The sequence below is a fragment of the Nymphaea colorata genome, chromosome 7 (assembly GCF_008831285.2).
Source record: "Nymphaea colorata isolate Beijing-Zhang1983 chromosome 7, ASM883128v2, whole genome shotgun sequence".
Lineage (NCBI taxonomy): Eukaryota > Viridiplantae > Streptophyta > Magnoliopsida > Nymphaeales > Nymphaeaceae > Nymphaea > Nymphaea colorata.
In genome coordinates this window covers 8,922,900-9,037,907 of record NC_045144.1, presented here as the reverse complement: position 1 = coordinate 9,037,907, position 115,008 = coordinate 8,922,900, and the positions used below count along the sequence as shown (strand labels likewise).

Genomic DNA, 115,008 nt, shown 5'->3' with positions numbered 1-115,008 from the left:
CCCCTCCTCAATTTAAGGATTGTATGCAGCCCATGTATGCTCTCAAAATTTCAAATCTATCTCTTAGGAATGTATGCAATAGAGCCATCTATTTTGCATCTTCTCATGAATTTTAAAAAACAAATCCTTACCTATATCATATCCCGATCATCATGTTGCCGGGCTATTTCTAGGACATTAGTCCAAGATATAGCCTTACAACTGGACCACCCAATTGGACTGAGAAGTCCCCCTATTAGTACCGAAACAGACAATAGTCCCGGTATATCGATGGGTGAACAAGGAGAAATGGAGAGCCCAAATGTAGAAAACCCTTGGAGGAGTCTATGCCAGTACCATAAATTTGGTATATAGGTATACCATAAATTTTGGATAAATAAAGAACCATTTACCCATTTATTCCAAGACCAATTTTCAAAATAATGCATATAGGCAAGAGTCCTAGGAATTGCATTATCAATTTTTCATTAACTGCTTGTTTGGATGCATGTGATGTTTTACTTTGCCCCTAAGTCCATGTCCAAACCCAATGTCAAAACTCTTCTCGAGTCTCTATTGGATCAATTCATGTCAAAGTCTAATACCTTCTCTTGTCTAGATGGACTCACAAAGTATCTTCCCATATGACCACATCCTATTCGGGTCATGTCAAGGCCGATCCGGACTTCACATCATCCCAAGTGGAGTCTACCTACCTCAGTGGTATCTTTCATGGTACCCAACTTTTCGGTGTATGTTCCCGGATCACTTAGAGGATTGCGGTCTTGAAGAAGCAGTCAGTCTTGCCATACAACCTATCAATGGCAATCTAATCCATGCAATTGCTGAAAGATGGAACCCAAGGACCAACACATTCTGGATTCCATGGGGTGAAATGACAATCACTCTTGATGAGTTCTCCAACATTATGGGTTTTTCAGAGCCAAAAGGTGATCCAAGAGGTCCAATTGAAGACCAGTTCCTTGTAAACCAAGGTCAAGTCAAAACTCTAGAAGTGATTCGTAAACTCACAGGGAAACAAAGTTAGCCTTTTGTAGAGAAAGATGGACATCAATATCTTCAACTACAAGAGCTTGGTGAAATATATTCCCAATTTGTCAACCCTGCGTCACTATCTAGAAATGTTGCGGACAAATACAAAAACTCCATGGTGACTTGTACTGTGGGTCTTATCTTCTTCAAACAACGAAGAACACATAATGGATTTTCGCATAGCTCGCCTCTTCAGAAAATGGGGGCATGTCAAAGTCCGTCACATTTCCGTAGTAATGGCAGCCTTGACATTCCTTTACAAAGGGTCGACCAAATTTTCAATTGGAGATGCAGACTCGATAGAAGGATGTGTCTTTGCACTGCAAGCATGGTTCTACAAACATGTGGGGCCACAATCATGTTATTTTCAAAACACAGATGGTCAGTTATCCAGTATGGAGCACTATCGCAGAAAGATGGAGGAAGTTGATGATTCCACCATCATTTGGGACTTCTTCGATCGAGAGGTCATCAAGTCAAGATACACTTACAACCCAGTCAGGGGAAGTCTTCTATTGGGACCGTTTTTCATAATTGAATATCATTCAGAGCGTTGCCTCAGGCAATTCTCACTACGTAAAAGGAAGGCATATCCAATTGAGTCGGAAGGAGCCATCGTGGAGTGTGAACTAGACACTGAAGAGTGGTCCGGGATATACACATATGCCCAGCAACATTGGGAATCATTTGCTCACCTGTATCTTGTCCTTTGTCCAGGAATGGGTCCCGAATATATAAAATGGTGGGATGAAGTCCGCCCATCTATCCTTATGTCCTAGATTGTCATGTCTAGTTCATTGTCATTAAGCCAAAATTTGTAGTCTTGTCAAGTTGTGTTGAACTTTGTTAAGTTTTCTCATCTTTCTTTCTAAATGCAATAAAAAATTTGTCATCTCTCATCAATTCACATCCTAACATTTTCAATTTTTCTTCTTGCAGGTGAACATCCGCTTTATGGTTGAAACTAGAAGCCAAAGCAGGAGAAGGAGTGAAATGGAGCTTGATCAACCTTTCATAGGAGACAGGGGAAAAGAATCCTCCTCAGAAACACCTCCCAAGCTGGAAATAAATGACCCGGAATTTGAGGAATACAAAAGATTCCAGAAATACATGATCATGTTCAATGAAGAACAAGCCCAGGCAGAAAAAGCCAAAAAGGAAGGGAAGAAAACAAGAAAGTACTCATCAAGCACTTTAGACTCTTCTAAAGACGCTACAACAGAATCTAGTAGTGAGGAAGAACCGAAAACTCCCAAGAAAAAGAAGGGAGAATCCTGGAAAACAAAAATGCAGGAAGTTGAAAAGAACTTAAAGGCAAGAACAAGAGGACTTTCACTTGCGAAGATTTCTACGAAAGCTTCGAAAATGACAAACAGATAAAAAACTTGCCCAAAAAATTTATCAAATTTGATGGCCATGGAGACCCAAAGGCACATTTGGCTATGTTTTTTGCTGAATGCTACAAATTCCGCCACAATCATAGGGCCCTCTTTCGATGTTTCCCCAGAAGCCTAGAAGGAATTGCAGCACAATGGTATCGGGAACACATCAACCCAGTGGAATTGAAAAATTTTGACATGTTAATCAACCTTTTCATTGAAAGGTTCATTCAAAACGTTGAAACTGCACCAACGATCACCACATTATGCTATCTAAAACAGAGGCCAGGTGAAAAGGTGAGAGATTTTATTCAGAGGTGGAGGTCTTCTTGCAACAAGATGAGGGACCCAATCTCTCAATCTCATGCACTGGGATTGATCGTAAACAATTTGACACAACCATTAAGGAGCCTCATTTTCAACGCTCCATTCAAGTCTTTCATCGATCTCATTGAGAGGGCAGAATGCATTGAAGCAGGAATTGAGAATGGAGCTTTTGATGCTGTCATCCAGGTGAAAGTAAGGGAAGATACAAAAAAGAATAGCAGAAGTCAAAATGCTCCAGCCAACATCGTGGCCAATGCTGCAGCCTTCAAGAAAGAAAAGTCCGAATATTCCAAGAATAAAGAGGTAATGGACAGAGCTAGTGGCAGTAGTAGTGGCACAAAAACAAACATCTTATATGGGGGTACGATAGAAAATTCACCCCATTACAACAGAGTTATGAAGAGGTCATGCATATGCTAATCGAAAGATGTACTCTGTTCCTCCCAAAAGTCTCCAACCCCCCACCAATGATGGGGAAAAACGAACAGCAATTCTGCAAATTTCATCGCGCTCCAGGACATGATACAAAAGACTGCCTTGTACTTAAAAATATTGTGTAAGATGCAGTTGACAAAGAAATAATCAAAGAGGTCAGTGAACAGCCGGACATTCTCAAGAATCCTTTTCCTAAACATGGCAAAGGAATAGTTTCGATGGTCAGATTTTCAACAGGTCGTCAAATTATGGTGACAAACAAAAGGGATACAGCGTCCCTGGATTTCTTTGGATTGCTTTTCAAACATGATAAAGGATTCATCAATGCACAAACCGGACTGGTTAAACAAGACCATCTGACATAGATTGATCAAAAGTCACAAGTGTGCGACCCTGAACCATTGGAATCTATTTTCAATGAATTGGACCCCTTACCTGAAGTCAAGAAGGGAGGGTTTAGCCCTAACAGGGGGAATGAATGGGCTTTTGAACTATGTGAAAATAGTCTGATCATATTCTCTGATAAAGATCTACCAACTGGAGGTGCATCGCACAATGACGCGTTGCACATAGTGGTAGAGACAAGGGGCACCAGAGTCTCCCACGTTTTAATTGATGGTGGAGCAAGCCTGAACATCTATCCACAACAAACAGCTCGTGAGTTGGGCATAAGACAGGCCGACTATACTCCATCCATAATTTTCATCCATGGATATGACAGGACATGACAACCATGCCTAGGATGCATATGTCTGGATTTGAATATTTCTGAGACGTATCATCGGGTTTTATTTCATGTGGTGGATATAGAACCCTCCTTCAACTTGTTGCTTGGCAGGCCATGGATCCACGCTACCAATGCAGTTCCCTCCACTCTACATCAGTGTGTCAAATGGACTCACAACGGGAATTTTATAACCATCTATGCAGAGGATAGGGAAAGTCGGCTTGTACACCCAATGATTCCGGTACCAACATATACCATTGAGGTACCCAGTATTCGAGTCTGCAAAGAGGAAGAAATATCTCAAAGTCTTAGCAGATTGGCCATTCAGAAACCAAAGAAACATGTATGGGTGAAAAAGGGTACCAAACCTGAAACAAGTTACAAAAGTCATCCGTTGTTCAAGAAATTCTGCCAGAATGAGAAAGGATTGAATTTACTCATACGCCATGGCTACCAGCCATTTACTGGCCTTGGCAAACATGAAAATGGAATCTTGGAACCAGTTACCTTGACAGGACAACGAGGCACTCAAGCCTTGGGGTGCCAAAGCTATGAAAAAGTGCATGTTGAGGAAGAATTCAAGCCAGTACCTTTCGTCAAGAGCAATACCATAGGCGGATGTTCACCATCAATTTGAATCAACAAATCCGTCATCATTTTGTCATTTTGTCGTCATTGTACTCAAATAGACCAAGTGTCTTCATTTTGTAATACCTTCAAAGATACAATGGAATATGCAAATTACTTCCATATACAATGTCTCAAATTTCATCTAACTTCTTTATAATCTTTAGGATGATATCTTAGGATCAAACATCAAGAGCTTTTAAGGAGATAAATCCAAAACTCACTGAGGCAGAATGTCCAGAGTTCATCCAAATAAGAAAGCAAGATCAACCGTCACCTTTGATTAATGATCCGATTGAGGAAATTAACATTGGCACAGAAGAGAGTCCAAAGATTTTGCAAATTGGAACAAGTCTCTCAGCAGAAGAAAGAAAAGAGTTGATAAACTTCCTCAAAGAACATCAAGAAGCCTTTGTGTGGACTTATGAGGACATGCCAGGACTTGATACCAAATTAGTCGAGCATCGACTACCATTGAAACTAGAATGCAAGCCAATCAAACAAAAGTTGAGGAAACTAGACCCTCGTCTTGATGGGCAAGTTAAGGAGGGCCTAGAAGACCTACTAAAGGCATGGTTCATCCGAACAATCGACTATCCTGAATGGTTAGCAAACATTGTGGTAGTCCCAAAGAAAAATAACAAAATTCGGCTCTGCATCGATTTCAGAGATTTGAATAAGGCTACACCAAAGGATGACTACCCACTTCCAAACATTGACTTGTTGGTAGACAGTACCGCAGGTCACGCTATGTTCTCTTTTATGGATGAATATTCTGGTTATAACCAAATTAAGTTGGCAGCTCAAGATCAAGCCAAAACATCATTTACAACCCCATGGGGTACCTTCTGCTATACAGTAATGCCATTTGGTTTGAAGAACGCTGGGGCAACATATCAAAGGGTTATGACAGCTATTTTTCATGACCAAATGCATCAAATCATGGATGCATATGTAGATGATCTACTAATTAAGTTAAAAACATGAGAGAATCACATCAACATTCTTTCTCAAGTTTTTGATAGACTCTTACAATACAAACTTAGATTGAATCCACAAAAATGTGTATTTGGTGTGGAATCCGGTAAGCTTTTGGGATTTATGGTCAGCAAAAAGGGAATCGAGATGGATCCTTCCAAAGCAAAGGCGACCATCGAAATGTCACCCCCAACAAATCTTAAGGAGCTACGCAGCTTGCAAGGCAGAATTCAGTCAATCAGAAGGTTTATATCTAATCTCGCCATGCGGTGCGAACCCTTCAACCATTTACTGCGGAAAGGAGTCAAATTTGAATGAGAGCATAAATGTCAAGCCTCATTCGAAAAGATCAAGAAGTATCTTCTTTGCCCACCAATTTTAAAACCTCCAATTTTAGGGGAACCTCTACTCCTTTACATCACAGTTAACGATTCAGCCTGTGGTGGATTTCCGGCTCAATATGAAGAAGGATGTCGAATAGAACATGCCATTTATTACATCAGTAAGACATTTGTGCAATATGAAAAGAACTACTCACACATGGAAAAAACTTGCTTAGCCTTGGTGTGGATGTGTCAAAAATTAAGGCATTATCTATTGGCTTGTGAAGTTAAAATTTTATCCAAACTTAATCCACTCAAATATATCCTCGAACAGCCATTTCTGAATGGAAGGATAGCAAAGTGGCAGGTTTTGCTGATGCAATATGATTTGGAATATGTATCACAAAAATTAATCAAGGGGCAAGCCATTGTAGACCAATTGACAGATTTTCCTCTATATGAAGAAATTAGAACAAATGATGATTTTCTAGATGAGCAAATCTGACGACTGAACCAGAGCCGATTTGGGAGATGTACTTTGATGGATCTAAGAGCACAGTTGGGGCAGGCATTGGGATACTTTTCATTACACCAGAAAGGGAAATGATTCTTACTCTCTCAAATTGAATTTTTCCTGCACGCATAATATAGCAGAGTACGCGGCCCTAATCCAAGGACTCAAAATGTTGCTCAAATTTAAAGTGCAGAGAGTTCGCATTTTTGAAGATTCTCTCTTAGCTGTCAGTCAGGTCAATGGAGATTGGCAAGTCAAAGATCAAAAATTGATCCCATATCAAGAGTTAGCAGCTTCCCTCTTAAGACAGTTCGAGGAATGTCAACTCTTATATGTCAAAAGAGAATTTAACCCAATAGCAGACGGTTTAGCCAGTTTAGGCTCTACCATTGCCTTCAAACCTGGAGAATCTATCAGATCTTTTGAAGTTGGAAGACTCGAACAACCATCTTTTGTCATACCAGAACAGGTGTTGCAAGCAGAAAGTAGAGAAACACCATGGTATCAAAACATCAAGGATTTTCTCCAAACTGGAACACTTCCACCAGAAATGTCTCGAAAAGAGCAAAGAGTTTTGAGGCACATGTCTTCAAGATATTTCATTATAGCCGACATCCTATACAGAAGAGGATTCAGCACAGAATATGATAGATGTCTCGATGTAAATGAGGCACTAGAAGTCATTCAAGAAGCCCATGAAGGAATTTGTGGGGGACATGTAGGGTATCAGACCCTCGTCAAGCAGATAGTCAGAGCAGGGTAGTCGGTCCAATCAATCCACCTGCCTCAAATGGACACATGTATTTTCTTGCAGCTACAAATTACTTCACCAAATGGGTGGAAGCGATCACTTTAAAAACAGTCGAAGGACAACACGTAGTGTCCTTCATTCACAAAAATCTTTTGTGTAGATTTGGCATCCCGCATGATATCGTTTCTGATAACGGTACTCATTTCAAAAATGAGAAAATGCACAATCTCTGTCACAAACACAAAATACAACATCACTTTTCTGCCCCATATTACCCTCAAGGTAATGGTCAGGCAGAAGCAACCAACAAAATTTTGATTCGTGTCTTAGAAAGGACTGTTGAAACAGGCCGAGATTGGCACGAGAAAATGCACAATGCACTTTGGGCGTATCGAACCACAATTCGAACACCCACCAATGCTACACCAGCAGAATTAATATGAACGGAAATTTTCCATTACATGTCCAAAAACCAGCAATGAAATTTGCTGCTCTCATTGAACTCCCAATTAGCAAATATCAAAAAAGAGACTTGCTCAATTAGACCTCTTAGACGAGAAAAGACTACAAGCGGCAGAGCATGCCGAAGTCTATCGTAAGAGAGTCGCTCGACATTATGCCAAATCAGTCATTGAAAGAAAATTTCAGGTAAATGATCTTGTTTTAAGATCCATAGTTCCACTCAGGAGTAGACCCAAAGGAAAATGGGCGCCGAACTAGGAAGGACCATATGTTGTCAAAGAGGTTCTACCTCACAATTCTTATCGATTGATTGATGCCGATGGGTTTGAAATCCCCGATCCAATTAATGCTTTGCATCTCCAAAAATTCTATACTTGAATTTGCAATTCAAAAAAATTTCAAAATAGTTGTGCTTTGATAAGCACGTTTGTAACAATTTTCGAACCAACTAAGGGGCATGGTATCCCTTAGGGAAAAGTTTCAAAAATGCATCAAAATTTTCAAACTCAACCCATGTCTTGAGGACAATTGCAAGGGCATCGTCTTGAAATATGCAAGAAATTTCACAGACATCGAGGGACTAATGTATAGCAATTAATGTTGGTCCCGACAATCGGCATTTGTAAAGGTCTAGCATGTGATGCCATAAGAAAAAGTCTTGTCACCTAAAAGACCTTGGCAAGATGCTAGAAAAAGCTATCAAGCGAAATGAGTTGAGCAATGAGCTCGGGGTGAGTGTAGTTGTTCCTCTGGTTCAAAGCTCAGCAGGCGCGGGTGGGCATATGACCTATGCTTACGCCGTGAAGCTAAAAAGCAATCCATGAACATTTTGCTTATATTAAGTCTCCTAAAGCCTTTTGAATTCAAGCAAGTAAGCCCGGGGAGTGTTTCACATTTGGTACCCTGAGGCCAACTGGTCTAGGAGTTACCGGCCTAAAGCTTGTTACAAGGGTTCAGAAGAAAGCCCGATAGACTTGATATTACACAAAGCAAACTCCACAAAACCGCCAAGGCGGTGGAACTCCGTAGTAGCTTTTGGGGTGGTGAGGAATTTTCCCCAAGAGTGAAGGGTGGCTCAAAAAGAAAATCAAAATTCAAAAGCAAAAGCGAGTATGTGAAAAACTAAATAAAAGGAGAGAAAAAGCACTTGCCAATGGTCTAGAAGGCATCGAGAGCAAATTTCTCCAAGCATCAAATGCAAAAACTTTCACAATTACAAAATTTTTCAACCAACATTAATTCCTCTACAAAGTCTCCAATGAGATGGAGAAAAATCTTCTTATTTCAAGTCTATGCCTAGCATTTCCCCTCGAGCGAGGATGGTTCAACATCATTTGAAAAATGGATTTTCCAAACGATTTGCAAAAATTTGGTGCGTGAATATTTGCTATTAAGCAAATTATTCAACTTGCTTAACAGCAAAGAGGGGCATCTGTTAACACCCCAAATTTTTCCACATCAAAATTGAAACAATGTGAAAATTTCACAAAAGAATTGTGAAAATTTGCAATTTCAAAGCCAATTTCGAATCTAAAGAACAATTAGATTCAAATCGTGAATTTAACCCGAGACACGAATCCCAATGTAGGATTACAAATCCAAATCCAATTGCAAAATGCAAATTTTGACTTAGATTCAAGAATTGGATCTAATTCAGTCTAGAATGCAACGTGGGACCCATGTGTGGGCCCCACCTAGCCCATGTAGTCAAGAGCCCCCCAGGGGCCACGCCCCCTCCTTGTCAAAAAAAATAATAAATAAATATTTTCTCTCAAATTAATTGAAGAAAACTCATTTTCAAGAAAAAATAAAGGAGAAACCTAGGAAAAGAGAGACATTTATGTCTCTCTCTCTTCTTTAACCAGGTCCTCCTTAAAGAAAAAAATCATTTTTAAGGAAGCAATTACTAGACTGGTCAAACTCACCTAACCTACTTAGTCCAAGTAGGTTTGACCCGGGTGCACCCAAATGTGGTGCCAATTCCAGCTAGGTTCGGTCACCACGGGCTCAACACAATCAAAACGTAAGTCTGTCTCATGATCCAATTAATGGACGAAAATAGACTTTGACCGAACCAAACCCACTTTGACTAAACTCAGTCAAAGTACAATTTAGCTCAATTAAGAGCTTTCTTGACCCAAATTTATCAAATTACCTCAAATAAAGTCAAACTACTCGCAAATAAGCTTTGACTTTGGTCAATTGGTCGAAATTGATCAATTTGGACAATTTTGCCCTTCTACGGTCAAATTAAGATTAAAAAGCCTAAATTGGTTTATGAAAGGTAAATAAACATTTGAATTTGTCAAATGCATGAATCAAATACCAAATTTAAATTGAATTTCTCAAGTGAAAGTTTGATTCAGTTGAAATCCATTTTCAATCAAGTTTTGGACGAAAATACCCTTTTCAAACCAAATTTGATAAAACTTTTAAATTTTATTAAAATTTAAATTGAATTATCATAATTCAATGGAATTTGGAGCTTAGTAACTAGGTTTTAACCTTATAAGCTCGATTTCAAACAATAAATAAATAAATAGTACAAAATAATGGCAAAACCCTGTGCAAGGGCATTTTTGTTCAAAATTTTAGTCAAGATGGTCACCTAGGTCTGAACCCATGTTGACCAAACCTAGCCCAGCCCACCTAGCTCGTGGAAATGGGCTGAGAAATGGTCAATTAGAGCCTTTAAAGCCTATTTAACTCATTTTACAAGTCCCCAAGGTCTTAAGCAAGTTCCCAAGGTGAGTTAAGAAGGTGGTTGAACCCACCTCCTCCTCTATATAAATCTCCCTTTGGCCACTAAGGGGGAGGACGAAATTTTGGAGCACTCTATCAAATTGCTGCAGCCAAGGAGCTAGGAGAGAGAAGCTAAGGAAGAGAGAAGAGGTTCGTCCAAGCCCTCTTCCCCTTTTTCTCCCATTCTCTTCTTCACTTTCTTCTATTCTCCCCATTGATTTTGCTAAGTTAGGGTGCTTAAGTGAACCCTTACTTAGGATTTTCGTGGTGAGAAGCCTTCTTTACCACTCCAAATTCCAGCAAGCAAGCTATTTCTTATTCTAGTTTTGCTAAGTTTGAATCCACGGTTGGATTCTTGCTTAGGATTGCTTGAGTTAGAAAACAAGTGAAGACGAAGGACAAGCATCAAGACCGACCACAAGGTAGGTGATTTTAACTCACTTCTCTTCTACTTTAGCTTATTGTTGATTTATTTTAATTCCAGCAATTCGTGGGAGGGTTTATTTTCATTTCCTTACGGCTGAGAATGATGTCCAGCTAAGGAAAACCTACGCTTCAATGTACATGTTAATGCATAATGCATGCATATGTCGATTTTTCTTAAATATGAACCCAAGTATCAAATTTTGAAATGAGTCCCAAGGCCACATCCCTTTCAAAGGAACCAACTTAATACCATTTTGAACTCCCTACCATGAGAGAATCCCATGGTGAGAGAGTGATTTTGTTGCACCATGTATGATGAAAATGCCTATAAGGGATGGATACGTTCTTATGAATGTGATCCACCCTTGCATGGCGAAATGATGGACGAATAAGCTTGAGCATTGTTTTATTTTCTTTCTTATTCACAGTCATTTTGATTCATGTCTTTCAATTTAATTAATCAATGGTAGTAAGGAAGATTTGAAACAAGTTTTCAATCTTCCTACATAAAAGAACCCAGCCATGAATCATCATGATTCATGAGTCATGCGGTCCCTTGATAAAATTTCATTTTGAAGACTAATATATGTATATGTATATACGTTGTTATATATATACATACATGTGTCCAATCTCTTGTTGAAAATCATTTTTCTTCTCTTAAAATCAGGTTGGAATACGTTTCCAAACTGGTTTTTAAGAAGGATGATCGTTTTGATTGATTTTCATAGTGCAAGGCTATGAAATCATTTTCATTTCATTTTTACTTAATTTCAGCAAATCCATACGTAAGATGTATGTATGTTGTTGAAATCAGAACATGTTTCATAGGAATTGGTTTAAGAATATCAAAATTTACATATTTGAAAGGCCAATTATCCTAGAATCATCCAAAAAGAGTTGATAATCTCATTACTATCAAATCTGGAATTTGAATCTATTTGAAAGACTTGTCATTTCCATCTAAGAAACAAGATATTTATTGGAATCAATGTCCACAATTTTCAGCTATTTAAATCAACACAAGGTCTGATTTTTAGCTATTTTGAAACGAAAGTGGATGTCATCCACGTCTCCCATTCATTTCAAAGATTGAAGTTGACATCATTTATATATTTTCATCATTTTGATAATTTTATGTCAAGCCTCAAGCTTATGGACTACATCTCTGATTCATGTGCTTAATCATACAATGAGCACATATAGAGAAAGTCCTACATTTTAATCAATCTTCATGTATAGATTGTATGACGTGTAATATGGACTTTGAGAGATTATGAGAGAGTGAATAATGTATGTTTCATATGAATGAATCTTGAGGGATTATGAGAGAGAGAAGAATGAATGTTCCATATAGTTTCCCTTCTCGTTTCATGCATTCACTTTTACTCAAAATCAATAGCACCACATGCACATTCCCAAGAAATTAAGTGATTCAAATTTGAGTTGCAAAAAGTGACCAAGTCATATTGCAATGAGAATTTGTAAACCTCACTTAACTTCAAAAGAAAACACAAGCAATGCATTCATAATCTTTTGGCCAAAATGCATTTGAAAAACAACATGTTTTCTAACAATTTAGAACCTATGTTCTTTCAAAAGAATGAATTGTACAAATCACATGATTTGACAAAAGAAGAGTTCAAAATCAATTTTGATCATAAGATGATCATCATCATCTAGAGTTCACAACAAAGAACTCAATTCCAAATCTTCAAAATCCTCAAGAATTATGTGTTTCAAATAACACCAAAACAAAGGTTTTTAAACCAACTTGAAAACCCCCAATATTCAAATTCATTTATTAAAAAAAAAAAGAATTTCGTTTCTTGAATCCAAAACCTCAATACATAAGCATATAGGATTTGCATCAATAACTCGTATATGATCCAAATGATCCTTAGTCCTTGGTCTAATTACCCCTGTTAAAGGCGGCAAGAACGGTTGGACCTCGTACCGACGGGCGGATCCCTTTCTCTTGAAAATTTTCTCAAAACCCCAATTTTAAAAGAATTTTTCTTACTCGCATTTCGACCTCCTTGAAAAAGGAGTGGGGTGCGAACAGGTTTCCACCTCCAACTGTAAAAAAAATATCTCCCCGTTTGATGAAATCAGAAAAATTTCAAATATTTGAAATTTTTTCCCTCTGCTACAGGAGATTTCCGGCGTATCAAACACCCCCTTAAGGAATGAAATGCAAAACCGACTTATTAATATCTGTGTGTGTGTGAAAATAAATAAAACTTGTGGGGCTGGTGCTGCTGCCTTATTTATTATTATTTTTTTCAATATATATATATATATATATATATATATATATATATATATATATATATATATATATATATATATATATATATATATATATGAATAAATGGTCTCTCTAATTATTGAGAGTCACTCCGCCACCTGACCAAAGGCTGACTATTTGATGCAGATAGAAGGAACATGAAGAAAAAGATGGGAACTGATACTAGATGATAAAAAAAATACCCATCACCTTCTCTTTTTTAACCGTTCGTCATGATGGATTGAACAGTCTGGCTAAATGGCTGGGTGGCTCAAGTTCCCTATATATATATATATATATATAGGCCATATTTTCCAAGCAAACCAAAACACATTTGGGTGCCCTTTATTACAAACTTTGAAATAGTGTCCCTTATCATAAAATTTCTAGTTTGGGCACTGCTTAAAGGACTATTTTGTAAAGCAACTCTACGTTATTGGTGGATCTTGATATGCTACCATTCTTTTGTAGAATGTATGGTTGATATATACATTAGTAATGGTGAATAAGATGAAGAATCGTCCCTCCTGTGGTAGGACATGAGATTTATATATTCCAAAAAGAAAAAGAGTGAATTTAGAGTTGTTTGGCAATGGAAACAATAATTTCTTTATATCTACTTCAAAAATTGAGGTAAATTCATGGAGCATCATAGTACAATGTTTGCTTAATTTGCCCCAATATTTTGGGTTTGATAGATGAAAAAGTATGTTGTTATCTATATTTCTAAATGACCCTTACCAGAGATAGCTCTCATGAATGTGCACTAATTGAACCATACTCTTGAAGCCTTTCAAAAAGGATCAGATCCTGAAGCTGTTTTTCCAAATTGTTACCATGAATGTGCATTATTGTTGTTATTATATTTTTACTGTAACAAAAAAAAAATGTTGGTGACAACATAAGAATATCACAAGGAAAAGAGTGTTTAGCCTTTATCCAATAACAAATGTATTGCAGAAATTATGTGAGACTGACTAATAAATTGGTAGGATTTTATGCACACACTTGTAAAGCTTAGTTCAATTATAAATGGATCTAGCACACTCAAAATCTAGAAGCTGCTTTTATGCACACACTTGTGCAGCATAGGTCTGTGTGTATAACATGTATCCTTTTAAGAGAGAGCCATGGTTATACCAGGGCTCAGCATGGTGCACACAACCACCTCTCCAAAAGTATCAACAGAGCAGTCGCTTATTTGGTAAAATGTGTCTCACGCAAGAGAACACATCAGCTCTGGCCAATGATTAAAGCCAGCAGCAACCTAGCGCCATAGGCCATGCCCAAGGAGATGGCACCGGTATAGATTTGTAGCAGTGATAGTATGCACCGCTATAGATTTCACTCTGAAAAACAAAGTCATAAGATGAGCTTGATTGTGTCTGCAACAGGTACGGCAACATAAAGTTTCGCGCATGAGATTTTTCTCAATGAAAGGTTTTAAAAAATAAAGTTTCCAAAAATGTTTATAAAGTGACGAAGATAAATGAAAGAAAGATGAGAATTAACTAAATGCATTGAAAATTGTATATACAACTTGCACTGCTAGAACCGGATGGAAGTGAACTTGCACGGCTTCCTTGTCATATTTAACCTGATAAAAGTTATATTGCAATTATATGTGAAATTATAAAACTTCTGAACTCACAATGGCATATGTAGGACATTGATCAACAAGGAGTAAATTAATTAGTTAATTAAGCATCGTGGAAGGTTAAAAGGATAAGCTCTATTGGAAGTTTCACATATAAAAAAATATTGTGCAAGATCAAGCACAATCAAGATGACGATGAGGTATGTAAAAAAAAAAAAAAAAAAAAATCAGATATAGAAGAAACAATAATATATGATTAAGAAATCAGACTGAGTTCAGATTTAATTAAGGAATGGCATCTAGTCGGATTTGGATTCAAATTCGGATTTTATTTAATTTCAAATTAATATTTTATATCCAATGATCTTACAATTTGAAAATTGGATCAAATTTGGATTGTAAAATCATATTTTAGATTCAGATTTAGATATGACTTTTCTTCATTTGTATTTAAATTTGAATGTTGACACCGCTATGTGTAAGCTCAAAGGATTATCGGCAATATTGCTTCTTGATCATGAGACACAGTTTTGATTTTTCACACGATTATTGGGAGTACCACTTTTGCTTCTTATCATCGTGTTCCTTTCCATTAATTTCTTAGTGTGGGTGTAATGTTTTCTTCCTGCCCTCAAACTCGCTGATGGAGAAGTCCACAAACTCGGTTGAGTTTGGCAGGAAAATCCTGAAAAGTAGCTATAGCCAGATCGCTTAATGATGACATGTAGCTGCATGATCAGTTTGCAAATGAGATGGTATTGGCATGCCATTGGAAATGTAAATGTAATTTTTGAAAATCCCGACTTCCAATAAACAATTAGGAATCTCAACTACTTTCACTTCAGATTAATACTAGTGGAACCGTTGAGATGTCTGTCGTTCGTATATAATATATATATATATATATATATAATGAAAGGAAGGAAAAGTGTAGTAGTGAAGCTTGCATCATACTTTATAATATGATGTTTGTGGAGTATTAAATCAACACAAGATGGTTAGCGTCCGGCGTAATGGGGCGGCAACATCACGGATAAAACCACGGCGTCATTAATTAAGAAACAAAAGGTAGGAAAAGAGAGAGGGACCCGCTTTCCCTTTTCTCAGCAGCTAGCGTGGGAGAGGGGAAACGAAATTAGGGGCCCCCAGACAATGACCCCTCTTCTAACTTATCCCAATCGAACACGACAACCACAGGCTCTTTCTTCTGCAGGGATATTTGCTGCCTCCCGAAGCTACCGAGGACAAAAGAAATCGCACAACGATGGATGTTGGGTGCGGGAGTCCGGAAGCGAGAGCAAAGTTTCAGGTTTCTAAGAGAATCAATCAATCGGGTGAACGCGTAAAAGAGAAGAGAAGCTCAGATTTGGTGGCGCACCCTTGCTAACGGATCAGCCTCATCCTTTACCACTTTTCGAGTGACACGGATAGCAGGTCACATCAATCAATCCGAATGCAGATTCAAATTCAAAGAAAACTCATATGATCGAATCCAAAATTCCGAATTTTGGATTGAATTTGGCCATTGAACAAAATTTAAGAGAGTATTGGATATATAATACTTGCTTAAAAATAAATCTGATATGAAACCATATCCAAATTCGATCAATATATTGGAATCCAAATCTGAATCCAATCAAATGTCCTGATTTCTTACTCGGATATTCATTTTTCTTACGTTTGATTTTTCTGAAGGCTTCAATCGAATATCACCTCAAAAAGTCGGGTAAACAGATTGTCCGCACACGAGGAGGAAGATGGTTGGGAACGGATCGGGTACCGAATATGGAACCCGGCCCACTGACGCCACCGTCTGGCCCACCCGCACGCGTGTTTGTAGTTTTTTGAAACGTCTCTTTCTTTTTTGTCGTAGTCAAACACCGGAACAGTTGAACAGAGAGAACAAGGAAAGGGGACCGTGGAGTCCGGTCTCCAAAAGAGGGCAAGTAGGAAATGGGGAGGAAGAAAACGAGGTCTGATGTATATAAAAAAAATTAAAAATACGAAGTTGGAGAGGTCAAAAATGACGGTTCCCTCACCGCACATGTATGCACATATTCGGCGGGAGTTGGCCAAGACAGGCGGCAGGCTAAAGGAGTTGGGGAGGAAGACAGGGAGACACGTGAGCTTGGCACAGGGGCAGAAGAAAAGCGAGGGGGAAGGAGGATCGCGCCGGCAACCCACAAAAACGAGGTGGTTTAAGTTGTAGCGGTTTTGGATGATCCGCAAGGGTGGAGAGATTTAGGGGAATGATCGTGTTCTGGCCGCAGCTCGTCGGCGTCGTGCTGCTCGTCTTTGTCGCCGCGGTGGTCGTGGATGGGAGCTCTCTTCAGTCGGACAAGGACGCACTGATCGACCTCAAGCGGTTCCTCCAACAAAACAACGCCGCGCACTGGGGAAAGTATGAGCAGTGGCGCGAGGGCGACGCTTCGCCTTGCGGTTGGTCGGGGATCGTGTGCACGGGAAGCAGGGTCACCGGGATCGACCTCTCCAACTCCATGCCGCAGACGCAGGGGATGCTTTACCCGCACTTCTCCTCGCTCACGGCGCTCGCTTCCCTCGATCTCTCCGGCAACGCCTTCAGCGGACCGATTCCGGCGGACCTCGGGCAGTGCGCGTCGCTCCGCTACCTCAACCTCTCGTACAACATCCTTGAATCGGGGCTTGATGTCTCCCGGCTCGTGAACCTCGAGACGCTCGACGTCACCGTGAACCGGCTCAACGGCACCATCAATGCGACCTTCCCGCTCAACTGCAGCAGCCTCGTTGCGGTTAACCTCTCCAGTAACTGGTTTACCGGCGACATTAACGGTTGTTTCGATCGGTGCACGCGGCTCCAGAAACTTGACCTCAGTTCCAATTTTTTCAGTGGACCGCTGTGGCAGGGGTTCGCACGGCTTAAGGAATTCTCCGTCTCGGAGAACAATCACATCTACGGCGTCTTCTCCTCGCAGGCATTCGCCGGCGGATGCGAGCTCGTAGTGTTGGACCTTTCGGAGAATGAGATTGGGGGCACCATTCCTGCTGAAATTGCAAGATGTCGTGGACTGGCAGTGCTGAATTTGTGGGGGAACAAGCTCTCTGGGAAGATACCGACTGAGATCGGCCTTCTGAAAGAGCTCCGTGTGTTCAACTTAGGGAACAACAGCTTTCATCCTGATATCCCTGTGAGCCTCGTGAATTGTTCCAAATTGTCGTTTCTAGACCTCAGCAGGAACAACTTCTCCGGGGATGTCCCGAAGACGATTGGAGAATTCCGGCAGATCAAGACCCTAGCCCTCCATGGAAACTCTTTCACGGGTGGTATCGTCTCCTCCGGCCTTCTGAAAATTCCCAACCTAACGCGGCTCGACCTAAGCTCCAATAAGTTTTCCGGTGACCTTCCGGTGGAACTCACCCAAGTCTCGAGCTTAAAGTACCTCATCCTCTCGAATAACTCCTTTTCCGGGAGCATCCCCCCGGAGTTCGGCAACCTCACGGGGCTCCAAGCCCTTGATATCTCCTACAACAACCTGACAGGAACGATCCCGCCCGAGATTGGAAAATTAACGTCGCTATTGTGGTTGATGCTAGCTCAGAACATGCTCACAGGCGAGATCCCTCGAGAGATTGGCAACTGTAGCAGCCTGTTGTGGCTGAACCTCGCCGACAACATGCTTTCTGGCGCTCTCCCTGTTGAGCTATCCATGATTGGGACCAACGCCGAGAAGACTTTCGCCTTCAACAGGCAGAACCTCGTCGACCCTATCGGTTCCGGTGAGTGCCTCGTGATGAAGCGATGGATTCCGGCGATGTACCAGCCGTTCAGCTTCGTGTACACTCTCCTTACCAGGAAGAGTTGTAGGGGATTATGGGACAGCGTCCTCAGAGGCGAACCGCTCTTTCCCATCTGCGTGAGAGACGGCGACAAGGTCAAAACAGAACTGGCCGTCTCCGGCTACCTGCAACTCACTGGGAATAACTTATCCGGACAGATTCCACCTTCTTTATCGAACATGAAGAGGCTTAGCCTAATTAATCTCGGGTACAACAACCTCTCCGGCAGCCTTCCACCGGAGATTGGAAGGATTCCGCTAAAAGTACTAAACCTCACGTACAACAGCATCTCTGGCCGGATCCCGGACGAGCTAGGCGACCTCACTTGCTTGGAGATTCTGGACCTCTCCTTCAACAACTTCTCCGGGGAGTTTCCATCTGCCGCGCTGTCTCGCCTCCACCAGTTGAACAAGCTCAACGTCTCGTTCAACAAGCTGCTCACCGGCACCGTGACGATGGCGGGACAGCTCCTCACCTTCGACAACGATTCGTTCATCGGTGACCCTCTTCTTTGCGTCCTTTCGCGCCCCGATTCCGCGGCTTGCCACCACACCTCTCAGCTCCCGATCGCGCCGCAGCCGTTGGATCGCCGGAGGTTGCCGAGGCCGCCAAGGAGAACGATCATCTCGCTGGTCCTGCCGGCCCTCAGCCTGGGCATCATTCTCTGCGCGATCCTCGTTCTCATTTTCTGTCACGTCGCCCGTCCCTCCGACGACGCCCCAGTAGTCGAGATGGCGCTCGTGGGCAAGAAGATGGCCGACGACTCCGCGGGTTGCTCCTCCTCGTCCCAGCCTTCCAGCAGCTCCGACCCGGTAAAGGTCTTTCGCCTGGACAAGACAGCCTTCACCTACACGGACATCCTGTTCGCCACTGAGCATTTCTCAGAAAGGAGGGTCGTCGGGAGCGGCGGCTTCGGGAAGGTATACAGGGGAGTGCTCCCGGACGGCAGGGAGGTCGCGGTGAAAAAGCTGCTGCGGGAGGGGGCGGAGGCGGAGAAGGAGTTCCGCGCCGAGATGGAGGTACTCAGCGGCGGCGAGATGGGGTGGCGCCACCCTAACCTGGTGGCGCTCTACGGGTGGTGCCTCTTCGGCGCGGAGAAGCTCCTGGTCTACGAATACATACCGGGAGGGAGCTTGGAAGAGGCGATATCCGTCGGACGACTTGGAGGGTGGCGCCGGCGGGTGGAGATGGCGGAAGGGGTGGCGCGAGCGCTGGTCTACCTCCACCACGAGTGTTACCCGGCGGTGGTGCACCGGGACGTGAAGTCGAGCAACGTGCTGCTGGACGCGGAGGGAAGGGCAAGGGTCACGGACTTCGGGCTCGCGCGGGTGATGGGGCCCGGGGATAGCCACGTTAGCACGGTCATCGCGGGGTCCGTGGGGTACGTGGCGCCGGAATACGGACAGACGTGGAGGGCCACCACGAAGGGCGATGTGTATAGCTACGGGGTGCTGCTGATGGAGCTGGTGACGGGGCGGAAGGCGATCGGAGGGGTGGAGGGCGACCGGACGGAGGGGGCGTGCCTGGTGGAATGGGTGAAGGGGCTGGAGGCGGGGCCGGCCGGGCTGAGGAAGGCTGTGGACACTGCCATCGAATGGGGGGATGGCTACGGCCGGATGGCGAGGGTGCTGGAGCTGGCGCTGTGGTGTACGGCGGAGATCCCGCAGCGGCGGCCGGACATGAAGGAGGTGCTGGCGACGCTGGTGGAGATCAGGGGCGGGTCCCGTTCACCAACCTCGCCTTCCAGATAGAGACAATCATTGACGACTTGTCCCTATTCTGTGCATACGACATTGATTATTGTCAATTTTTTTCGCATTGACCAAAAAGTTTCGCCTGTTTGATGGTCAAGGGGGAGGGTGGGGGTTTTCTGACTTTTGCTGCGATTATTAGTCAAAGAAAGCGTGCTTTACTCGTCCTTGGAGTTGGACCACTTGCGTCGCCTCCTCACGGGGCTGGTCTGGTGTACATTTTACTTGTTCAATTTTTCAATTTTGTGTATTCTATTGTTTGATTTCCTAACTTTTTATGTGACACAGAAAGATTAGTTGATTCTTTGGGGACGCAATATGCTCCCTCGTTTGGTTACAGAATTGTTTGTATGGTCAACAATTTCGAGACTTATTTAATGTGACATTAAAGAGGCACATTCTAGAACGGCTTCTTCTTCTTCTTCTTCTTCTTTTTCTTTTTTTTTTTGTTGGAAAAATTATATCCTCATAGGTGCCACTTTTTTTTTTAAGCTTTTCATATCATTAAAAAAAAAAAAAGTCGATTCTCTTTTAAGAGATGCATAAGTGTAGTGCGAGTTCTTAGCGATGAAATTTTCGACCTTGGGTAAGGCGAGAAAAGGAAAGGGGCTTCTGCTCTCATTCAAATCAGAGATTAGTTTTTTCTTTACCTTTATCTTAGTGAAAAATGAAGAACTCGAATGGTCCTCCCTTTTCTCGTATGTTTTCAAGAAGCTAATAGTATTAGTTGTAGTAGACGCATAGGAAATTGGATCACCTATTTTCAATTCATATGCTTCGTCTTATCTTGGGCAAAATAATTGATCAATGATTTTTCCATTGGAATTTTGATAATGATTTTCTTAGCTTTTCATGTAATGTACAAGTATTATTGGAAAATTGTTTGGACGCAATCAGTGATGCCAGCCCCCACATGTACTATGTAGTGAGCTAAGTGGAGATAGTTTTATCTCGAATCAATAGTCATGAATAGCCGGTGCCTGCTATGTCCCAAATTGCTAGAAACTTTTATATATGACTTTGTTACGATGAGTTACACAACTGAAAAGCAAGGGAAAAACATGTATAAATTAATATTTAATAAAAAATTATTCATTACATTTTTATGTTTTTACCACCCATTAGGATAACCGTAATCAGATAACTGTGACTATAAAAAATTAAAGTCACCATTCAAATATATATATATATATATATAAAAGAAACTTGTCAGGCAAGACTGACTTTTGGTATGGACATCATCATGTAATTAAGTCTTAAACAAGTTGGCCCATGCTCTCTTTTTTTTCAATCTGGAAATTTATACAAATCTTTTTCCCGTCAATGATTGGAAAAAGATTTCAGGAAAACAAGTCTGACTTTTCGATCCACACTTAATTGAAAATGCAAGTAGATTTGTCAAATCGGCCGTTAAATAAGTAGGCAATTTTTTCGTTTTTGCGCTTTGAATCATGACGCGTCAGCTAAGCTGCTTTATCTTATCAGGAGACACAGGATTCAAATTTCTTGTCGCATGGTAAGGTCCTTGTACTTTTGACGGTCCCATTGTTTTAGATCTTTTTTCTTTAGATTCATTTATAAAATCACATTATCTCTGGATCATAAATAACATGGCAATAAAATAAAATTTGTAAAAACAAAAAATAGACTTCTGTTATTAATTAAATTCATTTATAGAATCATATATTTTCTCGGATCATAAATCTCTCTATCTCTCTCTCGACAAACTATGTGATAAATTTTTATGTTTTCCATATGTTAGAAAATATACCTCTCTCGACCTTTTGGCTGAGTACAAGTGTAGTACATATTCTATGTTACAAAAAAAATCTTTTAACTCAGTTTTTTGCCCGAACATCTGACAGCATCGTTCAGTTTAGTTAGTAATTATGTGCATAATGCTTTTTCGTTTGGCATTGCCAGCAACATCTGTATGTTTGGTGAATCATCCTCGCCGAATCGCCTACAAATCTGCCCACAAGTCAAGGTTTGGGTGAGGCAGAACCTGACTTGGCGGGGAACGCTCCTGACTGGGCTTGATTCGGCGAGGATTGCCACAGACTCACTGGAATTACATTAAAACATAGCCCTTTAGAGAGTAAGAGACCATAGTCCATCTATATGCAATAAGAATGTATTAAATATGCAATAAAAATACATTAAAAATTTCATGTCCTGATCCAACCAAATCGACAAGTAACTCTTTGACCCAGTGACTCGATCATTTACCAATCAGAGTCCATGTGGACGTACAGGTTCTGAAATACCTAAGCCTGGTGATGGAAAGGAACGAGAGCTGTAAATTAACTTAGTTAAAGATGGATATATATCGGCTGGTAATTACTTGGTAGCCGGCAGGCTTAGGTTGGCGGAATAAGCAATTGAAAGAAGTTGAGATCCGTCCCTCGCTGTTCTATAAAATATTTTTTGTTCAAAATTATTATATTTTTTTACATCATTTCAAGCAAATAAGTTGCAGAATGGATTGGTCATTCGACGGTGAATTCTCTATAAATTGACCATTAATTCACGATATTCAAGAAAAAATAGTTTTATTAATTATGTCAAAATAAAAGAACATAGCCCACTTTCTATACTCTTATATTCAAACTAGTCATACTTGTCATAATCTAAGTCCAGGAAGAACTCAAAACTTTATTTTATAGTTGACGGGACTAGTGAGCCGGTGAAAGGTCGATTGAACAAAGTGTTATTTTTCTAAACCACAAACAGTGAGGAGCGTGTGACAATCTAGTTGACAAGGTGTACGCTATAGAAACCTAAGCATTACCAATGGTCAAAACAATGGTCAAAACATGTTGGTGAAACATAGCCACCCATCCATAAAGGTTTTACCGATGTTTCCGTTGATAGTTGTCAGTAAATATCATCACCGACATACAGCAGCAACACATCGATGTAGATAGGGGTAGAGCAAGGATTTTCTTCAGGGGCGGGCCGACAGTCCAACCTCTAGATTTGAGTAGGGCCAAATTGAATTCAAATCCAAAAAATACATTGTGCAATTAAAAAATTTATTTTTTTCAATGTATTTTTTTTTTCATTGGCCAGGGTAGAGCCATGGCCTCCCTTCCCTCCGCCCCTGGATGTAAAGACCATCACCGATGCACTTAACACATAGGTAAAAACGTACCATCGTCTCCTATCTAGATCTCAAAGCAGCATTGGATCTAAATCTTGTCCGGCGTTACTCCCCAAAACTCTATTTCATAATTTTTTGAAAACAAAAAAGAAAAAAAAACTGTTATTTTGATTTCCACTTTTCAAAAAGCTGAAAATCTGCCCCCGTGAATGATGCCATTTGAAAAAACTTGAGCTAGTTACAATCACAAGCGTGGTTTTGAAGTAAGTGTGGACTTAAAGAGGGTGTTAGGTAAAAAGAACTAATCTTAAAATACATGCTCCTATAACAAGTGCTTCAACAACAACATTATGTTGTTTTTTCCAAGAAATATAGTGTAATCTTTGTTTCATAAACACCTCACAATGTTTACCCAAATATGAACATGTTACACGGCATTGTTATAAGAAGAATATATGGTCTAAAAATACAATGTTTCTTCCTACTGAACACTTAATATGAGAATGAGACAAGATGGGACCTAAGCTCCCACGTTTACCGTGTCTGAATACAAAATCGGGCCATGTTCGTCAACCACCTCGTGTGAACACTCAACTTTTCTGAATATTCCCCGCCCAATTAGAACTAGATGAACAAAAAAAAGTTGGCCCCATCATGCATTGACCAAAAGAAAAGTACGCCTTCCTCCTACTCGTCATCTTGAAGGGCTTCATGGCCATGATGGCTGTCGGTAAAAGTTTTACCCATGTGCATTTAGATTTTAGCGGCGTTTTCTAGCCGTCGATGAACCCCAGTTTTTTTTTTTTTGTGAGTCTCCCGTATTTTCTGGTAGATTGAATTTCATACAACGATTTATTTATCACTATTTACTTATATTATATCAAATTAACCTTACCTAACACACACATATATATATATATATATATATATATATATATATATATATATATATATATATATATATATATATATATATATATATATAAGAAAATTGAATGGTGACTCTAGCTTCCTAAAGCTACCAACCATCTAACAAGAGTTGTTTGATTCAATATGATGAATGGTTAAAAGAAAAACAAAAAAAATATGCTATTTGTATTTTCATCATTTACTATTAGTTTACACTTTTTTTTTCTCTCAATCGCGCATTTGTTTCTGATGGATAACCTTGTTATACGACTGAATGACTTACATTTATTCACCATATAAACACATGTATAAAAGGAAACTGTCATTAGTGTAAAACCCTCAAAGTCATACTCGTATACCTCCAACATTTTGGCTTGTTGCTGTGGACCTCCAACTTGTATGTTGTACATGTCATTGTTTGCAATGCAGACTGAACGCGACAACATGATGGAAATTGAACCTTGGACCCTGGGATATAATTATGATATACTTTTAAAAAGTTCTTCCTCAACCACTTCATTCATTTATTGGCAATTCCCAAATAGACAAAACAGCAGGAGGATGCTTGGTTTGTCCCCCACACAAGCATCTTTAAATTAAAATAAAAAAAGCGTTGGTTAATGATGTTTTCATCTTCTCCACCTTCTTCCCTGCTCCTTGTTGTTTGCAAGGGAAAATTGATCGGTATTTGTTATCTTAGATATATAATTAAGAGCTTCCAAGCGGAAAGGATAAAATTTTGGGTACGTGCAGTATTTTCCTGTCAACATTTTTTCGACCCAAAGAAAAACATGACTCCCCAAAGAAATTAAACCAACTAGCAAGACTTTTCCATGTAGTAGCAGTACAGTAGGGGTGGAGCCAAGGGGTGTGGGTAGAGTCCCTTAAAAGTAAAAAAAAAAAAAAAAATGTAAATTTTAAAAAATTTATTTGCCTTATATAAAAATTTTCAAAAAATAATATTTTTGTGCTTGTAAAAATCTTAAAACCATAATTCCGCACTCTTAATGAAAATTTTTTTATTGTGCCGCAGCAAGGATTGTCAATATGAACGTAAAGGTCATCAGTTGACCGCACACCAGAATCATGGTCAGTTAAGATTCACTGACTTTCGTTCTTTGAACACAAATTGAGAAGACCGAACTAATAAAGAAATTTTGAATGTCCCACCGCCATTCACGTCAGAGAGATGTGAAAGAAGTACAAGAAGAAGAAGAAGAAGTGCTGCTGCATGAACGCGTAAACCGCCCTCAGGAGGGAGGAAAAGAAAACAAGAACAATGGGCAGGAAGAAGCGGATAGTTGATAAGAAAAAACAGAGTGCCCATTTTGACTAATTTAATTGTCTGTGGAAATTTTTACACCTATCTAAATGATAGTGTTTCAAGGAACCTAATGCAATCGGGTGCTAACATAGTTCACATTCAAAGGATCTATAGTTCACAGTTCACATTCAAAGGATCTGAGGCTCAATTTAAAGGACTTACTTTAAATTCACTCAATCTCCGAAACAAGTCAGAACCATGAATGTGGCTTTGGGGATTTTATGTCCAAGGTGGTTTCCCTAAATAAACATTAAAAGATACTGCAGTATTAGGCAAGTTACCTGAATATTAATTAATATATCATATATCATGGAGTTCGTGTGGTCCTTATTACTTTATCATGGAATTCGTCCTTCCAACATGATCAGATGTGGGACCTCCAGAGATTCGGCAGATGACCAACATCTGCAAGGTCGTTATATTGACGTGATATCCCACTCATAATACACAGGGCACTGATTTGCTTTTAAGTTTAATCTTTGTAGGAATTGAGTAAGACACTTCTGTTCAACCTAAATATTGATATCTGTTCAAGAAACTGATTAGACTCAGAATTAAGAAGTGGCATAATCAGATTCAGATTTAAATAAACATTTGATCGGGTTCAGATTCGGACAGGATGTATTTTTAAATAATTTTTTTTTATATCCAATTTCATACATTTTAATCGGATTGTGAATTCCAAGATGGTCTATTTTTTTTTTGAGTTCAAATTCAAAGATGTGACATCCCAAAAAGCAAATAAACTAAACAGCTAAGTCACATGGGTGTGGTACCGCTACCCATGAGGCATCGCAAGGACATCTTTCACTTGATGTGACTGCAAGATATGAGTTTAGTTGAGCTTCAGCATCTAATGAATTACATAAAATCCAGTACATGAAGTTTGTCATTAGATCTATATATGCATTCTTAATATTGTGAGTTTAAAAAAAAACCTCCAAAATCTCGCAAAAAATTTCCTAGGATTTTGCACAGGTGATCAAAATTAATTATGTCATTTTCCAGACAATGCAAGAATGGTTGTCTTCTTTAACACTTAATTCTTGTAGTTTTGCATCATTTTATAGGCGATTGCATCTCTGTAAGTCTAATTTTCCTTTTTTCTTTGTGTTCATTTTCCGTCTTGTGATTTTTCTAATTGTGTGATTTGTCGGAGCCAATGTTTTAAAACCTGGTACCTTGGGACCCGACCCGTTCATTCTTGACTCATGACTCAGCAGGCCAACTCAATGACTCAGGCTAGATTTTGTTCACTATTGTTTTTAAAAGAAAAACAAATGACTTGTACTTAAATATTACAAATGTTGTAAAATGACTTGGATGCACGTATAATTCATACGATCAAGTAATAACTAAGCTATATTGTCTCTTTTGATAACAAGAAATTGATAAGCAGATCTATAATTGCATATTTCAAATAAAAAAAAACAAAAACTGTGGCAAGATGTCAACGAAAAACAAGTCAATAAAAATTAAACACTAAGACTAATCTAGTCAACATTTACGACTATCTAATAGTTGACAAATTTGACATGTATTATACAAAACAAAAAATTCAAAAATAAAGAGTCTAATGTCCTAAAAAATTGGAAGAAATGTAAAACTAAAAATTCAAAAACAAAGAGTCCAATGTCCTAAAAGATTGAAATAAATACACCATACAAGAAGTTAAACCTAATGAGTTTTATATTTTCATTTGTAATATGTGATTTTAATAAATGAACAATAATCTAAATTCTTATATTTGAATAAGTTAGAAGACTAATGTCAAAAATTAAATAATTGAGTAATTAATAAACAAATGATCTTGTCAATTACAAAATACAAAATTTATAATTAGACTACATTGAGTCAAATGAGTTTTGGCCGAGTCAAACCGAGTTTTATCTGGGTCATGGCTAAGTCGAGCCGAGTTAGACTGAGTCACGACCCTGTCATGCTAAGTTTCAACGAAAACTGAGTCCCTTACTTGGTTCACTTGTTAGAGGACCGACTCAAGTCGTGTCAGTTGGCTTAGTGAGTTTTTAAACACAGTTGGAACCACATGATACATGCATTGTCAATCAGTTCTCTCTAGCTAGTCTTTTGTGGTCGTTATTGCATCTTGTTGTCGTTTCGTCAAGCATTTGTGTTTCAATATTCTTCATACTATATAGGTCTACAATTGAAATTTTCAATGAAAAAATTGCTATATAATAGAAATTAGGATTTTTATCTGTCAAGGGCCAAGCCAAACTAGTAAGAGAAACATGCAAAGATTGTGTTGTAGCATATTGCTCCAATTAGGTTTTATCTGTCTACAATCATTTAATTACTTTACTTCTTTTTCTTCACTGGATGTTATTGTTAAAAAAAATGATCACAAACGGAATTATTGAACTTATTGAAAACAATGACTCACAACAACTTATAAATAAGCACTTTTATCTCGTACACAAGTAAAATAAAATTCTTCTTCCATTTGAGCTCTAAAAATAATACATACATACATTGATGCACAATAATGAAAAAACAATGAAATGGTACTCTCAAGGAAAATAAGAGACACGCCAATGTTAACGTGAAAAACTCTCTCAAAATGAAAAGGTAAAAACCACAAAATTGAGAGAAACCCAATACCAAATTCATTATGTAATATGAAAACGGCTACAAGAGGGCAATATATAATACCTACACTTCCAAAGCCCAAGAATCATCAAAGTAGAGAAACAATGAAACAAATGAAGAGAAGGAAGTGGAAGAATATCACCTAATTAAGAGTGATATCTTTTCCACAATAAAAAGTCATTTTTTACTTGCTCTTTCCTTAAAGTGTTTATTTGAATTTTTTCAGATTTAGTCCACCAAATTTCTTGAAATTGCTTTTTTTTTCAATTCATCATGTATGGGTAAACTTTTTTCCTCTTTTCCTTTTTAGCTTGGGTCTGGATCATCCACATGAAGAGAATCCAACCTAACACATCTCCCGTTCACCGACTGTGTGGAGGATCTTGCCAAACTGGTGATGATGCCACACACTTTAAGCTTTGAATGCATAAATTCTTTAATCATCAAATGAACACCGTTGTCATCCATATAAGTCTTCTTAAGCTCAAGTTGTTTTGCTTCTCACACATCACATATCGAATGAAACCTCACATCAATGTGTTTCGATCTTGAAAGGTAGAATTCTTGCCAAAATGAATCATACTTTAATTGTTACAAAACAAAACATATTTGTGTAAAATCAAGTTCCTACAAAAATGTTTTCATCCATAACAACTCTTTAATAGTGTCTGTCACTACACTAAACTATGGCTCTATGGTAGAAAGTGTCACACACTTTTGAAGTCTAAACTGATATGATACTGCACCATTTGTTGAAGTAATTAAGCAAACAAATATGAACTTTTTAGAATCAACATCACCTGCCATATTTGAATATGTGTGACCTACTAAAGTAGGCTTTTGTTCACGAAAACAAAAACACATGTTGCTAGTGCCTCTAAGATATCTCAAAATCCATTTCATAACATTCCAATGCTCTTTACTAAGATTTGAGAGAAACCTACTTACAACTCTAACTGCATGAGAAATATCTAACCTTATACACACCATAACATACATTAAATTAATATCAACTGAATCATTTTGGCTTTTATACATGTCCTCTTTCTCTTCATCTATAGAAAGTCTCTGCTTCATACTCAACCTAAACTATGCTCCGAATGAGGTACTTACTGCTTTAACATTGTCCATATTTAATTTTTGAATTACCATTTAGACGCACTTCTCTTGTGATAGCTACAATTTTTTTACTTTTCTATCATAAACAATCTTCATACTCAAAATTTGATTTGCAGGTCTCAAGTTTTCATGGCAAATATTTTGCCTCACTGTTTCTTTAGTTTAGCAATTCTTGAATTATTCTTACCAACAATGAACATGTTATCAACATAAAGCAACAAGATAACAAAATCATTATATGAAACATTGTCAACAAAAACACAATGATTTGAAATAGTTTTTTGCAACAATGCATCCCCATAAAAGATTTAAACTTTTTATACCATTGTCTATGAGCATCTAAGTTCTTCCTCAACCTATAGACATAGTCCTCTTTTCCTTTCTTTTCAAACCATTTCGATTGTACCATATATGTATGTGTGTGTGTGTGTGTGTGTGTGTGTGTGTGTATATATATATATATATTTCTTGAAGATCACCATGTTGAAAGGTTGTCTTTACATTTATTTGTTCAACTTCTCAATTTAGACTTGTTGCCAAACTTAAGACAGCTCTAATGAAAGACATTTTTAACAATGGATAAAAATATTTATTCAAAGTCAATACATTTCTTCTGAGTAAAGTCTTTCACAACCAACCTAGTTTTATATCATGAGTGCGAAGAGTTTCGTCATATATACCTTTGAAAACCCAAGGATTATTCAAAGTTATTTTATTTTTAGGCAACTACAAAAGCTCAAAGGTATAGTTGTCATATTAAGACTGCATCTCATCTTCCATGGGTTAAATCAACTTCTCTTTTTATACATTTGCATAGCTTCTTTATAGCTCTAAGGTTCTCCACCATCTCTTATCAAAATATACTCATTTTTAGGATACATGTAGATGGTCTTCTCTTTCTAATGGATTTACGATTGTATTTAAAAGATAACCATGTTTAAATTACCTACTATCATCAACAACAAACACATTTAATTGGTCAATCTCTATTGTGGATCTTTAACATCTTCATGTATGTCATCTTTAACTGAATTTTTAAAAGAATATAAAGAAACATAATCAACATCAACTGTTTTGCTTTTGCATTGAGATGTTTTATCAATTGCTTTATTAATATCTTCAATAGTCGGATTCTCAACAAAAATTACACCTTTGCTTTTGACAAGTTTCTTCTGTACCCAAACTCTTTTTCACCATATCCCAAAAATATTCACTAACGTATTTTTGCTTTCAACATTGATTTTTCATTATGCACAAATATTTTGCATATAAAAACCACATAAATAGTCATATGACACTTTCTTTCTAAATCAAATTATTTATGCAGCATCATAATTCAAATAAACATGGAAAAACAAATTAACTATAGCTATAACAATATATAAAGCTTTACCTAAAAAAGAATTAGGCAATTGTGCATCATATAACATACATATGACTCTCTCAATAAGAGTTTCATTCAGCTTTTCAGCTACACCATTCAACTGAAAGGTTTTAGGAGTTTTTTTATGTCATATGCCATGCATTATACAGTATTCATCAAAAGAACTCAAATACTCACCTTCATTATCACTATGTCTGCATTTCAATTTCTTTTTTATCTCTCTCAAACAAGAATATAAAATTGCTTGATTGTATCAAGCAATTGGTCATTTGTCTTCAAAGTGTAGACTCACACTTTTTTGAATGATCATCAACAAAATAGACAAAATAAAATGTACCACTATATGTAATAACCTTTAGTGGACCACAAACATATAAGTGAACAAACTTTAACAATTTCTTCTTCTTGAGCATGTTTAGTGAACTAAAAACATATGAGTGAACAAGCTCTAACAAGTCCACAAACATATGAGTACATCTTTCTGGCTTTTCTTTCTTTGCTCAAGAAGTATAGTCACTTTAATTAAAGAATTCATATGTTTTTCACTCATATGACCCAACCTATTGTGCCATAACTCAATAGATTTTCATTCTTAACACATGCACTACATTTTTTGTAATTGATGTCTAATTAACATTTAAGTTGTAACACTTTTTGCCTCAAGTCATAACAATTGAGTATCTAGTGAGTTTTCACTGTTCATCACTAAATGTACTACATAACCCATCATCATCAACTTTTTAGTTGAAATCAAATTTATGTGTATATCTAACATATATCTAATATCATTGAGCTTTAACGTAGTTCTATTGTTGGTCTATAAATTTATATCACCAGCACCAACAACTAGTGACAAACAATCATTACTCATTCTCAACACTGTATTGTTACTAGAAATATAAGTAACAGACAAATCTTTATTTAAAGTAACATGGAAAGAGACATCACTATCAATCACCCAATTTGCATAACGACTTGTAAAGTCCACAACATCTTCATCACAAACAACAATCAAGTTATTACATATATTTGTGGTGACACAATCACCATTATTTCATTCTTTTTTTCTTACTTTTCATTACTTCTTGTTTGCATCTCAAAATTTATTTTGGTTTTGAAGTGTTTTATAAATATAAAGTTCTATTCTTAAAATAAGAGAGAATAGGAACTCGTGAGTCCATTCTCAACGCTTTTGCTAGGGGTAATCAATCCAAGGGCTATGTTTATTCATTATGCATTTCAATTTTACTTAAACATCTTTTTAATTATGAATGTAGTGTGGTGCTTGGAAATAATGTTGAAGATTTTATATTTTAAACTTTTGGATGACAAATTTTGGAAGGATTATTTGGGAGTATAAACCATTTTGATTTGGGAGATTTTTGAATCAAGAAACCTTCGCAAAATATCATTTGAAAATTTTTGGAAGATGATATGGGTATTTTAAAAACTTGTTTTTTATCGATTTGGTGTTCTCTTAAGAACTTAAGTAGGTTTAAGATTTTACTATAATTAGGTTATTACCTGCATAGAGCTACACCTTATCATACTTAAGTTCTTTTAGAGAGATACTTGCGATGATTCATGAATTCCACAAGTGAATGTGTTCATCTAAGAATGTATGTATTGTCATATAGATCTAGATTTATTTACATATTTGCCCTAAATATTGTCACGAAAAAAGGAAAAAGAATTGAAAGTAAAATGAGATTGCATAGTTCTAATATTGGGTCATTGCTTGAGTTTTAGTCTTAGTAAAGTCGATAAATGAAAGTTAAAATCTTAAATGAAAGTTAAAATCTTAGAGCTTAGGAAATAAATGTCCAAAAGAATGGAAGAAAGAAAAGAAAATATTTCAAGCTCAGAGGAATAGGGAGAAAGAGAATGAGATTGTAGAGAGAGATAGAGAAATACATATACATTTACATATTTGTATACATATACGTATATGAAAGTTTATAAAAAGAGAGTATTAACTCGAAAAAGAGAGAGAAATAAATATATATATATATATATATATATATATATCTATGAAATTCTATAAAAAAAAATACGCTAAATCATAAAGAGATGAGGATAAAGAGAGTTATTCAAGTGCCTGTATACACATGTAACATGTATATATGCATATGTATTTACGAAAAAATTAAAATTAAGATGTAACTTAGAGCATATCTGACTTCAGTTGTTTTTATGTAGGTCGGAGATGAACTTGGACTCATGTAAGAGCTTAGGCTAAGTTTTCAAGGTCTCATTGAAGAGGGTTCTTATTTTTGAAATGCTTTTGAAAACATGATTCTAAATATTTTTCATATAAGCATAAAACAATAATCATAAAACATAAAACAAACATCATTCGAAATATTATATCATATAAGCACACACGAAATGGAAAGTTAATAACGTACAAAAACTCTCATTGAGATCCTCAACCAGGTGATTAAAAAAAATGCTAAACATGAGAATGACATGAAGATGTACTTTAACATGTATACATTCGTAAGGAGTTTTCTCGGGTTAGGTAAATCCCAACCTAAAAAATCAACATAATAATAAACAAAACTTAATCTAAGTACTCATTCTTACTGTTCATTCTTATATTAATGAGAAAAGTAAGTCTGCTATCCATGAATATCATTTCAAACATAAACCATTTAATGAGCATAGAAATGAAAGAATTATAAATTTGGACATAGTTTTCATCTCAGTCATCTTCATGGAATGCGCCAAAATGATAGGAAACTTTGTGTGTTGAATTTCAAATCCTTTCAACCGGGATCTATGAATATCACCATCGAATGCTTGCACATGAACACTGATTGGTTGAAAACAAATCTGCATGCATGAACGAGAAAGTACTATTTGCAAGCTAGTCAAGGTTCAGAACTTCCTGCAGTCATGAACATAACTTCCTTCTTGCACCTCCACCACTTCACTTCTACCCAGAAAGGAGAAAGCCCATGTACCTCAAACTACGGTCCTTCAGGTATCTTGAGTAGGATCTATCTACTCGGACAAAAACAATTGTGCTGAAAAGTTTCAAATATAGTACTGCAATGACAAAAGAATTACCCGTTACCAAGGCATCACAAGATCCTAGCAGTGCCCACAGGCAGAGACAGTGGTTTTTCATGTCCTAGGTTCTTAGTATCAATGTGACTAATATTCACAGTTTTTAAAATTAAATGAGGATAAAATGCCAAAAGAACATTAAAGGAAACTGCCTATTTTGAAAAATGACTGTATCACTAACAATAAATCAGCTTTCTCCAGGTCATATATTCTTTAGTCACTCATAGTCTTAATGCAATTATATATTTTACCTGCAGTGTTGGACAACGAAACAAATTTTAAAATTCCAGGAAATCCAAATGGGGAATTTTCCCTAGAATAAAATCAACGACTGCTCTTAATTCAAATCAGGGAAGAAACTCCTTTTGCTAGCAAATGTGCAACACCTAGGCTCTCCAATGCTCAGACTATTATTTATCCACAGATGTACTAACGTAAGCTTAAACAGGCACATATCTACACACTATTACTGAGAGGACAACTAAGGATGAACTGATATTCATCATATTTGTCTATTTACTCAAGAAAGTAAGTATAGGGGTGTGATATACATGATTGATTTTGTTACAGTCAATGCCTGTTACACGAAATTCCATGCAAATATATATTTTTGTAATATTTTTAGAAAGATATTGTAAGACGTCACAATTCTTTACCATAAAAAATAGTTCAAGTATATATACTTAGCAGATAAACCATTATATACGCATTCATAGTGTTAGATTTGTGGAAAGATTACCAGAAACTCTACAAATTTCTATGTATGTGCATATATATATATATCTTCCTCTTCCTTGGATGAGGAAGTAGACTCCAAAGTTGGGAATACAACTCTCTCTTACTCTTTCTCGATGTATAGGGTTCTCAAGAACTTAAAGCACAAAGTCACGACGCTTTTCAAAGTGCAAAAACACCTTACAACTCACAAGATGGATCTGATGAAGAAACTTTATTAGAGCATAATTACTAGGCTTCACAAGCTACACTACATGATAGGGTTTAACTCCTACATATATAGCAAGAAGAACCAGGGAGCTAGCGCTTCAAGGAAGCTCAGACAGCTGGAAATCTAGCAAATAGGGCTAGGCGGCTAGCTAATGGCTAGGTCAGATACAACCTTTGATATGTAGAAATAAAAGGCAAAAAAATCGAATAAAGAAAGAATGAAATAAAGAAAAAGAGATAAAAAATTACAGGAACGGACACAAATGTATACATATGTAGAAATTAGATAGATAGTACAGGTGAACTACATATATAATGACTATATGACTCAAACATATGCATGCACATCAGTACATTATATAATAACGAAGTAGAGAGTACACTTTTAACCCCTTGCCTCAAACTTGAAGTATAATATCCAAAGCTTACTAAGACAAAAATGATGAGAAGCTAACTCCTCGTTGAAGAAGTCTGACAACTGAAAATTCAGATGACATAAATGGCAGGCCGACCAATTTTTCTTAGACAATCTTCTAAAACATAGTGGCATCAATATGCAAGGTTCTTTCATGAACCATGGTTATTACCAATATAGATTGCACTATTGTTATCACAAGGAAGTTTTGAAGATACTTCAACGTGCACCTGCATGACCTGAAGAAGATCAAAGTCCAAACAACTCCCATAATCGAGTTGTTATAGCACAACAAAAAAAACATGTGTTGTTTCTTACATCTCTCTAAAATAGGCAATGATCCTAGAAAAACACGAAAAATCAGTGTTAGTGTGATCATTAGTTGGCTCACCTCCCTAATCATCATCAAAATAAGCAATTAAATCTAATGGAGAAGATGACAATATCATTCCTTGGAAACTGAAATTTTGTTGTTTCCAGCAACGCATCTACCCATATACGGGCAGAAGTTGAGGCATGTTAACCCACATACGTACATACATAAACACAGACATACATGCATACACACACACACACACACACACACACACACAAAGAACAATATATTAGAAGGTCTGAAATAACTTCTTTAATAACAGTTTGTCCTTTCCTTGAACCATCATATGGTCAACATATATTAGAAGGATAACAATACTGGAATTAGCGTGCTTTTTGAAAATAATAGTGTTAGTGAAACGAGGTCTGAAAAACAATCAAGCATCACTTTGCTAAAGCAATCATACCAAGCATTAGGAGCTTGGTTGAACCTATACAAATCCCTCTCTAATCTAAGAGATTTTTGCTTCTGAATGGCTACTCAAAAGTAGAATGATAAACACCATTTCATTTATAATTACCATTTGGAAAGCATTTCTAACATTGAAACCAAAGTTCCTGCTATTGTCATTTGAAGCAACAAAAGGGACTTCATTCTAGTCAATTGCAAATTCTCGTCAATGGCCTTTAGCAATGATTTGGCTTGAATCCTATGTCACATGGGTGTAGGGTGCGGGTGCTGGTGTGGGTTCCAGCACAGGATGCAGCAAGTTCCAAAAAAAATTGGGTGCGGGTGTGGCAAGAGCATGTATATATATATATATATATATATATATATATATATATATATATATATATATATATATATATATATATATATATATATATATATATATATATATATATATATATATATATATATACGTGTGTGTGTGTATACATATATTATAGACATATATATGTTGTTTGTTACATAAGTAATTTTATTCTCTATATTTTTAAACTTTTTTTATCAAGGTTACTTTGAATCGATATATCAATGAAAACTTGGCCAAAAACATGTTTAAGAACAGCCAAAATTCATTTGACACCGTGTCGGGCTGCACCCACACCTGCACCGATGCGGGTGAGGGTGCGGGTGTGCTACCATAGTTGGCTTGGCGCACACGTAGCCTTTATCCTTCAAAAGATTAATCCCTATTAGTTTTGACTTCAAAAACATCTGCACCTAATAGTTTTCTTACCTTGAAAATAGATTAAATCTCCTAAGTTTCGTTTTTCCCCGAAGAATGAAACTCAATTCAAAACCTCATTGCAATGATATGAAGTTTGATTTCATGGTAACTACTGGGTTCATAGTGCGAGTTGATAGCAAAAGGACAAGTTCTATGTTTAGAAGAAAACAAATATTAAGAGACAAACCTTTGAGGTCTCAGTGTCTTTGTACATCTTTTAAGGCTGGAATTCCATTCTTCCAAATTCAATCTGAGTTTCTAGTAAACATTTTCCTTATATCCCAATTATAAGTTTCAATATCTCTAGAATTATCATCATCACCAGCAATGGATCAGAAAGAAAAATGTAATCATCAATCCAAGAGTTATTTTCATGAAAACCATTTTCATTATGAACAAAGGATACATTTTCTTGAGAGATATAATTGGTTGTTTTTAAAAATTAGCATCTACAGCCTTTGAATTTCTAAGCAGCCAAAAGAAAAAAACCACAATGAATGTTTTCCAAGAAATGTGTATCATTTTTTCATATTCGTTAGAACAAACATTTGCATCCAAAAACTGTAAGCCTCCCAAAATCCAGATCAACATGAAAACATAGCCACATATATTGTGTTTTTCAGAAAAATGCAATATTAACCTAAAACAAGAAGAAACCGAAAAAAAAGTGCAAAAAAGACACATTAAAAAAAACATGAAATAAACTTATTGTGTTTTTGTGTTTTTATCCTTTTTTGGTTTTGTGTATTACATTCTTGCACTGAAGTGCAAACCATTGTTGTTACAAACATTTTTAAGACTGAAACATGCTACGTGGCGAAGTTTTTTTCAGAAAGGGGCTAACTGGGTTAAAAAGTAAGCAAAATTTTTAACAGAGCATTCCTTTTTAATGGCAAAAAGGCAACTAAGAGAAATGTTTAGAGTTTTTTTTCAACTCTACAAAAGTTTTTCAAGGAATCCAATGATCGTTTACATATCACATGACACCTAACTTGAAAAACTTTGGATGTAGAATTGCTTTCAATAGTAAAAACCATGAGATGATTTGGACATGGTCATCATAATGTAACAAAACTACAAAAGGATTTTTGTAAGGCTTTTAGCAAGTACCTCTGCCTTTTAAACAAATTCATTTTTGCTTAACAGTGTGTGAAATTTGTTTCAGAAAGGTGCTAAGTGGGTTAAAAAGTAAGCAAAATTTTTAACATAGCATTCCTTTTTAATAGCAAAAATGCAACTAAGAGAAATGTATAGAGTTTTTTTTCTACCCTACAAAAGTTTTTCAAGGAATCCAATGCTCGTTTACATATCACATGACACCTAACTTGAAAAACTTTGGATGTAGACTTGTTTTCAATAGTACAAACCCTGAGATGATTTGGACATGGTCATTATAATGTAACAAAACTACAAAAGGATTTTTGTAATGCTTTTAGCAAGTACCTCTGCCTTTTAAACAAATTCATTTTTGCTTAACAGTGTGAATTTTTTTTCAGAAAGGGGATGAGTGGGTCAAAAAGTAAGGAAATTCTTTAACATAGCATTCCTTTTGAATGGCAAAAAGGCAACTAAGAGAAATGTTTAGAGTTTTTTTTTCTACCCTACAAAAGTTTTTCAAGGAATTCAATGCTTGTTTACATATCACATGACACCTAACCTGAAAAACTTTGGATGTAGAATTGCTTTCAATAGTACAAACTATGAGATGATTTCGACATGGTCATCATAATGTAACAAAACTACAAAAGGATTTTTGTAGGGCTTTTTGCAAGTACCTCTGCCTTTTAAACGAATTCATTTTTGCTTAATAGTGTGTGAATTTTTTTTCATAAAGGGGCTAAGTGGGTTAAAAAGTAAGCAAAATTTTTAACATAGCATTCCTTGTTAATGGCAAAAAGGCAACTAGGAGAAACGTTTAGAGTTTTTTTCTACCCTACAAAAGTTTTTCAAGTAATCCAATGCTCATTTACATATCACATGACACCTAACTTGAAAAACTTTGGATGTAGAATTGCTTTCAATAGTACAAACTATGAGATGATTTCGACATGGTCATCATAATGTAACAAAACTACAAAAGGATTTTTGTAGGGCTTTTTGCAAGTACCTCTGCCTTTTAAACAAATTCATTTTTGCTTAATAGTGTGTGAAATTTTTTTCAGAAAGGGGCTAAGTGGGTTAAAGAGTAAGCAAAATTTTTAACATAGCATTCCTTTTTAATGGCAAAAAGGCAACTAAGAGAATTGTTTAGAGTTTTTTTTCTACCCTACGAAAGTTTTTCAAGGAATCCAATGCTCGTTTACATATCACATGACACCTAACTTGAAAAACTTTGGATGTAAAATTGCTTTCAATAGTACAAACCATGAGATGATTTGGACATGGTCATCATAATGTAACAAAACTACAAAAGGATTTTTGTAAGGCTTTTAGCAAGTACCTCTGTCTTTTAAACAAATTCATTTTTGCTTAACACTTAACAGTGTGTGAAATTTTTTTTAGAAAGGGGCTAAGTGAGTTAAAAAGTAAGCAAAATTTTTAACATAGCATTCATTTTTAATGGCAAAAAGGCAACTAAGAGAAATGTTTAGAGTTTTTTTTCTACCCTACAAAGTTTTTCAAGGAATCCAGTGCCCGTTTATATATCACATGACACCTAACTTGAAAAATTTTGTATGTAGAATTGCTTTCAATAGTACAAACGTCAGACGTCAGCCCTAAGGTCGCACCTAGTTGACGTTGCTCGTTCCGACCTGTGGTGGTTGCTTGGTGCTTTGTCTTGGGATGTCGGCCTCAGCCTGACCAGGTCTACTGCTCCAATGCTGACCCCACCAGGGTGGTCCTTCTCGGACAGCCACCCTCTATCCTCTCGGTTGAGGCTCAGGTTTCTTTTCTTCAGGCGGCGTCCTTCCACGGCCGCAAGTCCTATTGCGGTCTCCTTACTCTTTGTTCGGCCTTGCTCTGCCGAACCTCTCAGGGTGCCTATGGCCTAGTGCGGGCCATCTTACTTCAGCTGCCGGCCCTCTATGGCCGCGCGTTGGGCTGCAGCCTCCTTCGGCTCGAGTTCTTCTTGTTTCGCCACTAACTTTAGCCCTTTCCTGCTGTGGCTAAGGCCCCTGTTGCGCTCCTTTGGAGCGTTCCCAACCAGCCTCGGCCATTCTGTCGTCGGCTCTCGACTGGGCCTAGAATAGGTTTGCAATAGTCTACCCTCCTTACAAAGAACTTGACCCCAAGCTCTTACTAGGTCCTCCTTGGGGTAGATCCGACCTTCCTTGTTTTCACCCACTAGATCTTCTCTTCTACGGATTGGACCGTAGTCTCTCGGTAGGAGTTCAATGGAAGTCTTCCCTTGAAGAAACACTTTCCTTGGCCCTCTTGAGTAGACTTGAGTTATCCTCCTAGCTGGCCTAATTTCTAACAATTCCATTTGCTCCTCTCTCGGCTTGGGACCATAGTCACGAAGGAGTTTTCCTAACAGTGACCCTGATGTCCTTCCTGTTGTTCGGAGTTTGCGTAGCTCTCTGCCCTTCATTGCTCTCTCCTTCTGTCGGATACCATCACTATATTTGCCCATGCTTCCGTTGTGCACAGTGCTCTCTACCCTTGACCGAGCGCCCATAGTGGTGTGGGTTTTCTCTTACAAGGCCCTTGTGTAGACAGGGCGGGGGGCTCCTTGCCTGGGCCCACATCCGAAGCCTTGGCTACTCCTTTGGCTTGTGTAGCGCCAACCTCCTTGGACTTTGCCTGCATTTCGAGGAAGACCGGTGTTGGCCATTGCCTTCCTTCTTCACCTGGCAGTAGGCTCTTGCTTGTCGAGTCCATGAGCAAGTTCCGGTTTTGTTCGACTGCCTGGATAGGGGCTGATCGGTGTCCTGGGGAGGGGTCCGAACTGGCTGCTATACTCATGCTTGCCAGTAGGATTTCTTCCAAGGGAATGGGTTCGGGTTCCAGCCAAGTTGTTGGGAGCAGCCTGGCTGTACCTAACCGTGTGGCTAGTTCCTTGCTTGGAAGTGACTCATCTTCCAAGTTCTAGCTCTTTCCTACGCCAATCTTTTCCAATGCCTGCTTTTGTAGGGCCTCCTTCCCACTTCTTGCCGCAGCCTTCTCGGGTTGTTGACTACGTCCACCCTCCTTAGGAAGTTGCCTAAGAGTTGTGATCCCTTGGGTTGTTGCAGCTTTCCACCGCCGCTATCTCCACATCACCCACGAGTTGATCGGGGCTCTGGCATACGCGGTCGACTTCCCTCATCCAATCGGATGAAGCCCATGATTCCGCCTGGCTGGTTTGCTCAAGCTCTGCCGGTCTGTCCTTCTTGTTGAGGGCAATTATCGATTCCCTTTGGCTCAGGCTAACGCTCCTTGTATTGTTGGTAAACATTTGCCGATAAGCCTTGGCATTCCCTGTCCTCCTTACCTTGTCGGTTACTTCTTGCTGTGGATGACTCATTCTTCACTGGGATCTCATGGCGGTTCCAAGCTTAGAGCGGTCTGCAAAGGTGTTGCTATATATTCGCCGGTAAGCTTTAGCATTCCCGATCTTCTTTGGTTTGTATACCTTCGTTGGTTGCGGCTATGAGCTTGCTTCAGGACTAATTCTTGCAGGCATGGTCAGGGGGTTGCTCACCTGCGGGTTGGCATATGCTCGTCGATAGGCCCGAGCATCTTCGATCTTCCTGGGCTTGCTACCTTCGATCGGTTGTGACCGAGTCCTAATCTCAAGGCTGCTCGTTGTGGGTACGACATGTTGAGCCTCTCCGGTTGGTTGGTATATACACGCCGATAGGCTCGAGCATCACTGGTTTTCTTCGGTTTGCTTGTAGGTTCCGGTTATGATGGACTCCCTTTCTCCTGTTGTTTTTGTGCTCCCACGGGTGAGCTGCTATGTTCTTCAGATTGTCGAATACTGCGGAGAGATAGTTCAACCACCATTGCTTGCGTCTTACCCTGCGGCATTGTCGACCCGCCCCTCTGTTCCAGGGTTAGCCGAGGCGGACTGCGTGCCTCGTTCATGTGTTGCACCTGGTAGGACATGGCCGCTGCCCGGTCTACTGGGCTTGGCTCGCTGGAGTAAGACGTCACAGGTCTGGAGTCATGAGCTGGGCTATAACGCGTCTCCCTGCGTGGGCTTACGGGCTTTCACTATCTGTAGGGCTCATTTGAGGGGGTTCTACTGCCAGAGCATAGTGGCACTCTCAGTTTCTGGCCTTAATTACCTCTCCCGGGCAGATACGCATGGTCTGTTGCGATTGCACCACTCATCCAACTACTCCGAGCTTCCTCCTTGGGCAATATTGGTGATCATAAGACTTGGCTTTGCGGGTTCATCCTTATCTGAAAATGGTAATCTTCTAGCCCTAAGTCTCGGATGCGCACCTCGCATTCGAAATTTGACCTACCGAGTATATATCTCCATTGAGAGCCTTGGGTGACTTCCGATCCTTGCCACAGGATCCATTTGTACGCGAACTGGCCTTCCTTGAAAGCGTAGAGAACGATGTTCTACTCTATGTGTCTGGGACTGTAACTCTGGTGGTCACGAGGGCTGTTTGACTTGATGATGCTGGTACTCCTATAGTGGTTCTCGTAACCACTTGGTTCTGAAGTGTTTCCCGACAGGTTGTAGTAGTTCAACTCATGCCGCTCAGCTGCACTGGACTGGGAGCTTGTGAAGTTGGAGGGGGAGGATCATCATCTTTATTGTTAAAAGGCCGCTCCTTGTCGTTGTCTCCTTGCTCTTCCAACTCTTCCTTGGTAGAATCTTCTTCAGACTCCTCAGTCGGTTCCTTATCTAGGTCATCACTAGATTGGATGACAAATCTAAATCATCTTCCTCCTGCTGGCTGTACTTGTCTGGAGCCTCTGAATCTTCGTCCGGGTATGGGCTGTAGACCTCGTTGTCAGAGTAGTCCTCATACGGCCCATAAGACTCGTTGTCTTCCGAGTATTGACTCTGGGATGACTCGTTGCTCGAGTCTTCACTATCCCATGGAGGCATGGCTGCAATTCTACTGCCGAAAATCAAAAGCAACTATAAAGAAAAACTGAAACTACAAAACTGACTGATGCCCCGGGCTTCTCTGATACCAACTGCTGAGTTGGTAACCATCGGTACAACTGACGCTCAGACGCCACCTGTATTGATGGCTGAATTCCCCAACCTGGCTCTGATACCAATTGTTGAGGACCACCAAACCTAGAGCCAATGAAATCACTACTCTAAGCCGAATCCTCTACCCAAAACCTCTAGGGGGAGCCTAAAACTGAAACCTAACTAAACAAACTCATATTACAAGACAACTACACCGAACAGGATCCCAGCCTGACACTCAAACAACAACAAAACAAGGTAAAACAAGACTCTAACCTACTACCGTGGACTAACGACGCACTCTGGCGGAGAGGGTGGAATGGCTCGGTCCGCCTGACCGAGGATGGTGATGATCTGCCGACGGACGGAAGCCGCCCACCTGGCTGTGGTCGGCGATGATACGTGAGTCTCTGCCCGCCTGGCCGATGGCGCAACGGAGGGGTTCGGCCCGCCTGGCTGAGGGTGTCGCCGATGGCGCCTCCAGGGACTATGGGGATGCCGCGAAGGAGAGTTGCCGATGGAGGTGCAGAGGCCTATGGTGCTCGGCCCATCTGGCCAAGGGAAGTAGCGATGCTGGAGGAAGCCAGCCCACCTGGCCGACGATGAAGGTGAGAGCGAAGGGCTGACGACCTGCCTAGATGGGGATATGGAAGATGTAAGCAGAGGTTCGGCGCTAGGAAGAAGAGCGCCCACATAGACTGGACCCTTGGAGAGAACCTAGCTACGGGACTCCAAGGTAAGGGGGCTAAGCTCGGAGGGAAGGCAGGAGCTTAGTGGGGAAATGAGTGTGGTCTGGGCTAACTCGGTATAGGTGTGTGAGTTATGATGAGTTGGGGTAGGCTAGGGGTTGACTTGGTGGACTCGGGCTAGGTCTAGGTCAACCGAATCTTAGGGAGACGGTGAGAGTTAAGGAGTTCATGGACAACGAGAAGAAGTTAAGAGGGGTGCCAAAAAGTTATGGTCGAGCTTGGGAACTAGGGGAAGAGGTGGTTGAGTTCATAAAAAGTTTTTCCCTCTTGAAAGAGGAAAGAACCAAAGAACCTTTACATAAAAATAAGAAAAAAAAGCAAGTCAAATCGCAATAAAAATTTTTACCTACTTATCAAACAAGGCCTTATGAATTTCCACCAGAAAACATAGTTGCCAAGAATCTGCCGAGACTGTTGAAATTGGGGATTCAAATATTTAACGGGCCATATAGGTGGCCCTAAACCTGGGCATTGAGCCGGGTACCTGACCCGGTAATGTATCGAGTCGCTATGGATGCCCCAGCAAAAACCTGGTTATATTTTATTATAAATTTATTTTAGAATTAAAAAGAATATTTTTTTTATTGTAACTGGGCCGAGCCAGGGCTCGAGTTTCGGGCCCAAGCTCGGTTTCGAACATCGGTCGAGCAAGCACAACGCCCAGGTCTAGGTGGCGCATTAATGGTATTTGCAATTTTCCATGCAAAAAATCAAAGGTTAACATTGAATTGTTAGGCTATAGCCTCATAAGCACTTAGCATTAGCGATGGTTCTTTGGATTGAGCACTCCCGTATGAATGAAGTTTCTTCAGAAAGCACCAACAAATAAACTTTTTTAATTCATACTTCCAACCCACATCAAAATGCAGTCGTAGGAAAAAACTTGTTTCTTTGGAGATATAAAATAAGACGTTGCAAATCCAAATTACACATGTGAACAGCCAAATAAATTTTTTGACCACTAACAAATAGACCACTGAAATTTCTTGTATTCCGCTATTCCACTGATGATGAAATGTATTAATCCTCCACAACGGAACTGGAAAGAGTGATCAGAACAAAAAAATCACTTGAGAAATTTCTGCATTTCATGTGGCAGCACTGAGATTCCACTAGTACAGGTTATGCTCTCAGGCAAACAACTCATTTGGATCCATGATTAGAAATCCACGCTGCTTCTCAATCCAATCTCCTGAGCAAATACTCCACCTGAACAAACTTTGTCAGTGGCATAATCCAGTCACTATACAGATCAGCAACGAGGCTTGGTTGGATCTTGTAGTTCGATTCATGAATTTTAGGTTGGATGCTCAAGTTATCTTCATCTACTTCTTGTCCACTTGAATCTACTGCTGAACCATTCAAGTTCACTTCCTGACCATAAATCTTGGCTTTCATTTCTACTCGCTTTTTGACTGCTGCTTCAACAGCCTCATATGTCAGCAAATGCATAAGTTGAGCCCTGTCCTGTCACAAACAAGAAGCGCATTGAAGGAATGAAAAGCATTCCATGTGTTGAAGAATAAGGAAAAAAACATACTTTAGCCTGGATAGCAGCCTTGTAAACAGCTGGTGACTGCTGGAACTTCGCTTCCGCTACAAATTTTCCATAGTGGATTCTCTTAGAGAGTGCCTGCAGGAGAATAGTAAGAGAATAGATTACATTAAAGAGTATGAAAATACATGAAGATGCCATAAGAATGGATAAGAGCGAAGAGTTTTGAAAATGCATGAAGATGCTGTGAATTGATTGCTCTTTTATTAATAACAAATAAATTTGGACATAGTTTTCATCTCAGTCATCTTCATGGAATGCGCCAAAATGATAGGAAACTTTCTGTCGTTTTTGTTGAATTTCAAATCCTTTCAACCGGGATCTGTAAATATCACCATCGAATGCTTGCACATGAACACTGATTGGTTGAAAACAAAACTGCACCCATGAACAAGAAAGTACTATTTGCAAGCTAGTCAAGGTTCAGAACTTCGTTCTTGCACCTCCACTCCTTAACTTCTACCCAGAAAGGAGAAAGCCCATGTACCTCAAACTACGGTCCTTCAGGTATCTTGAGTAGGATCTATCTACTCAGACAAAAACAATTGTGCTGAAAAGTTTCAAATACAGTACTGCAATGACAAAAGAATTAGCCGTTACCAAGGCATCACAAGATCCTAGCAGCATCCACAGGCAGAGAGTGGTTTTTCATGTCCTAGCTTAGTATCAAAGTGACTAATATTCGCAGTTTTTAAAATTAAATGAGGATAAAATGCCAAAAGAACATTAAAAGAAACTGCCTATTTTGAAAAATGACTTTATCACTAACAATAAATCAGCTTTCTCCAGGTCATATATTCTCTAGTCACTCAGTCTTAATGCAATTATATATTTTACCTGCAGTGTTTGCCAACGAAAGAAATTTTAAAATTCCAGGAGATCCAAATGGGGAATTTTCCCTAGAATAAAATCAGCGACTGCTCTTAATTGAAATCAGGGAAGAAACTCCTTTTGCTAGCAAATGTGCAACACCTAGGCTCTCCAATGCTCAGACTAGTATTTATCCACAGATGTACTAACATAAGCTTAAACAGGCACATATCTACACACTATTACTGAGACGACAACTAAGGATGAACTGATATTCATCATATTTGTCTATTTACTCAAGAAAGTAAGTATAGGGGTGTGATATACATGATTGATTTTGTTACAGTCAATGCCTGTTACACTAAATTTCCATGCAGATATATATTTTTGTAATATTTTTATAAAGATATTGTAAGACGTCACAATTCTTTACCATAAAAAATAGTTCAAGTATATATTCTTAGCAGATAAACCATTATAAATGCATTCACAGTGTTAGATTTGTGGAAAGATTACCAGAAACTCTAAACATTTCTATGTATGTGCATATATATAAATATATATATATATATATATATATATATATATATATATATATATATATATATCTTCCTCTTCCTTCGATGAGGAAGTAGACTCCAAAGTTGGGAATACAACTCTCTCTTACTCTCTCTCTCGATGTGTAAGGTTCTCAAGAACTTAAGGCACAAAGTCACGACGCTTTTCAAAGTGCAAAAACACCTTACAACTCACAAGATGGATCTGATGAAGAAACTTTATTAGAGCATAATTACTAGGTTTCACAAGCTACACTACATGATAGGGTTTAACTCCTACATATATAGCAAGAAGAACCAGGGAGCTAGAGCTTCAAGGAAGCTCGGACAGCTAGAAATCTAGCGAATAGGGCTACGCGGCTAGCGAATGGCTAGGTCAGATACAAAATTTGATATGATGAAATAAAAGGCAAAAAAATCGAATAAAGAAAAAGAGATAAAAAATTACAGGAACGGATACAAATGTATACATATGTAGAAATTATATAGATAGTATAGGTGAACTACATATACAACGACTATATGACTCAAACATATGCATGCACATCAGTACATTATATAATAACGAAGTAGAGAGTACACTTTTAACCCCTTGCCTCAAACTTAACGTATGATATCCGAAGGTCACTAAGACAAAAATGATGAGAAGCTAACTCCTCGTTGAAGAAGTCTGACAACTGAAAATCCAGATGATATAAATGGTAGGCTGACCGATTTTTCTTAAACATTATTTTCAAACATAGTGACATCAATATGCATGGTTCTTTCATGAACCATGGTTGTTAGCAATATAGATTGCACTATTGTTATCACAAGGAAGTTTTGAAGATACTTCAACGTGCACCTGCATGAGCTGAAGAAGATCAAAGTCCAAACAACTCCCATAATCGAGTTGTTATACTTATATCACAACAAAAAAAAAAATCTGTTGTTTCTTACATCTCTCTAAAATAGGCAATGATCCTAGAAAAACACGAAAAAACAGTGTTAGTGTGATGATTAGTTCGCTCACCTCCCTAATCATCATCAAAATAAGCAATTAAATCTAATGGAGAAGATGACAATATCATTCCTTGGAAACTGAAATTTTGTTGTGTCCAGCAATGCATCTGCCTGTATACGGGCAGAAGTTGAAGCATGTTAACCCACATACATACACACAAACATACATGCATATACACACACACGCACATACACATATATATATACACACACACACACACACAAAGAACAACCATAAGCAACTCGAAGAAAATATGATAAGGATCCTAAATCTGGCAACTTGAATGCCTTTTTAATAACTTCTTTGATAACAGTTTGTCATTTCCTATAACCATCATATGGTCAACATATAATAGAAGGATAACAGTACTGGAATTAGCGTGCTTTGTGAAAAGAATAGTGTCAGTGAAACAAAGTCTGAAAAACCATCAAGCGTCACTTTGCTAAAGCAATCATACCAAGCTTTAGGAGCTTGGTTGAACCTATACAAAGCCCTCTCTAATCTAAGAGATTTTTGCTTCTGAATGGCTACTCAAAAGGAGAACGATAAACACCATTTCATTTATAATTACCATTTGGAAAGCATTTCTAACTGTTGAAGTATGTTAGATGGGTCTCGGGACCGGGTCCGGATCCGTATCCGATCCAACTTGTAGCCCTTGTTGGGCATTATTTAAGTTGTGTAACCCTAATCCTTATGGAGTGAATGAAAGACAAAGGAGAGAGAGAGTCTGGCGGCTAGTGGGCACCGGCTCCTCCTCATTCGTGGTTTTTTTCCTCTTGTTGAGGGTTTTTCCACGTTACATCGTGATCGTTGTTTCTCTTCCTCTTCTTGTTCGTGTTTCTACATGGTATCAGAGCCGACGAGTTTGGGAAATTTTTAGGGTTTGTGCAGTTCCAACCCTAATATCTCTCACCGCTACCATCGCCACCACTGCAGTCACCGCCGCCGCTGCCGCTGCCACTACCGCCGCCGCCGCCGCCGCTGCTGCCACTGCCGCCGCCGCCGCTGCCGCCGCCGCCACCGCCGCTGCCGCCGCCGCCGTTGCTGCAGCAGCCACCGCCGCTGCCGCCACCGTTGCTGCAGCAGCCACCGTCGCCGGTGTACCCAATACCACTGTCGCTGTTTCCGCCGCCGCCGGTGTCACTCTTTGCGCCATCGCCATCGCAGCCACTCTTGCGGCGTCGCTCTTGCGCCGTCGCTCTTGTGTTGTTGACCGTCACCGTTGTCCCTTGCGCCACTGCCTTTTGCGCCGTAGTCTTGCTTCCCGAAGAAGAAAGAAGATATGCGTGCTTAGGCGCTTCCTAAGCTTGCCTCCCCCTATTCATGTCACTTCCTAGGGGTCTTTTGCAAATCCGGTGAAGTGCATCCGCCTCTTACCTGCAATATATTGCTTGGTTGATCTTTGATTCCATCTTCTTGTTTTTGTTTGGCGCCCACCGTGCAAGAAGAGGTGGCTGGTCCGTGACTTGGTAGAGGACGTAAAGGAGGAGAGGAGCGTAACTTGAGGATTGCCTCAACGTCTGCCAGCGCTCCGACGATCGTTTCCCCCAATCGACATTCTGTTCACTCTTGGGGCTGATTGGGAATCCAGATATTACTGCCCGTTGGTGCTCTCTGTTGTCATCGGTGCCTCTCTTGTTGCCTCCTGTTGGACTATCTGTGATTATGGCAGCTTCTTCATCTATAGACGTTATGGCGGATTGCCGTATGGGAGAGTGGATCATTGATAGTGGCGCTACTCACCACATGACCGGCGATCCTAAGGTCTTTCATGGGTATAAGCTTTCATCAGGAAAGGATCGTGTTTCCCTTGCCGATGGTTCATCTATCTCTGTGGCTGGAAAAGGGAGTCTCCCACTTTTGAACAAGTTCTTAGTCCACAATGCTCTACATGTTCCTCATATTCCCTTGAATCTCTTGTCGGTTAGCAAGATCACGAAGGAGTTAAATTGCGAACTTATATTTTCCGCTGATCGCTGTGTTATGCAGGACTTAGTGACAGGGAAGAGGATTGGGATTGGCCTAGCTTCTGACGGGCTCTATCGTTTACCTATGCGTGCTGCTCAGGCTCTCATGACGGCAGTCAGCCAAGCCACGAAGAATAGAGAGGACTCCCTTCAGTTGCTTCTACGGTGGCATGAGCGCCTTGGACACTTGCCTTTTGGCCTTCTTAGACAGTTGTTTCCTGATATATGTTCCAGGTTAGATATGACTATGGTGTCTTGTGATGTCTGTCACCTGGCCAAACATGTTAGGGCTTCGTACCCATTGTCTAGCCATCGGTCTAATGAGGTATTTGCCATGATTCATTCTGATGTTTGGGGGCCTGCAGGGATTCCTTCTTGTCATGGTTTTCAATATTTTATCACCTTTATAGATGATTATTCTCGTAACACTATTGTCTACTTGCTAAAAGACCGTAGTGAAGTTCCTACTGTCATAGAGACTTTCATTGCCTATGTGGAAACTCAATATGGAGCATCTGTTAAGACATTTCGATCTGACAATGCTCGAGAGTATATGTGCCAGTCTGTTGATAGCTTCTTTCGAAAAAAGGGAATTGTTCATGAGACTTCCTGTAGTTATACCCCTCCTCAAAATGGAGTTGCTGAACGAAAAAATCGTCAGTTATTGAATATGACTCGGGCTCTTCTTTTTCAACGTCATGTTCCAAAAAAGTATTGGGGGGATGCTGTGTTGACCAGTGCGTATCTTATAAACCGGTTGCCTAGTCGCGTGTTGAATGGAAAGACGCCTCACTCTCTGTTACCGGGGACTCGTGAACCTTTCTCTCTTCCACTCAGAGTTTTTGGTTGTGTTTGCTTTATTCACAACCATAGTCCTCACATTAAAAAGCTTGATCCAAGATCTATTAAGGGCATTTTTTTAGGGTATTCTCCCACTCAAAAAGGGTACAAGTGTCGAGACCCTTCCACTGGTCGGGCCTATGTTACCAAAGATGTCACTTTCCTTGAACATGTTTCCTATTTTGGTGAGAATCCTCTTCAGGGGGAGTACTCTATGTCACGGGAAGAGTATTCTCCGAGTCAGGAAATTCAGTTTACAGATTTTTTGGACTACAGGCGTGACTCCGTTGGTCCATCTAGTGAGGTGCATGAACAAGAGAAAAATGGTCCATCTAGTGAGGTGCATGAACAGGGTCCATCTAGTGAGGTGCATGAACAGGAGAAAAATGGAGAGTGTTCCACTGAGGCAGAAGAGAAGTGCAATCGTTTATTTGGGCAAGTTTACTCTAGGCGAAGAGTTTGTACAGATGAGATGACAGGTGGTGAGAATTCTACTCCCAATCCAATTAGTCCTTCCCTGGATGACCCAAGTCGTGCGCAGAAGCAACCTGTTGAAGAAGAGATTCAGACTGTTGCTGCTAGTGAAGAGCTTCCCATCGCCCTGCGAAAGGGTGTCAGGTCATGTACTCAACATCCTATTGGTAACTTTGTTTCATATTCTAGACTGAGCAAGGACTACAAATGCTTTGTATCTTCTCTTTCTTTGACTATGATTCCCAGGAATGTTGCTGAGGCTCAGAGTGATCCTAAGTGGACCTATGCTATGCAAGAAGAGATGGAAGCCTTGCGAAGAAACATGACATGGGAAGTTGTAAAGATTCCTGAGGCGGCTCACTTGGTTGGATCTAAGTGGGTCTACACCATCAAGTACAAACCAGATGGGAGTGTTGAAAGATACAAAGCTCGTCTTGTGGCCAAGGGGTTTAGTCAGAAATATGGGATTGATTATTTGGAGACCTTTGCTCCTGTTGCGAAGATGAAGACGGTCAGAGTCATTATCTCTTTAGCTGTGATGAAGGAGTGGAAGATGTACCAACTTGATGTCAAGAACGCATTTCTCAATGGAGACCTTGAAGAGGAAGTATATATGTGTATGCCTCCAGGATATGAGGAACCTGGAAAATGTTGCAAGCTAAGGAAGGCTTTATATGGGCTCAAGCAATCTCCTCGAGCATGGTTTGAACGACTCAGACTTGTCATGAGACAATGTGGATACCATCAAGGGAATGGAGATCATACACTTTTTGTGAAGAGAAATAAGCAAAAGGTTACTATTCTGTTGGTATATGTTGATGATATGATTGTCACAGGTGATGATGAAGATGAAATAATGAAGTTAAAGAAACTGTTGGCGATCGAGTTTGATCTTAAGGACCTTGGTAAGTTGAAATACTTCCTTGGCATAGAAATTGCTAGGTCTGGGACTAGCCTTGTGCTAAATCAACGGAAGTACACTCTAGATTTGTTAAAGGAGACTGGGAAACTAGGGTGTAGACCAGCTTCTACTCCTCTAGATGCTGGCCATAAGCTAAGTCTGAGAGACGGGGAGCCACTCTGTGAAGAGGCAAAAAGAAGATATCAATGTCTTGTAGGGAAGTTAATTTACCTTACTCTCACTAGACCTGATATTACCTTTGCTGTGAATGTGATGAGCCAGTTCATGCATGCTCCCACGGATGCCCACTTGAAGGCTGTTGACAGGATCTTGTGCTACTTGAAGAGGAATCCTGGCAAAGGTCTCTTATATGTCAAGCAAGACACTCTTGGGATTGAAGGTTATTCAGATGCAGACTGGGCAGGCTGTATTGACACTAGGAGGTCCACCTCTGGCTATTGTATTTATTTGGGAGGGAATCTCATAGTGTGGAGAAGTAAAAGGCAAGATGTTTGTTCGCGTTCCAGTGCTGAAGCAGAATACAGAGCTGTTGCTATGGGAGTTTCTGAGCTTTTGTGGCTGAAAGTACTGTTGACTGATATTGGTATAAAAGTTGAAGAACCAATGAAGATGTATTGCGATAACAAGTCTGCAATTAACTTGGCCAACAACCCTGTGCTTCATGACAGAACAAAGCATGTTGAGATTGACCGACATTTCATTCGAGAGAGAATTGATGCTAAAGAACTTATACTTCCTTACATGAGATCTGAAGACCAAACGGCTGATGTTCTGACGAAGGCTTTATCTTCGACCTCATTTGAGAGAAATGTATCCAAGTTGGGCATGTTTGATATGTATGCCCAACTTGAGGGGGAGTGTTGAAGTATGTTAGATGGGTCTCGGGACCGGGTCCGGATCCGTATCCGATCCAACTTGTAGCCCTTGTTGGGCATTATTTAAGTTGTGTAACCCTAATCCTTATGGAGTGAATGAAAGACAAAGGAGAGAGAGAGTCTGGCGGCTAGTGGGCACCGGCTCCTCCTCATTCGTGGTTTTTTTCCTCTTGTTGAGGGTTTTTCCACGTTACATCGTGATCGTTGTTTCTCTTCCTCTTCTTGTTCGTGTTTCTACACTAACATTGAAACCAAAGTTCCTGCTATTGTGATTTGAAGCAACAAAAGAGACTTCATTCTAGTCAATTGCAAATTCTCGTCAATGGCCTTTAGCAATGATTTGGCTTGTATCCTATGTCACATGGGTGCAGGGTGCGGGTGCTAGTGTGGGTGCCAGTATGGGATGCAGCAAGTTCCCAAAAAAATTGGGTGCGGCTGTGGCAAGAGCATGTAAATATATATATATATATATATATATATATATATATATATATGTTGTTTGTTACATAAGTAATTTTATTTCTCTATATTTTTAAACTTTTTTTTATCAAGGTTACCTTGAATCGATATATCAATGAAAACTTGGCCAAAACATTTTTCAGAACAGCCAAAACTCATTTGACACCGTGTCGGGCTGCACCCACACCCGCACCGATGCGGGTGAGGGTGTGGGTGTGCTACCGTAGTTGGTTGGCGCACACGCAGCCTGTATCCTTCAAAAGATTAATCCCTATCAGTTTTGTGACCTCAAAAATATCTACACCTGATAGTTTTCTTACCTTGAAAACAGATTAAATCTCCTAAGTTTCATTTTTCTCCAAAGAATGAAACTCAATTCAAAACCTCATTGCAATGATATGAAGTTTGATTCCATGGTAACTACTGGGTTCATAGTGCGAGTTGATAGCAAAAGGACAAGTTCTATGTTTAGAAGAAAACAAATATTAAGAGACAAACCTTTGAGGTCTCAGTGTCTTTGTACATCTTTTAAGGCTGGAATTCCATTCTTCCAAATTCAATCTGAGTTTCTAGTAAACATTTTCCTTATAGCTCTATTATAAGTTTCAATATCTCTAGAACGTTCATCAATCCTCATCTTTAGTAAAAACATAACCATTAAGATTATTTTCCAAGCTATTATTTTTATGTGAATTATCATCATCACCATTCACCAGCAATGGATCAAAAAGAAAAATGTAATCATCACTCCAAGAGTTATTTTCATGAGAACCATTTTCATTATGAACAAAGGATACATTTCTTGAGACATATAATTGGTTGTTTTTAAAAATTAGCATCTACAGCCTTTGAGTTTCTAAGCAGCCAAAAGAAAAAAACCACAATGAATGTTCTCCAAGAAATGTGTATCATTTATTCATATTCGTTAGAACAAACATTTGCATCCAAAAACTGTATGCCTCCCAAAATCCAGATCAACATGAAAACATAGCCACATATACTGTGTTTTTTCAGAAAAATGCAATATTAACCTAAAACAAGAAGAAACCGAAAAAAAAGTGCAAAAAAGACATTTAAAAAAACGTGAAATAAACTTATTGTGTTTTTGTGTTTTTATCTTTTTTTGGTTTTGTGTATTACATTCTTGCACTGAAGTGCAGGCCATTGTTGTTACAAACATTTTTAAGACTGAAATATGGTACGTGGTGAAATTTTTTCAGAAAGGGGCTAAGTGGGTTAAAAAGTAAGCAAAATTTTTAACATAGCATTCGTTTTTAATGGCAAAAAGGCAACTAAGAGAAATGTTTAGAGTTTTTTTCTACCATACAAAAGTTTTTCAAGGAATCCAATGCTCGTTTACATATCACATGATACCTAACTTGAAAAACTTTGGACGTAGAATTGCTTTCAATAGTACAAACCATGAGATGATTTGGACAAGGTCATCATAATGTAACAAAACTACAAAAGGATTTTTGTAAGGCTTTTAGCAAGTACCTCTGCCTTTTAAACAAATTCATTTTTGCTTAACAGTGTGGATGCTTACCACCCTGTTCATGAAATTTGTTGACACTAATTTCTTACTACGTGAACTATAGTATAAAGCTGGTCATAAATTCTTTGACACTAATCAGTATAATTGTTGCAATTTTTTAAGAGGCATTCATTCTATGTTGTATCATATATTTCTTAGAAATTCATATTGCCAACAAATTCTTAAACCAAGAAATATAAATTGTTTTTATACATGTTTGGAAAAGAATTTGGGGTACTCTAGTGTAGGAGTAACTACGAAGAGCTACCTTGGTCATTTTGTAAAGAAGAAATCTCTTCAGAGAACTGATTGATTAGGCTGTCAGAGAGAAGAAAATTGTGTTGGAAGGCTTACTGTTTAAGTTTTGATGCTTTCAAACTCTCTAGCACCCACAAGAAGAGAGAGAGAGAGAGAGAGAGAGGAAGCTATGGGCTTATGCATATAGTTTGGAATTTTATCTTGTACATTTCAAATTTCGCAGTGAGAACCTAATGCAATTGGTTGTTACTTTTATTCAATGAACAATTTTTCACCCGCTAATTGAGCAATCTTTTGGCTTTTGCTTCTGCACCATTGGGGAAGCTATGGGTTTACACATATAGTTTGGAATTTTATCTTGTACATTTCAAATTTTGCAGCGAGAACCTAATGTAATTGTTCGTTACTTTTATTCAATAAACAATTTTTCACCCACTAATTGAGTAATCTTTTGGCTTTTACTTCTGCACCATTGGATCTGTGCTCCATGTTTCCTGATGTTACAGTCTTTATAGCTCGAGTGTTGAATATTCTTCTTGATTCTTGCAACTCTGAAGGCTGTTCATGCATGTGAAATGTTTATTGCAGCATCTATGATTGTTTTACTTACCCAAGTACTACATCTTGAAAGTAAGGAACAACATTAAACTCCACTTCCAAAAATTTCTTACCTCATCTAAATAAGTTGTGCCTGTCACAACCTGTACAAGTAATGATGCAGGACTAAATTAACTTAAATGATGTGCATATTCTTGCAATACCCTGGGTCTCACAAAAGTCATAAATGCAACATTGGTGCGTTAATGCAAGAAAAATGTGTATGGTTGAATATTTACGTACCATTGCCACAAATATTATTCTCCGGGCTTTTATTATTTAGGTCTTTCTAGACCATTAATGAGAAAGTTTGTTTCTCTTGGGAAAGTCCCAAGAACTGAAGAAACTAGAGAACATCAAAAGAAATTAAAACAAATTAGGAACATTGAACTATTTTTTACTAATTTTGATACACAAACATCAGTGAGAATTCAAAATAGATATTAGTGTTAGAAATCCAATACAATAAAAAATGTATTAAAAATGTTTTTTTTTTTCTGAAGAAGACTTGCAAAAATATTGCGGTAAAAACATGATACTTTTGTTTTGGAAATTTTTACAATACAGTGATTTTTCAGATTTTTTTAATTTTCCTCATTTTACTCTTTTTAATGGGATGTTTTGAGATACATGGCAATATTTGTGACAATGATATATATGAGCCAACACAAGTCACAACTAGGTTAATTAAGCACATGAAGCAAAAATGACTTCTTCACTCACTGCTCTTTATACGAAGTAGAAATGCACACCTGAAGGCACATTGTGTCACATACTGCACTTGAACCACAATTACCATCATCCCCCTCTTCAACCAGCCTTGGAAGAAGATCCTTGAAATACATATCCCATATCCTAGGATTGATATTGATTGTATCAGCAACAGGATGCAAAACCTTATAAACAACAAACAGAATGGTGAGCAGAAACTCAAAGTCTAATTTGGTAGCCTAGAGTATATATCAAGATAACAACAACCACATCCCTCAAAATCAAAGAAGAAATCAAGATTGAGAAAGTGTCGAAATAAATGTGCCAGCTTAAATAAGTACTGCAACAATATTGCTGATAACCTATCTATAATACAGAATCTACTGTCACCAGAACAAACTACCTGTAAGAATACAGCCTAATAGTTTATATCATCTGTTAAAATTCTAGAGTCAAACTGTTTCTTCTTAGTCAAAGTCTGTTCTCATCTACTTTATTATAATGTGTTTTAACCTGTTTTACTATTTTACCCCTTGTAAGTCAGGGCAAATAGGTACTTTATCCATTTTTCTGTATATTAAGTTAGTGTTTCAGATCTTATGAACTGTAGTCTGTAAGGTTCTTTTTTTTACTGTGTTATGTTGGCTGCTACTGCTTCCCTGGAGCAGCTTGAAGACTAATGGAGATTTCATCTTAAGAGTTGCATTTTTTGTTCAATCTTTGTTTGGATTTGATATTCTAATATGGTATCAGAGCTTGAGCATACGATCTAACGAAGGTATGTTTGATCTTTCCTTTGTTTTTGGAAGTGACTGTTTGTATTCCAGCTTGATGTTGCACAGCCTGAACTGTGTTGAACTCAGATCTGTTTTGGGTCAATCTTTGGGTCGGATATGAGTTGCTGTCCACCTGTTTAAGAGTTTATCAGCATTAGTGGCTGTTCATATTCCAGTTTGATGTTGCACAGCCTGAAGTTGCATTGAACTCAGATCTATTTTGGATCAATCTTAGGTCGGATATGTGCTGTCAACCTGTTTAAGGGTTTATCAGCACTACTGGTTCTGTTGCTGGGGTTTGCTGTGAGAAAACGTGAAGTTGGGAAGTACAGTTTTGGTGTTGTGAGACTGAAAGACAGTATTATTGTAGAAAATCTCATACCCTCAGTTGGCCATTTACTGATATTATAGTCAGTTTATTTATCTTCACACTGTCCATATCAATCTTTGCATTGGCTGTGTGCTGATTCTTGATATAAACTTGGTTCATAATCTATAGATTGCTGAATCTTATAAATAGATAGAAAGGAGCTCGTACACGTGACTGTTGTAGATGGGTCAAACTATGTATATTGGGCTGAATACATGAAGGCAGTCCTAAAGGGACTTGGGTATTGGGAATATCTTGATGGCTTTAAGAGAAACCTGAAGATGATGATGAAGATTTTGAGACAGCATTTGGCAAATGGGATAAAAGTAAACTCTAAAGTGAAGCCATGGCTACTTGGAGCTATGAAACCTAATATAGCTCTAAGCATAATCAACTTTAAAAATGCAAAAGATATTTGGGAATATCTCAAATTGATGCATGTGCAATCAAATTGGGCAAGAAGGTAGCAGTTGGCACAGGATTTGAGAAGTTTAAGGCAAAGAGATGAGTCCATTCAAGCATGTTTTGTCGAATTTAAGCAAATTTCAGACGATCTTACTATGATGCTACCTAATGTAAGACTAAGATGTGCTAAATGTAAAGAATGTTTAGAATGCAAAAAACTGGAATCAGATGCAAAAGACCAGCAATATGTCAGATTTTTTTATGGCGTTGCGGACAGAATTTGAGGGTATAAGAACTGGAATCTTACATCACCAAAGTTTGCCCTCTTTGGTACAAGCAGTCTCCGAACTTATGGCTGAAGAAACAAAGAATAAGTCTCTAGGAGGAAAAAGTACAGAGGAATCGCTTCTGGGTGTGACTAAAACCTATAGTCGAAAAGGAGAATATGGGAGGTTTCTTAATAGAAGAAAAGATACAAATAACGTATGATGTAACTATTATAAAGAATTGAGGCATATGAAATTCAATTGCCCAGTTTTGAATAAGAAGAAGAAAGAAGCCTATGTTGCTAGTTCTTCTACTAGAGATAAGAATCACACGTCACGTGTCAACATTCTTGAGAGTATCCAACAACTCCTTGCTTATAGTGGGTTAGCTGCCTCCACTTCCTCTATGTCTCCTTAAGGTAATTCCTTTACAGGTATATCTTGTATCAATTCTAATTGGCTTCTTGATTCAGGTGCCTCACGTCATATGATACAACTGAGGACATTTTAACAAATTGTCACTATGTTCAGGTTTCTTTAGAACTGCAAATGGTTCGTCCATGTCAATAGCCAAATCTGGTTTGATTACTCCCAACTCGTCCTGGGAGTAAACTTTATGTTCATGATGTTTATCATGTTCCTTCACTTGCCATGAACCTAATTTCTGTAGGTCAAATTACAAAAAATAACTGTATTGTCATCTTCTCTCCTGTGGATTTTGTTGTGCAAGATCAGCAGTTAGGGAGGAAGATTGGAGTTGGCCATAAAAAAGGTGACTTATATTATCTTGACTAGTTGGTATGAGTCTCCTAAGGAAAGAAAAGGGTAGAGTATACACATCAGTGAATGATGAATCAATATTGTGGCATCAAAGGTTTGGACATGTTTCAGCATCTAGATTGAAACACATTTTGGAACTCCCTTTAGCATTTTATCATCAAAAAATAGAGTAAGAAAAACCTCTTGATTTAGTTCACTCGTGTATGGGGTCCATCTCCCATTTTGTCAAAGGGGGGATCAACATATTTTGTAACTTTTATAGATGATTGTACCAGGTTTGTTTGGATCTATTTTATGAAAAATAGAAATACACTTTTTGACATCTTTGAGAAATTTTGTGTTATGGTGGCAATGCAGTTTGCAATTAAAATCAAAATTTTGTGCTCAGATTCAGGGGGAAAGTATGTTAGTCAACTGTTTGAAAGTAATTTGCAAATGAAAGGTATATTACATCAGAAATCTTGTGTTTACACTCCCGAACAAAATGTTGTGGCTGAAAGAAAGAAATAAACATATACTTGAAACCAATAGATCTCTTCTCTTTGATACTAATGTTCCAAAAGTTTATTGGGCAGATGACGTGTGTATGGCAGCATATCCAATAAATCGAATGCCATCAAGGACGTTAAAGGAATATCTCCATATGAGAAGTTGTATGGGCGGAAGCCAAACTATGACATGTTAAAAGTCTTTTGTTGCACATGCTTTGTACTTGTACTAAAACAATTGAGAGACAAATTGTCACCTAGAGCAACAAAATGTTGTTTTTTGGGTATAGCAGAAGATAAGAAACTCTACAAATTTTATGATCCAAATGGAAAGAAAATGACAGTTTCAAGACATGCAGGATTTTATGAGCAAAAACCATACTTTGTACAAGAAAAAGAGCAAGGAGAATGTAGAAATGTAGATCTGTCATTCTTAACGATACATCCTTCAAGAAAGAATTGTGATGAAAAGGGAGGCCAGCTGGAGGATTCAAGTGAGAATAATCATAATGACAAAGAAATAGAAAAGAATAATAGTCAAGTATATCAAAGGAGGGGGAAAACATTCATACATGTGCCATTTCTTGAGCAATCTGAGCGGTTAGAAGAAGAACTTGAAGGGGCCAATTCCAGTCCGACTCGATTGCAGTTCCTGAACCTCATATTTCGGGAGAACATCTCACTACTTCATACTCTTTCTTGTCACCCTTCGCTCTGCCAGGTACGTCGTAGTTCCCTCCTCCTCGTTTTGTGTCTTATGATTCCTTTTCACCTAAACATCTTGCTTTGATTCATTCTTATAATGAGCCTAAGTCCTATGAGGAAGCAATTTCCAAGGAGGAATGGCAACTAGCTATGGCAGAAGAGTTGAATGCTTTAGAACGAATGAAGGCATGGGATGTGGTGAAACTTCCTCTAGGAAAAAATGTCGTGGGTTGCAAGTGGGTGTTCAAAATCAAGACCAAGACAGATGGATCAATTGAGCGTTACAAGGCAAGATTAGTCACAAAAGGATTAAAATCAGCAATTTGAAATAGATTACTCAGAGACTTTTGCACCAGTGGCACATATGTCTACCATCAGAACTCTTCTAGCAGTTGCATCAGCAAAAAATTGGAATTTGTGGCAACTAAACATAAAGAACGTATTTTTGAATGGAGATATAAAAGAAGTTTATATGCAGCTTCCACCAGGTATTGAAGATTCAGAAGGCAAAGTGTGCAAATTAAAGAGGGCCTTGTACAGGCTAAAACAGGCCCCACGAGCATGGTTTGAAAAGTTTAGCACAACTGCCAAGCAAATTGGATTTAAGCAAAGCCCTCATGACCCTGCATTGTTTGTATCTTCTTCAAACAAAGGCAAATGTTTATTGCTTTTCTATGTTGATGATATGATTATCACTGGAGATGATCATAGAATTATTGATGAAACAAAGAAAATACTTGCACCAAAATTTGAAATAAAAGATCTTGGTTTCTTAAAGTATTTCTTGGGTTTAGAAGTTGCTTACTCAAGAAGAGGACTGTTTCTATCCCAACACAAATATGCAGTAGATCTTGTCGCCAAAGCTAGACTACATGATGATAATAAAAAAGTGGAAACTCCTATGGAAGCAAATGTCATGCGACTTTTTGAAGGAAAGAAATTAGAAGATCCTACAATTTTCAGACAACTTGTTGGAAGCTTGATTTATCTAACCATTTCTAGACCTGATATAACATATGTTGCCCATGTAGTAAGTCAATTCATGAGTGGTCCTACATCAATCCATCTTGCTGTTGTACTGAGATTTATAAGGTATGTAAGAGGTACAATGGACTATAGAATTTTCTTTTCTTCTTCAAATTATGAAGAACTTATAGCCTTTTGTGATGCTGATTTTGGTGGATCAATAAGTGATCGGTTATCTACAATAGGATTTTGCATCTTCTTTGGCATGTCAATAATCTCTTGAAAGAGCAAGAAAAACAAAGAGTAGCTTTATCTATGACTGAGGTTGAATATAGGGCTATGGCCCAAACTCAGCTGAAATAATATGGATAAGATGGTTGCTAAATGAGATTGGAATTCTTATGGCCGATAAGACTAAACCGATTTGTGACAACAAGAGTGCAATTCATATTGCCAAAAATCCATAATTTCATGGAAGAACTAAGCACAATGAGATTGATTGCCACTTTACAAGAAGAGCATATGAAGAAGGATTGATTTCTCTTAAGCACACAAGAACTGAAGACCAGGTTGCTGACATGTTTACAAAGAGTTTGCCACCATTGAAGTTTAGAAAATTTGTTAGCAAACTTGGCATTATGTCACTCACTCATACCAAGTTTGAGGGGAAGTGTTAAAATTCTAGAGTCAAACTGTTTCTTCTTAGTCAAAGTCTACTCTTGTCTACTTTATTATAATGTGTTTTAACCAGTATTACTATTTTATTTTTAACCCTTGTAAGTGAGGGCAATTAGGTACTTTATTTATTTATTTATTTTTTGTATCTAAAGTTAGGGTCTTAAGCCCTTAGGAATTGTACGTATTGTGTTATGTTGGTTGCTGCTGCTGCTGCCATGGAGCAGCTTGAAGACTAATGGAGATTTCATCTTAAGAGTTGCATTTTCTGTTCAATCTTGGTTTGGGTTTGGTATTCTAATATCATCTATATAGCAAACAAATTGCCCATTTTGCAACCATGTGATGTTATTGGGTAGATGATGAGTCAATTCAGTAGACTTTAAACACCCAAGTGGTCAAAAGGTTACTATACTGTTGCAAAAAGAATTTTATCTGCGCTGCAGAACAAGATGAAAAATTTTCTGAGGACCAGAATCCATGCTAAGTTGGTACATAAGTCTTTCCCTTAAGCAAGGACTTTGTTCCAGAGATAATCACAAATTGGTTAGACCACATAACCATAAAGTTCAATTTCATGGATTGATATTAATAATTTGATAATTGGCAATGAAAATTTTCTCAAAATAATATTAACAATACATAACCTGTGCCATGCAACCCAACTGAAAGGGGAAATCATCTTGCACGTTCTGACTTTTGGGGTTGAGTTTATGTTGTCCAAAAAACGAAACTCAGATTGTAGAAACATGCTTCAGGAACAGGAAATAGATGAAGGATTAAACAACCAAGTCATGTGACGCACTTGTAAAGTCTCATGAATGCAACTTGAGTAGAAAATTACTTATTTGGAGAGAGAAAACAGAAAAATGTCATTCAGATTATCAAGAAGTTAACAGTGTATTTCACCACAAGGTCTAGGAAAGTTACCTGGGGGTATTGCAAGGGAGGCAACAAAGGGTCAGGCAAATCATTAGGAAAGAACGGGTGCTCATCTGGGCTTTTGTACCTCCCCACCTGGATAAGACCGCAAATGTCATTCTAACAAGTGATGAAAAGGATGAAAAAAGATAGAAAATATACAATCCTATACACTGCTAAAGAGCACCTGTGCGTGAAGTTTCTCTGTCTCTCTGACCATAAACTCGACCAGAGAACCTTGGAACCCGCCAATGGAAAAAACATTCTGATCGTAAGTGTCAGCATTATAACAATACTGAGCCCTTTCAAGAAGGCCGAAGATTATACTGTCTTCCTGCCTGATTAGGGAATGACGTATGCTCTCGAGTGTCAGGCTGTCGCTCTGATCCACCCTTTTCTTTTTCTCCAGTCTACAGTTATCCATGTAGGTTAAAATCTGGTATTAGTTCAGCATCCACCATTACGAAGCTTCACATCATTATATTAGTCGTAGAGAACACTATTTAGTACACATTAACTTAAATCCCCAACTTTCGTGGTAATGAGTTTCAAATCTTTTCCTTCCACTATCATTGTACAAGCGTCATAAACCAGCATTCAGAAAATTATTATAATTCAGACAACACGGTAAAAGGTAAAAAAAGGCTGATGAATGACATTGCAGCAATATAACAGTTCAAGGTTTCCATCTGTTACAAGGAAAAGTCCAAGCTTAAGACAGAGAAAGACCCCTTAGAATGCATAGAAAAGTACCACGGGTCTACAGTAATCAATCACTCATTCCACAAAAATAATGGGCTGGAAATAGCATTGCTGGATGAACTCCATTTCATATACGGGAAGAATACAGAGAAATGCTGCCCAACCACTTTTCCGGTTCAACAGAAAACAAAACGATCAAGGGAAAAAATGAAACAAGAAAGCGCCCCACAGATAAAGGTTTGCGTTCTTAACACGCCCAAAACCCCAGAACAAAAAAAAAAGAGAAATAAAAATAAAACCCACCATTTCTATAACACAAAATGAGTCAGAAGATCTGCAAAAGTTAAAAATCGAAATTCAAATGATGAATATGGTAATCTACAAGAGACCAACTTAAAAATGTAGCTTCTTGCCCTCACCTGTCCGAGGAGATGGCGCAAATGCGCAGGGTCCGAGTTCTCTGCCCTACAGACATGGGAGATGTCACCCGCATCGAACCAAATGCAAGTTGTGAACCGTTATGTGAGTGTAAGACGTTGAGGCGACAGATGGTGGCAGGAGGATGCGCCTTTATCAGCGTCTTAACATCCATGTCCTTGAAGTAGCAGAAGAACAGACAACTCGAAAGACTCCTAGGAGAACTTCGCGGGAGAGAATGAAGAAACGGAAAAGCTGGCACCCGCTGCACCAACCCTGCTTCTTTAAGGCCAGGCCAGATGGGTGCTGCAGTTGAGAGTTTGAGACGGGTCCATCCACCATTCGCTGTCCGCGATATTATTCGGTTAAAAAGTTTACCAGGCCGTGTTTGATGGGCAAGGAGTTCTTGTTCGTCTGGAAATATAAGTTTCCAAAAAGAGGAATTCGTGCATTGAACCCCGGGAATGAATTCAAGAAAAAGAAGGTGATTTCAAAAGTTTTATTTCAGAATAAGAAAAGCATTTAAATTTTGATTTTATTTAACTGCCTAATTATAAAAAGACAAGCTCAGTTAAATAAAATGAATTTAAAATGTAACCATATTATTGTTACTTAATCAAAATATTGAAATTGTTCTTTTCTTTCATTCAACCAAGTACTTACTAAATTTTTGTGCATCAATACACATCAAAAGTAAATGCGCTACTGTCAAGCATTTGTAGGTATTAGGCCATTATCAAGTAACATATTGAATTCAAACCGGATCCATGCGATAGGAAATTTTTAGTCCAAATCAAATGTAGTGCTAAACGCGTGCTTAATTGATAGTCGCATCATCATAAGGTCCCCAATGGGAAAAGGTTTATAAACACCCAAATGTCATTTATCAAGAAATCTCATCTACACTTGTCACACTCGCAACCGTAAAGAGGCTCGAGGGGTGTACCACAACCGGCTCGAGCAAGAAGAGAGTAGGCGATTGGTCTATGGTTTGGGTTGCATGAGCAAGTGGCATGGATGATCTCCGGATCGTCAACTAATTACATGTTTCTTTTTCTTTTTTTTTTTTCATGTTTGGTTGAATACTGAAGTTTATTATTTTTTGGATTATCAAATATCACAAACATGATATCGAGTTTTAGTTGACGAAAGAATCAAACATGAAGTTCCTAAAAACTTACCTGCTTTGTCTATTTAGAGAAAAAAAATCAACTCTCTAACCTGGTGATTCGGTCTTTAGCCGATCTGAGTTCAAGGCACCGGTTTGCACCATGAAAAAACGAAAAAAAGAAAATGACCATACAAGTGGGTGCAAAAAGACATCCATCTCATGACTAAGCGTATGAGACACGGTTTAATGTACATACACATAGTATTTTACTACTAGAAATACACTTAATTTCTTATTCATTTCATGGTATTTATTTATGTTTCCATGCTTCTTACTGCCTACATGATTGTTTGATAAGGGTTTTGACAATGTTGCAGATATCAGCTTTCAACTCATTTAGGGAACCTTGGAAAACAGTGCTAATTGACATGAAATAGATGACTGAATATTTAAATTAAATTTTGTGATTCAGGAAACCGTCAGAAGTGCTTCCAATTATTATTCATGTATCGACCCACAGAAGCCAACATGAATTGGTTTGGCCTTGAATTGGCCGACTTTTGAAGGGATAGGAGTAAACCGAAACACACCAGCCAACACAAGTCCTTGAGAAAGTTTATTACAAGGAGATGGACCTGGTTCCAGCCAGATGTAGTGCCCACTCGAGACTCGTATCAATGCTCCATAAGCAATAAATATACTCTGGTATTAACTGAAACCACTTTGATCACTTTCCAGTTTATCCAAAAGTTTGGTATTCTAAACAACCTTACTAATTGCAAGGTTCTTGGAGTAGAATCCTCACTTTCTTAATGTTTCCTTGAAAAACCACCTTCCACACAAAACCCCCAAGACCAAGTAGAATTGTGACTTGTTTTTCCATTTTCTGATTTACTAACTAAAAGGTCATAGAATGACAAGAAGTCATGCCATACTAATGCCTGGACTTAATTTCTTTATTACGAGTCAAGAATACAAATTCAGTTAGCATGTGTGTAGCCTTTCTGGATGGTAGGATCATTTGTGGATATAGGTACTGAAGAGAATATCGAGTAGTCCATTGTGGAAACTGGTATCATTGCTAGGAAAGAAGAAAATGGAGAGAGAAAAACAATCTTGCTTTGCATTAATTTCTTGAAATTTTACATGTAATCAAACATATATATAGATATGCTAGTATAGTTCACAACAATAAATTAGATAAATATGGAAACATGAGATTTGTTTAACTAAATATCCCTAAACCATACTATTTGTAAATCTCGGTAGATCTTTCTTGTGAAGTGTTTCCATATCTTTTGCTGAACATTTCCCTTCAAGTTGATGTGTGAAATATCCACAATCAACTTGGTTCATATATAATTAAAGATCCTTCCCATGCACCTTGGTAAAAATATTAACGATTTGTAACTTTGTAGGTACATAAATGGTTTGACAATCTCCTTGTATTTCTTTCCAAATAAGATAGTAATCAAGCTCTATGTATTATGGGCACTTACATGATTGATTTGATGCAATATGTAATACTGCTAGTTATCACAATGTAGCCTCATAAGTTGATCATGTGTGCCCTCAAATTATGCTATTAAAGCTTTTAACCAAACCAGTTCCCAAGTTGCTAGTGCTATTGTTGTATACTCCACTTTGGCAAATTTCCTTGCACTTTAAATAATTGGTTCATTTATGAATAGCAAATGGCTAGAACAAATGATGTTGATGGTGGAAAATGATATATCCTTTTGTACTTTTTTGCTGTAAAAAGGTCAAAGGGAGAAGGAATAGCAAACATATATTTTGGTACAAACAAATTTACAAATTCCAAACAAAAACTAGAAATATGCATTGATAGTTTGCTTCATCTTGCGAGCATCATCTATATGCATCTAGTACCATATATGCATACATCTTTTTAAAAAAGATCACCTCTAATTGAAAAAGCTGGAGGAAAGCTACTTTTTTTCCTCTTAGTGTCTATATTTCCTGTAGTTTTAGGAAAGACTAGTTATTTATAGAAGAATGGAGTATAGAGAAGGAAATCTTTGCGGTTTCAAGCCTTGAGTTGCTTAATAAAACAAATCTTTCATGCCCTAGACAACCCTTCTAACTGTCAAAAAATTGCAAGGAAAAGAAATAATGACAAAAAAAAAGTAGTTTTGTAACTTCTTTTGAGGATGGATGCATATAGATGGCTTTAGATACAAAACTCATGCATGTTCTTCAATCTAATTTTCTGGGCTTTCTAGAACCTCTGTCAATGACCTCAGAGGCACCTAACTTCATGAGGTAGGGATTAAGGGAATTTGTTTTGAATTGGTTGAGTGAAAATGAACAATCATCACGTTATCGTATTGTGAAATGAAGAGTCTATCAAAATGTAAAAAATAGTTGTTTGAGCCATGAACCATCGAAATGTGAAAACAATGTGACTTTTTCATGATATGGAGAATTTTGAACCATCAAGATGTGAAAATGAGGAGTCTTTATCACTAAATGCAAGGGACATCAATATGTGATGTTAGACTAGTTGAGAGACACTAGGTTGAATTCAAAAAATGAAGAAAGGAATTCATGAAGTGCTAGGCTTATGCTTTGCCAATGATAGGTTGGTGGGGTGTTAGCATGGTCAGGCATCTCATAAGTAAACATGTCGGTAGCATGCATTTGTGAGCCAGTGCATACTTGTTTACAATTCACTAGTTCTAACCTATTTTAAGTTATGTATTCAAAGAACGCCCACAATAGTTGTGACATTAGTGCCTCTCTCCCACATTATCTTGTTATCGTACACCAAATTGTGGATGAAAACTAAAGTTGATACCAAGCCACCCTAAACTTATTAATCATATTAAATTGTACAACCATGCAATACTTATTTGGCTCTCTTTTACACAACAAAGGATAAACTACAAAATCCATACAAGAAAAGTCATTAATTGGTTGGAACTTTTAAAAATATGACATTTTACCATTTTAAAGTATTTCAATGACTGACCACACACAAATATAGGGGATCCCATTATCTCCCATTAGATTAGGTTATTGGAGTAGGATAAATTGAAAAAAAGAAAAGAAGGAATTCAGTGAAGCACCAGACTGACACTTTGCCAGTGATGGGTTGGTGGGATGCTAATGTAGTTTAGTGTTATAACAACAAATGTTTGGCAATTTGCATTGTAGAGATAATAACACTTCATTAAGGTTGCATGTCATTTTGCTAGTTTTTAACTAATTTAAGTCATGCATTAAAAGAGTATCTATATTTCGGCATCTTATAAATGATATCCCAATATGCCATCGGATACAAAAATGTAAAATTAATGCAGGAAAAGTCACTAATCAAGTTGTATATGTTTAAAAGATGACATTTTCCATTTTAAAGTGTTTCAAATGTTGCCCACACACAAAATCTAGGGGACCTTAATATATCTTATGGCATGAGGAATGGTGAGAAATTAGCTGAATCTAAAAAAAGAAAAAATGAGTTCATAAAGCACCGAACTTGTGCATTGACAATATGAGCTAGAAGGTTGTTGGTGCAAATTAGCGTCAAACCAGCGACACTAATAGTTTGCATTGTTAGGCTAGCAACATGCCTACATAAACTTGCATATTGAAATTAAGCATTTGTGTTTGCTAATGTGGAACTATTTTAAGTCTGAATTTAAAGAATGAGACATTTCTTGTGATATTAGTGCCCCTTCTCCCACATTATAATGTTATCTTATAGTGGATTATAAATTTTAATTAAATTTAATATCCCAATTAGAAGCTGCCCAAGAGTTATGAACAATGTCAAATTATGCATCCACACAAAATATAGTTGGTCCTTTTGTGTACAATGAAGGAGAAATTATCAAACTGATATGAGAAAAGTCACTGATCAGGTTAGATATCTTTAAGAGAGGATATTTGTCATTTAAAGTGTTTCAAATATCTAAGCACGAACTCTAAGGTATCTTAGTGTATCCAGTTGAGTTGAGATTCAATAAGTTTAATTCAAAATAGGAAAAGAAGTTCATAAAATATTGGACTTACACCTTGCCAATGATGGATTGGTGAAGTGCTAGTGCGGTCATGTTGGTAATTTACATTCTATAGCTAATGGCACACTAACCAAGTTTTCACTTCATAATTGCATGTTTGTACTTTTGTAGTGCTAAGCTATTTTAAGTCATGTGCTTTTATGTAAAAAAACAAATGGGAGAGATAGAATAGGAAGGTGTATGCATTTGTCTTTCTAGACAACTAATTCATAATAAACTAACTAAAATGCACATAAATGCAAACAATAGGTATGCAGATATACCAAATGTAGGGGCATTTTTGGTTATCACTTTTACTATCCCTCTCACACATATGGTTGTTTGCACTTCCATTCAGCCTTGTTCTTCACATGTTTTTGCTGAAGGTAATTGAGCAATTCCTTGCACAACTGTGCTAGAATTATCGACATATCATTTTAAGTGATTTTTTCATGGGTTAGTTCAATACAATGCAATCTATAAACTTTCTGATGAAGAGTACACAATCAATTTGGCTATGAGGGTATTGGCTGTGCATTGTGCTATATAAATTTACCACAATCAACCTACAATTATTGCTTGAAGATAGGAATATCAAAAAGTAATGCATTAAAGTTAGCAACTAGTGCTTTGCAATAAAAGTAGCATCTGTCTTCCACATTATGCAATAAAATTTCTCATGCCTATTGCTAACTTCAAGGAATTATAGAGGTTGATGGTCTTCTTGGTGAAATCCTCCACGTAGAGCACTTAGTGCTCTTGCCACTCCAAAAAAATTGGAGATGTCATCCTTATCACAAAAAATACACACAAGTTTATCAATATTCAAAATAAAATGTTGAAGATGTTGAAAGCTTTATATTACCAGTTGAATGGAGGAGTGGTCTTCTACAAGTGTATCTTTTATGAGGATTAGAAACCTCACGAGCCTGAAACATTGACCAACTGGACTTTGTGTGGGGTTTTTATTGAAGAAAGGGCAAATAAGTGTACGAGGTTATTGTCATATCTCTATTTGTTTCCATTACGTGTGCACACATTTCATGCACGGCAAAGTCCCAACCCAAAAATGGATGCTCAAATAAATTTTTAGACCTCTGGTGAATAAGTGGTCATCCTTCTTGCTTGCACTGGACTTCTCAATATCATATACATCTTCTTCTAGAATTATAAGTTGCTTGTTTTACAATAGGAAAAGCTAAAACATTAGGAAAAATATGCATTGCAGATTTCATCTTATCATAATGAAAAAATAATGCATACTTCATTGTTTTACAAACTATTGATGCCTAATTTGATAACATATGAAGAAGTGGTTGGCCATTACAAAAAAAAACCTTGTGATTGTTTGGCCAATGATAGACGAAGAAGCAATTGTTATGCCAGGAAACCCTCACCGATTACTGCCTTCCATTTGGCTGATGGCAGAAAAATAGGCATTTGTGGTGACCAAGAAAACCTTTTCTTGAAGTGTAACAACAAATATGACAACTACGTTAACATATAAATAAAAACATTAGGACATGAAAATGGATGATGATAGTTAAAGTGAACATTAAATGAAAAATAGTACATAACAATGAAGTCCAAAGTATATGTCCCGAAATTCAAATGACTATAAGTTTATAACTCTATGTTTTGAAAAATATGTGCAGTTTAATGTTGTTTTGATAGCATCCTTATCATTTATTTGCTAGCAGAGGGTATTCTTGCCATTTGTGCACTGCACACAATCATTTACTCATCACAAGCTTCATTTACATATTGCAAGTTATCAATCAAATGCATATGCAAGATCTTCACAAAGCATAAGCTCTCATTGTCTCACTACAAAAAGCTTTCCATCAATTGCTCATAGATAATTCAATCTATTACATGCAGGAATAACGGCTGAAAATTAATGTCAATTAACAATGGAATCGGATGACAATGGTTAAGGCAACAATAACTGATAATATTAAATAAGACTAAATGACAATAAATTTCAGAACATATGTTTGGACTTCAGCATAATAATAACTCAACAGCTGCGTCGATGCTTTCAAAAAAATTGAGCTAGTCTGATGAAAGTATTCGTTCCATCGGTACTTTGCAAGCAATCATATGCACTTTCACGAGTTGCCGTATGCATTTTGCATCGATTGTCTCATGTTGTTGTGGCTTGTTGAAAGTTTTTCTTTTTGCATACTATTGAACCAAATCCCAAGCCATGGTTTGCGTAAAGCCAATGTAATCACAAGCTATTGTTGTGTATTGCTAGATTTCATTTGCAAAAGCATGCCACAACTTTTGTGCTATCAAGCTTCCGTTTGCAAAACCAACAAGCACATCAGATTTTGTTTTCAAAGGCAAGTCATAATGTTTTTCACTCTCAGCTATACAACGTTGAGACGTTCGCACCATTGGCTGTACATGACTAGCTTCCATTTCCAAAGAGCGAATGCAATCTACTGCATGTTGCATGCTATCTTGGTAACCCATGCATTTGTTCCTAGAAAAACTAACAGCGTATATACTAAACGGCACGTATGCAGGAATGAATGTTTTAAAGGTGTAAACGCGCGAAATAATAACTTTGTGTGGCTACAATAGGTCTTACTGATGCTAGCACACGCTCACCTCTATGGGCCACTCAAATTTCCATATTAGCGATTCAATAGTTTCAATTGCCTTCCTCTGCCTCATCCTTTTCACCTTTTTACCTTAGGCAACATTGCTAGGACATCTTTTGTCTTCTCATGCCCATAATCAGTGGACAACTTCCATGTGAAATCTCCAGAAGTATGGCAGGACCCATCAATATTAACAACATTTGCCTTTTGAGTCATTGAATGGGATGTTAACATGCTGATGAACATTTTCCTCTAGGTCAAGAGTTATGGCCCCACTACTGCTACTAGGGCCACTTTTTTTTCTTTTTTTTTTCCCCTTATATGCATTTTGCTACTACTCTTCGGCACCTTCAATCAAAACTCTACTACATACTGGTACATTTATTCATTCTTTGAACAATTTCAGTCACAAGTATGAAGGAACAACATAATTTTGGTACTAGAATGCATTAGATATCTGTCTAAAGTCAAATGCATAGAGACATCAGTCATCATTCCCCAACATAAATAAACTTTCTGAAAGAGTAAAAAAGCACTAAATCGATAATTTGAAAAAAATTAAATACAAACAGGTTAAACCAAATATAATGCTTAGAAAAATGAAATTGAATAAATTATATAACTGTACATTTTTCATTATTCTAGCTAATTAAAGGATATGAGTTGGTCCAAAAAAAATTAAAGAATCTGAAAAAAAATCAGTCATTTCAAAAATAATTTTGATCCTGATTTCATTCAGTCGCTTCCTTGGAATACTCCTGAAAGATTCAGAAACTGAAATTAGCAAGGTTGAGCCAAATTAACTTAAGCTTCCTAAAATCAAAGTTCTAAATCTTGCCCTCCGAAGGCACCCTTGGCCTTTCACCACCTACAGAGTTCCAACATGTGGACCTTTCACATGCCCTTTGAGTCCGAAAAACCAACCAAGTTGGACGAATCTTTCTCCATCCTCAGTCATCCGCAAACAGTAAGGGAAAAAAATACACAATTATGTTTTAATTTATGTGAAGTGCCTCCAAAAAGTGTTCCACTTTTCAATTAATAACATTCGATAAACTTGCCGACATATAATTTCATCCACAAAAGACAATGCCATGCATCTCACTTTTCTCTTCCACTGTCTGTTATAACTCGTATCCAGTTGTCAGTGATCACAATACTTCAATTATTTGGTCTTCACCATGAAGCATTGCTTCATCATAAAGAATGTAGCAGCATGCTGGGCTGCAGGAAACAAAACTGCATCTAGCTCTACATCTTGATCTTGAACTTGCTTTTGAATTTAATGTTGACAGAATGAGTAAATCTCCATACTTCACTCTTGTGCTTGCTTTAAAGCTTCCAACTGAAAGTAGAGAGATCGCTTCACAGTGGGGAAATTGGGGATCTCCACACGATTTCATACACAGAAATCACAATCTCGAGACTTATTAATAAAATGATACACCACTCCAGGAAATCTGATTTTCTGTTTTGAAGAATTTCCTGAAGGAAATGGATGTTGTGCTGGAACAAGCAAAACACAATATATACTAAGGAACTTCCTGCAGATAGCAAACAAAAACTAGAATAAAAAATATAGTAGATGCATTACCTCAACAAACTTCAATTTGAAGTCTAAGCTGCCAAATCTCTGGGTGAGTTCATATTCATCCCGTAGGTACTCCCATATCTGTGCATAATTTGCATTTCTCCATGCTATTTCTGATCTGTAGCACCAATAACAGAAAACAGGAGAAGTGAAACATGTTGCAGATAAGGTGTTCTTTAGAGGCATCAAAAGCTTATGTCTAGATATTGTATAATTTAACAACTCCATCACTGAAGCAGATAACACTTGGGTGTGAATGAGATACCGCAGTTTACTAGAACCCTTCGTGCCATCAGAATATAGCAAACTAACATAAGAACAACATGAGTACTCGTAGTAAATTGGATACCTCTCGAAAAGACCAAGTTTGAGAATAACATCAGCTAGATTTGAATTGGCTTTTCCAACAAGTTGGAAAAGCTTTTTCCTCTGCATAGTAAAGGTGCCTGTCTTCTCCATTCCGCGATTAATGTCAGTAAATTCTTCGACCATACCATCAACCTTCAGAATAGGGCTCCAGATATAAATCTCACATACCAGGAAATGAAAAGCACTTCAAGGTGATGCTTACCTGCCGAACAAAGTAGTCAAGAGCAATACTTTGGCCAAGAACACTCCCAATAATACGGATCCCATCAATGTCTAGGTTTTTAAGGACTATATAATCAAGCCCACCTTGCATCCACGTCTCCAGTTGTGGCTTCTGCACGACAGCATAATCTAGATCACAACATAGGGGAAAAAGATGAGAATGTGAGCAAAACTAAAATTAATTCTTGAAAATATGACAAAGGCATATCCATCTTTAAAGGAATGGGGAAGAGAAAAGCTTCAGGTTGGTCTTAAAGAAATAATATCAGTAATGTATTAGAACAACTATCTACACTTTCATATTTCAGCATCCTCATAGGTCTAAAAATAATAGCCTAATTGTAAGAGGAAATAAACAACAGCTAGACTAGAGGAATTGCGTAGACCCCCCTTCTCTACTTAGAGCTTATGAATTATAAGCTCACAGATGCTAAATTTTTCCTTGTGAAAAACATCCTGATTTGTAAACCTCCTGTGAAATTCTTCAGCAAAGATCATCAACCTGAGCATAATTTACAGAATTTCCACTTCAACATCATATGACCAGAATGGGGATAATCTGTCATTGTCTTTGAGGGAACAGAATGAAGGCCATGAAAAATCAGGAGCTAAGCAGAGAAAACATGATATATAAAGAAGAATAAAAACATTAAATTGACAAACAAAGTGGGGCATTAAGTCATGCAGAGACAGAGAGACAATTCAAGATTAGTGCACATTATTTTAGAGGTTGATAATGTCAGACAGAAACGGATTTCTAAGGAAAAGAACTGGCCCTCAGTAACAACTCAAATAGGTAAACTAATCTAAGCAACGTTTTATTGAGTTTTTCCCTTCTGCTTTTGCCCTTCAGTCTCAGTCACAGCTATTAATCTCGACAAAATATACAAATAAGATTTTCTTACTTCAAGACCCATCAACGACATTGCTTATGCAACATTTTAGACAAACATCGACATTCTACTGTTCTACAATAGCAACAAACATATTTTGAGGCATTGAAGAATAATATTCACCACATTTTGACTAATACCGTTTGAAGCCTTCAGAGAGGTAAGTGGAGAGGGAGAGAGAGGGAGAGACGTGGCCAGCGATGGTTGGACCATGCAAAGCAGCACAAGGTAACAGACAATTACATGACCATTGAGATTATCAACTGGTCCCACAAGGCTTCCCATTTATTTCCACAGCTGATCAAAGTATCATAGAGAATGTTGAGAGATATAGCCGACAAATTTAGATCCTCTTCCCTACAGTCTCAGTCATTTCCCCAAATCGTCCACCATAAAGCATAAAGCCATGTTCTCCATAAGAAAAACCATTTTCTTCACGCTTGTGCAATTTGGAAGGGCCGAGATTGAGATCAGAGAGAGAAAATCAGGGGTGAAGGCCATAAAACTTGTTCCTTTATTTCAGTACGCTTGTGCAATTGGGAAGGGCCGAGAATGAGATCAGAGAGAGAAAGTCAGGGGTGAAGGCCATAAAACTTGTTCTTTTATTTCAGATTTTCATTAAGGGGGTGATGCATGACACTCCAAAATTAGGTTTTTGAAGTGTTTGGGTGTCACGAAAAGTGGGTTTGAGGAAAACCAGTTTTGACAAAACCAGGTTTTGAAAAAGGGAATGAAAAAACTGACCCCCACCAGGTTATTCATTAAAACTGGGTTTTGGATGTGCCACCCAAACAAAAAAATCATGTTTTTAGAACTCACTAAAAAACATTGTTTTCACAAAACCAAGTTTTACAAAACTGGGTTAGATGAGGGTGTCATCCAAAAGCCCCCAAGTCTCTTCATAATTACTCATATTACAAAAATAAGCTTAAACTTTTAAAGCTTACAAATTGATGCTAGCATAATTGCAAAACTTTCAAACTACACACACACTCTCTTTGATGTACCCCCCCCCCCCCTCCCATACATACAGTTTCCAAATTTTCGGTATCCGCAACCACACCACCATACCAATGCCCATACCAGCACTCATGTGAGTTGGCCCAAGCAGGCTAGACATGTTTTACTAAAAAATTATAAACACGATAACCAAGTTGACTAGGGGTGAACAACAAGTCGAGCTACTCAAGCTCGACCCATTAAAGCTCGGCTCGTGAACGAGTTTGAGCCGAGTCATTTGTTGAACGAGTTGAGCTCGAGTTCATGAGTTGACTCATTCAGATAATCGAGTTGAGTTCGAGTTCACTGAATTCGAACTGTTAAAGCTCAACTTGGCTCGAAAATGATGTGTAGCGATTTTTACGAACTCATTTTTTTAATTAAAAAACCGGTTTCCCAAACCCTCTGTCTAAGGCAGGAAACTTTAGTTTCTCGCTTTTCAGTTTTGCCTTTGCCATTTGTTCTCTCTCTCGTTTCGAAAATTCTTGCACCCAAATGAAACCCAAAGTTCGTTAACCCGCAGCTGCGCTTCAGCCTTCAAGGTTTTAGGAGGTTTCAGGAGGCGATGTCTGCCTGCAGCAGAGATGGCAAGCTTCCTACGTGCATGTAGTCCAGCACCAAAAGCTTCTCGTCTTTGGAATAGTAGTACACCCAGATGGGCACCAGATTAGTGTGTTGAATCCTCCCGAGCACCTCCATCTGAGCCTCAAACTCTCTCTTCCCACCACAAACGTCCTTCAATTTCTTAACTACAACAGTGGTTCCCTCCTCAAGGACCGCTTTGTAGGACGTTCCCATGCTCCCCTTCCTTGACTAAAAAGAAGCTTTTTCAACATCCATGTGATCTATGATCTTCTACTGGAAGTAGGGTGAGAGTAACTTGTTTGCTTTAGTTCCATTCATGGTTCTTAGTTGCGTCATATCGTGTGCAGTGCTTCAGTTGCCATTGGCTAATTGTTCTCTTCCATTCATTTTTATTTTCAGAGGGAAAAGAACTTACAGGATTTGGGTGGTGTTTTTGTCTTCAATGTTCTTGAACGTGATGATCTTGATAGGCTGACAACAAGATTGATAAAAGAACTCAGTCATATAAATGATATGCCTTGTCCAACAATGACTTTTTCTTCTTTGGATGCAGGCCTTCCAATGTAATGACAGATCTGTCACGTGGATTAATTGGGCCATGTTTCGCTCTTGATTTTGATATAAAAGATATCCTGATAGCCTTTATTTTCACAAATTTGCTTCTTTAATATTTCTCAGGCAGTCTACCCTTAGAACTTGTGAGTTCTACAATTAGCTGAATTTTTCTATCACACAATGGTTCCAAGTCACATTGTGCTCAGTATGAGAATTTAGGTTCTTTGGATGTTCATTGTAAGCACACAAAGGTGTTATGTGATGACTGTTCAGATATAAGTTTTGAATTCTTGTTCAACTGAAAATTTACAAATATCCCCGGTCCCAACAACTGCATGGAAAAAATCTCAAAGTATTCTACTGACTGGGATTGGCTTTCAGCCATAACAGATTTGTTCAATGAGCGCCTTATCTGGCCTAAGCGCTCTTTGCACGTCCAATTTCTCGAGAAAGGCTTCAAGGTGTCTAATGGTCAGATGAAGATGTATGTGTTAGCTAGTTATTATTTTTGTGCAGTCTCTGATGTTTCTTTCTCAAATCGTGATGGTTCTGTTTTGGACTTGCTATTAGTGTTAACTGCCAATTGTAACTGGAATTACAGCAGGCTTCTTCTCAGATCTGCATATTACTTTACTACCGGACTCTTCCAGGGGTTCTGGATTAGAAAAGGATACGATCCAAGGAAGGATTCAGAATCACGGATGTAACATTTTAATTATTGTGTTAGGCTGTACTATGTCTTCCAGGGGTTGGCTTTATCTAGTTTGGATCTGTCCACTTCCCTTAGTTACTTGAGTTTTGAGATGTAAAAATGCTTCATTTTTTCTATTGAGCTTCCTGAGAAGTACTTCATCTAAGAGAACAGTATCAAATATAAGCCTAAAAAGAATCACCTTCATTGACTTGCCAGGATCCAATGGTAATTTTAAAAAATTGGACCTTCTATGCCATTGGACATATCTTTATGGGACAACTGTATTCTACATCGCTTTTCTGCAATTTCCAGAATTCTGATCCTTTCATCTTCAAAGAAATTATCAATTGATATGGACATTCTATTTCCTTATGAAGGTTTCCTTTCACATCCTATACGTTGAAATCTTTCTTAGTCACTTTTGGTCTCTTCCTATCCTTTTAGTTGACGTGGAGGTTAAAAAGTTGAGGTTTTTGTTAATTTTGTTACAATCAGCATAATTGGACCAGCTTCATGACTTTTCCTCTGAGGTTCCTTTTTTGTCAATAGGAAGACTGCACTAATATTTTAATGATTCTTTTTCTTATTACATGAGCACTGACTCCTTTTCTAGGTATGGACGTACACATCTTTCTTCTCATGTGTGCTGATGAAATTTTTATGAGACCCTTATGGTCAATTGAGCTTGTGGGAGGGTGATAACTGACAAGGCAGGTGTACATGAAGCCTGGTCATAGTTCACTTCATTGCATACAAGGTTGGTTCTTGGCCATTGTCAGTCTTGTATGAGTCAATTGAGCTGCAATGATGTCCATCCTGGCTCAGATGGTGAAAGACTGTTGGCTACTCGTGGGTTTCCACCACCAATTGCATTGATACTTCATCCAGCTGGGTGTATTTTCACTTCTGGGTAACTGCTGCTAATGGATTAAAGGGAAAAAAAGGTTTTCGAGGAATCACAATAACCATGAAATTAGTGTTTAAAGTGACTAACACTATGGTTCAGTTAATCTATGGACTTGTTTCTGCACCAGCATAACGAAACGGCAAAAAGTTTACCTCTTTGTGTCATTTTGTTCTTTTCATATTGCCCATCTTGACCCTGAAATTTTGTTTACTGAAATTATCTACAGATCATTGGTTTGAACTTAGATATCATTAGTTCACTAATGAGAAAGGATTATGCACTCATTGGATTAGATCTTCATGCAGATATCAAAGTATTGAGTTCAGAGTTCCTAAATAGTTGTGGAGCTTCAAGATTATCAGGGCAGAAGGAGAGTAAGTTTAACTGCCATTTCTGTTCCTCCTGTTCTGGTAGAATCAGTAGCAGTCAACTCCATCTCTCCTTGGCCGATATAGTTCGGTAGTCTGCCCCCCTCTTTCACTCCAGCAACTTGTCTACTTCTCTAATCTTAAACTTGCTCCAGCAAGTGTCAGTCTTCAACTGAACGCCACTTCAATCTGCCTTCACTTACAGCAAACGCAGTTCTAGCTAGCTGCTCCTCAATCAATTACCTTCAAAGCACAGCTCCTAACCTGTGCCCAATTCCTGCAGACGCATCTTCATTCAACCACTACTCAACCGGCATCTCCAGCTTTGCCACATTTCTTTCTAGGTTAGCAATTTTACTAACCAGCTTTTAAATTCAATTTTCTGTTATATTCTTGAACAGACACACAGCACCCCGCTGCCTTCAAAAATAGGAGTTCTCTACTGCCCCCAAACAGCAACTCCTTTTCCATTTGTATGCCTTGGACCGTCGCTCTGCTGCCATCAAATCATCTGCTCCTTACTTTCAAGCTTGGTCTGGTAGATTAGCAATTCCCTAGCTGTCTTAGGCTTAAACCTTAGCTGCCTTGCTATTTGCAGCTCAATCGCATTAGCCCCGCCATTCCATAGGCCCAGACTGATTCTTTGCTGCTTCGATTTACATACTTGCTCCCCACAGCACAACTGCCTTATTGCTTCAAGGTTGGACTACTCTTGCTGACCTCTAATCTAAACTAGCTTTGCTAAACCCAAATGAAATCCATCAACCTTGGCTCAGCCATGTTTCTTCCTAGGACCTGTTCAGTACCCTTTGCTTGAATGAGGTAAGTACTTCAAGCAATTTTATATTGTTTCTTGCATGAGATGAATGGAAGAGCTGACGTGGGAGTGAGATTTTCATTTATTTTATTGAGACTGTGGATGATGTCAAGCTGGCTTGCTAAATGCAGAAATGTACATGTTAAGTCATTTATGTATGCATACAGGTGATTTTGGTAAAACACCTCTCCAAAGCTCGTTTTTCAAACAAGGAAAATGACATTTTATAAGTGTAAATATTTTCTCTCTAATTTTATGTTGACATGACATGCAAGAGAGGTCTCAATGGCATCACAAGCCCAATAGAGTATCCAATGAACTAAATTTCAGTCAACCCAAGATTGGATTGATAAAACAAGGAGCCTAGCAACTTTGTTTTTCCTTTATTCCAGTCATTTGTGCTCTTTTGGATGTATCCTTATTACTTATGTGATTCTCGCTTTCAAATTCTATAAAGATTTTTAATACAAATTTTATGTTCAAATAGAAGAATAGGTTGAGCAGAAGGAAACATTACTTGTATGACAAATTTAGAAAGAAACATCATTGAGAAGGGCAAGCAAGTATGTGATTCGAGGCAAAGTTCAATAGATATCCCAGGAATACATTCTTCTAATGAAGCTCCTATGGATTCACAAGACACTGTCGAGACAAAGTTCAATAGATATCCCAGGAATACATTCTTCTAATGAAGCTCCTATGGATTCACAAGACACTGAAAATGAAAGAGTTTCAATAGATACTCATGAAGCACTTGTAAGTGGTGCAAAAAGATCAAGAACAAAGACTTCTACAATATGGAATGATTTTGACGAAGTAATTATAAATGGTGTGAGAAAAGGGAAATATAAGTACTGCGGTATACTATTTATGATAAGTACAGGTGAATCTACAACATTAATGAGAAGACACAAATGTTTGACTTTGACATGTTTTGCTAACAAAAAGCAAACAGTTTTAAGTTTTAAATTAGGAGACTTCAGATGTAACGAAGAACCTTATAGAAATGGGTTCCAACATCGATGCTCAATCAATAAAAGAGATAATTGCAAAATTAGTGGCAACCAGAGAACACGCTTTTTCTATAGTGAATAATTGCTGGTTCAGGTTCCTTCTTAGGCTTTGTTTTCCTAAGTGGGTGCCAGTTTCAATAATGACAGTTACAACAGACGTACTAAATTTGTATGAAGATGAAAAGAAGAAATTGAAAGAAGTCTTGAACGGTGTTGATAAGATTGCTATGATTACAGATATGTGGACATCAAATCAACAACTTGGATATATGACATTAACAGTGCATTTCATTGATAAAGAGTGAAATATGCAACAATGTATCATCAACTTTACTGAAGTTGAGCCACCTCATACTAGGTTAGTCTAGCAAATGTAATTGCTAAGCATCTTGCAAATTGAGAGATTAAAAAAAAATAATATCTATTACAGTTGATAATGCTTCCTCAAATGATGTTCTTGTTAAAAAAATAAAAGAGAACATGGAAAAAAATGACATCAACTTGTATTATGGAGGTAAATTTTTTCACGTACGATGTTGTGCACATATTTTGAATCTGATGATACAAGATGGGTTGAATGCCATTAAAGATGAAATCATTAGCATTAGAGATGCAACAAAGTATATCAAAGTTTCACCCTCAAGACTATGATTTTGCAACTGCAGATAAAGAGTTGGAAATTTCAACGACAAAGAAGTTAGTGTTAGATGAATATCGATGGAATTCGACATATTTTATAGGAAACAACTCTTGCATATAAAAATGCTTTTGCAAGATATAGCATGGAAGACTCAGGCTTGATATGGTTGTTTGGACATAAGGATTGAGAAAAAATAGCAGTGATATGTGACTTTCTTCAAGTTTTTCATGATGTCTCCACCTTATTTTCTGGGTCATCTTATGTAACAACAAATTTGTTTTTTCTTGAAATTTGGAGAGTACAAGAAATATTGCAGGAAAAGGTTTTAAATGAAAGTGGGTTTATAAAGGCAATGACAATGAAAATGAAAGTTTGATAAATATTGGGAATGTAACTTGTTAATGACTATTGCATCCATATTAGATCCACGTGTAAAACTCTCATTATCAGAACTTGTCTTTTCAAAAAATTGTCAATCAAGAGAAGAAAAGGAAGAACAAATAGAAATGATAAAACAATCTTTCTAAAATGTTTATGAAACTTATGTTCAAAGAAATGAAGTGGATGCCAATACTTCTACCATATCAACTAATTCCTCCAGCATTCAAGGTCGAGAGACTTGACACATACCACACGGTGGAAGAAAGCTATTTTTTAAGTTCTTAGGTAAAACTGAGAATATTGCATTTTAGGTCACCAAATATGAGATAGACACATATTTGGAGGATGGATTGATTAAGCATTATGATAATGATGATGATGATGATTCTTTTAATATTTTGCAATAGTGGCAGGATAAGGAATCCAAGTATCGAATTCTTTCACAAATGGCATGTGATCTGTTGTCAATTCTTGTCAATTCTAATAACATCTGTTGTTTCAAAAAAGCTTTTAGTACAGATGGTCGAATTCTTAACGATAGTCGTAGTTCATTAATACAAAAAACAGTTGAGGCTTTGGTCTGTTTGGATAATTGGGTAAAGAATGATGGTGATCTAATGCATAAAGTGTTAACAAAAGTAAATATGTCTTGAAGAAATTGTATTCATTAAATATTTTATGAATCGACAAATCGTTTGTTAATTGGCTATATGTATTCGAAGGAATCAAGTGAATATATATCATTAGAATGATTCAAGTTGATCTTCTAATTCATTTTTGGTATGTCTATTATATTGTTTACATTCTTAAAATAATATGGTATAATTATTAGTTATTGTGATTATGATTTGTTACATTGTTTTGTAAGTCTCATGAAGACATAACATGTAAGAGCAATGGACATCGAAATTTTGGCAACTATATTGTTTTGCAGGTCTCATACTTGTTGCACCATGATTTGGTTTTGGAAGAGATCTTTAATTTGAAAACTTGTTATCATGTTTTCACAAGATAGAAATATCCAAATAGGTTCATTTTGTTAAAGGGAATAATAGTTTGCAGGCTTGCAGCTGCTCTCTTTTAAAGGGTTAATTCCATTACTATATATATATATATATATATATATATATATATATATATATATATATATATATATATAACAGAGTTAGGTTATTCATCTTTGTGATTATGATTCGTTACATTGTTTTGTAGGTCTAATGAAGACAATGTGCAAAAGCAATGGACATCAAAATTTTAGCAACCACATTGTTTTGTAGGTCTCATACTTGGCAACCACAATGTTCTATCATGTTTTCACAAGTTAGACATATCCAAATGGGTTCATTTTATTAATGGGGACCATAGTTTTTTATAAAGGCTTGAGGACTCAGCACAGAGATGCGGGCTTGATAGCATCAACCGTTGTTCTTGTTTAAGATTGTTTGAATGATGCACATGTTGTTGATCTCGTGCTGTTATGATGTTATCTACCATGATGGAAATAGTATTGGTCAATGTTGCACATAATGTATTATTTTGAAGTTTGGTTTTGTAAATGGAAACAAAGACTAGTTAATTGATGGAAGTCTTTGATCTTAATGGTCTTTGATCTTAGTTGTTTGAATTGCTAATGGAAATGGTGGTAATTGCAAATTCATGTTCAATAACTATATCATATGCACAAATAATATTGATTTGCTATATTAAGGGCCATTTTATTGATTAGTTTTTATGTTATATATTGTTAGAATAATAACTCTAGTAATTTTTGGTTTTTAATTTGACACTGATTCTGCCACTACTAGTACCCATATGCTACTTTCTTTCCTCACTCAATTCATATTATTTTGTAGATGTGGTTTGTTTCACAGTTTCACTGAGCCATAACTAATTTGATGGTGGTTCAGATTATTATATGCTAGCTTGATGACTGCACTATAAATTCATGCAAGCAAATTGATGTTAGCCTCAAATTTTGTAATAGAATGATCCGAAAAACAAAGGTCCGCTAGAGACTACTGCCTCAGTTGATTCCACTACTTTTTCAACGTTAAGTTGTCCTATTACGAATGATATATAATGTATATCTAATTGCACACTTGAGCAAAAAAAGCTCATTCAAGTTTGACGTTAAGCTGTCGTACAGTAGTATGTTGACGTTAATTAATTATGTAAGTTTTTGCAAAAGCTCATTCAAGTTTGTCGAGCCTTAATTGAGTCGAACTTGATTTATGGCAAATTAATAGTTCATATATTCAAACCAGTTTGTCGAGCCTTAATCGAATCGAGCTCGAGCTCAACACGTAACTGCCGAACCAAGCTCGAGCTGCTTCCATCGAGCTATTCTCAAGCTCAACCCGAGCACGAACTCAAGGTTTCATTAGCTGAGCCGAGCTTGAGCTGGTCGGGCTCGACTCAGCTCGTGTTCACCCCTAACGTTGACTATGCCAATGATTTGCTTATTACAATTTAAAAAATATCATGATATCTATGGCTATGCCCTGCACTATACAACCCACAACAGCTAGTTGATCTATGATACTTTTTGACATTGTCCAAATACTCCATAATGGATTAGAACCTTTCATAAAAAGTTGAGACTCTTGCTTTAAATACTAATATATAAAAAGTTGCCTGAGTCAATTTGTTGGCTAAGCTGACTCAACTAGAGGTAACCCCTAATGCATCCAACTAGTAAAGGCTCCTTTTTATCCAAAACTCAGAAGACTCACCCAAAATTCATGTAACTTGCCCAAAATTTGGTCATAGTTACTAAGTAGTAACTACTTAACTTCTGATTTGAGGCCCAAGGGGTTTGTCTCACAGGCTCAGGCCAGTCATTGGTAGGCAGCAGGTTGCTGGTTCAAGTGGCATGGGGTCACCCTTTCTGCAAGCCTAAGCAGGCATAGGGCCTGGGGACAAGGGTACTAGCCTCAGAATTTTACACTGCTAGGCAAGCAACAACGTCCCTCGACCAAGGTGTGATTTCTTTTGGTTGGGAGAAAAAAAAAAAAGAACTGATGATATGAACCTCTTAATCTATTAGAACATAAATAAATTGCAGATGATGATAACGTCCTCAAACTTATAAACTAACATATGCAAGGCATTAAAGAATAACACTATTCTTTACTAATTGGATCGATATCCACATCTGGTGAAGAACTTTTAACGTATGTGAAGTGTTCTTAATGGTCATGCATAAACAATAACAACAAACAATAAAGCTGCAGAAAACACTTAACCACACTAGCAGCCTATATAGTTCACTGTGAATGTAAAATTATCAAGAGATGTCTATCAACATGGAGATTCATTTACTTGAAAATAAAAAATGCAAAAAATAAGCAATTTCAGCCAATTTTAGCCAAACCTTTTACTTGAAAAGGGAGACTGACATTTCAATGCCTCAAAAGCAAGACCAAAAAACATCTGTCTATTAACATGAGATTCATTTACTTGAGAATAACAAACACAATAGTAAGCACATTCAGTGAATTTTAGCCAAACCTTGCAAACAGGTAAACCAACATTTCAATGCCTCAAGAACTAGACCAAGCAACACTAGGAAGAGGACATACCATCCTTCCGCATCTCTGGCAGCAACCCGGAAGCATGCCTTCTAGCAAGTTCTAAATATCTCTCCACATCATTATCAGCAATGTTAAAAAGCACAGCAGATCCATATTGGAACACAACCATATAACGGTAGCATTCTCCGTTCTCCAAGACTCCAAAGCCCTACAACAGAATTGGCATGAAGAGTGGATAACTAAATGACATGTGATACAGCATGAGAAAAGAAGACCCACACGCATGTTATGTCCATGTATATGTTTCAAAGGTGCTTCATACCAATCATGTGATGGAGCGACTATTCTAGGAACAGCCAACTACTCAAGAAATCACAAAGATCAATGAACTTTCTGCAAAAGGGCTAAAGGAGATCAATTAGAAACACTACTTCACAGAAACCAGTAGACTTTTTCTTGAGGACTTTGATTGCTCAAATGCTAAAAACAGGCACAAGAATAAAATGGTGAACCACTCTAGCTGTACCGCAAAGAGAAGTACAGTAGCAATTCAGGGCCAATTGATTATTCATCAATAACCAAAAAACCAGAAATAAGAAAGACAAAATATATCTATATATAGGATCCCCAAATTATAACTCCTAAACATATGCCTCCTATGCATGCTCTCAATGTTTTAGACCATTTTCCATAAATCTAACCCTATAGATAAATGTAAAATATATTAAAATATAAGCATAAAAAAACACTGTTAAAATACGATATGTACGTTGGATTTTGTGAGAAGAAAGCTAAGAACATTAATCTTTAAAACTTTAAAGATTTAATTTCTACATCCAATTTGCACGTTTTTTATAGCTTTAGAAATTTTAACATTTTGCGATTCTTGCTACATGTGTCCCATATAGACTGGCACTAACCACTTTCATAACAATTCATTGGAAACTTGAGAGGATAATTTTGTTGTGCCTCATAGAATATGGATTGCACAGTTGAAAAGTATATACATTTTTCATGATCATTCTCAAGCTATGTCACCTGAGTGCGGGGTGCAGGTGCTGGTGTGGGTGCAGATGCGGCAATTTTTCAAAAAAATATGGGTGTGGGTGTGGCGAGGGTGTATATAGATGTGTGTGTATATATGAATATAAATGATTTGTTACATAGTTACTTAACTGTTTAGTAGCCTTATTTATTTATATTTATATATAATTTTTTTGTATTAAAGATAGTTTAGTTATGTGTCATTGTGTACATTTAAAATGGTCAGTTTTAACCTGGTTCGGCTGACCGAACGGATGTGCTATGTTGGAGAAGCACCACCATCAGCATTGACATGGGGGCGGCAGCCATTTAGAAGCGCCCATGTGACATAGTTCTCAAGTCCCAGCTACGCATTCAAGGTCATTGATCAATATGAAGGTCTTTTGGAACTGATGTTTGTTGAAAAGTCACCCAAGCCCAATCACGACAATCCCCTCTATGAGAGCATTGGTTCTCCAAAGTTACAAGAAGGTTAAATAATTAGCTTGAAACATTTCATAATTTTCATCTATATTAGCTTGGATTGTTATGTGAAATATTGGACTTGCACTGACAAGAGAGCTTCATATCCTATCTGATTTATACAAGGGCTACTGCAACAATATAACACTACTGTGAGCAAATATCACAACCATATGCCTATGAAAGATGCACATGAAAACGTCATGGTGATGCTTCGATCCTTGATACGTATAAGTATAAATAAATAACTCAGATGTGTTTAAACTTTAAATTTAATATGTCTCTAGGAAGCAAATGTAAATGCAATGTGCAGCTTACAAATGATTTGAGATGCAACCCTTTCCAAATATGCAAAAGTAGTTATTACCAGCATCGTTACTGAATTCCATTTGGAAGCTTAAACATACCCAAAAAAATTATAGGCTTGTCTTCACGAAATCGGTTGCATAGCTTGAACTACATATGGTTTGCTAATTGCTAGCAAAAATATGCTGACAGAATTAAAACGGCTAGTATGCTTAATAAAAATAACGACAGAAAAATCCAGTATGCAGGTAATTTACTTGCAAGAATAAGATGCAGAAATAAACAGCAGTAATACAGGTAACAAGAAGGAGGCTTACAGCCACTTCAGGAGGGATATCACAAAATCTAAGGACCAAATAATTTGACGAGCGTGAAGCAGGCGGGATAACATTGTATGCGTTCTCCGCTTGCAAATTCTTTAAATCGAAGCTGTCAAGGAAAAGTGAAAGGAATCAGAAAGGAAAGGAGAAGCATGAGAATGCTGTTATATAAACAAAACCAGTACAAATGACTACTCTTTTTCAAGTTTACAATTTGTTTGAACTAAGGAAACATCCACGTAAGAAGATCAAACCCAAATTCATAAGCCTATGTTTCGTAGAAAATAACAATACGAATATGACGATGAGCTGACAAAAAACATTCCCTCGAGGAAGTAGCTGAAGATTGCCCATCTCAATTCTTATCTCTGCTTCTATTTCCATTCACACCCATATTCCGACTCTCGATCTCCTAAATTAGTGTTGCCGAACAGCTAAATGCTATGGATCGACGGCATCAGTACTCCCGAATCCTCATTGTTAAGTCAATTCAGTTGACCCCCACAAACACGTTTTAAGAAAATTGAAGCGTCACCCGGACTACCCTAATCCCTTAAGCATGAACACATACCAACACAACAATTGATGTCCGTTCCATGCAAAAGTTACCACCTGGTGCAAAGAAAGTATGCTTTGACGGGAATGTAAATCTGCTCCGAAAACTCCGAGACCATAGAATCCTGTTGTCTGTGAGAGAAGGAGCTTTGGTGCTCGCTGACATCAACACCCGCAGCGGAGAAGGTGGACAAGGCCCTCAGCCCAAGAAAGGGCGTCGCCGCCGCCGTTGGCTTCACGGTGAAGAGATTGCTCCTGTTGCGAATAGGCAACAGCAACGGTGGTCGAGACGATGACGGAGCAGCAGGCCAGGGGGTCTTGCGAGGAAGAGGAGACAGAAGGACGGCACTGCCGGTCAAACGCCGATGGAGGGAGCAGAGTCTGGAGGCACAACCCATTCATCCGAAAAGGGTCCCCACCTGCAACTCTTCGGTGGACTCCCCTTCTTAAGCGCTGCGCCGCTGCGCACGGACACACTGTGGAGATTGAAACTTGGACCACCCAACACAGATTCGTCCGTCGGGCTTCGGTGAAACGCCGCCACTTACTTTTACGTGGAAATTCAACCAAACTACTACCACAATTGCATGTCCGACACCGAAAATGCAGAGCGGATCAAGTGTTGCAAGGGTTTGTGCCAAAGAGGCCGCAAATTTCAGGCGGCCGGCGTAATGTCAACCGACGCGATTACTCACGCAGATGTGACTCGCCTTTGCCTCTTCTGATCGCACCCTGGAGGCGGCAAGAAGTCGCTTGGAAGAGTTTTTTCGTTGCATTTGGTAAGTCGTTTCATTTCGGAGGGTGGCTTCCGAAAGGAAAGCAGCGGAACAGGGTCGGGTCCATGGCTGCTATGAGGCCGGTTGAGTGACAATTCGATGGAGGTGGAGATCGGCACACCACTTTTTATTTCCATTTTAGTGGTTCAAAATTGCTTTGAGATTTGGAAGAGCGGAACACAAGTCGACCGAAGGGCAGTACATAGCTTACAGTTTAAAAAATAATGTCTACGGAGCCAGAAGCTCAGGTCAGCCCGACACTCGAAATTGGGTTTGGGCTCCGCTCGACACTCAAAATTCAGTTTTACATTAAATTCAAAAATATATATTTTAAATAATATATCAATATAACTAATCATAATAAAATATTATAATTATATATAAAAATTAATAAAATATACATTAAAAAAATATTAACAAGCCGAACCGAGCTTAATTGAGTCCACTCACGCTGGCTTGACTAAGCCCAGGCCAGCCCGGTGCCCTTGGTCTGAGCTCAGGTCCGAGTCAAACCAGGTATCCAGTACCTGGTCCTAATGCCCAGCCTCACTAACAATCGTACTGTTCACAGTCTGCCAAACCGACTAACTATGTTATGGCCATACAATCATTTTCCCATTTGCATCAAAATCAAGAAACTGAGATTGGGCCGTTTTGGTTTGCACCAATTTTTTCGTTTTAGGAGAGGGTGGTTTCTGTTCTAAAATAAGCACACCGAAGTAAAATGCTAGTCACATTATGTGCAATCGTTTGCTCAGGTAGAATCCATCTTGAAGAGCATTGTTTCATAAGACATTTTCCCTACATCATCTTTCCCCCCATTTGAAGGGCTGTGTTCTGGTCATTCGCAATCATCTGCTTGCTATAATTCGTCCGTTCTCCAAGCATTGTGTATCACTAATACCTTCTTCATGAATGAAGGCGCAGTTATAAGTCGATATTAAATGATCAAGGTGACTTTTAGCTTTTATGGTAGCGCGCATTTTGAGGGAAACAGTTTTTCCATATTAAATAGTAAAATCATTGTCATATGTAAGCAAATTGCTATGTCTTAAGTGGGAGTAAATCGCTGTTGCATATCTTAAGACTTTGTTGGCAGGAATCTGAGTAGCTCAAGTTAAAGATAGTTTATCTCCTGAGGACTTTCTTGCAGTTTATTCTTGAAGACTTGGGATTAAAGTTTTGCTTAACGTGGCTGTCCCGGCCCCGGCTCAAGTTAAATTCTTCTTGTCCATCAAACAGGGCTTTAGATTGGAAGAGGGAGAAATTTCATCCTGTAAATTTTTCCAGAAAAATTTACCATGGTAAATTTACCACATTAAATTTCACTCGACAATCAAACGGGCCTTAAAGTTGAAGTTAGCTCTGCAACTGTCAACAGGTGGGTGCTAGAGTGATAAATTTGGAAAGAAATCGGATAGTGTTTAGAAATTGTAATCCCTTAGGAGATTGCTGAACTTAGTTGTTGAGAAAGCTTTGTTGATAAGTCGCGTTGCTGGGAATTTCTCCCTGAAGACTGGGATCCGATGGCCTAGATTATAGGCATGTTTAAGGGTCTCACTGGTTGTTTTGTTTATGTAAATGTATTCTTTGTTAAAGGGAGGGTCCCTATACCCGAGCAGATTTGCATTGGAAATCACTATTGCATATATTGGCACTACTTGTTGGGCGCTTAAAATTGTCCTTTGTTGTTAGCATAAATTGTCGTTGATAAACAGTGTGCCATCAGAGTTCAAAATGACTTAAACATCTCGCCGATAAATGTAGAACCGTTGGGCTTGTGCATGAATCAGAATCACTATTATTAGACTAAATCGGTAATAAATATATTCTTGCCTATAAAGTAAATTATTATTGGTTTTTTGCTTCAATTTGAGTAAATTGGTACATTTAAATAAATAAATGGTTAAATCGATATTGTCATCATGAAAATGATGCCAGATAAGAAGGGGACAAGTGCTATGATCTGATTATCATATTTGTGCATAACCATATAGCAACCTCACATCAGGAAAATTTAATATCTAAAACACCTAGACATAAATCACATATATCGTCTAAGCTAAAAATTACTATTTTATACACTTAATCCCAGCATTGCACCCAGAAAGTAGGAATTCTTCATCGAGTTTCTGAGACTTGCCTAACATTTGAGTAATTAGGCCATTTCTCAATTTTGCATGACCCCAATTGTCATCAAAGTTAGCTCTCCAAAATTTCCTCATTAAGAAGCCACCCAACCCAAGTTTTAGATATTAAATAATCTTTTGGAACTTAAAACTATGACTTTGAGCTCAACCAAATCAAAACACATTTGTCTTAATGGAGAAAAAAAAATTATTTCACTGATTTTGAGTCACCCAACCCAAGTTTTAGTCGGTCTTTATCTCTCATGGTTTCAAGGGTTTGAGCTCAACCTAGAAGATTGAACTAAAACTAAGCTAAGGTTCCACATTTATCATGTATAAATCAAGCTCCCCTTAGTTCAGTTTGAGTTTATTTAACCCGATTTGAGTTCGAGTGCTTTCTCTCTCTTATTTTTTAGGGTTTACATGACACTGAGCTCAATGGAAGATTGAACTAAAACTGAGCTAGGCCATGTTTATCATTAGTAAATCAATACTTCCTTAGTTCGGTTTGAGTTTGATTCAATTTCAAGTACTTTCTCTCTTGTTTTCAAGGTTTGAATTGAATTTGATCTCAACCTATGGAATGAGCTAAAACAAGTTGGGATTATATTGATCATGAGTAAATAAATGCTCGTTTGAGTTTATTCCTTTTGGTTTGAGTTTAATTCAGTTTTGAAGGCTATTGAGCTCATTCCTAGTACTTGCAATACTCTATAAACTGCTATCAAGTTCAAAATTTGCAAAATTAAAGCGAATATCTTTGATCTTTTAGCATTGCCTTACAGGTAAGTAGTTTTTTTTAGTACCGTCAACTCCACCTATGAAAATTTTAATAAAAATCTTATTTTTATGGCCTTCCATGACTTCCCTTTATAAATGTGCTGCATACGGCTTGGTAAAAAATTGTTTTTGATTTTTAGAGCAATTCAGGAAAAATTTTCACCAAAATTTTATCGTGAGCCTATTTAAGAACCTGGCCACATGCTGGTTTAGTCAGATCAATAAATTCATCTGAAACTCCAGGAATATACACAAAGACAAAACCGTTATTTTCTTTTTGAGCCATAGTCTTCATTGTAAACATAGGATATAGGGCACATATATCTTGTTTTATGATTTTTTTATAATAGAACCTTAGTTCAAGCCAGTCCCTATTTATCAATCCCTTTATGTGAATCCATTTTAACCCAAAATCACAAACAAGGGTATTTTGGTTATTTGCTATTATGCACATATTTTTCATAAAATCTAACTTAGGAGTCATAAACCTAAGTTAGATTTTCGTATAAATTTCATGGATCTTGCAGGCCTGAACCCAGGCTCAGCCTTTCTTAATTTCTCAATAAAACTGAATTTTCCAAAGAACTGAGCTTGCGCTCTTCCTATGTCTGAACCCATTTTTTCAGAAACTAGACCTAACCTAGGTCTAGTCCATATCGTACAACTTAAAACCACCTAGCCCAACTCGAGCTAGGTCCATGCTATTTTCAAATCTCCATTTCATATTTATGATCCATATCATAAATCCAAGTCTTACTTCCATGTTTGAATCTGATATCGAAATCCTAGATCTAATCTATGGTTATGGACCCAAATCCATTATTCTCATTTCAGATTCTGGATATTGAATCATAAACCAAATTTCATTGCCATATATGGATCCATCTTTTAGAATTTTCCTTGGATCTGGACATGGATTTGGGGCTCAACATGAAACCTACTTGGGTCCACATGCGAGCTTAATGCACATCATATCTAAAAAATGTATCCTGATTTTCTCACTCAATGCTTAATGTCCATTCACATGTAAGCACTTGAAACATGTGGGATTATTAGCTAAGTATTCTGGCATAAACGAAAACAGAATTTGTATCCATGTGTGCCTGCAATGAACATTTCTCTAATTTATATCAAGTTTTAGAATAAAGTTTAAACATTGTTTTCTCCTATTCATGTCCTCGCATCGTTCATCTTTCATGGTCAATGTAAATTTGAACGTGGCCTTTTACGGAATTGAATTCGGAGTTCAGATGACATCGCAACGAGCAAAATTCAATTTAAATTGCATCTTTAATGTTTGGTTTTGATTTGAGAGAGAAGAGAGGGGGGAAGGAATTTAGTCATGTATCCATGGATTCAATGGGAATGCCCCCTCTCCCTCCTATAAATAGGGGTCCACTTGTCCGTTACTACACACACTTGAGCTTTCCTTGAGAAGCCCAACAAAGTTGGTAAAATTTTAACAGGGTACTCAAAAAAGGGGATTAGCTCAAAACAAGTTAGATTTTGAAGAGTCTTGGTTTAAGTTGTTGAAAAAACATGTTGGTTTGGGGTTTTCTGTATTTTGAAACTTTATTATTAGGTATTTCTTTTAATTTTTAATTATTTATTAGACTCTTTATTCCAAGGGTTAAACATAACCCTAATTTGTTCCTTTTAATCTAAAGGAGGAGGAGGAGCTGTGAGTGACGACTCCCTTTTCTCTCTTTCTCTCCTCTCTAGCTTCTTTCAATTATCTCCTGTCTCATTTTCTTCTATCTTGGTTGTTTAATGTTAAGAACAACATGGTACCAGAGCCAACAGTCTTGGGACCCTACTGATGCTATTTTAAATTGTTGAGCTTTTCTCGTTCTCTTATCCTTCATCAATGGCTGGGTGCTGATAACTTTTCTTTTCTAAAAAGGTGCTTCTTAGCCTGTTGGGGGTTAGGGTACTGATCACAAATATGTCAACATGATTAGAAACCCTAACCCATGTTAACTAAGGTCGTTGGTGGAATTTCAAGCATATGTGGATAGTGGCTGATTGCTTGAAGATATGAATCTGAGGTAATCTTTGAATGCAACTTTGTGCTTGTCATGGTGTTGCTGAGATGATGCGCTGCAGGTTAGAACATTGTTGGTTATTGGTGTAGTGTTGCTGTAGCACAGGTGTGGTTACAATCTGTCGTGGGTTAAGTTAATTTATTTTTCAGACCAGTTGTTTTACTAGTCAATCATTCATTCAAGGGTATTTCATAATTACATAAGAATTTGTTCTTAGACTTTCAAATTTATCGATCTTCTAAGTTTTGTCATTGCTGTCAATAAATCTCTACAACATGATACAATTGAACCTGATGATGGTGTAGAGTACAAAGCTTTCTCAAATCTATTTTCCTTTGAATCTACACCAAACTAGATGGATTTAACTATGATGTATGGGCTAGAACCTTCAAGCTGTCAGTTGTTGGACCCATGAAGAAATATATTCTGAAGGAAGAAAACAACAAAATTAGTGTTTGGCTTATGAATAACACTCAGCCTTAAATTGCTATTAGGCTCTACTATTATAGTATAGCTAAAGCTATATAAAATTATCTATGGCAGACGTACTTTCAAGACAATAACATCAGCAAAATTCTACAAGTTCAACGGGAATTATTACAAATGTAGCAAAATGACATAGATTTAACTGAGTATTTTACAGAATTGTAGTTTATTTATGAAAAGATGAATTTCTTAAACCTCCCCGCAAGCATGTCTCAAGTTTCACATGGAGAAAATGATTGTTGTTAATTAGCTGGATTGTCATCAGATTACTCTACAACCAAGGCTCAAATGCTTACAGGATCAGATTTTTCCGATCAAGATGAGGCCTTCAATCGGCTAAATAGATTGGTTGTCACCCTTTCTCTATCCACAAATGACTTTCAGCCATATGCACTTGCCTCATTTAGAGGAGGACGAAGTGCACATATATATATATATATATATATATATATATATATATATATATATATATATATATATATATATATAGAGAGAGAGAGAGAGAGAGAGAGAGAGAGAGAGAGATGGGTACAAACCCAATCATTAGGTTAGTGACAAAGAACATACCCCTTAACTTTTTACTTAGAGGAGGACGAAGTGCACAAATATATATATATATATATATATATATATATATATATATATATATATATATATATATATATATATAGAGAGAGAGAGAGAGAGAGAGAGAGAGAGAGAGATGGGTACAAACCCAATCATTAGGTTAGTGACAAAGAACATACCCCTTAACTTTTTACTAAAAAACATTTTAAGTAAAACATAAACATTCCAATATTTTTATGAAACCTATTTTGATACAAAACTGTTCTGATTCAAATTGTTTTTATGCAAAATGTAGATTTTTTTACCATCAAAATATTGATGTTATGTGAGCCATTTGTCTTTTTTTATTATAATAATATTATTAAAATTCAAAAACAGATCAACTTAATATATGTTTTGCATCAACATATTTTTAAGTTCATATCAGTTATACAGCAAAAAAAAAGATCTATAATGTCTGGTGAAAACTCTATTTGCCGCGAAAAGATTTGCATGGTCTGTTCGCCTGAAATTCTGAAAAAAAAAAAGACTTTTGACCATCACAATAATGAGTATCCACTAAAACACCAAGCCAGGAAAAATTTACTCCTTGGTTTTCATTCCGGTTTAGCAAATATTCTATGCATTTAGGAGCCCCATCAATCAACAAAAATGTCAAAGCAAAACAATTTAAACCGAGTTTCTTGCACACACTCTCTCTTCGTTCTTCTGTTCTTTATACTTTATCCAAACGAGTCGGTTCTGCCATTATCAGGTATCGTATCAGATTGGCAGAACCGAGTCATTTGGATAAAGTATAAAGAAGAAAAGAACAAAGAGAGAGTGTGTGCAAGAATTTCTGTCTAAAATTATTTTGACATTTCTATTGATTGATTCACCCCTGAATTTACACAATTACTAAACTAGAACTAAAAGCAAGGAGCAGATTTTTCCCTTGGTGTTTTAGTAAATGCTCATTGTTGCAATGTTCAAAGTTGTCTGCCGATTTGAGGCGAAGAGGCCCTACTCACTGCTCACCCGAAAAGAAGGAAAGTGGGACAAATTGGAAATAGAAATTGATCAAGTCATCCAGCTCAAAACCTGAATATTGCAGGTTTGCCTAAGCAACAAGGAAAGCTCCAAATCAAGGCTGCTGATTCCAAGCCGGTTAGAATGACGTACTTCTTAATATCCATGCTCAAAGTCAAGATACAAAGCCACTTGAAGGAAGAAGCCAATAACAATGCAAAAAAGGAGTCATTTGAGGGGTTCGTTCAAGGCTCCCTCGGAAATGGTCAGATCTCATTCAACAACAAAAAACTAATGTATATGAATATAAAATTTAATGCACAACAAACTGAAAAAAAGAAAAAAAAAACTAAAAATGTGACTTCTTGAAGCAATTATCATTATTGCAAAAAATAATTTTTAAAATTTTTTAATACCTTGCTGACATTCAACTTCATGGTTAGTGGCAGCTTCTATATAAGATAAAACCAAAAGGAAAAGACACACAGAGAATGGATAGAATGATTCAATTTATAGTGGAGAAATTGGCTCAATATAGAAACTACGGAAACAATCAAAATCGCACCAAATGAAGCAATTACAGATGCAAAAAATCAATTCCTCATTTTCCTGCTGCTTATTGCATTTTATACATTAATTTGGTTCATTCACCATATATTGGATAAGGATTGGCAGGTGGTATGAGAAATCATTCTATATACATTTATCTTCAACATCCATATTGGAAACAATTGGAATGCTGATAATATTTTGATTCCGTTTATGTCTTGATTTTTCTTACATCTTCCATTAAGAGAAGATTTGAGAGAACAGCAGGATTTAAGAGATTCATAGAAAGCCTTCATGGATTTAAATCCAATTATAGCCCCTTTCAGAGTAGAGCCTTGCCATGCTTGCCAAGCAAAAACATCGCCTTAAGAAACCTTCGGTCTGGAGTATCACATTGTGAGAGGTGAGACCATAAAGTATGGAAGACTAAAGATAACAAAACAGTTGAATCTCTTCTTTAGGAAGAACGGCAGATTTCAAAGTTCTAAGTATTTGACGATAATCAAAGCCCACTTAAATTTTTGATACGGTTAAAACTGCCAATAAGCTTTGCAAGCAAAAATCTTTTGAACATTAAGCTCGAAGGACACAAACTTAAGTTGGGTTAGTCACCTAAATTGATTAAAATACCCAAAGGGTGGACATATTGCCTGTTTACTAGCATATCTAGCTCTATAATTATATCAAACAATATTTTAGTAGTTCACGTTTAACTTTGTCCAAGTCAGCTATGTTATGATGGTATAGGAATTAGTTAGAATTTTTTTTTATCATACCCAGAAAATTAAACAGCAAAACTGGACATTTGACTTGGTAGAAACAAAGTTATGGATGTTTTTATTAAGCATGAAAGAAACTAGGTCTGTTCTTAATAATACATGAAAGTTAGGTGCCATCAAACATTATCTATTTATTTGTGATTTTGAAAAAATGCCCATAAAATTTCACAGAAAATGGTAATTTTTAATGGTAGAGCCACATAAGGCTAAACCGGCTCAGGTCCCTATTGGCACAAAATCACGATGTGTCACATATGGTTGTTATGTTGGGTATTATTTCCTTGGGTTTTCACTGATATTTAATTTTCGTAGCACCACTGATAGTCACAGAAGCTCAGTGGGCCTCTACTAATGTAAATGTATAGCATATCACAAAAGGTTGCCATTGGGACTTTGCTAATGCTATTTTGTAGCTCGTTGCAAAAAGGGTCACATATTCTTTATTTTATTGGGTTTTCTCTAACGCTCTCTTCAACACAACAAATGGTTGCAAGAGCTCATTAGGCATCTCATATTATATATTCATTGGGTTTCACTAATGCTTTTTAACTGCTACAAATGGTCACAAAGAGTTTACTTGATCTTTACTGATGCTAATCTATATTGCATCATCAATGATCGCTGAATTGGGTTTTTACTTATATGATTTTCACTACATTACAGATGGTCTCACTTATTGTTTGTTTAATTGTGTCATCATTGATGCTTTTCTCAAGGCATGGTGATGCTTGCATATGCTTGCATATCTTGAACACAGTCTTTATCACGTTATAAATTTTTTGCCTAATTTAAACTCAAGTCCAGGCTCCTTTTTCCCAGCTCCTTTTTCTTTTCTCTTGGCATTTTTGTCCATGTCCACTTGCTCCATCTCACCTTTAGCCTGATCTCTCCCACCAACATCAAGGCCAACCCCTTATTGGCGCTCTCTCTCTCTCTCTCTCTCCAAGTGATGGGCAGCACAACTGGTCAGGTTGTATGGCATATATTCACGATGTCCTTAGTTTGAGCCTAGAGGGTGTTATGCTGATTGGATTGTGGAGTGTTAATTTGGGCTGAGATTTCTCATTTTTGAGGCTAATGTGGTTGAGATTGATTTAGCACCCCCCCCCTCTCAATTTCACATATCCCTTTGAACAGTTTGGAGAAGATGGACCTTAATCTTCACATGTTGAGGCTTTTATTGCTACTCGAAACAACAATAATGCAAACTACTTCAACCCTGAAACTAACAGCATTATAGTAATTATTGTCTGCATTTGGTGTTCACATAAGAGGAGATGTGTTGCTATATACTAACATTGTTCACATGTAATGCATTACGAAAAGCTAAATAAAAAGATTGCTGCTTCGTTTGAGGGAGCATCTGATTCACATGACAATGGTGATGTGCTATCTCAAGTATCGACAGAAGATAGAAATGGTTAGGTACATTGATGAGAATACTAGGTGTGAAACCTGCATAGTTGTTTACTGAAGCACATTTAAGAGTCAACTTGAAGCACAAAATGCAACATTAAAGAACAAGTCTGTTCTTTACAAGGAAAGGTAGTTGTACTTGAGAAAAAATGTGCAAGATATGATGAGCTTAAAGTAACATGTGCTAGAGTACTTGAGCTCGAGCCAACCTGTGTTAAGGTCTCTATGCTAGAGATCAAATGTGCAAGTGTGGATAAGCTTGAAGATCCTATAAATCAAATCATGGTTTCACTTGTAGAATCATTCAGTTCAGTTTCAAATATATTATATGTTAAACTATCTATACGATTCGTATAACATATTTTACTTCTTCTATATAGGTTTGCCGATGCCTCCTAATTTTCAACATCGATGTGTGTAGAATAAAGTTGAAGTCTCGATTCTTGGACTTGGTATCCTGTATTGATTGTGATACAAGCACCATACTAATAAGGGACGTGGACTATAATTATCAAGAACTTTATTATGCTTACTTCAGTTTTCATGTATTTTCTTAATATACTCATGATGGACGAGAATAACAATTCATTGGATATGTTTTGTGTAAGACATTAATTGCAGCTTTGTTCAATTATCCATTAATTGCAATTTTTTTTTGTATTTCTATTATTTGGGTTGTACATAGTATAACATAATTACAAGTTTTATTGAGGTGATAGACCTGACAGTAAAAATACCTATTACTGACAGACAAAGAACGTGATACGAGCCTTAGTCCGAGTAGGCCTAACTAAGGCCAAAGGCACGGCCACAGTGAGAGATCACGGCTCAGTGGAATTAAACTTCGAGCCTAGAGCAAATGCAGTGGGAGGTGCGGGAGGATATGCAATGGCTCTAGGACATGAATGAACTAGGTGAAGACCAGCAATTGGGGGAATCCGCGAGTTAGGATACTAGATCCATAGGACTTCTCCGGTATAGGCCATGGTCCATTCTTGAGTCGTGTCGAAACCCAAGTCTCTAGAGTCGGTCTAGGACGAGTCTAGGGAGGTCTCTTGGCTGAATTGAGCTCAGCTCAATGAGGTTAAGGGATGTGTCAAGTCCAAAGTTTGGGCGGCAACCCGGACGAGGTCCCCACCTTGAGCTCACAAGGCTCAAGGGGCGTCTAGCTAGGACTTAGCCGTTTTTCACTTCTTGATTTGCTCTATTTGAGTTTGTGCCAATTCGGTTTTGGATTCAAACTTACCAAGGCGGGTTGTGCCTTGGATCCGTTTTGCCTTAGCATATTCTGGATTTGGATTTGGGCTGGTTCCATGCAAGGGAACAAGATTTATGTACTCATGTATATAAGGTTTTGATTCATGTGTAAACGCATGCAATTTTGGGAAATCAAGGTCATTTGCTTCTTTGCTCTATCTCTCTCCTCACTTCTCTCTCTCTTCTCGTGCCTCTCTCTCTCTCACGTTCTCTCCAATCTCTTCTCCTAAGACCAGCATGCTGGCCCTCTACTACCCCTTTCCCCTCACGTCTTCCTCTCCTCTCCTTCCCAACTCCTCACTATCTCCCCTCTCTTTCATTTACATCAACTCTCATTGAAGAAGAAGGTGGCGGCTTTCTCTTGGGTGAGCCACGGCCCTAGGAGTTATCATCATCTTCATCTTCCCATCTGCCCAGCCACGTCTTGGGTGCAATATCTCTGCTACGTCAGAGATATTAGAGGCCTAAGTTGAGCAAGGAGGCTGCGTCTTCATCCAAGGGAGGGCAGCAAACTCACGGTTTCCTCATACAAGGTTAGTTCTTGGGTTCCTAAGGTGAAAGCTAAGCAACTACGTTGGTTTGGTTTGATCCAAGGTTTGACTTACAAGAAGAGGAGAAGTCTTGAGTCACAGCCGAGATTCCCTTCTTCTCCATGGTTGAAACTTGATTTAAACCAAGTTTTACATGTCTTAGAAGATCCTAGGCGTTGAGGCTTTCCTAGTTGAGAAATCACTCAAGGAAACGGCACAAGAAGAGTCGATCGATTCTAGTTTTCATCCATGGTCTATCTCTGGAATTTCGCCGGCAAAATCAGAATTCCATCCTCAAGAAATCACGGTGAGACCATCTTGGACATGGGAATGGACCATATAAGGTGATTCCACGCAAAGAAAGAAGAAGATACACATTGGTTTCGCAAAGAACGGCCTAGGCGATAGCAAGCACCAAGTCACCGGGAACTTCTGGTTTTCCGGTGACCTCTGCCATAATTCCGGCCACATTTGGGGGATTCCCATCATCAACACCCAACGACCAAAGTGCCATTCCTTGCCACGAAGTGGGACCATCATTTCCAAGGGTAATTCCATCCAAAAGTACTCCAAAGAGGTATCGCATGGAGAGGAGATTTTCTAGGCGAGAATTAAGGGGAAACTCCTACATTCTAGCTTCAGAAAGTGGTACGAGCTTCATCCTTACCCTTCCAAGTCTCTCCTAGCCCTTCATCCAGATCCTTAGGAGAAGATCTGACCCTTGATTTGCACGTGAGTTGGAAGAGAATCCCCACATTTGGAATCCTCATTCCACAAGGCGCCACCTTGCCACATTTGACTACATTGGAGGAGCCGGCGCCACTAGTGCCCACATTTGGGGGGATTTGCTCTTTAGTTTAGGAGTTTCAATCATTAACCATCCCTAGATCCCAGCCACATCACATCCCACTTACCACCTTTGAATTTTCAGCCTTAGATCTAGAGGATTATCCTAGGTTCAAGTGTAGGAGTCCACCTTTTGATCCCACGTCAAACTCACGTGATCCCTAACCCTCCTTAGTTCCTCATTAGCTCTCTCATTTAAACCCAAGCCACTCGTTCAATCATCCTTGAACCTAACCACCAGTTCCTAATCATCATCCCACATTCCCTTGTCTTAAGCTACCTCGTTCCAGACCTCACACCCTTAGATCATCTTCCCTTACACCGTAGCTGCAGCCGTCCAAGCCCCTATCGCTCCTAACCGGCCCTAAGCCAGCCACACTTAGGATCATTACCAAGCTCTATGGCCGAGCTTTCCTCTATTGACTGTAGTTAGGTAATTCCTCAGCTAAGACCAAGCTGAATCCACCCATCCCCAGCCACGACTACAGCATTTGGTGTGCACCCTTGGGCATTTCATCCACTCGCCCAAGCGAATTGAGGTTGCTATCACCAAGCAACCGGATCCCGTGTGCTACCACAGCACTCAGCCAGGTGGGCTGAGCTATGAGGCTCTCTCTCAGCTATATCTAGAGCCTACTGCCACACCCAGAGCACCAGCACTTGTATCAGCTCCGTCAAAACCAGCAGCAGCAACCGAGTTGAAGAGAAGACATCAAAGACTTTACCAGCGATCTTCTCCAACTTGGCGTCGCAGCACCTTCCACCTTGGTGTCCCAATTTTCTCAGCTGCAACCTGACGTCTGGAATTCATCCTCAGCAGCACCTACAGCAGATCATCAATGAATTCCAGAAGATTCATCAAATGAACCCCGAGCAAGCCTTGGGGAGGTACTTCATTTAGACTAGTTAGATTTGCTATTTTCCTTGCATACTTTTGAATCACTTCCGCATTTGTCTAGTATTCCTGTAGTTTTCCGGTGGCCTAGAGCCTAAGATCCGGCTACAAGGAGTGTGTTTGGTCTGAGTCTAGCCTTAGTTTCCTCTTTGAGTTGTGTTGGTTCAATCTTTAGGCGTCTTTAGACCCGTGTGGACCCTCTACGAGGATCTTGGGTGTAGGATCGACCTTAAGAATCGGGCTGTCGCCTATACTGGGGTTAGGTCCTATCAATTTGGTATCAGAGCCTACGTGGAGGATTCCGTTGCTTGTTTACATCTTGTGAATTCAAATTCTAGAGTTTATGTTGCTCATAAGTGCAAGAAAGATCGATTTTGGTAAAAGCGGGTAAAAGTTGGAAAGGAGAGTTCCAAACTTTTCCAGCTGATACCAAACCTATCAGTTTGGTATCAGAGCCATCTTGAGAGGCCACCGTACTCAGTTTCCAGATTCCAGCAGTGTTAGTTTGGTTTGATGGTAGCATAGCAGAAACTCATCCTCTTCAGCCTGCATTTTTTTTTCAGTTTCTGAAAAACCAGAAACTACGCCGGATTCCGGTGGCCAGCGCTGTCAGCTCCGGCATCAGAATTGGCCGAGCTTAGGCTCGTTGGAAGCGCCCAAGTCTCAGGAATCTCCAGTTCAAATTTCAGATTTTTTTGAGTTATGGGTGAAAAGTTATGATTTTTTGAGTGGACCCCTATCACTGGGGGGTTCCTGCGCGGTTGAAGAACACGCCCAGGCGTGACTTTCAGAAGAACGAGTGCTTTCCTGGAGCAGAGTTAGAGCTTGATCTTGGTGGCATTGAATTCCTTATCGTGTCTAGTATTTTGCTACCAAGTTTCGTGATTTTTGGATGTCTGGTTAGAGAGTTGCAGAATTTACAAGTGTTGTGGTTTTCAGCTTTTAGTAGTTCAGTTTGGTGTTTGAAATAGATAGCTTTGAAAGTTTTTAAGCATTTGTTTTGATTTTAGAGAAGGCAAGAATGATGAAAGAAGGTGCGTATCCCAGAAGTTTAGATGTTGATTTAGTGTTTAGCACCTATTCTTATGGAAAACTCATGGAAGAGAAGATTGGAGTTACGGCCCACGGTTCATCAGTTTCTTGATTGGGCAAAACCCAAGATGCGACATCATCCTACGAGATGTCAGCGTAATGGGTTATCATTGTGTGATTGAAGTGGACAAGGTGACCTGTAACATTAGGATCACCAATAGGACCTTAGTGGGTCAACTTAGGGTTGCAGGAAGAGTAGTCAACCTGGGTGAGCTTTTACAAGTTTATCCAGGAAAAGTGATACAAATAGGAGATATGAGTCATAAGTTTGTGTTGGAAGAAATCCCAACACCAAACCCGTCCAACAAATAGGGAAACCTGTAAATAGTAACCCAGGAGAGTCATCTCTTAACATTGAAGAGTTGATACGACAAGCGCTCTCAAAGATGGATGAGATATTGGACAACGGGAAACAAGAGAAGCCTCACGTGGAGTTAAGGAGCAACACGTCCAAGGGCATGGTTCCGACCAACATGAAGAGCAAAGAGCTACTCGGACCAGCTACTCCGCCACCTCGCACAAAGCACATGAGCAAAGGCAACGGAAACAAGAACCAAGGCATCATGAGTGCGGTGTCACAACCATCTCCAAGGAAAACTGGCAACACTAAAGCCTACCGCAAGGCCTACTCAACTAAAGGCCTTACTCAAAAATCCGAGGTCCCTCAGACCAATTATCAACCTAAGAAAAGGGATGAAGTAAGCAGGAACAAGAGAGATGAAATGCACCAAGCGGTAGAGACAATCAAATGTGAAGTGCCGAACAATAGCCTCAAGGGCAAGGGTGTCCATGATCAAGCTACAGTTGAGGAGCCATCCAACAACTCAAGTGATGGCGAATCATTGAAGACATGGACTACCAATGAGTTATTGGCTGAAATAGAAAGCAAGTGTCAAGAGTGCGAATCTATTGAAGAGACACTTCTAAGTGAAGATTCTTTAGGATCACATGAAGAAAGAGCTTCAATCTCTACAAACTCAATGCACGCGTCTAGTCCCAACCAAGCATTAGATACGTACAAAGAAGAATCTTTAGTTTGTACAGCTCTAGCTTCACCCAACATGATGGAAGTGGAAGAATCAAGCGAGCTTCAACCTCTTGAGATCATACAGCTAAAAGACAAGGTGGAGCTAATCCGTTGTCAAATGCCAGAAGATCTTAACCTTGAAGATCAAAGGAATGATGAAGAAAAGGCAAGCAGCGTGGACTCTAATGATCCCATGGAAATAGAAGGAGATGAAGAGTCCAGCCAGCGAAGCGAGGATCATCCATCGTATCCCTCCACAATAGAAGGTAAGGCAGATCATAAGGAGGGTGGAGCAGATTCAACTGACTGCTCACAGATTGTGGAAGAGTTACAACTACAAGCAACCCAAGAGTTAGCTTTCCACATGACGTGCTCACACCAAGACCAAGGTATCGGACCACGGGTGGAGCAACTTGAAGGAATACCCTCTTGTCAGAATCATCCACAGAGCGAGGATATGTGGTTAGCCCCTATTGAGATGAGTGAAAGTGATCAACATGCTAAGCTTCGCTGCATCCAAAAGTGGCAAGAGGAAGTGCAAGAGGAATTAGCAGGATTCTTCTCAGAGTTTGAAGATGATTTCTTGTGCAGTTTTGATGATGATCGCACTATTACTTTGGAGCCAAGACCATCATTCAACCAATATAAGGCTCCTCAAGAAGATCCACGAGTGAATCGTGAAGGCCCAATGGCTAAGAGTGGGCATATTGAATCGTATGAGAACAAAGAAAGATCTTTGTCCACCCATTCTCTATTACAACAACAGATGATACATCCTAAGGAGGGTGGACAACAACAAAATGAAGAGGTGATTCACAGAAATAAGAATGAAAAGCTCTACCCAAAAAGATGGAGAGCATCCCAGTACTCAGAGTTACCAAATTGCAATGAAGAGATGTGGAACCCCTCGAGTTCATTTGAGGATTACAAGTCGGAGTCACCAACATCAATTGACTACAACGACATGAGCGCAATGAGGCGCAATGGGCAGCACAGAGTAATTGTAAGCAGGAAGACTACATCATCAACCAACAAGTACTACAAGCAGGTGGGCGTCTATGGCAAGCCCACAACAGAGGGAAGGCCCTCGCACATCAGGAGGGCACTACTGAGCAGCTACAAGGGCTGCAAAAGAGGGCTATAGGGCAACTCCCAAGGGATTATGGCCCTAAACAAGTGCAAAAACAACTACAACATGGTGGTAGAAAGTGGCAACCACATGACCGTGGTAAAGCCATGTCAAGGGATGAGATCCAGAATGTTGATAGGTTGCTTGGGCAACCAATGAAGCAAATTGGACAACTACCTCGAGACTATGGTCCAGACACATTGACCATAGCTAACCTCAGAGTTAAAAGGGCCACGTTCAAGGTTTATTCAAGAGGCCCAAGAAGATGTTTCCTCCATCTTCGGAACTCATTGAAGGTGTTACCCAGAGACCATGGACCAGGGAGGAAACACAAGGTGAAAGATGACTGCGTGGGTCAGAGCCACCAAGAAACAAGTTCACAACGAGCTTGGGGACAAACTCGATTTAAGGAGGGTGGATCTGAAACGAGCCTTAGTCCGAGTAGGCCTAACTAAGGCCAAAGGCACGGCCACAGTGAGAGATCACGGCTCAGTGGAATTAAACTTCGAGCCTAGAGCAAATGCAGTGGGAGGTGCGGGAGGATATGCAATGACTCTAGGACATGAATGAACTAGGTGAAGACCAGCAATTGGGGGAATCCGCGAGTTAGGATACTAGATCCATAGGACTTCTCCGGTATAGGCCATGGTCCATTCTTGAGTCGTGTCGAAACCCAAATCTCTAGAGTCGGTCTAGGACGAGTCTAGGGAGGTCTCTTGGCTGAATTGAGCTCAGCTCAATGAGGTTAAGGGATGTGTCAAGTCCGAAGTTTGGGCGGCAACCCGGACGAGGTCCCCACCTTGAGCTCACAAGGCTCAAGGGGCGTCTAGCTAGGACTTAGCCATTTTTCACTTCTTGATTTGCTTTATTTGAGTTTGGGCCAATTCAGTTTTGGATTCAAACTTACCAAGGTGGGTTGTGCCTTGGATCCGTTTTGCTTTAGCATATTCTGGATTTGGATTTGGGCTGGTTCCATGCAAGGGAACCAGATTTATGTACTCATGTATACAAGGTTTTGATTCATGTGTAAACACATGCAATTTTGGGAAATCATGGTCATTTGCTTCTTTGCTCTCTCTCTCTCCTCACTTCTCTCTCTCTTCTCGTGCCTCTCTCTCTCTCACGTTCTCTCCAATCTCTTCTCCTAAGACCAGCATGCTGGCCCTCTACTACCCCTTTCCCCTCACGTCTTCCTCTCCTCTCCTTCCCAACTCCTCACTATCTCCCCTCTCTTTCATTTACATCAACTCTCATTGAAGAAGAAGGTGGCGGCTTTCTCTTGGGTGAGCCACGGCCCTAGGAGTTATAATCGTCTTCATCTTCCCATCTGCCCAGCTACGTCTTGGGTGCAATATCTCTACTACATCAGAGATATTAGAGGCCTAAGTTGAGCAAGGAGGCTGCGTCTTCATCCAACGGAGGGCAGCAAACTCACGGTTTCCTCATACAAGGTTAGTTCTTGGCTTCCTAAGGTGAAAGCAAAGCAACTACGTTGGTTTGGTTTGATCCAAGGTTTGACTTACAAGAAGAGGAGAAGTGTTGAGTCACAGCCGAGATTCCCTTCTTCTCCACGGTTGAAACTTGATTTAAACCAAGTTTTACATGTCTTAGAAGATCCTAGGCGTTGAGGCTTTCCTAGTTGAGAAATCACTCAAGGAAACGACACAAGAAGAGTCGATCGATTTTAGTTTTCATCCACGGTCTATCTCTGGAATTTCGCCGGCAAAATCAGAATTCCATCCTCAAGAAATCACAGTGAGACCAACTTGGACATGGGAATGGACCATATAAGGTGATTCCACGCAAAGAAAGAAGAAGATACACATTGGTTTCGCGAAGAACGGCCTTGGCGATAGCAAGCACCAAGTCACCGGGAACTTCTGGTTTTCCGGCAACCTCTGCCATAATTCCGGCCACATTTGGGGGATTCCCGTCATCATCACCCAACGACCAAAGTGCCCTTCCTTGCCACGAAGTGGGACCATCATTTCCAAGGTTAATTCCATCCAAAAGTACTCCAAAGAGGTATCGCATGGAGAGGAGATTTTCTAGGCGAGAATTAAGGGAAAACTGCTACATTCTAGCTTCAAAAAGTGGTACAGCTTCATCCTTACCCTTCCAAGTCTCTCCTAGCCCTTCATCCAGATCCTTAGGAGAAGATCTGACCCTTGATATGCACGTGAGTTGGAAGAGAATCCCCACATTTGGAATCCTCATTCCACAAGGCGCCACCTCGCCACATTTGACTACATTGGAGGAGCCGGCGCCACTAGTGCCCACATTTGGAAGGATTTGCTCTTTAGTTTAGGAGTTTCAATCATTAACCATCCCTAGATCCCAGCCACATCACATCCCACTTACCACCTTTGAATTTTCAGCCTTCGATCTAGAGGATTATCCTAGGTTCAAGTGTAGGAGTCCACCTTTTGATCCCAGGTCAAACTCACGTGATCCCTAACCCTCCTTAGTTCCTCATTAGCTCTCTCATTTAAACCCAAGCCACTTGTTCAATCATCCTTGAACCTAACCACCAGTTCCTAATCATCATCCCACATTCCCTTGTCTTAAGCCACCTCATTCCAGACCTCACACTCTTAGATCATCTTCCCTTACACCGTAGCCGCAGCCGTCCAAGCCCCTATCGCTCCTAACCGGCCCTAAGCCAGCCACACTTAGGATCATTAGCAAGCTCTACGGCCGAGCTTTCCTCTATTGACTGTAGTTAGGTAATTCCTCAGCTAAGACCAAGCAGAATCCACCCATCCCCAGCCACGACTACAGCATTTGGTGTGCACCCTTGGGCATTTCATCCACTCGCCCAAGCGAATTGAGGTTGCTATCACCAAGCAACCGGATCCCGTGTGCTACCACAGCACTCAGCCAGGTGGGCTGAGCTAAGAGGCTCTCTCCCAGCTATATCTAGAGCCTATTGCCACACCTGGAGCAGCAGCACTTGTATCAACTCCGTCAAAACCAGCAGCAGCAACCGAGTTGAAGAGAAGACATCAAAGACTTTACCAGCGATCTTCTCCAACTTGGCGTTGCAGCACCTTCCACCTTGGTGTCCCGATTTTCTCAGCTATAACCTGACGTCTGGAATTCATCCTCAGCAGCACCTACAACAGATCATCAAAGAATTCCAGAAGATTCATCAAATGAACCCCGAGCAAGCCTTGGGGAGGTACTTCATTTAGACTAGTTAGATTTGCTATTTTCCTTGCATAGTTTTGAATTGCTTCCGCATTTGTCTAGTATTCCTGTAGTTTTCCGGTGGCCTAGAGCCTAAGATCCGACTACAAGGAGTGTGTTTGGTCTGAGTCTAATCTTAGTTTTTCTCTTTGAGTTGTGTTGGTTCAATCTTTAGGCGTCTTTAGACCCGTGTGGACCCTCTACGAGGATCGTGGGTGTAGGATCGACCCTAAGAATCGGGCTGTCGCCTATACTGGGGTTAGGTCCTACCAGAACATCAATACAAAAGGATTTTTTACCAAAACATAGGATTTCATCTGTCAAAAAATTGTGTTTACTTATTGTAATCCTCTGTCAATATAACTGCCATACTTTACTAACAACTGCCTACGTTGATAAACCAATGAATACATGTCATCCTTTTCTACAAAAACTGGAGTGGAGAGAGGATGCAACTACATGGGGTACTTTATCTTTTATACTATATATTATCAATTTGTTTTGTAGAAGTAATGGTTGGACTAAATCATGTTGAATATATGGAAAATATCTTTACTCTCACATGGTTTATGCACAATATTTGCTTGGAAAAATGCTTGGCAAACTGCATCTAACCTTCTTCCCTAACATCAAGGAACATCAAACCAGGGCCGTCCACCTTTTTTATCGGATGGCCCTGTACAAATTCATTTTTAAATTACTTTTTAGAGACAACATGTTGGAGGAGGAGTAAATGTCCACCCGCTCAGCCGCCGCCGGACGGTGGCATGCCATTGCTGGCACTGCCCGATGGCCGTCCTCCAGTGGCACCAGCAATGACATGCCATCTGTTCGTTGTTCATTGGCAACTTAGGGCCGGTGACATCAGATGGCTCCAGTGAAGTGCAATGCACCATCGTCTGGCTGGGAAGAGAATCCCTCCTCCCCTTTCCACCTCCATCCAACAAAAAAGAAAAAAAAGAAGGTATATGAGGATTTGTACTATCCAATAAAAAAGGTGGATGATTCTAGCTTGAAGTCCCTTGATGTAAATATATTTAAGAGTCACCATTCAATGAACATACATACATAAATATATATATATATATATATAGAGAGAGAGAGAGAGAGAAGAGAGAGAGAGAGAGAGAAAAGTGATAAAATGAGAATGCATAACAAAATTTGGGGACAAGAAGTCCCTTGAATACAAGAACAAACCGTAAAAACAAAATAGAAAGAACTAGCAGCACAATAGAACAAAATAAAAGGGGTGAAGAGAGTGGATAGATGGAGTGACAGAGTCACCCAACATCAGATGAAGGACAGAGCTATAGCCGAATAACAAAGTGGACATCCCCCTGCACAAGGCGTGCCACAGACTCCAAAGATGAGAAGGTGCCCCTAAAGACCTTATTGTTGTGCTCCTCCCAAATGTGCCACCAAGAGGATATGAGCTACAATTTTTAGACACAACTTCAGAAAAATGACAGGTGTAGAGAAGGATAAAAGAGTAAAAGAAGGTGAATGGAGGGCGGGTCTGAAAGGTTACTAACAAAGGAAGACCATGTAGAGGAAAGAACACTATAAAAGAAAGGACAAGAGGTAAAAAGGTGAACCTGAGACTCAGCCACAGTGAGATAGAAAAGACATTGGTTAGTTAAACTAATGCTAATGCGTTGTAGGTGGTTAAAAATATTAATGTGGCCAGCAAAAAGAAGCTACGCAAAAGCAATGACAAGAGGAGAGGGGCCAGAGGACCAAAGGGATCAGGGTGGGAGCGACGCAACGAAAAAATCAAAGGAGGCTAAATAGCAAGAAGAAAAAGTGAATTCATGGAAAGGCGAAAGAGGCCAAAGGGGGGGAGTGATGGGAGGTCAGCAAAGTGGAGGAAAAGGGGAAAGACAGAAAGTAGGTCACACCAAAAGTGGGAGAGAGGTATGAGAGATGGAATATTCTAATCATTAGGGAATGACAAGTCATATTTGGAATAAATGAAAAGGGTGATGAGGGAATGCTCAGTTGACAGACGCCACCACCAAGAACACAAAGAGGGCTCACATGGCCGACTAAGGTTGGCAACCCCGACACTCTTAATATGACACAGAAAGACAACCATATCCCAATGCGCAAGGCAATCTGAAGGGCGATCACCATCCTAGATAAAGTTATGAATGATTTTATCAAACCTTCTCAGTACAACCACATGAGATCGAAAGATCGCAAGGGCGACAAACGCAAGATAATGTTTAGCAAGGGTAATACGACCTGAAAGGGAAAATAACTTTTCCTACCAACAATGTGGCCGATCCATAAGCTTATGCTGCACTCCATCTCAAAAGGAGGGCGTAAGACGTGACAACATAAATTGAAGACCCAAATAATCCATGGACAGGGCAGTAGCCTTACACCTAAAACAAGCTTCCACAAAAAGAAAATTGGTAAAAACGAGACCATTAGGTTAGGGACAAAACCATGCCCCTTAATTCTTTTGCTAAAAAATGTTTTAAATAAAAATATAAAAATCTTAATATATTTATAAAAACTATTTTGATATAAAACATGTTTTGAAGGAAGTTGTTTTTATGAAAAATGTGGATTCTTTTACTATCAAAATATTGCTATGTGAGCCATTCATTTTTCTTATTGTAAAAATACTATTAAAGTCCAATAACAGATTGTCTTAATATATGTTTTGCATCAACCTATTATTAAGATCATATATTGGTAAAGTTATCTTGCAAAAACCAAACATTTTGAACATCACCATTGAATTATCTATTATATCTATTATATCTGGTTGGAACTCTCTATTTGCCGTATGTTTGCCTCAAATCCACATACAACTTTTGACAATCGCAATAATGAGTATGTACTAAAATATCAAGCCACAAAAAGCTTCCTCCTTGGTTTTAGTTCCAGTTTATCAACTCTGTGCTTTTAAGGGGCGAATGAGTCAACAAAAATGTCGAAGCAAGATAATTTAAGCTGAGTTTTTTGCACGCACTTTCTCTCTTTGTTCATTTGTTTTTTATACTTTGTACAAACGAGTCGTATCTGCTATTATAAGGTATCATATCTGAATGGCAAAACCGACTCATTTGGATAAAGTATGAAGAAGAAAAGGACAAAGAGAGAGTGTGCACAAGAATCTGCATCTAAATTATTTTGATTTGACATTTCCGTTGATTGATTCACCCTTAAATTTACAGAATTACTAAACTAGAACTAGGAGCAAACTTGTCATTCATATTTTAATAAATACTCATTATTGCGATGGTCAAAAGTTGTCTGCAGATTTGGGGCGAAGTGGCCTTGCATATTGCAATCATGCCTTGCAGGCCTGGGTAGAACCTAAAGCACTTGCTTTTAGGCGATAAGTCTTTTGCTTTTTGTCCAGGCAACCAGAAAGTTGACATAAGAGCGTAGATGAGATGCAAAAGCAGCACCTTGAAACACTCAAAACATGCCATGTACTTTAGGGTTGGATGAAGGATTCACCCTTCATCCGGGCCGTGGGTTTCCTCTGCCCACTGCTCATCTAAAAGGAAATGGGACAGATTGGTAAAAGGAATTGATCAAGTCATCGAGCTTAAGGCCTGAATATTGCAGGTTTGCCAAAGCAAGAAGGAAAGCTGCAAATCAAGACTGCTGATTCCAAGCCGGTTAGAATGATGGACTTCTTAATTTCCATGGTCAAAGTCAAGATACAAAGCCACTTCAAGGAAGAAGCCAATGACAAGGCAAAAATGGAGTCATTTGAGAGGTTCCTTCAATGCTTTCTCGGAAATTGTCAAACCTCATTCAACAACAAAAACCCAATGTATATGTATATATAAATTAATCCACTAAAAACTGAAAAAAGAAAAAGAAAAATTAAAAATATGACTTTTGAAGCAATTTTATCATTGTTTTTATTTGTTGGGGAAAAATGATTTTTTCTTATTTTTTTATACCTTGCTGACATTTAACTTCATGGTTAATAGCAGCTTATATAGAAGATAAAACCAAAAAGAAGAAATACATAGAGAATGGTTAAGCTGATTCAATTTATAGTGGAGACCTTGATTCAATATAGAAACTATAGATACAATCAAAATCACACCAAATGAAGCAATTACTGATGCAAAACATCAATTCCTCATTTTTCTGCTGCTTACATGAATTTGGTTCATATATTGGGTAAGGATTGGCAGGTGGTATGTGAAATCCTTCTATATTTATTTACCTTCGACATCCATACTGGAATCTAATGGGATGCTTACAATATTTTGATTCCATTTATGTATTGATTTCTCTTACATCTTCCTTTCAAAGAAGATTTGAGAGGACAACAGGATTTAAGAGATTCAATGAAGGCCTTATCAGGCAGACAACTGATCATGGATTCAAATCCAACTGTAGCCCCTTTCAAAGTAGAGCCCTGCCATGCATGCTTGCCTAGCTAACGCTTCACCTTGTGAAACCTTCACTCTGAAGTTTCACATTATGAGAGGTGAAATGACCATATAAAGTATGGCAGACTAAACTAGGATAACAACAGAGTTCAATCTCTTCTTTAGCAAGAATGTCAGACTTCAAAGTTTAATTATTTGACAATAATCAAAACCCACTTAAATTTTTGATATTGTTAAAACTGCCAATAAGTTTGCATGCAAAAGACCTTTTGTCCCTTAAGCTCGAAGGACCATAACTTAAGTTAGGTGAGCGACCTAAATTGATTAAAATACCCATATGTTAAACATATTTCCAGTTTACTATCTTATGTAGCCTCTTTAACTATGTCAAACAATATTAATAGTTCATGTTTAACTATGTCCAAGTTAGTTATTCTATGTTGGTATATAAATTAGTTTGGAAAATTTTTCATCATACTGAGAAAATTATACAAGAAAACTTGACATTTGTCTTAGCAGAAACAAATTTATGGATATTTATATTAAGAATAAAAGAAGTGAGGTGTCATTAAACATTGTCTATTTTGTTTGTGATTTTGAAAATAAACCCAGAAAATTTCACAGAAAATAATAGTAATTTTTAATGTTTAAGCCACATAAGGCTAAACTGGCTCAGGTCTCTATTGGCACAAAATCACAATGTGTCACATATGGTTGTTATGTTGGGTATTATTTGTTTGGGTCTTCACTGATGTTTTTTTATCCTAGCACCACTGATAGTCACAAATTCTCATTGGCCCTTTACTAGTCTAAATGTATAGCATATCACAAAAGGTTGTCATATTGGGACTCTGCAAATGCTATTTTATAGCTCGTCGTGAAAGGTGCACATATTGTTTGTTTCATTGGGTTTTCTCTAGTGCTTTCTCCAACTCAACAAATGGCTGCGAAGAGCTCATTTGGCATCTTACATTATATATTCATTGGGTTTTCACTAATGCTCTTTAACCACTACAAATTGTCACAAAAAAGTTTACTTGTCTTTAGAAATTCTAATCTATATTGTATTAACAATGATCACTGTGTTGGGTCCTTACTTGTACAATTTTCACTACATTACAAATGGTCTCATGTATTGTTTATTTAATTGTGTCACCATTGGTGCTACTCTCAATGCGTTAGTGATGGTTGCAGATCACAAACAGTCTTCATCATGTTGGAGATGTTTTGCCTATTTTAAGCTCAAATCTAGCCCCATTTTTGCCTGCGCCTTTCTCTTTTCTCTAGGCATTCTTGTCGTTGTCCACTTGCTCTCGCTCACATTTAGCCTGCCCTCTCCCACCAACATCAAAGTCAACCCCTTATTGGTGCTCTCTCTCTCTCTCTCTCTCTCGCTCTCTCTCTCTAAGTGATGTGTAGCACAACTGGTGAGGCTGTGTTGCATGTATTAACAGCATCCTGCTTGGTTTGACTCTTGAGTGTGTTATCCTAATTGTATTGAGAAGTGTTGATTTGGGTTGAGAGTTTCCATTCTTGAGGCTAACGTGGTGAATGCATAGCATCGGGATTCGCTGATGGTGCCCCTCATTTTTGTCTTCTTTGTAAATCCCTCACACAATGACTCTTGTTCCTTCGTGAGACAGACCTAGCTTTGCTCATGGATGACACTACCCTTTTCATTTATTGTTTTAAACTTTATCTCTCTCTAATCAACACATATTAGCAATGGATTTGGCTCCCATCCCGCCTGCCCCATCTCCTGAAGTCAATTAGCACTGTGTCTAGTGTTTGTTTTTTTTTTTTTTGATTGCTAGCAGCTCATGCTTTTTCATACATTGTTTGAAGAGTAAGTTCTTGTGATTGGGATTGGGGTCAGACATCCCAATATAATGATAAAATGACTTGTCACTATGAAGCTATGAGGTATCATACCCTGGGATTACGGGAATATTTTGATGTAAAAGCTTCCCATATTACACACTTTTTTGTTGCTCTTTCATTGCCTTCGCAGATACAAGAGAGAAAGAAGGAGAGAGATATAGGTGAAATTTTGGAGAAATAGAATTCAAAACTGTTTCTGACCATAAAGATAAAATAGTCATTTCAATATATCAATATTTTTATTATTATTTGTAGAATAATTTATGTTTTCAATAAAAATCGAGTAAAAGTTCATAACATCTAAAAGTTTTTGCCACCTACCTCTCTTGAATCAATATCAAATAGAAAAGTCGTGAATTGATTTAAATACACTAAATTCTCTTTCATTTTACCAATATAATCAGAAAATACCAACGATTATGAACAAGGCTTTGATTTCCAACCTCAACATGAACGCTAGTAGAAGACACCCTCTTGCTTTCCATACAAATCTCCTTTGCTTGTGGGCATGGCTGTCATTGCTATGAAGATCATATAATCTTCTTCAATTGTAGGCCACTCTTATTTTATTTTTAGATTAAATGATATAAAAAAACCAACTTAAACTATTCAAAAGTTAAAATAATTTCAATATTTTTTGCCATCCATCATCGTTCTACAAGAGAGTCCATACCTCCCTCAAGGGGCATAGTGTAGCTGGTTGGGCTAGGGGCATGTAGGAATGCATATCTCTAGTTTGATGCTCGTGAGTGTTATGCTCCTGCGTTTTAAGGT

General features: G+C 38.4%; 3 protein-coding genes across 3 annotated transcripts; 1 reads left to right on the top strand and 2 right to left on the bottom strand.

The window, feature by feature from the left end:
• The first annotated feature begins 16,263 nt into the window (after positions 1–16,263).
• Positions 16,264–20,448, top strand: LOC116257999 (probable LRR receptor-like serine/threonine-protein kinase At1g74360). Its single transcript, XM_031635055.2, has one exon. The coding sequence runs from the start codon at positions 16,860–16,862 to the stop codon at positions 20,175–20,177; it is 3,318 nt and encodes a 1,105-aa protein (XP_031490915.1). The 5' UTR covers positions 16,264–16,859; the 3' UTR covers positions 20,178–20,448.
• A 23,869-nt stretch (positions 20,449–44,317) lies between these two features.
• LOC116256968 (chorismate mutase 1, chloroplastic-like) lies at positions 44,318–63,825 on the bottom strand. Its single transcript, XM_031633524.2, has 6 exons — positions 63,484–63,825; positions 62,550–62,772; positions 62,372–62,458; positions 56,052–56,195; positions 44,986–45,078; positions 44,318–44,912 (listed from the first exon to the last, which is right to left on the bottom strand). Exons 1-6 carry the CDS (start codon positions 63,654–63,656, stop codon positions 44,625–44,627), a joined length of 1,008 nt encoding a protein of 335 aa, XP_031489384.1. The 5' UTR covers positions 63,657–63,825; the 3' UTR covers positions 44,318–44,624.
• An 8,369-nt stretch (positions 63,826–72,194) lies between these two features.
• Positions 72,195–88,358, bottom strand: LOC116256990 (protein RETARDED ROOT GROWTH, mitochondrial-like). Its single transcript, XM_031633559.2, has 7 exons — positions 87,538–88,358; positions 86,923–87,034; positions 84,842–85,001; positions 73,389–73,537; positions 73,167–73,318; positions 72,821–72,935; positions 72,195–72,732 (listed from the first exon to the last, which is right to left on the bottom strand). Exons 1-7 carry the CDS (start codon positions 87,876–87,878, stop codon positions 72,592–72,594), a joined length of 1,170 nt encoding a protein of 389 aa, XP_031489419.1. The 5' UTR covers positions 87,879–88,358; the 3' UTR covers positions 72,195–72,591.
• Between the last annotated feature and the right edge of the window lie 26,650 nt (positions 88,359–115,008).

Bases quoted from the DNA above. Each gene is read 5' to 3' on its own strand.
- LOC116256990 (XM_031633559.2), bottom strand. From the start codon at position 87,878: ATGGGTTGTGCCTCCAGACTCTGCTCCCTCCATCGGCGTTTGACCGGC. The intron at 85,002-86,922 runs GTAAGCCTCCTT...ATTCTGTTGTAG, and splicing joins ATATCCCTCCTGAAGTGGCT to GGCTTTGGAGTCTTGGAGAA. The intron at 73,538-84,841 runs GTATGTCCTCTT...GTTGTGATCTAG, and splicing joins GCCAGAGATGCGGAAGGATG to ATTATGCTGTCGTGCAGAAG.
- LOC116257999 (XM_031635055.2), top strand. From the start codon at position 16,860: ATGATCGTGTTCTGGCCGCAGCTCGTCGGCGTCGTGCTGCTCGTCTTT.
- LOC116256968 (XM_031633524.2), bottom strand. From the start codon at position 63,656: ATGGATGTTAAGACGCTGATAAAGGCGCATCCTCCTGCCACCATCTGT. The intron at 62,773-63,483 runs GTGAGGGCAAGA...GGATAACTGTAG, and splicing joins TGCGCCATCTCCTCGGACAG to ACTGGAGAAAAAGAAAAGGG. The intron at 56,196-62,371 runs GTAACTTTCCTA...GTTGTTTATAAG, and splicing joins CTCCCTTGCAATACCCCCAG to GTTTTGCATCCTGTTGCTGA.